General features: G+C 46.2%; 5 protein-coding genes across 8 annotated transcripts in view; 4 read left to right on the forward strand and 1 right to left on the reverse strand.

Moving 5' to 3' along the window:
* The window catches only part of LOC134354046 (apoptosis regulator BAX-like), a 20,672-nt gene extending 13,261 nt beyond the window's left edge, over positions 1-7,411 (forward strand). Inside the window, exons 5-6 of the mRNA XM_063062754.1 lie at positions 2,847-2,951; positions 7,007-7,411. Of these exons, the coding sequence (XP_062918824.1) occupies positions 2,847-2,951; positions 7,007-7,102 (201 nt within the window). The 3' untranslated portion in view covers positions 7,103-7,411. The remainder of the gene's footprint in view (positions 1-2,846; positions 2,952-7,006) is intronic.
* A 14,509-nt stretch (positions 7,412-21,920) lies between these two features.
* Positions 21,921-43,306, forward strand: LOC134354047 (cytidine deaminase-like). Of its 4 annotated transcripts, XM_063062758.1 has the most exons (6): positions 21,921-22,062; positions 22,632-22,804; positions 33,811-33,973; positions 36,249-36,360; positions 42,730-42,787; positions 43,040-43,306. In XM_063062758.1, the coding sequence occupies exons 3-6, from the start codon at positions 33,817-33,819 to the stop codon at positions 43,151-43,153; spliced, it is 441 nt and encodes a 146-aa protein (XP_062918828.1). In that variant the 5' UTR covers positions 21,921-22,062; positions 22,632-22,804; positions 33,811-33,816; the 3' UTR covers positions 43,154-43,306. The 4 variants fall into 4 exon arrangements, with proteins under 4 accessions (XP_062918828.1, XP_062918827.1, XP_062918825.1 ...); XM_063062757.1 differs by lacking the exon at positions 22,632-22,804 and having other exon boundaries at positions 21,923-22,062; XM_063062755.1 differs by lacking the exons at positions 21,921-22,062; positions 22,632-22,804 and adding an exon at positions 32,045-32,086.
* A 17,687-nt stretch (positions 43,307-60,993) lies between these two features.
* Positions 60,994-118,505, forward strand: LOC134354049 (uncharacterized). Its single transcript, XM_063062759.1, has 9 exons — positions 60,994-61,063; positions 77,794-77,907; positions 80,479-80,513; positions 86,452-86,542; positions 87,960-88,263; positions 94,145-94,306; positions 103,656-103,797; positions 105,973-106,068; positions 107,796-118,505. The coding sequence occupies exons 2-9, from the start codon at positions 77,817-77,819 to the stop codon at positions 107,895-107,897; spliced, it is 1,023 nt and encodes a 340-aa protein (XP_062918829.1). The 5' UTR covers positions 60,994-61,063; positions 77,794-77,816; the 3' UTR covers positions 107,898-118,505.
* On the reverse strand, positions 66,278-70,845 carry LOC134354190 (cytidine deaminase-like). The gene is made up of 4 exons (XM_063063084.1): positions 70,740-70,845; positions 69,891-70,002; positions 68,705-68,756; positions 66,278-66,373 (listed from the first exon to the last, which is right to left on the reverse strand). Exons 1-4 carry the CDS (start codon positions 70,843-70,845, stop codon positions 66,278-66,280), a joined length of 366 nt encoding a protein of 121 aa, XP_062919154.1.
* Positions 118,506-132,881: 14,376 nt separating the features above from the next.
* On the forward strand, positions 132,882-138,879 carry LOC134353517 (uncharacterized). Its single transcript, XM_063061516.1, has 2 exons — positions 132,882-133,011; positions 137,953-138,879. The coding sequence occupies exons 1-2, from the start codon at positions 132,882-132,884 to the stop codon at positions 138,438-138,440; spliced, it is 618 nt and encodes a 205-aa protein (XP_062917586.1). The 3' UTR covers positions 138,441-138,879.
* Positions 138,880-144,179: the final 5,300 nt, after the last annotated feature.

Genomic DNA, 144,179 nt, shown 5'->3' on the forward strand with positions numbered 1-144,179 from the left:
CTCCCATCAAAGTTCAATGTAACATTTATTATCAAGGTACATGTGTCAGCACATACAGCCCTAAGATTCTTTTTCTGTGGACATTCTTAGCAAATCTATTGCACGGTAACAGTAAATGTCAGGAACTGTTAACAGTAAACAAACTGCAAATACAGATGTAAATGAGTAGCAATAAATTACGAGCATGAAATAACAATAGACAATAGGTGCAGGAGTAGGCTATTTGGCCCTTCAAGCCAGCACCACCATTCACTGTGATCATGGCTGATCACCCACAATCAGTACCCCGTTCCTGCCTTCTCCCCATATCCCTTGGCTCCACTATCTTTAAGAGCTCTACAGTGAGTCATAACATAACAATATAATGAGTCCTTAAATGACTGTAGTTATCCCCTTTTGTTGATGGTTGAGGGGTAGTAACTGTTCTTGAACCTGGTGGTGTGAGTCCTGAGGGTCCTGTTCCTATCCAAATTTCCCTTAAATGTTGAAATAGAACTCGAATCCACCACTTGTGCTGGCATCTTGTTCCATGCTCTTATCACCCTCTGAGTGAAGATGTTCCTCTTAAACATTTCACCCTTAACCCATGGCCTCTAGTTCTAGTCTCACCCAACCTCTGTGGAGAAAGACTGTTTGCATTTACCATTTACAGCCCTCATAATTTTGTATGCCTCTATCAAATGTCTCCTCATTCTTCTAAGCTCTAGAGAATCAAGTCCTCACCTTTTCAACCTTTCTCTATAACTCGGTTTCTCAAGTCTTGCCAACATCTTTTTAAATTTCCTCTGCACTCTTTCAATCTTATTGATATCTTTCCTATAGGTAGTTGACCAGAACTGCACACAATACTCAAATTAGGCCTCATCAACATCTAATACAACTTCAATATAACATCCCATCTCCTGTATTCATACTTTGATTTATGACGGCCAATATGCCAGAAGTTCTCTTTAAGACCCTATCTACTTGCGATTCCACTTTCAAGAAATTATGGATCTGTATTCCCATACCTCTTCTACTGCACTCCTCAGTGCCCTACTGTTCACTGTGTAAGTCCTACCCTGGTTTGTCCTTCCAAAGTGTGACACCTCATACCTGACTACATTAAATTTCATCTGCAATTGTTAGTCCATTTTTTCAGCTGTTCCAGATCCCACTGCAAGCTAGGATCACTATACTTGCTGTCCACTTCGCCCCCAATCTTGGTGTTATCCATAAATTTGCTATTCCATTTTACTATGTTGCCACCTAGATCGTTGATATAGATGATAAATGACAATGGACCTAGCACCGATCCCTGTGGCACACTACTCGTCACAGGCCTCCAGTCAGAGAGGCAACCACCTACCACCACTTTCTGGCTTTTTCCACGATGCTAATATCTAATTCAATTTATTTCTTCATCCTGATTGCTAAGCACCTGAACTTTCTCCATCAACCTCCCATGCGGGATCTTGTCAAAGGCCTTACTAAAGTCTATGTAGACAATGTCTACTGTCTTGCCTTCAACTTTCCTAGTACTTCCTCAAAACTATAAGATTGGTTAGACACCACCTACCAGACACAAAGCCAATTTGACTATCCCTAATCAATCCCTATCTATCCAAATACCTGTATATCCCTTAGAATACCTTCCAATAACTTGCCCACTACTATTGTTAAGCTCAGCTGCCTACAATTTCCATTTTATTTTTAGAGCCTTTCTTAAACAACAGAACAACATTAGCTATCCTCTAAACCTCCTGCACCTCACACATTGTTAAGGACATTTTAAGTATCTGATAAGAGTCCCTGCAATTTCTGCACTAGCCCCCAACAAAGTCGATGGGAACATCTTATCAGGATCTGAGAATTTATCTCAACAGTAAATGCCTCCTCTATAATCTGTATACAGTCCATGACCTCACTGTTGCTTTGCCTTGCTTCCGTAGACTTTGTATCCATCTCCTGAGTAAATACAGATGCAAAACTTCCATTTAAGATCTCCCCCATCTCTTTCGTCTCAATGGACAGCTGACTACTCTGATCTTCGAGGACCAATTTTGTCCCTTGCAATCCTTTTGCTGTTAATATAATCTGTGTTCTTTAAGTATCTCATTTGTTCCTACTTGCCTATACCTTCTATTTGCCTGCTGCTTAACTCTCTTGAAAACTAAGTTTCCCTAACCCTGTTATCCTTGCCTTGTATTCTGACAGGAACATAAAACTCTGTCATCAATTTCACTTTTGAATGCTTCCTACTCACCAAACACACCTTTGCCTGAAAACAACCCATCACAAACCATGTGTGGCAGATCCTTTCTGATACCTTTAAAATTGGCCTTTTTCCAATTTAGAATTTCAACCCAAGGTGCTAATTCTCCATAAGCTCTCCATTCTTAAATCTTTCAAAAATGTATTTACCTCCATTTTATGTACCTCTAATGATATAGCTTCCACAACCCTGCAGGGTAGAGAATTCTTCAGATTCCCACTGATAGAAGAAATTCAGATGCAGCTCAATTTTAAACAGCACCCGTTCCTTAACTGTTCCTTTCAACTGAGAATCTCCCAGCAATGAAATTATCTCGACATAATCCAGATTATGTTTCCTTGAGATCTTGATATTCCTAATAGTTCCTCCTCCCACCTGTGTTCTACTTAATTCTCAGGACAAGGGATTGTATTGGTCTTCGGTCATGTACCAGTTGATATTTTCTTTAATTTAAAAAAAAAATTGCAACTTGTGTCCCAGTTTGTTGCAGTGATATATTTTCAACTTCTTTATCCCATAATAGAAAGATTAGTCTCTGGTTACTCTATGTCCCTTTAAGGCACGTGTCCAATCAATAATCTGTCACTTCTAGGCCCTGTGCCAGAAGATTCCAGACATGATCCAGACTATAATCAGTTGGACTATGGAATACATCCAGGAGCACATTCTACGTTGGATTCGTGACCTTGGGGGTTGGGTGAGTACTTTGGTTCCTCTTGCTTTAAAAGTGCCTGGATAAAAGGTAGAGTGGAAGCTTTCTTCAATGTTGGAGTGTGACTCGTCATAGTCACACTTTATTGATCCCGAGGGAAATTTGGTTTCATTACAGTTGCAACAACCAAGACCAGAGTATAAATATAGCAATATAAAACCATAAATAATTAAATAATAATTTGTAAATTATGCCAGGAAATAAGTCCAGGACCAGCCTATTGGCTCAGGGTGTCTGACCCTCCAAGGGAGGAGTTGTAAAGTTTGATGGCCACAGGCAGGAATGACTTCCTGTGACACTCTGTGTTGCATCTCGGTGGAATGAGTCTCTGGCTGAATGTACTCCTGTGCCCAACCAGTACGTTATGTAGTGGATGGGAGACATTGTCCAAGATGGCATGCAACTTGGACAGCATCCTCTTTTCAGACACCACCGTGAGAGAGTCCAGTTCCATCCCCACAACATCACTGGCCTTATGAATGGGTTTGTTGATTCTGTTGGTGTCTGCTACCCTCAGCCTGCTGCCCCAGCACACAACAGCAAACATGATCGCACTGGCCACCACAGACTCGTAGAACATCCTCAGCATCGTCCGACAGATGTTAAAGGACCTCAGTCTCCTCAGGAAATAGAGACGGCTCTGACCCTTCTTGTAGACAGCCTCAATGTTCTTTCACCAGTCCAGTTTATTGTCAATTCGTATCCCCAGGTATTTGTAATCCTCCACCATGTCCACACTGACCCCCTGGATGGAAACAGGGGTCACCGGTGCCTTAGCCCTCCTCAGGTCCACCACCAGCTCCTTAGTCTTTTTCACATTAAGCTGCAGATAATTCTGCTCACACCATGTGACAAAGTTTCCTACCTGTTTCTCTGGAGAGAAGCACTGATTACGTAGTGGTGGTTGCAACACCCTTCCCCTGCTCTTCACAATAAGCCCGTAGGATAAGAAAACGGGAGTGCTCCATTCAACTCCTTGCTCCTTCCTGTACAGTCATTCAAAAAAATTGAGGTCAATCAGGCTCTATTCCCTTAACCCCTGATTCCTTTATAGTTGACATTCATACCCCCCTGAGGTAGAGAATCAAAATATTCTCAAAAGAAATTGACGCTCATTTCATCCTTAAAGGACTCGGTCTGTTATCTTGAGCTTGTGCCCCATAGACCAGGGATGGCCAACCTTTTACATTCCATGCGTCAGTTTTCTCATTCAAGAGTTCAGATGCGCCATACAACTCTTGTACCCTCATTCAATTCTTGTAAAAATATGTTAATATAGAACTCATGAAAAAATTGACGCATGGAATGTAAAAGGTTGGCCACCCTTGCCACAGACTTTCATTAACCCTCCCGCCCGCCCCCAGTCAGGTGAAATGCCTATTAAGATTTCCTTACAAACTTGTGCTTCAGCGAGCTTTTCATTTTCCTCTGCCGGATATAACTTGCCCCTCAGCTTCCACAGCAAATGTCCCAGCCCAATGAACCTTCACTATGCTGCCTCCAAGGTAGGTGTATCCTTAAATATCCTCCAAGAGGACGACAACCTTGTCGTGGCTTGGAAGCTTGTGTGCCCCAATGACCCGGACAGCTATATTGGCTGGAGTCAGGGCCTTGTGCTTTGGCTCCTGGTAGGGTCACCCATGCCAAACAGGTCAAAGGGTAGAGGGCAGGCTAAGAATGGTCCACTGCCCCCCCCCCCAGGTTTGAGGGTTCAGCTCAGGGCTAACAACCCTGACGTAAAAGAAACTGTTACAGAAACAGCAATGAAGAACCGTACATCTGAGTGCGACAGTATTCCTGAGTCTCCACCCGGGACTTGCATGACTGACAGTAGCGAAACCGAGAGGAAGATACTGACACGGTGAAGGAAGCCCTGAACACTACCAGAGATGGAGGACCTTCATTGTTGCCTTAAATGCCAGAGGCATAACAAGCAGTAAGTAAGGGGACGTAAATTGTGGACACTGCTCCAAATTGGTAAACCAATAGCTAGGGTTTCCACTGTTGTGCTCAGTTCCTTCCTTGCAAGAGAGGCCAGCTGCCTTGGTCTGTACCTGAGTACTGTCTTTCTCAGTTTGCAAATTGCTTGATGCTGATAATCACCCTATTGAAGTTCAGGCTATAACTGGATGAGAAATCAAGCAAGGGTGTAAAAGATTTTAAAGAGAGGGTAGAATTTTTTTCAATGTGAGAATTCTGTGCAGGGTGTAGAATGTGTTGCTTTATGCCTTCAAGCCAGAGATTAATTTTTCATTCTACTTGTATTAAACTGTAGCTTCTATTCTTCCCGTGGCAGACTCTCATTTCTTGGTTCTGTCTATTCTCTTTGTCTCCTTCATGGGTTATGACTATTGTTCTCCCAGTGGCTGTATGAGTTTTCTCTGGTGTTTGCATTTCCTCATATATGCTGACAAATGAATTGGCATTTACATATTATCATTTAGTCTAGTTTACACTGGCAACTAATTTTTCTGAAATTGTTGCTTCCTCAATTTTTTTTGTTTATGATAGACCACTTGAACACAAATAATATAATTTCAGACTACATGTATCTTGTAGGAATTTGGAGAAACAAAGAATTGACTTTTATTGAATATAATGCATTTAATTGCATAACGATACTAATGCTTTGCAGTAGTTCAACTCAGCTAAAAATGTTTTGTTGATGACTTTCACTCATACTCAGTGTCTGTGGCTTCTCGCTTAAGTGTCCAACAATAATCACCCAGCATTGATGAATTCCAGTTGCCCTGATACCGTTTCTCCATGACTGCAATGTCCTGGTGAACCCTTTCACCATGCTCGTCACTGACAGCGCCAAGATTTGCAGGGATAAAGTCTAAGTGGGAATGCAGAAAATGAATCTTTAGTGACATGTTGCTCTTCATGGTTTTATGCTTGAAGCATGTCGTCAACCAGCTGCACATAGTTTGGTGCTCTGTAGACACTAGAATACTACAGCACAGTACAGGCCCTTCAGTCCTCGATGTTGTGCTGACCCATATATTCCTTTTTAAAAAAAAATACTAAACCCACACTACCCCGTAACCCTCTATTTTTCTTTCATCCATGTGCCTGTCCAACAGGCTCTTAAATACCCCTAATGTTTTAGCCTCCACCACCATCCCTGGCAAGTTATCCCAGGCACCCACAACCCTCTGTGTAAATAAAAAAAAAACATACCCCTGATGTCTCCCCTAAACTTCCCTCCCTTAACTTTGTACATATGCCCTCTGGTGTTTGCTATTCGTGCCCTGGGAAACAGGTACTGGCTATCCACCCTACCTATGCCTCTCATAGTCTTGTAGATCTCTTTCAAGTCCCCTGTTATCCTTCTACTCTCCAAAGAGAAAAGTCCCAGTTCTGCTATCCTTGCCTCATAAGACTTGTTTTCCAATCCAGGCAACATCCCGATAAATCTCCTCTGCACCCCCTCCAGAGCTTCCACATCCTTCCTCTAATGACGTGACCAGAACTGAACACAATACTCTTTAAGTGTGGTCTCACCAGAGATTTGTAGAGATCTGTAGTTGCCAAGAAAATTTTCAAACATCTGTGAATGTCTTCCATGCAGTTTTCTCCAGACCCACTAGAAGTTCTTCGAATTACCTGTCATTAATGACCTGTTGATTTGTGGACCAACAAAAAAGCCTTCCTTAATCTTGGCATCTGTCATTCTGGAAAACATCTGTCTCAAATATTGAAATTCTTCATGGAAATTTATAGCTATTCCAAAACCTGTCCTGCCATGCAGCATCTGCCCTGCTTAAGCATGCCTGGGCAAGATAGAATACTTTGCAGCTTATATTAACATTTTAATCTTCTTGAGTTATGAAATTAAATATAGGTGATTTAAAGAAAAAGTGTGTGATAGGGAAATTTTATGGTAATTTTCATGATCAACGGCCCAAAATCCGTAAGATTCACCCAAAAGTACTCAGGAAGCAAATCTTTGTTTTCCAGTGTTACAGGGTGCTTGAGAATGTGGACAGTGTGATGCATGTATAGGTGGTTTAATGTAACATATTTTCCTTTCACAGGAAGCGCTGCTGGGCACCCCCACCTGGCAAGCTGCTGCCATCTTTGGCCTGGGAGTCCTCACCACTTTGGCTGTGGTACGATGGAAATCTTCCTAAAGCAGCGTGTGGAGTCCAGGGGAGTAGTAGAGGAAAATGTGCTGGCATGACTGCACACTGCTCAATGACCTCAAGCTGCCATGGATCGCCTGCCGGGCAGATTCCAGAAAATTAGACTTGTTTCTTGTCACCAGATGAGGAAGTGCTCCTCTTTTTTTTTTGTCTTAAGGAAACCCTGTGACAAAGCTCCATGTGTTTTCTCCAAGTTCCAACCCACTGTTGAGCAAGCATTTTTTTTAGTGCGGGCTAATAGGTATTCTATCAGTATTGTGAGAATCTAAACTGCACTTGCTTTAGCTGGGGTGGGTGGGTGGGGGGATAATTGGGAAAGTTGGGTGAACTTGTCAGCGAATCAGTTATGTAGCTGCCAGCTCTCCAACATTTTGCAGCCATTTGCAATTCTTCTTTCCATCTAGTCTCTGTGTGGAGACCTCTGGCAAAGTCACTGGTGGAGTGGCGTCTGACACGGAAGTGCACAGGAGCAGTTCACACTCTAAGCATTGATTAGCAATAATTTGTTTTATAAAGTGATGGACCTCGTGGGTCTCAGATTTACAACACACAGTACATTATTTGAGTTTGACTTCCATTGCTTGTTGCATGCAGTGTACATTGTTGGGCACATTGTATGGGGAAATTAGGAAACATTTAAAATGGAGGTTTTCTGCCAGCATATGAGAGCTGAACATACTTAGAGAGGGGAAAGTGTAATGGAGACGATGCTCCAACGAATGAATTGATCATTTGCACACTGATTTATAGACTTATTCAAATTACATTAAAACTTTGCTACCAAGAAAATTGGTTTATTCCTGAAACTGGGGCATTAAGGAATGTGTTTTCTTTGAAAGTACGTGCTGGTTTTGACTGTTGAAAAATAAAGTTCACAGGACTAGTGGGTTGGTGTTCATTCGTTGCTTCTGGGTAACAGTGGCAACAGGTCTGCAAATGTAAGCTGTGAAGAACCCAGGCAAGGTTTCTGTTCTTGTTCACTGCCTCACTCAAATCCCTGTCCTGAAGAACATTTCATGTTCTGAAATATCTTGGTTTTACAATGGGATGGAAACATTGTCCTGCCAGGAAAGGAGCAAGGTCAGGGATTATTCCAATGTACATCACCTCAGAACAGGAGATCAGGTGTGTTTTCTGGCTTCCAGATTTTGTGTGCCAATGTTGAAGGCGGTGATTGTGGCTGTTAGCAGAGTCGCAATAGTGGAAGGCGAGAAACCCAATTCCCTTTTTTTTTGTTCTAATTGGAGTTGAGAGGGCTAAAGTAAAATAAGGTGATAATAACATCAAAGGATGCGCAAGAAGCGGTCCAACAGATATTCAAACTGTCAGTTTAAGTAATGAGTTCAGCAACTGGTACTGCCTATGAAATATGCAGGGTGCTGAGTATCCATTCTGTTGCATCTCTCTGGTTGCTTCACCTTCACTACATCCAGTATGAGCTGCTGTGCAAATTAGTGCCTTTCCGATTGCTTTGCTCAGTCAGTTTTACTGCCACTTCATTAAACAGGGCATGGCGTTCAATTCCATTCCACCAGCACTGCAATGCAATACACTCAGAAACGTCAGAAAAGCCATCTTCCTGTTGCGGTTGCTGAGCACCTGCTGACCACGGAGCAGCCTCTTGTCCTCGTGTGTCTTTATTAAAGGGAACAAGATCGAAGGGCCTGTCCATCTTGCCTTGGGGTGAGTTACCTCAAGACCAGATTTGTTTGTGTGCATTTGTTATACCAACTCTGTCACAGAGTATGTAAGGATGTTCTCCTTGAGCTTGCCTCCTGCTGAATCTGACAAGGCGAAATACCACTGTTTATCATATTCCTGTTTTTGGACTAACACATCGAGGTACAATGTACAGGTTTCTGTTAAAACCACCTTCATGACTAAATCTGGGACACGTGGCATCACATATGCTCTTGTCAGTTCTTGAGAGGTAACTCATCCCAAATCTTGTTCCCGTTTCCCTCTGTTCTCGACAGAAATGGTCAGGCCTACAGAATGTAATCCTCCAAAACCAATGCTACAATTTGGGCTCTACTTTTTCATGGTGAATTTGCAGTGAGTCATGAAACCATGAGTACAATTACATTTCATGATTGCGAGCAATGTTTGGAGGATGCCTTAATGGAATGATGTTTTGAATTGTTTCGATCGTATGTAACTTGCCGCCATTGTTTCATATGTACCTTTTTAATGTGATAAAGCTAAGGGCTTTTAGATGGTAGAATTGCTGAGAATCCAGGGGAAAGGGACAAACCTCTTCTGCCATATAACTCTTCTAATGGTAGTCGGGTGCCTATGTAGCATCTGTTGTTGGCCAGTGTGCTCTAGCATGTTTGTATCCATGACATCCTTCAAATGCCTTATTTTGTATACAAGAATGTGAAATAACCTTTTATTGCTGTGAATATCCAAGGAGCAATACATCTAATTCCTGATGAGTTCTGTTCCTATATTTGTAATCCTTTTGGAAGAACCTGAGACCTTGCACATGTTATTTCTGGTGCTGTTTCTGACTTGCAGCAGGTTTGGGTACTGCAGCCTTGCCTGGTGGGGTTGTGGTGCCCTGCACTGCGTGTGGTTTGATATCTACATACAATGCCTATGCCACATATTCTTTATTTCAGGACTTTAGGCCTTTGGGAGGGGATGTCCTGTCCCATCTCCTCATTTAAAAGGATCAGAAAGCCAAGGTTCAGTACTGTAACTGTCCTCTGTGGGGATAGTTTTTAGTTACTTCACCATATCCTGACTCTAGGATTTTATACTGTACTAAAATGTATGCCTGTGTGTAGGTAGTTGAATCCACAGTAAAACCAGTTACTGATGCAATCCACAGGATGTTAAAATTGAGGGCCAAAGATTGGCACGGGTGAAGGTGACTGACAATCAGTTATCAATTCAGTGAATATTTAAACCTCTGTGCAATTCTATCCATAGACCTTCCTCATTTGTGACTGATCTGCATACACTCACCTATCATGGGAATGTAGTTTACGAATGCCTGAAATCAGAGCAGATTGTCTTGTCCCTCAAACCTGCTTGGCCATTCAGTAAGATCTTACACAACTTCACCGTATTCTTTTATTTTTATTCAGTATTCCTTGGTACCCATTTTTACCAAATTTACCAATCTAAAACTATTCCACAGTCGATGAATTCTAAGACTTCAACCCTCCGGATGCTGATACTATCCCTTATTTCATCCCCAAGGAAGTAACAGACCCCCCTTTCTGGTCCTATAGTTTCAGAGGGAATGCTCTGTCAGCATTTGCCCCCTCAAACCCAACCACTTGAACACTTCATTCTTCTAAATTCCAGTGAGTCTTGCACACTCTACTGGGAGGAACTGTTGCCTTCCTGATCAGTTCCTTGACTGTAGGTTGCTGTCTCCTTCTTCTGGCATACGGACCAAAGACTTCTGCTACACTGGAGGTGATTTTAACAAACCTTACAGAACTGCAACAAAAAACTGACTTCCTTATACTCTAATCCTCTTCGCATGAAAACAAAAAAAAGCACCATTTGCCTTCCTGTAGAATGTTGTGCCTGAATATCTTGTGTAGGGACACCTGGTCCCCTGTATACACCTGACAAATCAGCTACCCAGATCAATCACATCACTTCTCCACACAATGACTTCTATCTATCCCCTATCATGTCCCTCCCAGAACTTATAGCCATTGAAACATCTTGCTTTTGAAAGTAGACACCTGTAATGTAGGACTTGCATAATGCAGGCTTCATCTTCTCATTCATTTAATCTGATTTTTCTGCTCATGAGTCCCTTTCCTACCCAGCCTAATGCAATCAATAAATTTAGATGATGTGCATTTTTCAACTTAATCATTAGTATAGATTCTAAATAGTTGTTGGTATATCTATCCTTATCACAACAGCATACAGACTGAAAAGGATCCTTTAAATAGTCCAGTATGTATCTTAATCTGTGAGCTTCATATCATTTATCAACCCTTTTGTGTAGGACCTTGCCAGATGCCTTGTGAGAATCCGGATTACTCTACTTGCCAACTTTACATTCTCTGCCCAGCAAGCTGCATCTACAAATTCTCTTCTATGGAGTTGTACAATAAGATCCAGGGTTCAGCTACTCTGAAATTCTGTTGGTTCAGTGTCCACTTTGCCAGATAATCTTTGCCATGCTGCTGTTCAACTCACTGGGACCTGATTTTTCATGCACTCTGCAAAATAATTGGAGTAACTTTTCCTGCATTCCCCTGAACTTCTGGGAAATTCATTATAGTACAATATAATATCCTTTTTATTAAAAAAATGACTACATTTTAGTAACATCCAATATCTTAAAAACTCCACCAAAATCCTGCGTGTGCCGGATTATTGGAGTTCACGGTACTGCCTCCGAAATACATTCTCCCTTGTATCTACTCTTCCCTGTTCTAAACAGGGCTTCATTCTGCTGTCGTGACTAAACTGAGATAGCTCACAAATTCAGATTTGCAAGCAATGCAGATAATTTTAAAAACTATTATATAACTGCCCTTGATTTATACTGCCAACTGATCTTGATGACTGTAATCAGCACTGCTAGCTATAAATTGGGTTGTTGCTGTACACCGTGGTTTTACTGTGTTCAACAGCCTGTGCTTAAGCTGCAGAATTTTCTGTCTGAAACTTCAGTCTCTTTTAATATAAAATGTAATGTGAATTAAATACTGTTAGACTCTATGGATTGGAAATGTTTTGAAAACTCTTTCATTGTACAATTATATCATGCTGTTAAACTATCTCAATTTCAATATCAAAAGACATTTTGTACTCTTGTTAAATTCCTTATTTTAGTGAATTTTTTTTTCCAGAATAAACAATAACTTGAATTTCAGTTGTTGGGTGATTCCATATGTTTCCAACTTAATGCATTGGTTCAGTGTTCCCAAGCATTGTTGTAGTAAAGTTGTTCCCAATATTCCTGCATGGGCAGAAGTGAGGGTCTGCATCCCCTGTGTAAACTGGCAAAATGGTTTCAAGTAACTGACCTCTTTTCTAGCACGCCCTCCCCCCATCCCCCCATCCCCAAAGCACCGCAGACAGATTCTGCAGAAGTAGCTCATTCGGTTACACCTGGATTTTCCATTCTGCATCTAATTGGAACCGGTAATTTTCAATCAATCCAACAAATAGTTAGTTGTTTTAATGAGGAAGGTTTTTTTAAAATTGTATTGACTGATTAACTCATTATAACAAAGCTGAAGGTTTTAACTGAGAGAGTGTCTATGGGATTGTATCCCAAACTGTACTGATGGAGAGGAGATTGACCTCCAGTGCCCTCTGCCTTGTGAAAGTGTAATGGGGCTGTGCTCTTGCCGATCTGAGTTCTGCTAACACTGTGCTCTCTGGGCTGTTGCACCCAGGGAGGGTGCATTAAGTGGAATTGGGCACAGGACTGAGCAAATGCAGAGCAAAGTAAGCAAGTTTAATTCTAGCACTTTCACAGTTGGTCTTATCACTCCCATAAATGTCCCTCATAAACACTAGATCTTTTTGACCCTCCTCATTGCCTGGAACCAGATCCAGAAATACCTCCCGCCTTGTCAGGATGGGAAAATGCTGCAAAGACTCCTGAAAATAAATTCTCCCCCATTATCATTTCTATCACCAGTTTCCTCATTAGAACAATTTGACAGTTCTAACAGTTGCCTGTAAATTTGCTCTTTAAACTTCTCAGTTGTTGGACACTCAGTAGCAAACTGCTAACTTTTATAACTCCAGTGATGAGGACTATGACCTTGACATCTTCCCTGTCCAGCACTGCGACACCCTCCTTAGTTTCCCATCCCACCTTGTTCTGACCTAGTTCTATGCAAATGCCCCAACTTGCACCTACAGCTCATCTTTATCAGAATCAAGGTTATTGCTGATATGTTGTGAAATTTGTTTTGTGCAGCAGTACAATGCAAGACAAAATTACTACAGGTTGCAATAAAAAAGTGTAAAAGAAGAATACTGAGGCAGTGTTTATGGAATCTGACAGCAGAGGGGAAAATGCTGTTCCTAAATGTTATGTGTGCATCTTCAGGCTTCTGAACTGTTGCTAGTGGTAAAGAGAAGGGGGCATGTGCTGGGTGGTGAGGGTCTTTTATGATGGATATGACAATACAAACTCCACACAGACAGCTTCGGCACTCAGGATTGAAGCCAGTGGTCTGGATCCATGAGTCAGTGGCTCTGCCCGTTGTGCCTGTTGTGCCCCTGTGCTGTCTCGACCAATGTCCTGTACGACTTATTTTCCCCTTCCAATGCTGCATTCTGCTTCGTGTCTGTCACGGTGATGGAACGGAAACTGGTCTCTGATCCAATTTTTAAAAATCGCGCCTTGCCCCAAAGTGTGTCTTGGTACTTTATACTTACTTTGACACAGAAAGAAGCCATTTGGCCCATCAGTTCTCCGTTGGATCCCATTCCCCCTTTTACAGCCCATTCACCTATTCTCTTACACGCTCATCAACCTCTCCTTGCCTTTTCTGCCATTTACTGCCATCAAGGGCTAGTTAACCCACCAGCACAAGCTTGGGAAGTGAGAGGAAGCTGGAGCCCCCTGGAGGAACATAGAGCCAGCAGGAGAACATGGACACTCCTGACAGACAGCACCCAAGGTCAGGATTGAACTTTAGTCTCTGCAGAAGCACTAACTGGTGTGCCAGAGGGATCTTAAGTTTCTTTGTCCTGCGCCATCTTAACCACATATTTCTCTCAGCTATCCTCCTACTCCTACAATAACTACTGGGAATGTATCAGACAATTGAACTGGTTTCAATTACTATCCCAGAGGCAAGCCTCAGGAATGTGTCTGATTCTCCTTCTGTTCTCACCCCACCCCTGACCCCACTAACCTCTTACTTGTCCGTCAGCACAGGGCTCTTTCTCCCTCATTCAGCCACAACACAAACAGTGCCACACGGTCGTAGCTCCAGTTAGTAATACTCAGTCAGTGGGCTCTTGTATTGTGGACGTCGCTCTCAGCCTCATGACTCACTCCAGCTACAGTAGTTCTCCTTCGTGATCCAAATATCTGCTCTGCCAACCAGTGCTGCTCCCTGCACCGTCTCAGACGGGAGACAAATGTGGTTTTCCACATGATGTGACAGTTCATTCATTAGGATTAAGAGGATTTACCTTCTCTTCATTGTATCAGTCAACTCGCTATTAGAAATTCTTCCAGTATTCTCACTGAACCTTATCACTTTTACTTGATTTGCTATTTTTAAGTTTTGTTAACCAACTATTTAATTGATGTGAGTTAAAAGTAATGAACCGTTCTGTTTTCCCTAATTATCCACATTTAATCTGCAGTTTACACCAAGATAGCAGTTATGCTCACGAGCCAATCAGCTTCTTGCAGAGCTCTGATGTCATTGTGATTTTTTAAAAATTGCTTTAAAGTTTGGAATGTCAGTCTGTTCCTTTTGATCCATAGAGAGGGGCCATTCAGTGCGGATCTCCATCTGTCATCTGGTAAGAGAAAATCCCTGAATGTCTCCACTGTTTGTACGTGACTTTGTGTGGTTCCCTGTATAAGTGAATCACAGAGGCAACTTTAGAAGCAAACATCCTGTATAATATCTGCAAAGTGTGAAATCCACTGAGACAGCACCCGAGGTCAGGACTGAACCTAGGTCTCTGCAGCAGAACGAATGGGTGTGCCAGAGGAATCTAACTCCCTTTGTCCTGTATTATCTTGGTTCTTGATCCTCCAAAATGTTCCGCGTGGAATTTAAACTGGAGGTGGCAGAGGGTGGGTTTGGGAAGGAGATTTTCGAAGAAGAAAAGCTGCCCTAAATTTAATTGGGTTTGGTTGTGTGATTGTGGTAGGATGAAGATTATTCCATGCTTTAATTGTGCGGGGGAGAAATGAATTGCTGGACACATCTGACTTGCTGCTCACTGCACCGTCTCAGACAGAAAGAATGTGGATTTCCGCGTGATGTAACAGTTACACTCACCGGGGTCTAGATGGCTTCCCCTCCCTTTATTGTATCAAATGTTTAACTCACCGAAAAAGGATCTAGTGCTTTTCCTGGGATGTATGTCAAATAAACGCTTCAGGTATCAATTTTAACCAACATTTCAATGACAAACTCTTAAACTACATATTTATCTCTGCTATCCTCCTGATCCTACAGTCATTACTGGGAAGTACCAGACAACTGAACTGGTTTAAATTACGATCTCAGAGGCAAAACACGGTATTGATTATAGCCTCAGGAATGCATCTGATTGTCCTTCTGTTCTTGCCCCACCCCTGAACCTACTAACCTCTAATTGTCCATCAGCACAGGGCTCTTTCTCCCCGTTCAGCCACAACACAAACAGTGCCATATGGTCATAGCTCCAGCTACATGCTCCAGAGAGAGGATACCAGACAGTAATACACAGTCAGGGGTCTCTTGTGCTATGTGCATAGTTCTCTGCCTGGTGACTCACTCCTGCAACAGAAGCTCTCCCTCATGGTCCCATCTTTTGCTGTATCAGCAGATGCTGCTCACTGCACCGTCTCAGACAGAAGAAGAATGTGGATTTCCACGTGATGTAACAGCTACACTCACCAGGATCGATGGTATCAATTTTAACCAACATTTCAATGACAAACTCTTGCCATCTTCATCAGGGATGATCCCTATGCATGTGTAGTCCTGTGATATATACAGTTGCAAGAAAAGGTTTGGGAACCCTTTGCAATTACCTGGTTTTCTGCTTTAATTACTCAAAATGTGGTCTGATCTCCATCTTAGTCACAATAATAGACGAGCACAATCTACCTAAGCTAATAACACACAAACAATTGTAATTTTCATGTCATTGAACATTTTGTTTAATCATTCACGGTTCAGGCTGGAAAAAGTATGTGAACCCTTGTATTTAATAACTGGTAGAACCTCCCTTAGCGGCAATGACCACCACCAAACATTTCCTGGAGCTGCTGATCAGACTTGCACAGTGGCAAGGAGGGATTTTAGACCATTCCTCCATAAAAAACCGTTTCAGTTCATCAATATTTCTGGGATACCTTGCACAAACAGCCGCCTTCAGGTCATGCCACAGCATTTCAATTGGATTAGGGTCTGGACTCTGACCTGGCCATTCCAAAACACAAAGTTTCTTCTTTTTAAACCATTTTGTCATTGATTTACTCTTTGTGTTTTGGATCACTGTCTTGTTGCATCATCCAATTTCTATTAATTTTGTTCAGTGTTTTTCTTTATAGTGGAGACATGAACGGAGACTTTAGCAAGTTTGAGAGATCTCTGCAGATCTTTTGCCATTACCTTGGGTTCTTTTTCACCTTCTTCAGCATTGCATGTTAAGCTCTTGGTGTGATGTTTGCAGGATGCCCACTCCTAGGGAGAGTAGCAACAGTACTGAATTTCCTCCATTTCTAGACAATTTCTCTTACCGAGGACTGATGAACACTCAGGTCATTAGAAATGCTTTTGTGGCCTTTTCTAGCTTCATGCATCTCTACAATTCTGAGGTCCTCTGAAAGTGGTTTTGATTGAGGCTTAGTGCACATAAACAGATCTTTCTTGAGAAGAGCAGGCTCTTATAGCAAACACAAGGAAATCTGCAGATGCTGGAAATTCAAGCAACACACACAAAATGCTGGTGGAACGCAGCAGTCCAGGCAGCATCTATAGGAAGTACAGTCAATGTTTCGGGTCGAGACCCTTCGTCAGGACTAACAGAAAAAAAGAGATAGTAAGAGATTTGAGAGGGGGAGGGGGAGACCCGAAATGATAGGAGAAGATGGGAGGGGGAGGCTCTCATAGCCAAGAGCTGGGAAGTTGATTGGCAAAAGGGATACAAGGCTGGAGAAGGGGGAGTATCATAGGATGGAAGGCCTTAGAAGAAGGGAGGAGGGGAGCACCAGAGGAAGATGGAGAAATGGCAAGGAGTTATTGTGAGAGGGAAAGAGAGGGGGGAAAAAAGTAAATAAATTAGGGATGGGGTAAGAAGGGGAGGAGAGGCATTAACAGAAAGTAGAGAAATCAATGTTCATGCCATCAGGTTGGAGGCTGCCCAGACGGATTATAAGGTGTTGTTCCTCCAACCTGAGTGTGGCTTCATCTCGACAGTAGAGGAGACCATGGATTGACATACCGGAATGGGAATGGGACATGGAATTAAAATGTGTGGCCACTGGGAGATCCTGCTTTCTCTGGCGGATTAATGCCATCCACAAACCCATAAAGAAGCTCAAATCACAGCTTAGGCGCATCAAAGGTGACCTGGTATTCAGGATGGCTGGCACTTACAGGATTTCCTGTGAACGTGGAGCAGCGTATATCGGCCAGGCGGGGCACATGGTGGAAACCCGCATCGAGGAGCACAGCAGGTGCATCTGTTTGGGTTAGCTGGTGAAATTGGCGGTAGCAGGACATTGCGCTACAATGGCCACAGGATTGACTTCAGCACAAAACTACAGTGCTGGGCCAATGGCTTTTGGGACTGCCTGGTGAAGAAAGCCATTGAAATAAGAATAAGAATTTTAACAAAGACGAAGGTCTTGCTGTAAGTAAGAACTGGAATTCAATTGTAAACAAAGTGGGGCAGTGGAAACCTGATTGGTTAGTCCTCAACCAATCAGGAAGGATAGACAACAGGGGTATATATACCATGAGACTAGACATGCCAAGGCATCATCCCTGATGAAAATGGTGGACTTTGTCATTGAAACATCAGTTAAAATTGATCTGTACCTGGCTAGAAGCCTGAGAAGAGTTTATTTGTTAGACACGCTGAGAAAGCACTAAATCCTTTTTTTGTCTTCACCACATAAAGTGCCTATAAAAAGCATTCACCACCCCACGGAAATTTACATGTTTTATTGTTTTACAACACAGTGAATTTAGTTTGGCTTTTTTTTTGGCACTGATCGACAGAAAAAGACTTTTGTGTCAAAGTGAAAACAGATCTTTACAAAGTGATCCACATTAATTGATTGCATAAGTATTCACCCCCTTTAATATGACACACCAAATCATCACTGGTGCAGCCAATTGGCTTTAGAAGTCATAATTAGTTAAATTGAGATCGCCTGTGTGCAGTCAAGGTGTTTCAATTGATTGTAGTAAAAATACACCTGTGTCTGGAAGGTCCAACTGCTAGTGAAGCTGTATTCTGGCAAAAGCTACACCAGGGAGACAAAAGAACCCTCCAAGCAATTCTATGAAAATGTTATTGAAAAGCACAAGTCAGGAGTTGGAGACAAGAAAATTTCTAGGTCATTGAATATCCCTTGGAGTACAGTTAAGACAATCATCAAGAAATGGAAAGAATATAGTAGATCTGCCTAGAGCAGGCCGTCCTCATAAAACTGAGTGACCGTGCAAGAAGGGGACAAGTGAGGGAGGCCACCAAGAGACCTGTGACAACTCTGGGGGAGTTACAAGCCTCAGTGGCTGAGATGGGAGAGACTGGGCATCCAACAACTGTTGCCCGGGGGCTTCACCAGTCGCAGCTTTATGAGAGCAAGGCAAAGAGAAAGCCACTGTTGGGGAAAAAAACTCTCATGAAATCTCAGCTAGAGCTCACCAGAAGGCATGTGGGAGACACTGGAGTCAGCTGGAAGAGGGTTCTATGGTCTGATGAAACCAAAATTGAGCTTTTTGGCCATCAGACTAAACATTTTAGTTCAGTCTCTCCCCACCTACATCCGTGATACATCCCATGCCCTCCACCTCTTCAATAACTTCCAATTCCCCAGTCCCAACCGCTTCATTTTTACTATGGATGTCCAATCCTTATATACTTCCATTCCCCATCAAGAAGGCCTCAAGGCCCTCCGCTACTTCCTGGATAATAGACCTCACCAGTTCCCCACCACCACTACCCTCTTCCGGTTGGCAGAACTGGTTCTCACACTTAATAACTTCTCTTTTGACTCTTCCCATTTTCTTCAGACTAAGGGTGTAGCTATGGGAACTCGCAAGGGACCCAGCTACGCCTGCCTCTTCGTTGGTTATGTGGAACAGTCTATGCTCCAAACCTATACTGGTACTGCTCCCCAACTTTTCCTTCGGTACATTGACGACTACATTGGTGCTGCTTCCTGCACCCATGCTGAGCTCGTCAATTTCATTGACTTTACTTCAAACTTCCACCCAGCACTCAGATTCACTTGGTCTATCTCGGACACTTCTCTCCCCTTTCTCGATGTCTCAGTCTCCATCTCTGGAGACAGACTGTTCACTGACATCTTCTACAAGCCCACTGACTCTCATAACTACCTCGACTATACCTCTTCCCACCCCGCCACATGCAAAAATGCCATTCCCTATTTTCAGTTCCTCCGTCTCTGCCGCATCTGCTCCCAGGATGAGGCTTTCCGTTCCAGGACATCTCAAATGTCCTCTTTCTTTAAGGGTCATGGTTTCCCTTCTGCCATCATCAATGATGCCCTCACTCGCATCTCCTCCATTTCCCGCATTTCGGCCCTCACCCCATCTTCCTGCCACCACAACAGGGACAGAGTTCCCCTTGTCCTCACCTACCACCCCACCAGCCTCCGGATCCAGCACGTTATCCTCCGCAACTTCCGCCACCTTCAACAGGACCCCATCTTTCCCTCTCCACCCCTCTCTGCCTTCCGCAGGGATCAATCCCTCCGCGACTCCCTGGTCCACACGTCCCTCCCCACGGATCTCCCACGTGGCACTTATCCCTGTAAGCGCAAGTGCTACACCTGTCCCTACACCTCCTCTCTTGCAACCATTCAGGGCCCCAAACAGTCCTTCCAGGTGAGGCAACACTTCACTTGTGAGTCTGTTGGGGTCACCTATTGCATCTGGTGATCCCGGTGCGGCCTCCTCTACATCGGTGAAACCCGACGCAGATTGGGGGACCGCTTCGTCGAGCACCTCCGCTCTGTCTACCACAACAGACAGGATCTCCCGGTAGCCACCCACTTCAACTCTGCTTCCCATTCCCATTCAGATATGTCCATACATGGCCTCCTCTACTGCCATGATGAGGCTAAACTCAGGTTGGAGGAGCAACACCTCATATACCGTCTAGGTAGTCTCCAGCCCCTTGGTATGAACATTGAATTCTCCAACTTCCGGTAATTCCCTCCCCCTCCCTTCCTCTGTCCCTATTTCACTCTGCCCCCTCCCCCAGCTGCCTATCACCTCCCTCATGGTTCCGCCTCCTTCTGCTACCCATTGTTTTCCTGTCTATGACGTCGATGCTTCCCCTCCCCCACCCCTTTGTCTTTCAAATTACTGGTCTTTCAACTGAAGCTACAAGTATTCTTCAAATCCTTCCCCCTCCTTCATTCTTCAGTCCTGACGAAGGGTTCCGGCCGGAAACGTCGACTCATCGTTTCCACTGATGCTGCCCGACCTGCTAAGTTTCTCCAGTGTACTGAAAGTGTTGCTTTGATCACAGCATCTGCAGATTATTTTCTGTTTAAGACTAAACACTTTGTTTGCTGTAAGCTAAAAACACCACACATCATCAAAAACACACCATCCCTACCATGAAGTATAGTGGTGGCTGCATCATGCTGTGGGGATGCTTCACTGCAGCAGGCCCTGAAAGGCTTGTGAGGGTAGAGGGTAAAATGAATGCAGCAAAATACAAAGAAATCCTGGAGGAAAACCTGATGCAGTCTGCAAGAGAATTGCGACTTAGGAGAAAATTTGTTTTCCAGCAAGACAATGACCCCAAGCATAAAGCCAAAGCTACACAGGAATGCTGTAAAAACAACAAAGTTAATATTCTGGAGTGGCCAAGTCAGAGTCCAGACCTCAATCCAATTGAGAATTTGTGGCTGGACTTGAAAGAGCTGTTCACTCACGATCCCCGTGCAATCTGACAGAGCTTGAGCAGTTTTGTAAAGAAGAATGGGGAAAAATTGTAGTGTCCAGATGTGCACAGCTGATAGAGACCCATCCACACAGACTCAAGGCTGTAACTGCTGCCAAAGGTGCCTCTAATAAATACTGACTTGAAGGGAGTGAGTAATTATGCAATCAATTATTTTGTGTTTTATATTTGTAATAAATTTAGCCCTATTTGTAGAAATTTGTTTTTACTTTGACACAAAAGTATTTTCTGTTGATCAGTGTCAAAAAAGCCAAATTAAATCCACTGTGATTCAATGGTTATTACAGTAAAACTGAAAACTTCCGGGGGGGTGGGGGGGTGGAATATTTTTTACGGGCACTGTATTTCTCTCTGCTGCCCCCTACAGTCAATACTGGTAAGTACCAGACAATTGAACCGATTTAAATTACTATCTCAGAGGCAAAACTCTGTATTGATTATAGCCGCATGAATGTGAATGCTTACCCCTCCGTTCTTGCCCTACCCCTGAACCCACTAACCTCTTAACTGCCCATGACTTTCACTCCTGAGCAGCCACAACACACAGTGCCAATGGTCATAGCTCCAACTGCATGACCGCAGATCCAGAGCTGGATACCAGTTAGCAATTCACAGTCAGGGGACTCTTGTACTCTGGGCGTGGCTCTCCCTTGTGGTCCCAGCTTTTGCTCTACCAATAGATGCTGCTCCCTGCACCGTCTCAGATAGGCGAAGAATGTAAATTTCCAAGTGAGGAAACAGTTACACTCAGCAGGATCAATGATTAACTCACTATTGGAAGTTCTTTCGATATCACTTTTTTACTTTGTCAAGTTATTATTTGATTTTCTATTTAAAATTTTTTTTTGTAAATCAGCTATTTAATTGATGTGAGGTATTAACTTAAAAGTATGGACAGTTTTCCCGATTATCTTCATTTAATCCCCTGCTTACACCAAGACAGCAGTTATGCTCACGAGCCAATCAGCTTCTTGCACAGCTCTGATGTCATTGTGATTTTTTAAATTGCTTTAAGTTTTGGAATGTCAGTCTGTTCCTTCTGATCCATAGAGAGGGGCCATTGAGTGTGGATCTCCATCTGTCTTCTGGTAAGAGAAAATCCTTGAATGTCCCTACTGTTTGTACGTGACTTTGTGTGATTTCCTGTATAAACACTTAAACTTAGGCAACCACTGAGGTAAATGTCCTTGACTGTAGGTAGTAACTCTCAATCAGTATAACCATATAGCAATTACAGCACAGAAACAGGCCATCTCGGCCCTTCTAGTCCGTGCCGAACTCTTACTCTCACCTAGTCCCACCGACCTGCACTCAGCCCATAACCCTCCATTCCTTTCCTGTCCATATATCTATCCAATTTAACTTTAAACGACAACATCGAACCTGCCTCAACCACTTCTGCTGGAAGCTCGTTCCACACAGCCACCACTCTCTGAGTAAAGAAGTTCCCCCTCATGTTACCCCTAAACTTTTGCCCTTTAACTCTCAACTCATGTCCTCTTGTTTGAATCTCCCCCACTCTCAGTGGAAAAAGCCTATCCACGTCAACTCTATCTATCCCCCTCATAATTTTAAATACCTCTATCAAGTCCCCCCTCAACCTTCTACGCTCCAAAGAATAAAGGCCCAACTTGTTCAACCTTTCTCTGTAACCTAGGTGACAAAACCCAGGTAATATAGTGCAGACAACAGGAATTCTGCAGATGCTGGAAATTCAAGCAACACACATCAAAGTTGCTGGTGAACGCAGCAGGCCAAGCAGCATCTATAGGAAGAGGCGCAGTCGACGTTTCAGGCCGAGACCCTTCGTCAGGACTAACTGAAGGAAGAGTGAGTAAGGGATTTGAAAGTTGGAGGGGGAGGGGGAGATGCAAAATGATAGGAGAAGACAGGAGGGGGAGGGATAGAGCCGAGAGCTGGACAGGTGATAGGCAAAAGGGGATACGAGAGGATCATGGGACAGGAGGTCCGGGAAGAAAGACGGGGTGGGGGGTGACCCAGAGGATGGGCAAGAGGTATATTCAGAGGGACAGAGGGAGAAAAAGGAGAGTGAGAGAAAGAATGTGTGCATAAAAAAGAGTAACAGATGGGGTACGAGGGGGAGGTGGGGCCTAGCGGAAGTTAGAGAAGTCAATAATATAGTGCAATGTATCAAGTCATACCATGCTGTAAAATAGTTCTTAAAGACACGCAGCACCTGTAGATAGACAACACTGGTATCTTTTAAGTAAAGGAAACCAAGTGAACGATCACCCTTCAGAAAGGGTAAGATGATGGAACACACACCAGTCCTCACAGAGGGCTCAGATGTAGAAAGAGTGAGCATTTTCAGCTTCCTTGGTGTCAATATCCCTGAGGATCTAACCTGGACCCAACATATCGATGCGGCTACAAAGAGCGCTCAACAGGGGCTATTTTTCATTGGGAGTTTGAGAAGATTTGGTATGTTTCCAGACACCCAAATTTCTGCAGATGTACTGTGGAGAGCACTCTAGCTAGCTGTCTCACCGTCTGGTGTGGGTGGGGGGGGGGCGGGGTGCTACTGCACAGGATTGAGGTAAGCCGCAGAGAGTTGTGAACTCAGTCAGCTCCATCACGGGCACCAGCCTCCGTAGTATCCAGGACATCTTCAAGGAGAGATGCCTCAAAAAGGTGGCGTCCATCATTAAGCACCCCCATCACCCAGGACATGCCCTCTTCTCATTGCTCCCATCAGAAAGGAGGTACAGGAGTCTGAAGGCACACACTCAGTGATTCAGGAACAGCTTCTTCCCCTCTGCCATCTGATTTCTGAATGGACATTGATCCCATGAACACTACCTCACTACTTTTTTAATTTCTATTTTTACACTATTTATTTAATTTAACTATTATATACAAAATACACTTACTGTACCTCAGTTTTTATTATCTATGATGTATTGCATTGTACTGCTGCTGATTTCATGACATACTTTGGTGATATTAAATCTGATCTGATTCTCTATGTAATAGTACAAGATTTAAACATTTATATAAAAATATCATTCAGCCACAATGAATTTACTTGGTTTCTTTGTCACTGAAATTTTCACTGCTAGCAATATATATGTTTGAAATGTCTCTTGCAGGCCCTGGTAATTCCAGCGTCACACCTTGATTGCATCTGCTCTCACATCTTGCTCTGTTAATATAACCGTCATTATTTCTCTGAATGCCCCAGATTACTTAATCAGGTTTACCATCTTCTTGCTGTCGATTGTACCCTCTTGTCGACAGCCACAGTGGTTACATTTGTATTTCAGTATGCCACCAGGGTGGTAATGCGATTACTTGAGTTGGGTATAATGTTGTCCTCCCCTTAATGACATTGAACAATGCGGGGGTCGAGACGCACAGGTCCTTGACAGATCGGGGTCAGGGTCCAGTAGCCTGGAAAGCAAGACTGCTGCAGCCTTCCTCCACCTTTTCTGCTGTTGTGATGTGTCTTCACCTTCCACCAGATCCACCACTAGGTCTTGGTTGGATCACTCTTTGTCTGGAACGTCCCCCTTTGACCTTTCCACCATGGGTGACCCTACCAGGAGCTGATCTGCAGGCAGCCTTGGTCACAGAATCTCAGGAACTTACAAGCCTCTCCACTAATCCTTGGAGAAGTACCAGAGACCATGAAATCAACTATAACAGAGTCAGGAGTCCTATCCTGATTCATTGTGGGTATCAAACATTTGCCCTTCCCTGCCCTCACCTTCAAAGCCACAAAGTCATCTCCGACTTTCCTTGGGATCATCTCAAGGACTTTCAATTCTGGCACGATGGTGATCAGTCTGGTCTGCTTGTGTTGGCCACTCTATTGGGTTGACCTTCATGCTCAGTGTAACATTGGGACACCTGTCCTCTCTCAACAATATCCATCCATCCATTGCCCACTTGCCACTGTTTCCCAACTCCAACCCCGCCTCACTACTCATCCTTTTCTCACCACTACCATCGGACAGGAGACACTGGAGCTTTCGGTCTCACACCAACAGGTTCAGGAACAGTTATTACCATACAATCATCCTGTCCTGGCTAACTTCAATCACTGATCTTCTGCCCTACAGATTCATTTTCAAGAATTCTTTACAACCCGCATTCCAATATTCTTTTATGTGCACAGTTTGATTCTTCTGCACATTGGGGTTTGTTTATGTATAGTTTTTCATAAATTCTATTGTATATATTTTCTTTTCCTGTGTGTCTCAAGGAACCGTTATACACACCTTGAAAATAAATTTACTTTGAACTCTAAGATCCTTTGCCCCTCCTCAGTCCACCAATCACCCGCTGTCTCACCACTCCCCCTCTCCTGTTGATACTGACCATTCCCCCCACCCCCCCCCCGCATCCTGATGCCAGGTGCTGATCCAAAATACTGACAATTCCTTTCTCCCCCCGGGTGCTTCTCGACCTGCAAGTTGTCCGTTGGTCCAGATTGCAGAGTCTGTCATGTCTCCATCCCAGTCTGTGCGAGGTTCAATCCGTTCACAGGAGAAAATTTGCAGATGCTGGAAATCCAAAGCAACACACGCACAAAATGCTGGAGGAACTCAGCAGGTCAGGCAGCGTCTATGGAGATGAACAAACAGTCAACATTTCGGGCCGAGACCCTTCCTCAGGATGGGGGAAGATGCCAGAATAAAAAGGTGGGGGGAGGGAAAGGAAGCATTTGATCAGAGGTGCAGGAGGAGAGCAAACACAGGACCGCTTTGAGTCAGTTGGCTGGACCATAAGATATAGGAACAGAATTAGGCCGCTCAGCCCCTCAAGTCTGCTCCACCATTTCATCAAGGTTGATCCATTTCCCTCTCAGCCCCAACTTCCCGCCTTCTCCCCGTATCCCTTCGTGCCCTGACTAACCCAGAATCTATCAACCTCTGCCTTAATTATTCCCAATGACTTGGCCTCCACTGCCACTTGGGGCAATGGATTCCACAGAATCACCACTCTATGGCTGAAGAAATTCCTGCTCATCTCTGCTCTAAATGGATGTCCGTCTATTCCAAGGGTGTATCCCCTGGTCGTAGACTCCCCCACCATAGGAAACATCCTCTCCACCTCCACTCTGTCGAGACCTTTCAACATTCTATAGGTTTCAATGAGATCCCCCACCCACTCTCATTCTTCTGAATTCCAGTGAGGAATTCTTCAACAGGTATGGACAATTACACCACAAACTTCACTGACTTTGTCAAGACCTGCACAGGTGTCTTAATAAAAATATACTGGGTCGTCCCAGAGCAGAAAGCCGTGGATGAACTGGGAGATTCGTAGTCTGCTGAGTTCAGAACTGATCATTCAGAGACCTACAAGAAATCCAGGCATGACCTTCAGAAGATTGTTGCGGGGCGAAGAGGAAACTCCGGAGAAAACCAGGGCCACAGACGGGTGCTGGACAACAGTGGCAAGGCTGAAACAGCCTCAGTTCCTGCAAGGCAAAGATGAACTTGAAGTCTTACGCACGTGTTGAGGGAGAACGCTGCCGCACTTCACGGTACTTGGTAACCCTGCATTCTCTGTCTTGGAGGCCAACGTCAGCACTTTCTCCTAGCCCTTGCAAGGCGTGTACCTAGTCAAGTGCTAAAAACCTGCTTTGACCAGCTGGCTGGAGGATATAAGAAATTATATAAAGAAAAGAATACAGAAAGAAAGAAAAAAGGTAGTAAAAGTGACAAAATAACAAGTCACTAAGCCATTCCTCACAACATACTGAAAGAGTGAACCACAGGTATCCTACAGTTTTTCCAGTCTCTCTCTCTCCCTCTGTCTCAATATCCTTGTCTCCAACTCTTAGCACCAGTTGTGACCCAGCCTGGGAGAAGATTCCCACTCGTCGCTGAACTGAGGCTGCGGTCTGCTCCTGCTGCAGTGATGCCTGGCTTCGCGTCTTTAATAAAACTTCAATTCTGAATGCTGTTTGCATATTTTTTTTCTCTCTCCGCTCATTTTGTTTGATCTTTTTTTAACGGGGTTGCTTTGTTTCGCGGCTGTCCTTAAGGCAACGAATCTGAAGGTTGTGTAATGTATACATACTTTGATAATAAAGGTACTTTGAACTCCATCTCCCATTAATCCAGCCAAATTTCCAGTGGATGCATTTCTTCTATCCTTTGATAACCACCTGTGCTGTATCCTTCAATAGCTCCTCCAATTCTGTGGTGTCTGCAAACTCACTCATTACACCACGTACATTTTCACGGAGATCAGTTGTCGCCGTCAGCAGATGTCCCAGGACTGCTCCATTGGTCACAGCCCTCCTCCGCTGAGGGGTGACGTTATTGAAACTTAAGATCCTAAATGTAAGGACGTCGAGATACTCCATTTAGTAAGGGATTCTTGAACGAGGGGTCACAATTACATGATAAGTGGATCGAGGTTTAAAATTGGGGTACGTGGAACTTCATGCAGAAGGTGTAACCTTGGAATTTCTACCTTGGTGGGTTGTGGAGGCTAGATGACAGGAGGTATTTAAAAATGAAGAAACTGGGGTTCTTGGGAAGAGTATAGAGGAAGAATGGAGGTGTGTGGCAGATTGGCCATTATATTATTGAATGCCAGGGCAGGTCTGAGGGGCTGAGTGGCCTACTTCCTTACACACCTTGTACTAAAGATCTGATTTGGAGGATTATTTATAGCAGAGGTGGAAAACTCAGTCTGACTAATAGATCAATCCACCTCAATCAACCCAATTTCACTGCTCCAAAATCTAAGCAACTCAGGAGAAACCATTGAACCACTTTATAATCTCTTGGGTGCATTTATTTTTAAGGTCTGAAAACTCTGGGCACGAGGCCGATCTGACCACCAACCATGGGCCTCCCAGTCAGGAAATGGTCACTCCGTCAAGGTTGGCAGGGAAGGCGGAACTTGTCAAAGACTGACAGGTTGCACGGCCAGTGGCACGGGACTGGGCAGGCACAGCTGATGGGCATGTGATCAGACTTCCAGGAACGACGTTCAGAGTCCATGGCACCAACTCAGGCTTGGTGAAAGGGACTTTGCCCACCAGTTAAATATTGTTTTAGGTCCCAGGAGGGCAACTTTCAGATAATCAGAAAAAGCAAAAGATCAACAAAGCCCCGGTTCTACGACCTCATGGTTTCCACAAAAGAAAACTCAATAAGTGTTGGAAAGAGTCAACAGTTTAGTAGGCGTCTACAATATTTCCCTCTTTTTTTAAAGAATTAAAAATTCTCTTTTACGTTTACGTTTCACTCGTACAAATTAATTTTTGGCATGTCTCCCTCAATCAATGTTCAGCTCATCAGCCAGCTATTGTAGTGTTTACCAGTCTAACAAAATGTCCTCATTAAATCGATTTAGATTGCAGAGATCTTTCAGCTCTCAGCTTGCGCCTCACTGCCTCGGCTCCTGCTTCCACTCCACTCCCCTCATCCCTCCTACACCAACTGAACCTTGCCCCACTCAGGGATTGAGGTGAAGTTTAAAACCCAGAAGCTCGGTCTTGTGTCTGCTAATCACCCTCCCTGGGAGTTTACCAATAGGGCGCACGATTGACTTGATGGGAGAAAGCGGGGGGGGGAGGGTGATGGAAGTTTTTTCTCGGAGTGAAGGGCTGTGGTTAGTGGTATGCCTCTGGGGTCGGTGCTGAACCTACGCTTTGTCACCTACATCAATGTTTGAATATGGATGTGATTAGTTTGCACTAAAATAGGTGATAGGGTGAGCAATGAGAAGGGAATCAAAGTTCAAAGCATATTTATTATCAAAGGTTGTGTGTCACAGGCAGCCTCATAACAGATGTAACTCTCAGGTTCGGCTAGCCGCTTAATCTAGGGGGAGACGGCCCCCGGCCCGGCCAAACTGAGAAATCTTGTCTGGGTAGATGCTGCGGGCTGTGTTCCCCTGTTACAAATCAGTACCACGAAATAACAAACAGCACACAATATGCAATTAAAACGATTGAGCTTTATAATTCTCAATTTGATGATAGGGTTAGTAAAGAAAAGAAAATGGGCCCATTTTAATGAAACAGTCTGATACGCACTTTGAAACTCACTGTTTTCGCTTCCGTTCGTTCCCCGTCGATCTCCCCCTGCCGTCGTTGACACCTGACCCCATTCCAAGTCCGCTCAGTCCTGCAGTCTACGACTTCCCCGTTCTGACATCTCCTCTCTCCATCTTCTCCCGAACCAAAAGCCCACGAATCCATGCTCTCAGGCACACAAGAAGAAACAACATGCCTCTCACTGGATGGCACACATTCCAAAGCCCCTGTTATCTCCAGTCATAACCCAAACACTGCTGCTACAGATAAACCATTACATTAGCAGTGAAGCCTTACAGAGTGTTACACTGAGAAACTCAAAGAATCCATGTGGGCGGGGGGAAAGGCCAACAAGCACCCAACGTGCAGAGGGAGGAAAAAAAACAAATTGTGCCAACATTAAAAGTAAGCAAATAGCATTGAGAAGGAAAGTGAGTCCACAGAAACGAAGCCTGAAGCAGGCCTCAGCCTTAGTTCAGCACAGAGCAGGGAGCAGAACCAACCCCACCCTCACCTGTGGTCTGAACACCCTGCCTTTTTCAATCCAGCTGCACCAAGGTTTAAATCGTCCAAGCATTAGGTCCTTCCTTGCTCTAGGACCTAATCCCTGTCGTATCAATACGCCTTGGGTCTGGACCCCGCTGCCACGTTTCAGCCCTTACCCGACCTTTCCAAATCGTCCTGGCGCTTGGATTGATCAAACCTTGCTCTTGGTTTAGGTGGATGGGCCACGAATCTGCCTCTCCTCTGCTCTTCTCACCCCGACTTTGCCTCGAATATTCCTTGTCCTCGCATTGCACCCATTCACTTTGACCCTTCACCTCAGCCTCGTTTTCACTCGCCCCTCCATTGTTTGTGGTGATTGTTTGCCACAAATTTTACCGGTAACAGTGTTATTAATAAAGTATTTCGTTGTATTCTGTGTTTTGTTTGCTGCCAACAAGTAGTCACTGGGTTTCACCAGCGCCATCTTAAACCGGTATTGAAAAATACAGGGGGCACAAAACAACAAGTTTCACATCATGTGTCAGCAAGAATAAATCTGATTCAGGTAGGATTTTCACCGTGAACAGCAGGACCCTGGGGAGTGTCATACTACAGAGGGAGTACAATTACATGGAACCATAAGACCACAAGATATAGGAGCAGAATTAGACCATTTGGCCCTTTGAGTCTGCTCTACCATTTCACCATGGCTGATCCAATTTTCCTCTCAGCCCCAATCTCCTGCCCTCTCCCCGTATCCCTTCATGCCCTAACCAATCAAGAATCTATCAACCTCTGCCTTAAATATACACAAAGACTTGGCCTCCACAGCCGCCTGTGATACTAAACTCCACAGAATCACCACTCTCAGGCGAAAGAAGTTCCTTCTTGTCTCCTTTTTAAAAGGACGCCCCTCTATTCTGAGGCTTTTTCCTCTGGTCTTAGACTCTCCCACCAGAGGAAACGTCCTCTCCGCATCCACTCTACGAAGGCCTTAGACCATTTCATGAGGTCACCCCTCATTCTTCTGAATTCTAGTGAATACAGGCCCAGAGTCATCAAACACTCTTCATATGACAAGCCATTCAATCCTGGAATCATTTTCATGAACCTCCTTTGAACCCTCTCCAGTCTTGGCACATCCTTTCTAAGATAAAGGGCCCAGACCTGTTCATATTACTCCAAGGTACCCTGAAAGTGTTGTACAGTGGTGACAAAGGCTTTCATCTAAGTCAGGGCACTGAGTACAAAAGTTGGGAGGTCTTGGTGTGGTTGTACAGGATGATGGTGAGGCTGCACGGAGTATTGCGTTCTGTTCTGGTTGCCCTGCTTTGGGAAAGATATTATTAAACTAGAAAGAGCGTAGAAAAGACTTACAACATGTTGCTAGGACTTGAGGGTTCAGGTTACAATGAGAGTTTGGACAGGCCAGGACTCCTATTCCATGGAGGGGAGGAGATTGAGTGGCGATCTAATAGAGGTGTATAAAACCATGAGGGTCATAGATAGGGTGAGTGTGCACAGTCTTTTCCCCAGAGTTGGGGAGTAAAGAACTAGAGGGTATAAGTTTAAGGTGCAAGAGGGAAATATTTAACAGGAACTTGAGGGGCAGTTTGGTTGACAGATTAATGAGAGGAGAGATGGGATAAGGGAGAGAGAGATGGAGAAGGAGAGAGAATGAGGGAGGGACAGTAAGCAGAGAGTGACTCAAGGGACTGGTAAAGACTGTGGAATGTGGTAAGAGCAGGTTCAGGGAATTAATGTGAAAGGAGATTTCCGGGAATGCCCAGAGGATCAGGCAGTGTCCGTAGAGGGAAGAAACTTCAGTTGATATTACGAAAGCGGAAGAAACCTTACAGCAGAACTGCCCAGCGCTGAAAAAAAAACAGAAAATGTGCATTACGTGAAAAATTGTAGAATTCAGTATTGAGGCCAGAGACTGCAAAGCGCCCGGAGGCTCGTGGTGGGCCTCGTTGGAACAGTTCAGGGGGTTACTGACAGAGAGGGTCAGCTCTCCCCACCATGAGAATATTTCAGCAAGGCAGTGACCATCATCAGGGACCCCCACCGTCTGGGCCACGCCCTCTTCTCGAGATCACGCCATCTTCCCTCTTCTGGAAGATTCACACATTGAGGTTCAGCAACAGCTTCTTCCCCACTGCCATCAGGTTCTTGAACCCTAACTCCATCTCAGTCTATAGTCAGAGGGTGGTCATCATCATCATCATCATCATCACCATCAACATCATCATCATCATCATCATCACCATCATCATCAGGTGCCGTGCCCAGTTTGAGCTTTGACTGCCATGGCCCACACACTCCTGTTTCAGGTCAAGTGGATCAATTCCTTGGTATTCATTTCCAGTTCTCTGGCTGCTGTCTCCATCATCATTTGTCTTTGTCTTCCTCTTGCTTTCTTCAGAGTGCGGTATCAATGTGGAATGAGCTGCCAAAGGAAGTGGCTCAAGATTCAAGATTTGACGGTACACACGTGTAAGAAAGAAAAAGAAGAAACTTCACACATCTCAATACCGAACTGATTCCAGAACCTACAGAGAATTCTACAACTCATGTTCTCAGTGTTATTTCTTTATTTTGTATGTTTACACTCTGTCTTCTTTTGCACATCGGTTGCTTGTCAGCCTTGTCTGTGTTCAGTTTTTCACTGATTCTAATGTATTTCTTTGCACTACTGTGAATGCCTGCAAGAAAATGAATTTCAAGGTAGATATATATGTACTTTGATAGTAAATGTACTTTGAACTTTGATTGGTTGAGTGCAGAGACTGGTGGCTAGAAGGTGAGGACCGGGGGAATTCTTTTATTTCTCTGTCCTGGAGGAGTGGATGGGGTGGGGGGATGGGGAGAGCAGAGACGTGGGATGTAGATGAAATGAGAACATCTTTGTCAAGCATGTTGGATGGGAAGCCACCGACCAAGAATGAGGCAAATGTCAAAAACCTCATCATCCAAACAAGATTGAGGAACTGGGAGACTGGAATGGAGTAAGAGGCAGGATGGGAGGAAGTAGCATCACCATAGTTACAGGAGTCTGTGGGCTTGTAATGTTCGTTTGTGGCTAAGTGGCCTAGGAGGGAGACACATACAGAGAGGGAAGTGTTGGTGGGGGTGGGGTGGGGAGGGGAGCTACAGGACCACGTGAACGTGAGGTCATGGTGGAAACTGGTGGCTATAGTTCCCGCTGAGTGCAGGAGGCAGCAACAGTACAAGGGAGAAAGAGGGAAGGAGCACGAGTAAGAATGGATCCCAGTGTCCCAGCAGAAACTCCCACTCAGTCCCAGCACATCTATGACCTGTTCCAAACAGAACTGCCACACACTCCTGGCAGAAACTCCCACTCACCCCCAACACATCTGTTATTTGTTCCAGACAGAACAGTTACTCACTCCCAGCTGAACATCCATTTGCTCCCAGCAGAAACCCCCACTCAGTCCCAGCACATCTACTGTCTGCAACAGAACTGCTACCCATTCCCAGCAGAAACCCCCCATGTACCCAACATACTGCATCTGCTACCCCTTCTCAAAAGCCTAACTCCCACCCCCACCCCACAGAAACTCCCCACTCAGTCCCAACACACCTGCTACCCTTTCCCAACAGACCTGCCACCTACTCCCAGCAGAACTCCCATTCACTTCCAGCAGAAGCCTTCTAGTCTCAGCATATCTGCCAACTGTTGCCAACAGACCTGCAGCCCATTCCCAGCTGAACTCCCATTCACTCCCAGCAGAAACCCTCTAGCCTCAGCATATCTGCCAACTGTTCCCAACAGACCTGCCACCTACTCCCAGCTGAAACCCTCTAGTCTCAGCATATCTGCCAACTGTTCCCAACAGACCTGCAACCCATTCCCAGCTGAACTCCCACTCACTCCCAGCAGAAACCTCACTCATCCAGGCAGAGCTATTTCCACTACACCGCCACACCCAGCAGAACTCCCACTCACTCCCAGCAGAACTCCCACTCATCCAGGCAGAGCTATTTCCACTACAACATCAGTACCTACTTTAACCACTCCCAGTAGAGCTCCCACTCACTCCCAGCAGGATCCAATTCATCCCCACACACCCCGCATTCTAAATAGGAAGTCTGTTTTTCTTGCAGACAGGGACCGTGACAGTCTTGGTTAAAGTGTAAGTTCTCCGATAAGGCTAATTGCCTCATCCCGTGCTGCTGCTGACACGTGTTTGGCCAGCTCCAGCGAACAGTGCTCACAGACACACACACGCGCGTACAGTCCGTCTCTGACACGGGAGCCTTCTCGGCGTTGTCTAAAGCCGGCCGCTGTTGTGTGTGACAGGACAGGATGTGCACTCCCGCGGAGCAAACAGCCACCCAGAAAGCGCAGGAGGCCGACAAGCTGATCGAGAAAAGCCACGAGGCCAAGGCCTGTTCTTACTCTCCGTACAGCAGGTTCCCGGTGGGCGCCGCTCTCCTGACCGAGGATGGGAAGATCTTCACAGGTGAGGCGTCTGGCCGCGCACCGCTAACCCACGCCAGGCGGCTGGGCTGAGGGAGGTGAATGTAACGCAGGTAACTCCCGTGAGGACGCAGGAGCAGGTGGTCTGTATTCAGTGCGGTTCCGTTAGACTTCTGTGGAAGACACGGAGGCGCAGCCGGGGACCCCGGGTTCGATCCTGACCTCCGGCGTTGTTAGTCATTTGCGCGTTCTCGCGGTTCCTCGGGACGCTCCGGCGGTACCACATGAAGTGCACGGGGGTAAAGTAACTGCTCTAAGTTGCCCCGAGTGTGTGGGTGAGAGGTGGAATCTGGAATCGGGGGGAAGGGGGGAATAAAGGGAATTATTGATTGTTTCAGGAACAGTTGCCATACCAATATCGGGCTCCTAAATCGGCGTGGATAATCTCACCCACGGCAACTCCGAACTGATTCTACAACCCTTGACTCTCTCCAACTCACGTTGTCGGTATTTTAATTTTAATTTGCACACTTTGCCTTCTTTTGCACATTGGTTGTCAGTCTTTGCTTTTGTTTTTGTGAAGTCTGTTGTATCTATTTTTCTGTAAATGCCCGGAAGAAGATAAATCTCATGGTGAGATATGGTAACATATACGTGCTTTAGATAATTGTTACTTTTCCTTTTTACTTTTACTTTGAGTGTGAGTGTGTTGTTGATGGTTGACACGGCAGAAGGGCCTTTTCCTGCTTTATTCCTCTCTCTCACTAGTCTTGACTCCTTCCTTACCTGTGCTAGAGGGAGGACAACAGCCGTGAGCCGGGTGGGGCTGAGTCTTAGGGCAAGGTGTGTCCATCAGGAGTCTGGCGTGCGGAAGAAAATTTTGTTGCGGAGAATAAACTTTCTCAGGGCACACAGACTGTCGCCTGGCCTATCCAGAGCCAGGAGTCAGTCGCAGGATAAGGATCTAGGATAGGATCGAGATGATGAGGAAAGCTTCTCCTTTGAAACCCTCCTCCCCAGAGGACTCTGGGCGCCCAGTCATTGGATTTATTCCAGGGGGAGATTAGTAGAGTTTTGGCCACGGAGGGGCTGGGAATTGTAGTTCTGAGGATCAGCTCTATTCTTGTATTGAATAGTTTCTTCCCCCCAGCCATCAGACTCCTCGATACTCAAGAGTCTAGACTGACATCTACATCATTTATTATTACATTGTAATTTGTCCTCTACTGTGCCTATTGTCTTGTTTATTAATTATTGTACTGCCCTGCACTGTTTTGTGCACTTTATGTAGTCCTGTGCAGGTCTGTAGTCTGGTGTAGCTTTTGTGTTTGTTTTACGTAATCTAGTGTAACCTTGTGCTGTCTGACATAGTCTAGTGTAGTTTTGTGTTTGTTTTACGTAATCTAGTGTAGCCTTGTGCTGTCTGACATAGTCTAGTGTAGTTTTGTGTTGCTTCATGTAGCAGCAGGGTCCTGGAGGAACGTTGTTTCGTTTTCACTGTGTACTGTACCAGCAGCTTACAGTCGAAATGACAATAAACTTGACTTGACTTGAATTGTGGAACAGATCGGATGAGCTGTCAATTCTACACCCATTTCCTCATCGCTGAATTTTAACCACGGCATTCCTGTACCTCTTACCCCAAAACATTCTCCCTTCCCTCTCTAGACCTGCTCCCTAGCTTCCTCCTCTGTTTAGCAAGCTCTCTTTTGGATGTGGCCCATTTTTTTGATTCCTTCCCCACCCCTCCCACCACCACCACCAGCCCTGGACGGGGAAGGGGGAGGCCTTGGGTTCAACCACCCCCCACCTCTGCCTCGCTCCCAGCCGGAGGCGATGGAGTCGGGGGGGGGGCGGAGATGAAGGTGACGATGGGCTAGGAATCCATTACCTGCTTCGGCCTCTACTGACCGAGAGTGACCACAGATGAGTCAGGATTTGGTCTTTGCTGACCCACGGGCACCCAGTCTGACCAATCTGCTGGATAACAGGGCCCCGCACACCCCAACACCAGCTGGCCTGCTGGGGGGGGGTGATTCCTCAGGAGGGAGTGGGCTCTGTGGGTGAGGGAGGCAGGAGAATCTGAGGTCAATCGCCGTGGGTGAAGGAGGAGGACGACTCCTGGGACACAGGGGGGTTAAATCCAAGATCAGCCCCTGTGGGTGGGGAGAGTGGAGATATCTGGGACAATGTCCCTGTGTGTGGGGTGGGTGGAGATTCCTGTGGGTAAGGGAGGGGTGAACCTGAGGGGAAGGGGGGGCCTAAATCAAAGAGATGGCACAGAGTGCGGCCACTGACCCATTCTCCTCATTCCCTAGGCTGTAACATCGAAAACGCAAGCCTAACGGTGGGCATCTGTGCCGAGAGAGTTGCCATTCACAAGGCCGTGTCGGAAGGCTGCACCAAGTTCAAGTCCATCGCTATTGCCAGGTACCCGTGGCATCTGGAAACGTGACCCCCCTCGAGGCATTCGCACCTTCCCACCGGACCCCAGTATGACGTGCTGCAGACGCTCTGGAATCAGGAGGGTTGGGCTGAACGAGGTCAGAATGACCCCGGGGAGAGGCGTCAGAGTGGACAGACCCCACCCCCGTCTCACACAGAGGCTTCAAAGGGGCTGCGTTCATCCTGGGAACAGAAGAAATAGACCATGAGTAGGCTACTTGGCCCCTCTAGCCTGACCCCCTTTCTATAAAATCTTGGCTGATCTACCTCAGACCTCATCTCCTCCCTTGTTCCAGTTCCCTACAGCCCATGGTTCTCCAGTCACTCAAAAATATAAATCCCTTCATCTTAAGGACGGCGTAGCTTTCGTGACCAGAGAATTTCCAAGGCTCGCTTCCCCCTGAGAAAAGTAATGTCTATACGTCTTCTTTAAATGAGCTATCTTTATCTTGTAAATATATCCCCTTGTTAGAGATATTCCGACTACTGGAGACATCTCAAGATCTACCCTGTCCTTGTGGATCTAAACCGTCCAGCCTTTCTTGGAGGACAACCGTATCATCTCAGAAGTAGTTTAGGGAACCTCCTTTTGTACTTTGAGCCAACCCCCCCCCGCCCCCCCACTATTTAAGGAAAGATGTGCTGTCTCCAGACGAGGCTCGTAATCTCAGGCTTGCTACCAGTGCCACGTGCAGGCAGGTTTAGAAATAGTAAGATAGTGCAGATCAACACGTAGCTGAAGACATGGTGCAGGAGGGAGGGCTTCAGATTTATAGATAATTGGGCAGTTTTCCAGGGAAAGTGGGACCTGTTCTGGCAGGGCAGTTTACATCTGAACTGGCGGGGGGAAAAATATTCTTGCAGGTAGGTTTGCTAGTGAGGCTGCAGTGGATTTAAACTAGATACAAGGGGGGAGGGGAACCAGAGTTTAGGAACAGATGTAGGGGAGAAGGAAGAAAAAGGAGATTGTAAAGTTGTTCGCACCGTTAGTGATAAACAGAGCAAGAAGTGGAAAATTTCTTAAATGCACTTATTTTAATGCTAGGAGCATTATAAGAAAGGTGGATGAGCTTAGAGCATGGATTGACACCTGGAAGTATGATGTTGTAGCTATTAGTGAAACATGGTTGCAGGAGGGGTGTAATTGGCAACTAAATATTCCTGGATTTCATTGCTTCTGGTGTGATAGAATCGGAGGGACAAGAGGGGTAGGTGTTGCATTGCTTGTCAGAGAAAATATTACAGCGGTGCTTTGGCAGAATAGATTAGAGGGCTCGTCTAAGGAGGCTATTTGGGTGGAATTGAGGAATGGGAAAAGTGTAGTAACACTTATAGGGGTGTATTATAGACCACCAAATGGGGAGCGAGAATTAGAGGAGCAAATTTGTTAGGAGATAGCAGATATTTGTAGTAAGCACAAGGTTGTGATTGTGGGAGATTTTAATTTTCCACACATAGACTGGGAAGCCCATACTATAAAAGGGCTAGATGGTTTGGAGTTTGTAAAGTGTGTGCAGGATAGTTTTTTGCAGCAATACATAGAGGTACCAACTAGAGAAGGGGCAGTGTTGGATCTCCTGTTAGGGAATGAGATAGGTCAGGTGATGGAGGTTTGTGTTGGGGAGCACTTCCGGTCCAGTGATCACAATGCCATTTAGTTTCAATATAATTATGGAGAAGGATAGGTCTGGACCCAGGGTTGAGATTTTTGATTGGAGAAAGGCTAACTTTAAGGAGATGCGAAAGGATTTAGAAGGAGTGGATTGGGACAATTTGTTTTAAAGGAAGGATGTAACAGAGAAATGGAGGTCATTTAAAGGTGAAATTTTGAGGATACAGAATCTTTATGTTCCTGTTAGGTTGAAAGGAAAAGTTAAAAGTTTGAGAGAGCCATGGTTTTCAAGGGATATTGGAAACTTGGTTCGGAAAAAGAGAGATATCTACAGTATATATAGGCAGCATGGAGCAAATGAGGTGCTCCAGGAATATAAAGAATGTAAAAAGAATCTTTAGAAAGAAAGAAATTAGAAAAGCTAAAAGAAGATACAAGGTTGCTTTGACAAGTAAGGTGAAAATAAATCCAAAGGGTTTCTACAGTTATATTAATAGCCAAAGGATAGTGAGGGATAAAATTGGTCCCTTAGAGAATCAGAGTGGACAGCTATGTGTGGAGCCAAAAGAGATGGGGGGAGATTTTGAACAATTTCTTTTCTTCGGTATTCACTAAAGGAGAAGGATATTGAATTGTGTAAGGTAAAGGAAACAGGTAGGGAAGTTATAGAAACTATGATGATTAAAGAAGAGCAAGTACTGGCGCTTTTAAGGAATATAAAAGTGGCTAAGTTTCCGGGTCCTGACAGGATATTTCCTGGGACCTTGAGGGAAGTTAGTGTGGAAATAGCAGGGGCTCTGACAGAAATATTTCAAATGTCATTAGAAACAGGAATGGTGCCGGAGGATTGGCGTATTGCTCATGTTGTTCCATTGTTTAAAAAGGGTTCTAAACCTGTGTGGGCACGTGGCCAAGTAGTTAAGGCATTGGACTAGCTACCTGAAGGTCGTGAGTTTGAGCCCCAGCCGAGGGAACGTGTTGTGTCCTTGAGCAAGGCACTTAATCACACATTGCTCTGTGACGACACTGGTGCCAAGTTGTATGTGAGTTTGATGTCAGTGGTGGGTAAATTGATGGAAAGTATTCTTAGAGATGGTGTATATAATTATCTGGATAGACAGGGTCTGATTAGGAACAGTCAACATGGATTTGTATGTGGAAAGTCATGTTTGACAAATCTTATTGAATTGTTTGAAGAGGTTACTAGGAAAATTGATGAGGGTAAAGCAGTGGATATTGTCTATATGGACTTCAGTAAGGCCTTTGACAAGGTTCCACACAGAAGGTTAGTTAGGAAGTTTCAATCATTAGGTATTAATATTGAAGTAGTAAAATGGATTCAGCAGTGGCTGGATGGGAGACACCAGAGTGTAGTGGTGGATAACTGTTTATCAGATTGGAGGCCGGTGACTAGTGGTGTGCCTCAGGGATCTGTACTGGTCCAATGTTGTTTGTCATATATATTAATGATCTGGATAATGGGGTGGTAAATTGGATGAGTAAGTACGCAGATGATACTAAGATAGGTGGAGTTGTGGATAATGAAGTAGGTTTTCAAAGCTTGCAGAGAGATTTAGGCCAGTTAGAAGAGTGGGCTGAAAAATGGTAGATGGGGTTTAATGCTGATAAATATGAGGTGCTACATTTTGGTAGGACTAATCAAAATAGGACATACATGGTAAATGGTAGGGCATTGAAGAATGCAGTAGAACAGAGGGATCTAGGAATAATGGTGCATAGTTCCCTGAAGGTGGAATCTCATGTGGATAGGGTGGTGAAGAAAGCTTTTGGTATGCTGGCCTTTATTAATCAGAGCATTGAGTGTAGGAGTTGGGATGTAATGTTGAAATTGTACAAGGCGTTGGTGAGGCCAAATTTGGAGTATTATGTACAGTTCTAGTCACCGAATTATAGGAAAGATGTCAACAAAATAGAGAGAGTACAGAGAAGATTTACTAGAATGTTACCTGGGTTACATCACCTAAGTTACAGAGAAAGGTTGAACAAGTTGGGTCTTTATTCTTTGGAGCGTAGAAGGTTGAGGGCGAACTTGATAGAGGTATTTAAAATTATGAGGGGATAGATAGAGTTGATGTGGATAGGCTTTTTCCATTGAGAGCAGGGGAGATTCAAACAAGAGGACATCAGTTGAGAGTTAAAGGGCAAAAGTTTAGGGGTAACATGAGGGGGAACTTCTTTACTCAGAGAGTGGTAGCTGTGTGGAACGAGCTTCCAGCAGAAGTGGTTGAGGCAGGTTCGATGTTGTCGTTTAAAGTTAAATTGGACAGATATATGGACAGGAAAGGAATGGAGGGTTATGGGCTGAGTGCAGGTCGGTGGGACTAGGTGAGAGTAAGAGTTCGGCATGGACTAGAAGGGCCGAGATGGCCTGTTTCTGTGCTGTAATTGTTATATGGTTATAATCACAGGAATGAATGTTAATTTAAGAGGAGCGTTCACTGTCTCTGGACCATTACTCAATGGAGTTCCGAAGAATACTGAAAGGGCTGGATAGAGTGGATGCGGAAAGGATGTTTCCGTCAGTAGACCTGAGGGTACAGTCTCAGAATGAAGGGAAGTCCCTTTCGAACTGAGATGAGGAGGAGTTTCTGAATACAGGGGTGGCCATTCTGTGGAATTCGCTGCCACTGAAGATAGTGGAACCCAAGTCAGTGAGGCAGAGGTGGACAGAGTCTTGCTTGGTGGAGGGGTGAAGGTGGGAGAATGGAGTTGAAAATGAAATCAATCGACTAAATGGCCAGTTTGATGGGCCAGTCGGCCTAAATCCGCTCCTGGCTTACTATCTGATGGAATCCGTCCTGTGCTGTGATATCTTTTCTGAGTTAAGGGGCTAGAACTGTACCTGGTGCTCTAGATGTGATCTCACCAACACCACACAATTGTAGCAAGGCTTCATTTCCTTTACCTCCACCTTCCCCCAACTCTACATGGACTCTACCTTGCAGAGGCCAGATGGCAACTCTTGGACACTGCCTCTTACTTACCACTTAACCAGAACCCTACTGAGAAGCATCAGGCCACTGTCTCCCACCCCATCATCGACCTCATCACCTCTGGAGATCTCTCTGCAGCCTCCAACCTAATTGTTCCTCAGCCCTGCACTGCCTGTACTACCTCCTTCTCAAGATCCACAAACAAAATTGCCCCAGTAGGCCCATTGCTTCTACCTGCTGCTGCCCTAATCAAACTTGTGTCCTTGTATCTCCAGTCCATCTTGTGCCCTTGGTTCAGCCCCTTCCCACCTATATCCATGACACTTTCACCACTTCAACAACCTTCAGTTCCATGGCCGTGACCACCTCACTTTTACCATGGACATCCAGTCTCTGTACACTTCTGTCCCCTTTCCCCCCCTATCAGGAAGTTCGAAGGGCTCTGTTCTTTCTTGAAGACAAGCCCAACCAGTTTCCTCCACGAACACCCTCCTCTATCCAGCAACTTGCAGCTTGTCCTGCTTTCTCCAGACCCAAAGTGTAGTCATGGACACCTACATGGGACCATTTATGCCTGGCTTTTCCTTGGCTGTGTGGCACTGTCCATGTTCCAAACCTACATGAGGAATGCTCCCCAACTGTTGTCTGCTACATTGACGACTGCATTGGTACTAATTTCTGCAGCCATGCTGAGCTCGTCAATTTCAGCAATCTCACTCGCAACTTCCTCCTACTTCACTCCATCCACCTCTGACATCTCTGTCCCTTTTCTTGATCTCTGTCTTCATCTTGGGAGACAAATTATCTACTGACAAGCCCACTGACACCCACAGTTACCTCGACTACACACCTTCCTACCTTGTTGCCTGCAAAGATGCACTTCCCTCTTCTCAGTTCCTCACCCGCATGATGAAACTTCGTACTCCAGGACATGCGAGATGTCCTCCTTAACCAGAAAACAGGGGCACCACCCCCCTTTCCCACTGTTATTGATGCAGTCCTCATCTGTATCCCTTATGCATCCAACATACAATTCTCCGCAACTTCTCCAATGGGATCGGAGCACCAATTTTCACCTCCCTTCCACCCTCTGCTTTCCGCAGGGATCACTCTCTCTGCAATTTGTTCGTGCCTCCCCACCGATTCTCTCTCCAGAAACTTATCCCTGGAACCGTGCTCAGTATTACATCTGCCCCTACCCCTCCTCCCTCAGGACCCGAAACAGATGAGACACTTGAATCCTTTGGTGTTATTTACTCGTATCCCTTTTGCCGATCAACTGTCCAGCTCTTGGCTCCAGCCCTCCCCCTTCTGTCTTCTCCTATCATTTCAGGTCTCCCCCCCCCCCTCCCATTTTCAAATCTCTTACTATCTCTTCTTTCAGTTAGTCCTGGCGAAGGGTCTTGGCCCTAAACGTCGACTGTACCTCTTCCTAGAGATGCTGCCTGGCCTGCTGCGTTCACCAGCAACTTTTATGTGTGTTGTGTGTAATTTACTGTGTCAGGTGCTCCAAATGTGACCTGCTCTACATCGATGAGACCAGATTCTGATTGGTGGGGGGCGCTGGAAATCGGTTCATCGACCACTGAGACCTCCTGGTGACCAACCATTTTAATTGCACTTCCCATTCCCAGACTGACAGGCATTTCTAGGGCCTCCTCTGCTGCCACGTTGAGGCTAGACACAAATTAGAGGAATGATGCACAATGAGGCACACTCATATTTTGTTTACATACATCGCTCTGGCTGACGCCAATGAGGTTTTAAAGCTGTTCCGTTTCCTTTCAGCAGCAGGGCCGATGACTTCATCACTCCCTGTGGAGCGTGCAGGCAGGTCATGAGAGAGGTGAGATCTTGTGTCCAGTGTTTCCCAGTGGCCTGTGAGGCAGGCAGTGACCATGGGGCTCAGGCTGGGTTCTATTGGACATTCTGTGGGGTGGGGTCTGTAGTCTGTCCGGAATCTGGGGTCGTCATTATTTAAAAGGTTTGGGAAGAAAAATCTGCCGGTTGTGAAGAATTACCAACCTGTATTTCACTTGCTGCCCCTCACCTCCCTTCCCCCAACTCTCGCCTCCTCCCACCCCCCATCCCATCGCAGTTCGGAATGAAGTGGGAGGTCCACATGACGAAGCCCGATATGACTCGCAAGACGATGACTGTTGAAGAACTCCTGCCCATGTCCTTTGGGCCCGAGGACCTGCAGACCAAGTGACCCTGAGCAGACCTGGTGCGCATGGAGTTCAGAGCAGAAAATACAGTCTGGACACACGCTTTGTATAATTTTAAATTATATTTAATTCTGTTTGAAATGGTGATGTATTTGTGATGTTATGGTTTTGAATATTTGAAAAGTTCTAGACACAAATGATGTTGAATTAGTTTTATTTCATGTAATATCACGAACAAAATTTCACCAACCACTCAGGCGATTTAGACTACATCACGCCAGCAGCTGGAATGAAGTTGTTGTACTACTTGGGTGATTTTAGGACATAGACCAGTACAGCACAGGAACAGGCCATTCCACCTGCAATGTTGTGCTAAACCAGCTGAAAAGTAAATCAAAAACACTCAAACACTAATCCCTCTACCTACACAATGCCCACGTCCCTCCATCTTCCTCACATCCAAACGTTTCTTAAAAGCCTCTAATGTACTTGCCTCTGCCACCATACCAGGCAGCCACCACTCTCTGGGTAAAAACTTACCCCTTAATCCCCCCTGAACCTGTCCCCTCTCACTCTCTTGGTATTAGATGTTTCTACTCTGGGAAACGGAAACTCTCTGCCCACTCTATCGATGCCTCTCATAATCTTATAAACTTCTATCAGATCTCCCTTCAGCCTCCAGTGCTCCATTGAAACAATCTAAGTTTATCCAGCCTCTCGTGATAGCACACGTCCTCTAAACCAGGCTGCATCCTGGTAAACCTCTTCTGCACCCTCTCCAAAGCCTCCACATCCTTCCTATGGTAGGGTGACCAGAACTGTCTGCAATACTCAGTTTTTGTGCATCTAACCTAGGACGGGGTGGCGGGGGTCTGAAAGTCAAAATGCAGAGGGAGCTTTACTCTGTGTTTAGCCTGTGTGGTACCTACTCCAGAAGTGGCAGAGCTTTGGACTGTGTCTAATTCATGGCGTACCCTCCACGGAGTTTAATGATAGTGTAGAGTTCTGGTCCATGGTGTATCTGAACTGGGAGTGTCTGAGGAACATTTAATGTTCTGTATCCGACCGGGGCTGTACCCCCCACTGGGAATATCTTATGGGTGATGTCTCTGTGCCCGCATTACTTTTGTCCACTCAACTCTGGACCTCAGGACCCTTGGTAATGCTTAGTGGAAAGGAGTAGAAGGAGCTTTCTAACCTGTCTTGTTTTCATGGGTGGGGAAGAGCGTAGAGCAGGAGTTCCCAACCTTTTCTTTTAAACAAAACTACAAAAGTTTATTTACGCCTAAGTGCACAAAATACAAACATGACGAATTTTTAAAAATTCATTTTCGGGATGTGGGCATTGCTGGCATTTACAGCCCATCCCTGTTTTACAGGACAATGAACCCATTCAAATTAAAATATGACTATTACTGTCTATAAAACAGTTTCCGGAAATTCCCCACTGCTCCCTCTCCAAGGACACTAGGGCATAAACTTTACCCTGGAAGAGGGGCAGGCGGGCGGCCCTGGTGGAGTTCTCAACTGTCTGCCGCCCGGACCTGTGAATGGCCACCTTGGCCGGGCCCAGGAGTAAGCCCACCAGTAGACCTCCCGAGTGACACCCCCCCCCCCACCCCCGTCCTGGGTGCCCATGTATCAGGAGCGCGGGGCTGAAGTGTGACCAAGTCTTGAGGAGCAGCCCCTTCAGATATTGGTTACCAACTTTTTTTTATGCCGTGGGCCAATACCATTCAGCAAGGGCCCTGTGGACCCCAAGTTGGGAAGTCCTGATGTAGAGGGAGCATCGCTCTGTAGATATCTGTACACACTGGTTTGCAGGGGGAGATGTCCAATAGAGGGAGGTGTAAAGGGAGCCTTGCTCTCTCTGTACCCACACTTTCCACCCTGAGAACATTGGGTCAGTGTGGTGGGAGATTTCCTCTTTATCAAAGCTGTGCTGTGTCCGCCCTGGGCGTCTCTAATAGGGTCAGCGTGGAGAAAGCTTCACTCTGTGCCTGGTCTTCCTGCCTATTCCCATCCATTCATCTCTGGAGCTCCAGGCTTTGGTCCAAAGCAGCATAAAGAGAGCTGAAATCCAGAGTGAGCTGACAGTGTTTGACAGAGTACAGCGTCAAGGTGTCTGGGGAACGGAACAGAATGAGATTTGGGGGAAAGTGTCCGTGGACCGGATCACAACCGGCTATGGCGGGATGTGAATTACCTCCAGGATTTTAGTCAACTACACTCGACTCTATCCAGCTGATCCAGCAGCGGCAATCTCTTCAGGGTAAGGAGGTGAATCCCCCTTTGATAACTGCACGCTCTCCCCTTCCACTCACGACTCCTTGGTGTGTCAGTCTCCAGGTCGGAAACTTAACAGCAGCCACCACATCAGAGCGTGGAAACAGGCACTTCGACCCAGCTCATCCAGGCCATCGAGTTACCCACCTCAGCTGCTCCCGCTTGGCCTATATCCTTCTCAACATTTCCTATCCATGTCCCCGTCTAAATGTGCAGTAAAGATCACCCCCCCTCCCCTCCCCTCCACAGCCTCCTCTGGCAGCTTGTTCCATATACACACCTCCTGCTGTGTGAGAGAATTCTACTCCACACACACAAAATGCTGGTGAACGCAGCAGGCCAGGCAGCATCTCTAGGAAGAGGTACAGTCGATGTTTCGGGCCGAGACCCTTCATCAGGACTAACTGAAAGAAGAGTGAGTAAGAGATTTGAAAGTGGGAGGGGGAGGGGGAGATCCAAAATGATAGGAGAAGACAGGAGGGGGAGGGATGGAGCCAAGAGCTGGACAGGTCATTGGCAAAAGGGATACGAGAGGATCATGGGATAGGAGGCCCAGGGAGAAGGAAAGGGGGAGCAGAGCCCAGAGGATGGGCAAGGGGTATAGTGATAGGGACAGAGGGAGAAAAGAGAGAGAGAGAGAAAGGGAAAAAATTTAAAAATAATAAATAAATAAATAAATAAATAAATAAGGAGTCGGGTAAGAAGGGGAGGAGGGGCATTAACGGAAGTTAGAGAAGTCAATGTTCATGCCATCAGGTTGGAGGCTACCCAGACGGAATATAAGGTGTTGTTCCTCCAACCTGAGTGTGGCACACAAAATGCTGGTGGAACGCAGCAGGCCAGGCAGCATCTATGGGACACAGTCCACGGTCTTTTTTTCTGCTACAATGAGCCACTCTCAGGTTACAGGAGCGATGTCTCATACTCCATCTAGGTATCCTCCAACCTGATAGCATCAGCATTGATTTCTCCAGCCTCTGATAATTCTTTCCCCTCCCCTTCCCTTTTCTTCAATTTCTATTCTCCCCCCCCCCTTGTTTTATCTCATCTCCTCATATACTCCTCCCCCGATGTCCCCCCTCCTTCTGTTTCTCCAATGGTCCACTCTCCTTTCCTATCAGATTCCTTCTTCAACAGCCCTCTACCTTTTCCACCTTTCACTTCCCTGCGTCTTACTTCATCCCCCCCACCTTCCCTCCCACTTGGCTTCACCTTTCACCTCCATGCCCCCCCACCTCCTTATTCTAACATCTTCCCCCTTCCTTTCTCCTGATGAAGCATTTCAGCCTGAAACGTCCACCCTTTATTCATTTCCACAGATGCTGCCTGACCTTCTGAGTTTGTGCAGCATTTTGTGTGTGTTACTCTGGATTTCCAGCATCATTAATGTATACCCGGAAGTTAGAGAAGTCAATGTTAGTCCCCACCTCCCCTTCATACCCCTTCCATCCATCCATTTATTTATTTAACAACCAATGTGCAAAAGTCAACAAGCTGTGCAAATACTAAAAAAACAAACAAAATAATAAATAATAAACAAACACAAACAAACAAACAAGCAAGCAAGCAGTAAATATCGAGAACATGAGATGAAGAGTCCCTGAAAGTGAGTTTATAAGTTGTAGGAATAGTTCGGTGTTGGGGTGAGTGAAGTTACCCTCTGGTTCAAGAGCCGGACCCTGGTGGTGTTGGTCCTGAGGCTCCCGTACCGTCTTCCTGATGGCAGCAGCGAGAAGAGACGAGAGGAGAGCGGCCTTTCATCGCCCTTCGCTCCGAGGAGCAAAGTCCGAGCTCGCTCAATTTAACAGGAAACTTTCCACCGAACCCAGGCCGCGTCTGCACCCGGAGGAACTTCACTCTGTGTTTAATCTGGGCCCCTCGGCTCCCATTGGCTTACTCTCCACTCGCCGGATGGTGATGCTCCCTAAATACTCCACACAACTGAGGTACAAAGCAGTCCTGAAGGTTTGCTCCTTCCTCTACCAGAGTACGTGACGTCTATGAAAAGGATTGCATCTAGGGACCTAACTAATCCAACATCCTCTCACAAACCGAGCAACACACACAAAATGCTGGCCCGAAACGTCGACTGTACTTTTTTTTTTCCATAGACGCTGCCTGGCCTGCTGAGTTCCTCCAGCATTTCGTGTGTGTTGCTCGGATTTCCAGCAGGTGCACTGTGTTTGTTGTTTGACCCTGTCACAAACCCGATCCCCTCACTAAGGGAGACAAAGGCAGCGGACGCACGGGAACACCGCCTGCAGAATACTTCCTTCCATGTCACACGCCCCCTGACTTGGGCACATCGCCGTGGCTCTCTGATTCCTCGATCCAAAGCCATTAATAATTTTGAGGAGAATGGCATGTTGGCCTTTATAATAAGGGGAGTTGAGTATAGGAGCAAAGAGGTCCTTCTGCAGTGTACAAGGCCCTGGTGAGACCCCACCTGGAGTATTGTGTGCAGTTTTGGTCTCCAAATTTGAGGAAGGACATTCTTGCTATGGACGGAGTACAGCGCAGGTTCACTGGTTTAATTCCAGGGATGGCGAGAATGTCATATGTTGAAAGATTGGAGCGATTGGGCTTGTATACACTGGAATTTAGAAGGATGAGAGGGGATCTGATTGAAACATATAAGATTATTAAGGGATTGGACACACTAGAGGCAGGAAACATGTTCCGGATGTTGGGTGGGGGGGGGGGTCCAGAACCAGAGGCTACAGTTTAAGAATAAGGGGTAGACCATTTAGAATGGAGTTGAGGAAAAACTTTTTCACACAGAGGGTTGTGGATCTGTGGAATGCTCTGCCTCAGAAGGTAGTGGAGGCCAATTCTCTGGATTCTTTCAAGAAAGAGTTAGATAGAGCTCTTAAAGATGGACTCAAATGCAAGAGGTACTAGAAATATAGAATGCACATCACCATTATTGAAGAGTTAAATATTAAAAGCAGCAGACTTGGCAGTTACTTGGAGTCAAGGGATACGGGGAGAAGGCAGGAACGGTACTGATTGTGGATGATCAGCTATGATCACAGTGAATGGTGGTGCTGGCTCGAAGGGCCAAATGGCCTACTCCTGCACCTATTGTCTATTCCTTCACGGGGATTGCCGAGGTTAAGAATGTTGCTCTCTGGCGCCACCTCGTGGGAATTTGCGGATGTGCAATCCTGCCGGTGGTACCCAGTGAGGCTAGTCATAGTCAGACTTTATTGATTCCGAGGAAAATTGGTTTTCGTTACAGTTGCACCATAAATAATTAAATAGTAATAAAACCATAAATAATTAAATAGTAATATGTAAATTATGCCAGGAAATAAGTCCAGGACCAGCCTATTGGCTCAGGGTGTCTGACCCTCCAAGGGAGGAGTTGTAAAGTTTGATGGCCACAGGCAGGAATGACTTCCTGTGACGCTCTGTGTTGCATCTCGGTGGAATGAGTCTCTGACTGAATGTACTCCTGTTCCCACCCAGTACATTATGTAGTGGATGGGAGACATTGTCCAAGATGGCATGCAACTTGGACAGCATCCTCTTTTCAGACACCACCGTGAGAGAGTCCAGTTCCATCCCCACAACATCACTGGCCTTATGAATGGGTTTGTTGATTCTGTTGGTGTCTGCTACCCTCAGCCTGCTGCCCCAGCACACAACAGCAAACATGATCGCACTGGCCACCACAGACTCGTAGAACATCCTCAGCATCGTCCGGCAGATGTTAAAGGACCTCAGTCTCCTCAGGAAATAGAGACGGCTCTGACCCTTCTTGTAGACAGCCTCAGTGTTCTTTGACCAGTCCAGTTTATTGTCAATTCGTATCCCCAGGTATTTGTAATCCTCCACCATGTCCACACTGACCCCCTGGATGGAAACAGGCGTCACCGGTGCCTTAGCTCTCCTCAGGTCTATCACTGGCTCCTTAGTCTTTTTCACATTAAGCTGCAGATAATTCTGCTCACACCATGTGACAAAGTTTCCTACCGTAGCCCTGTACTCAGCCTCATCTCCCTTGCTGATGCATCCAACTATGGCAGAGTCATCAGAAAACTTCTGAAGATGACAAGACTCTGTGCAGTAGTTGAAGTCCGTAAATGGTGAAGAGAAATGGTGAAGAGGCTATTCCTATATTACCAATGCCCAATTTATGGACACCCCTACATACAAGTGAGCTCCCATATTATTAAATTCAAAAATCCAACATCTGTACAAATATATGTTTCTAGAAAGAGCAGAATTAGTTTCCTCTCTTAGTTGTAGTAAAATCGTTTATTATTAGTGTTTTGTAGTTTTTCAGTATTCTGGAGGTATGGTATACAACATTAGCATGGTAGCCTGGAATTAGCACAACAGTTTATAGTGCAGGTGGTGTGGGTTCAATTCCTACTGAGGCCTGTAAGGAGTTTGTACATTCTCCCCGTAACCGCTTTGGTTTCCTCCCAAAGACCCACTGCTGGTAAGGTTAGTTGTCCAAGGATTAATTTGGGAATTGTTTTTTTTATTTGAGTTGGCGGATCGATGTTTTTTTTTAAATGGGAGCTTGTATGGCGTATAGCTCCAGGGTTGTGCTCCCGATGTTTTTTTTAAAAAATTTTTTTGTTTGCAGGGTTTTTTTGTTTTAGTTAGTAGGGGTTCTTTTTTTTCCTCTTTTTCCTTAAAAAATATTCTTAACACTTTATTTTTCCTTCTTATTATTGATATATTGTTTTGCTTTGTTAATCAGTTATTTGGTAATTTAATTCCTCATTGTACATATTGACATGTTGACTTGATTACCGTCAAGTATTTTTTTTGTTCAATAATAATTAATCAAAAAGATTTTAAAAATGAAATTTGGGAATTGCTGGGTGGTGTGGCGCAAGGGGCCGGAAGAGTCGTATCTGAACACATAAATAAATATTGAGCGAATTTTGTGTATTTCATGACAAGGATAAAACTTATGGACCCTGTACAAATGGAACCCGTCTGTTAGTCTGTAACTGAATGGTAAAAAAATATAATATGTTCTGTTCCCACCCTGGTACTGTGAGATGGAGCAGTGAGATGGGTCCTACACTAAACCCATGCAGGCCCTGCCCTCAAAGTGCCGAATAATTATGTTATAAATAGTATTGTGTTATATATTGATCATATTTCCAAAGGGCAAGGTGGTGTGGGTTTTGGGGCAGATGTGGCGCAGGAGCTCTTGTTAGCTTGGGTTTTGGACACTGCTCCAATTACCGCCCGTGCCCAGTTCACTGACCTGAGCGTGGGCCATCTGAGCAAACTATCAGGTGGGCAGCTGAGGTATCAGGTGAAGCCTCCCCTGGGGTTATCAGGTGGGCATCGGGCGCATATTGTAGGGATAGAGAAAGTGTAAAAACTGAAACAGGGGCAGGGAGAAAATCTGTGTATCAGAAATCCAAAGTCATCTGTAGATTAGTCCTGCCGAAGGGCTTCGGCCCGAAACGTTTACTGTAATTTTTTTCCATAGATGCTGCCTGGCCTGCTGAGTTCCTCTGGCATTTTGTGTGTGTTCCTCGGATTTCCAGCACCTACAGATTTTCTCTTGTTTGTTAGTTTAACAATGAGTGGTTTTACGAGGCCTCCAAGAGGCCCACAACCTTATTGTGGTTTGGAGGCTTGTGTGCCTCAGTGACCCAGAGAGCGATGCAGGCTGGAGTCAGGGCTTTGTGTTTTGGCCCTCGGTAGGGTCACCCATGCCAAACAGGTCAGAGGACAGATTGAGAGTGGCCCACCGGTCCTCCAGGTTCGGGGGTTCAGCTCAGGGCTAACAACTCTGACTGGTGAAACAAAACTGTTATGGAAACAGCAATGAAGAATCCTCCTACATCAGAGTGTGACGGTATTCCTGAGTCTCATAGCCATACTTTATTGATCCTGGGGGAAATTGGTTTTCATTACAGTTGTACCATAAATAATTAAGTAGTAATAAAACCATAAATAATTAAATAGTAATATGTAAATTATGCCAAGAAATAGTCCAGAACCAGCCTATTGGCTCAGGGTGTCTGACCCTCCAAGGGAGGAGTTGTAAAGTTTGATGGCCACAGGCAGGAATGACTTCCTATGACGCTCTGTGTTGCATCTCGGTAGAATGAGTCTCTGGCTGAATGTACTCCTGTGCCCACCCAGTACATTATGTAGTGGATGGGAGACATTGTCCAAGATGGCATGCAACTTAGACAGCATCCTCTTTTCAGACACCACCGTCAGAGAGTCCAGTTCCATCCCCACAACATCACTGGCCTTACGAATGAGTTTGTTGATTCTGTTGGTGTCTGCTACCCTCAGCCTGCTGCCCCAGCACACAACAGCAAACATGATAGCACTGGCCACCACAGACTCGTAGAACATCATCAGCATCGTCCGGCAGATGTTAAAGGACCCCACCCGGGCGCTGCATGACTGACAGTAGTGAAAACCGAGAGGAAGCTACTGACACGATGAAGGAAGCCCTGAACACCACCAGAGATGGAGGATCTTCATTGCTGCCCGAAACACCAGCGGTGTAATGGGCAGTAAGTAAGGTTGTAGGAGCAAAGGTGTGGGCAAATAGGGGACGCAAAAGAAAATACGAGCATCTGTCTCTATCAGAGAGGAAGCTCTTTGATCCAAGACCCGGGGGGTAATAGGGAAGCTGGATCTACTTCAAATAAATGTGGCTGGGTCTGGGTGGGAGGTCTGCTTTGGTCAGAAATGCTGGCTGTTACCTTTCAACCCTCCTTAGACGTGTCAGGAACCCAGATTTTAGTCCCTCATATCCAGAGAGGAACTGAAAGCTCAGTAAAAAAAATAAGAAAGTATAAACCCATATGTAAACTCAGAAAGGTTAGCAGTAGGAAGGACAGAAGGCTGAAGACCGCAGAGTCAAATGCTGGAGGAACAACGTGGACAGTCAATGTTTTGGATCGAGACACTTCAACTGGATTGATGCACGGAGGGGAGGTAGCCAGTATTAAAAGGTAGAGAGGTCAACTCCTCTCCCACCTTTCACCATCCACTCCTTCTCTTCACATTTTGATGCTGGCTGTCTCCCCTCTACCTTTCAGAGCAGATGAAGGTTGGCAGTGATATCATTACTGGCACAGGGCATTTACCAACATGATTTCTATACTGAACACCATTTTAACATCTGCGGGGACAGCCAAGAGTGGTAATAACCAGGAGGATTGTGAAAGAGTTCAAGATGACATGTACATACTGTTGGACCAGATCCTTGCAATCCAACAAAGGATGGTAAAGAGGCAAGTTTTACCAGAAAGAACAAGGCAATAGAACAGTGTAACACACACAAAGTACTGAAGGAACTTAGCAGGTCAGGCAGCATCCATGGTAAAGAGTAAACAGTCGACGTTCAGGCCACGATCCTTCATCAGGACTGGAAAGGAAGGAAGGAGGGGAGGGGACGTTGACTCAGACCATGAGGGGCCTGCCTCGGGCATTTTCATGCCTTACAAGGCGCAGATTGGAAGTCTGTGTGGGGCGCCACTCCTCGCACAGACACTAGAGCAATGTGTGATTAAGTGCCTTGCTCAAGGACACAAACACGCTGCCACAGCTGAGGCTCAAACTAGCGACCTTCAGATCACTAGACGAACGCCTTAACCACTTGGCCACGTGCCCAAGGAAGGGAGGAGTCAGACTAAAAAGGTGGGGGGAGGGGAGGAAGATGTACAAGGTGGCAGGTGATAGGTGAAACCGGGCGAGGGTGAGAAGGGTGAAATAAAGAGCCGTGAAATTGATTGATGAAAGAGATAAAGGGCTGGATGGGTTGGGGAATCTGATAGAAGATAGAAGACTATGGAAGAAAGGGAAGGGGCAGGAGCACCAGTGCTTTCGATTTCCAGCATCTGCAGATCTTCTGGTGCTTGTGAGTGGAACAGAAAGGGTTGAATTCTAAAATGGTGCAGAAATAGAAATAGTGTCCATGTGTAGAAACTCTTCATGGTGGTAAGAGAGACTAAGGAAATGATTTCAAAAGCATGTAGGTGGAGCAGGGAGCAGTCCGGGAGGTGTCTGGATATCCCACCAGGTCCTGGGAGGCCACTCTGCTGGTTTAGGAAGAGGTGCTGGGAACCACAGAACCAGGAAGCTCTACGATGGAAGGTCACATGATTGACACTGGCTCAGTGACAACAAGAGCACATGCATGAGATAGCTTTGTATCTCAGTTTCAGCCACCTCACTGTGAATCATCTGCAGCTCAGAACACAGATGAGGCCACACCCAGGTTGGAGGAACAATACATATTCTGTTTGGGTAGCCTCCAACCCGATGGCATGAACATTGATTTCTCAAACTTCTGGTCATGTTCCGCCCCCTTCTCCTTCACTATTTTCCATCCCCTTTTCCCTCTCTCACATCTTCTTGCCTATCCATCGCCTCCCTCTGGTGCTCCTCCCCCCTTTTCCTTCTTCCATGGCCCTCTGTCTCTTTCAACAATCAACTTCCCAGCTCTTTACTTCAACCCCACCACCCCACCGCTCCAGGTTTCACCTATCACCTGGTTGTTCTCTCTCCCCTCCTACCACCTTTTAAATCTACTCCTCAGCTTTTTTCCCTCCAGTCCTGCCAAAGGGTTTCAGCCCGAAACGTCGACTGTACTCTTTTGTCCATAGATGCTGCCTGGCCTGCTGGGTTCCTCCAGCATTTTGTGTGTGTTGATCAGAACAAGCAAATGGGGACTGTTTTGGAAACTTGACATCTTAAGGAAGGGACAGTCTGATAAATTGTGAAAGAATAAACAGACCCTATGATAAGGAGCAAATGCTTCAGGTAAATTGCAGGAAGGCGTCAGCAGTTTTGAAAGGGTTAAATCAGGGAGCCCTAACCTGGGGTCCGCGGACCCCTCAGTTAATGGTAGGGTTCCATGGCATAAGTATGATTGGGAACCCCTGGATTAAATAAACATTCATATGGATAAGGACAGGACTTGTAGCTGTACAGTTGGCAATAAAGAACCAAGCAATATCTCTAAAGTATGCAAAGAAATTTCTGGTCACCTCACTATAGGAAGGATGTGGAAGCATTGGAAAGGGTACAGAGGAAATTTACCAGGATGCTGTCTAGTTTAGAAAGTATGCATTATGATCAGAGATTAAGGGAGCTAGGGCTTTACTCTTTGGAGAGAAGGAGGATGAGAGGAGACATGATAGAGGTGTACAAGATAATAAGAGGAATAGATAGAGTGGATAGCCAGCACCTCTTCCCCAGGGCACCACTGCTCAATACAAGAGGACATGGCTTTAAGGTAAGGGGTGGGAAGTTCAAGGGGGATATTAGAGGAAGGTTTTTTACTCAGAGAGTGTTTGGTGCATGGAATGCATTGCCTGAGTCAGTGGTGGAGGCAGATACACTAGTGAAGTTTAAGAGACTACTAGACAGGTATATGGAGGAATCTAAGGTGGGGGCTTATATGGGAGGCAGGGTTTGAGGGTCGGCACAACATTGTGGGCTGAAGGGCCTGTACTGTGCTGTACTATTCTATGTTCTATGTTCTATGTTCTATGAAATGTCTAAAAATGTTGCCCTGTGAGATAACAGACAGCAGTAACTCCGAAAACCAACCACTGCGGAAGGCAACCCTGACTCAAGAACTCAGAATTTCCCAAGACTGAAGGTGTTACATATAGTTCAAAGGAAGCATTGTAGATATGGATTTGTTTGAATTGTCCATTGATCTTTAGCACATAAGATGTTGTGTAGTGTTGGGTCAAGCAGACCCTCTTCTGCTGAAAGGCATCTCAGTATGACCCCTGTTGTATCCCAAACTTACCAGTACCAAACTCCAGTGACTTCATTCACACAACACCAAGGTACAAGGGGTACCTAATAAAGTGGCCACTGCATGTAATTCTATATTTGGTATAATTGCTGAATGTTGTTTTTTTTTGTTGCATGTAACAATAACACACCACAGCAAATTCCCAAAGAACGTAAATGTACCTGGCGAATAAAGTTGAGGAAGTAAAATGCCCTTTCTGTATTTGTGTCTGTTGTCATGGCGACAAGGCTCCCGGAGTCTTGGGCTATGAGCCTTGGTGATGGGTGATCTTCTCTGCTACTCTCTGGCCTCTCCACTTTTCTGGTGTTCGGCCTGATAATCAGATCCTCTCCTCTGCTAGAAGGGGGCAAGGGGGGGGGCAATTGGTGGAAGGTGACTAGGTCCATCGCTGGGAAGAAAGCCCTTTGACCTGACTGCACTGAGTGCCCAGAGCTCGGGGTCACGGGGCTGAAGCAACCTCCCATGTACGCACTAACACTGACACGTCCAGAGTTTGAGATAATGGGCCGTCCGGAAATCAGTAAACCAGCTGAAAATGTTGGAAGTGTGAGGCCATTCAATGCAATGCTTGTCACCTGATGCCTTTAATATAAATGGGGAGGACTACTGAATGATTGGACCTCTACTGGGGAACTCCACCCTCACCTACCTTGTAGAGTGCCTGGATGGAAGATGAGGAAGAGGAAGTGGAGAGTGTAAATACAGACCCTACAGGGAACTCCTTCCCCCCCAATGAAGATATTTTCAGGAGATGGCTCAAGTTGGTGGGATTGGGTCCCATGGTTCTTGGGGCTAGGGTCTGACAAGAAATTCATGCCCAACATATGCAAGGTTGATCTGTAGGGCTCCGCACTCCCAAGACCCCTTCAGCATCCCCGGTGACCAGGGCCCCTGGAGGTGTATAGCTTGCTTCTCCAACGCCCAGTCTGTTCTGACCTCAGCTGGTCACCTTCATGAGTCAAATGTCATCTTTTATCTCCACCTAAACCCCTGTCAGTTTACAGGCCAGGCTTTTTCTGGGGAGCTCAGGGCAGACTCTTGGATAGAGGGGATGGGGCGCTGATCCACATGTTACCTCAAAAAGGCACAGCAGCGCCTCTTTCACCTCAGACGATCGAAGCAGTTTGGTATGGGCCCCCAGATCCTAAGGACTTCCTACAGGGGCACAATTGATAGCATCCTGACTGGCTGCATCACTGCCTGGTATGGGAACTGTACTTCCCCCAATTGCAGGACTCTGCAGAGAGTGGTACAGGCAGCCCAGCGCATCTGTAGATGTGAACTTAACATAGAACACAGAACATAGAACATAGAATAGTACTGCACAGTACAGGCCCTTCGGCTCACAATGTTGTGCCGACCCTCAAACCCTGCCTCCCATATAAGCCCCCACCTTAGATTCCTCCATATACCTGTCTAGTAGTCTCTTAAACTTCACTAGTGTATCTGCCTCCACCACTGACTCAGGCAGTGCATTCCACGCACCAACCACTCTCTGAGTAAAAAACCTTCCTCTAATATCCCCCTTGAACTTCCCACCCCTTACCTTAAAGCCATGTCCTCTTGTATTGAGCAGTGGTGCCCTGGGGAAGAGGCACTGGCTATCCACTCTATCTATTCCTCTTATTATCTCGTACACCTCTACCATGTCTCCTCTCATCCTCCTTCTCTCCAAAGAGTAAAGCCCTAGCTCCCTTAATCTCTGATCATAATGCATACTTTCTAAACCAGGCAGCATCCTGGTAGATCTCCTCTGTACCCTTTCCAATGCTTCCACATCCTTCCTATAGTGAGGTGACCAGAACTGGACATAGTACTCCAAGTGTGGCCTAACCAGAGTTTTATAGAGCTGCATCATTACATCGTGACTCTTAAACTCTATCCCTCGACTTATGAAAGCTAACACCCCATAAGCTTTCTTAACTACCCTATCCACCTGTGAGGCAACTTTCAGGGATCTGTGGACATATACCCTGAGATCCCTCTGCTCCTCCACAATACCAAGTATCCTGCCATTTACTTTGTACTCTGCCTTGGAGTTTGTCCTTCCAAAGTGTACCACCTCACACTTCTCCGGGTTGAACTCCATCTGCCACTTCTCAGCCCACTTCTGCATCCTATCAATGTCTCTCTGCAATCTTTGACAATCCTCTACACTATCTACAACACCACCAACCTTTGTGTCGTCTGCAAACTTGCTAACCCACCCTTCTACCCCCACATCCAGGTCGTTAATAAAAATCACGAAAAGTAGAGGTCCCAGAACAGATCCTTGTGGGACACCACTAGTCACAATCCTCCATTCTGAATGTACTCCCTCCACCACCACCCTCTGCCTTCTGCAGGCAAGCCAATTCTGAATCCACCTGGCCAAACTTCCCTGGATCCCATGCCTTCTAACTTTCTGAATAAGCCTACCATGTGGAACCTTGTCAAATGCCTTACTAAAATCCATATAGATCACATCCACTGCACTACCCTCATCTATATGCCTGGTCACCTCCTCAAAGAACTCTATCAGGCTTGTTAGACACGATCTGCCCTTCACAAAGCCATGCTGACTGTCCCTGATCAGACCATGATTCTCTAAATGCCCATAGATCCTATCTCTAAGAATCTTTTCCAACAGCTTTCCCACCACAGATGTAAGGCTCACTGGTCTATAATTACCCGGACTATCCCTACTACCTTTTTTGAACAAGGGAACAACATTCACCTCCCTCCAATCCTCCAGTACCATTCCCGTGGACAACGAGGACATAAAGATCCTAGCCAGAGGCTCAGCAATCTCTTCTCTCACCTCGTGGAGCAGCCTGGGGAATATTCCGTCAGGCCCCGAGGACTTACCCGTCCTAATGTAGTTTAACAACTCCAACACCTCCTCTCCCTTAATATCAACATGCTCCAGAACATCAACCTCACTCATATTGTCCTCACCGTCATCAAGTTCCCTCTCATTGGTGAATACCGAAGAGAAGTATTCATTGAGGACCTCGCTCACTTTCACAGCCTCCAGGCACATCTTCCCACACTTATCTCTAATCGGTCCTACCTTCACTCCTGTCATACTTTTTTTCTTCACATAATTGAAGAATGCCTTGGGGTTTTCCTTTACTCTACTCACTGAGGCCTTCTCATGCCCCCTTCTTGCTCTTCTCAGCCCCTTCTTAAGCTCCTTCCTTGCTTCCCTACATTCCTCAATAGACCCAACTGATCCTTGCTTCCTAAACCTCATGTATGCTGCCTTCTTCCACCTGACTAGATTTTCCACCTCACTTGTCACCCATGGTTCCTTCACCCTACCATTCTTTATCTTCCTCACCGGGACAAATTTATCCCTTACATCCCACAAGGGATCTCTAAACATCGACCACATGTCCATAGTACATTTCCCTGCAAAAACATCATCCCAATTCACACCTGTAAGTTCTAGCCTTATAGACTCATAATTTGCCTTTCCCCAATTAAAAATTTTCCTGTCCTCTTTGATTCTATCCTTTTCCATGATAATTATAAAGGCCAGGGAGCGGTGGTCACTGTCCCCCAGATGCTCACCCACTGAGAGATATGTGACCTGACCCAGTTCATTACCTAGTACTAGATCTAGTATGGCATTCCCCCTGGTCGGCCTGTCCACATACTGTGACAGGAATCCATCCTGGACACACTTAACAAATTCTGCCCCATCTAAACCCTTGGAACTAATCAGGTGCCAATCAATATTAGGGAAGTTAAAGTCACCCATGATAACAACCCTGTTATTTTTGCACCTTTCCAAAATCTGCCTCCCAATCTGCTCCTCTGTATCTCTGCTGCTACCAAGGGGCCTATAGAATACCCCCAGTAGAGTAACTGCTCCCTTCCTGTTCCTGACTTCCACCCATACTGACTCAAAAGAGGATCCTGCTACATTACCCACCCTTTCTGTAGCTGTAATAGTATCCCTGACCAGTAATGCCACCCCTCCTCCCCTTTTTCCGCCCTCTCTATCCCTTTTAAAGCACTGAAATCCAGGAATACTGAGAATCCATTCCTGCCCTGGTGCCAGCCAAGTCTCTGTAATGGCCACTACATCATAATTCCATGTATGTATCCAAGCTCTCAGTTCATCATCTTTGTTCCTGATGCTTCATGCATTGAGGTACACACATTTCAGCCCTTCTACCTTACTGTCTTTACAACGTTTATTCTGCTTCCCACTATTCAGGACATTTACTGAGACAGGTGTGTAAAAAGGGCCCGAAGGATCATTCGGGACCCAAGTCACCCCAACCACAAACTGTTCCAGCTGCTACCATCCGGGAAATGGTACCACGGCATAAAAGCCAGGACCAACAGGCTCCAGGACAGCTTCTTCCACCAGGCCATCAGACTGATTAACTCAAGCTGATACAATTGTATTTCTATGTTATATTGATGGTCCTGTTGAACATAATATTTATCATAAATTACTATAAATTGCACATTGCACACTTAGATGGAGACATTTAGAGATTTTTATTCCTCATGTATATGAAGGCTGTAAGTAATAAAGTCAATTCAATTCATCTCCTTTGCCAGGGCCGCCTGACACATTCTTGGGCATTAACATGGCAATCAATATGTCCTGGCCCAGCACAAAGAAGGCATAGGAGGTTAAGGAGATTTCTGATGGAAGTATCTAGACTGGTCGCATCGGAGCAACTCCCACACATGGGTTTGCAAGAGGCGGCGGAGAGAAGTGGGCATGGGTCTCCCTACCATTGACAGATGCTGCCTCAGAAACGACCCGCAGAATCCAGACATGCCCGATTGTCACTGCTACTGTCTGGCAGGTGGTACAAAAGATTTAAGTCTCAGACCACTAGGTTGAGGAACAACTACTCTCCTTCAACCATCAGGTTCTTGCACAACACTATCCCTACCTCAGCAAATGGACACTACGGACTACCTCTTGCACTACCATGGGCTTGCCTCTTGATTGTGTCTATTTTTGCCCTTGTTTTGCCGTCTTTCTCATGCAGGATTTATATGTTCGTGTTTGAGTACATGATGCACTTGCAGGAGGTTTTACTGTGTACCTGCACCTCGCGGTGCTTGTGGTGACTACATAGACTCTGCAAAGATCCACGTGAGGGACGTGCGGGTCTCCCGGAGAGGGGCAACTGCTGACAAGATCAGAGAGTAGGCAGGCAGGCAGGTCTCCTGGAGAGGGGCAACTACTGACAAGATCAGAGAGTAGGCAGGTCTACCTGAGAGAGGCAACTGCTGACAAGATCAGAGAGTAGGCAGGTCTCCGGGAGAGGGGCAACTGCTGACAAGATCAGAGAGTAGGCAGGTCTACTGGAGAGGGGCAACTGCTGACAAGATCAGAGAGTAGGCAGGTCTACTGGAGAGGGGCAACTGCTGACAAGATCAGAGAGTAGGCAGGTCTACTGGAGAGGGGCAACTACCGACAAGATCAGAGAGTAGGCAGGTCTACTGGAGAGGGGCAACTACCGACAAGATCAGAGAGTAGGCAGGTCTACTGGAGAGGGGCAACTACTGACAAGATCAGAGAGTAGGCAGGTCTACTGGAGAGGGGCAACTGCTGACAAGATCAGAGAGTAGGCAGGTCTCCGGGAGAGGGGCAACTGCTGACAAGATCAGAGAGTAGGCAGGTCTACTGGAGAGGGGCAACTGCTGACAAGATCAGAGAGTAGGCAGGTCTACTGGAGAGGGGCAACTGCTGACAAGATCAGAGAGTAGGCAGGTCTACTGGAGAGGGGCAACTGCAACAGGCAGGCGGGACTTGGGAGAGGAAGTTCGCCGCTTGCGTCACGCCGACGAACTGCCCGGCTTGGTAGGAGTACCGGCCTGATCCCCGTCCGCTTGGCGGTGAGGAGAACTTGGAGGAGGTGGATAGAGGGTGAGTGAGCTTACTCGGCGAACCCGGGGACTGCGGGGGCTGCGGGGACTGAGCTGAGGGCCCGGCTTGCCAGGCCGGAGCCTCGGGCTTTCTGCAACTGCGTTCCGACTTCAGCCGGCGAGTTGGAGGACTGTAAATCGCTCGGTAGTGCAGCATAAATGAGAGCGATTCCCTCAGGCTCGGGCGGTGCCTGTTGCATATCCTCAACCTGCCCCTAACGCCCTCAAAATTATTCTCTCCCTCCTTTCTGTACCTGCCGCCCACTTCTCAGCACTCTTCGCCGTGTTCCACCTATCCCCCCGCATCTACCCTGTCCGTTTGCCTTGCCTTTCCCTTCTCCCCTCCCCTCTTACATCCTCTCGTTCTCTCATCCACCCTCCCCTCTCCCCTTCCCCTCCTCTGAGCTCCCCTCCTCTGAGCTCCCCTCCCCTGATCTCCCCCCCGATCTCCCCCTCCTCTGATCTCCCCCTCCTCTGATCTCCCCCTCCTCTGATCTCCCCCTCCTCTGATCTCCCCCTCCCCTGATCTTCCCTCTCCCCTGATCTCCCCCTCCCCTGATCTCCCCTCTCCCCTGATCTCCCCCTCCCCTGATCTCCCCCTCCCCTGATCTCCCCCTCCCCTGATCTCCCCTCTCCCCTGATCTCCCCTCTCCCCTGATCTCCCCCTCCCCTGATCCCCCCTCCCCTGATCTCCCCTCTCCCCTGATCTCCCCTCTCCCCTGATCCCCCCTCCCCTGATCTCCCCTCTCCCCTGATCTCCCCTCTCCCCTGATCTCCCCCTCCCCTGATCTCCCCCTCCCCTGATCTCCCCCCCGATCTCCCCTCCCCTGATCTCCCCTCCCCTGATCTCCCCCCCGATCTCCCCCTCCCCTGATCTCCCCCCGATCTCCCTCTCCCCTGATCTCCCCCTCCCCTGATCTCCCCCTCCCCTGATCTCCCCTCTCCCCTGATCTCCCCCTCCCCTGATCTCCCCTCTCCCCTGATCTCCCCCTCCCCTGATCTCCCCCTCCCCTGATCTCCCCCTCCCCTGATCTCCCCTCTCCCCTGATCTCCCCTCTCCCCTGATCCCCCCTCCCCTGATCTCCCCTCTCCCCTGATCTCCCCCTCCCCTGATCTCCCCCTCCCCTGATCTCCCCCTCCACTGATCTCCCCTCTCCCCTGATCTCCCCTCTCCCCTGATCCCCCCTCCCCTGATCTCCCCTCTCCCCTGATCTCCCCTCTCCCCTGATCCCCCCTCCCCTGATCTCCCCTCTCCCCTGATCTCCCCTCTCCCCTGATCTCCCCCTCCCCTGATCTCCCCCTCCCCTGATCTCCCCCCCGATCTCCCCTCCCCTGATCTCCCCTCCCCTGATCTCCCCCCCGATCTCCCCCTCCCCTGATCTCCCCCCGATCTCCCTCTCCCCTGATCTCCCCCTCCCCTGATCTCCCCCTCCCCTGATCTCCCCTCTCCCCTGATCTCCCCCTCCCCTGATCTCCCCTCTCCCCTGATCTCCCCCTCCCCTGATCTCCCCCCGATCTCCCTCTCCCCTTATCTCCCCTCTCCCCTGATCTCCCCCTCCCCTGATCTCCCCCTCCCCTGATCTCCCCTCTCCCCTGATCTCCCCCTCCCCTGATCTCCCCTCTCCCCTGATGACCCCCGATCTCCCCCTCCCCTGATCTCCCCTCTCCCCTGATCTCCCCTCTCCCCTGATGTCCCCCCCGATCTCCCCCTCCCCTGATCTCCCCCGATCTCCCTCTCCCCTGATCTCCCCCCTCCCCTGATCTCCCCTCTCCCCTGATCTCCCCCTCCCCTGATCTCCCCTCTCCCCTGATCTCCCCCTCCCCTGATCTCTCCCCTGATCTCCCCTCTCCCCTGATCTCCCCCCTCCCCTGATCTCCCCTCTCCCCTGATCTCCCCTCTCCCCTGATCTCCCCTCTCCCCTGATCTCCCCCTCCCCTGATCTCTCCCCTCCCCTGATCTCCCCCTCCCCTGGTCTCCCCTCTCCCCTGATCTCCCCCTCCCCTCGCCCCCTCTCCCCCCAAATATTTTTCCCCTCTGCCCCCTTCCCCCTCACACTTCTCCCCTCTCCCGACCTGTAGGAACTTTTGAAGTGGGTGTAACCTTTCTGAGCTCAGCATAACATTGTTTATGGTGTTTCTGACATACTACCTTTGTAATTATTTACAGGAAATTCAAATGTCACAGGTAGGGTGTAAATATTCCCTGCATTGTGTACGTCTGTGGTGTGAGGTATGCCAATTATGTATGTAATTAGCCAATTTACCCAATTTCCCTCAGGATCAATAAAGTATGACTATGACTATGAATTGGGAGTTTGGAAAACAAAGAATACAGGCTTTGAGATGAGATGGGGTTTGTTCTTGTATAGCTGCATGGACCCTAGATCCTGGAGATTGGGAAATCTCTTTCCCGTATTCCCCACCTTATCACAGGGACAAACGTGAACCCTGGATAGAGCTCCTCAAGGGTTGGGAGGAAGTGGGAGTCACACCCTCTGTAGAGAAGGCCACTTAACCAGTGGGACCCAATGTTAAATAGTTCCCCATCTTCTGGGCCTGTTTGTGGGGAGACCGGTCTCTCTTTGCCTCAGGACCTGGCTCTGTCTGGACTTCAGGTTGGGGTTGGTGGGGCTATTCCTTGGGATATTGAGAGATTCTGATTCATTGTCCAGATTCATCAGAAGACCTTCTATGCCACTGACCCTGGTGGTGGGAATGTGATGGAGATGGGCCTTGCCACAGCATGTAGCAGAGGGGGAAGAGATTGTGGTCTGTAACAGAAACGATGGGGTCAATATGGATTTAGGGACTCAGTCAGTGGTAGACTCCACGGCACACTCACTGAGACTCCACACTGAGGAATTACAGGCCTTGTTTTGGGGATAATAATTGGGTCCAACTCTGTGGTGGGAGCTGGTGCTGTCCGTGGGGCTCCTGAGAGGATGGTGAAGCATGCAGATACGACCCCTAATGAAGCAGTGTTGGTTTAAGGAGTTTCTTACTGGGCTGCTGAAGCAGAAGGGGTTGGTGAGTGACTCTGTTCCCTCCCCACAGTGGGGTGTGGGTGATGGCATTTGAGGCAGCAGTGGATGCGAACTTAATCATCACTAGCCTCGGCATTATCGATCGATAGGTTTAACAATCTCCTGGCCCTCCGAGGAAGGGAGATGTCTGCACTGTTCTGACACCACACGGTTTCTGCTGAGGTGGGTTGGCAATGGGATCTGTGTGGATTATCTCAGCTCAATTTCCAGTGAGGTAGGTGCTTTATTAGCTCTGATTATCAATTGCTGGAATTCTGAACTAAGGACAGTGCTGGAAACACTCAACAAGTTGAGCAGCCCCTGTGGCGATAGAAACTACTTAAGGATAACCTTTCATTGACAGAAACAGTAATGACCACAAATGTGGCCTGACCTGAATATTGAGTGCTTTCTGTTTTTATATTTAGCTTGACATCGTGGTTACAGAGCCACTTGCATCTCAGTTTGACTTGGTAACGTGCTTTGCAATTTGTAAATATGTACACAGCCAAGCCCAGTATTGTCTGACCATCCTTTAATAAAGCTTATGCTCTCTTGAGCTCCATCATTGGTGGAGGTGTGTGTCTGGTGTTACAGTTCCACACCCTGCGAGCTCTCTCCCTTCAAGTTGTGGCTACATCTTCAAGGATCCAGAGGGAATAGGCAACTCGGACCACACCATTTAAGGGCGCTGTGTTCCCTCTGGGTCTGCCCAGTACAAATTCGCGAATACTTGCGTAAGGAACTGCCATCAGTTGGCCCACGGGTCCGCGGGCAGAGCTGATCAGTGCCCACCGCTCTCGGGAGGTAAGTCCCTGTGACTGACCGTGAGGGTCTTAGAGTTTCTGTGGTTGGGTGCTGGGGAAAGTGTGTGGAGACCTTGGACAAATCCTTCTCGTGGTAGCAAGCAGACAATGTCTGCTGCCTAAAACAGGCAGCTTCTGCCTTTTAAGAAACTGGTTATGCTTGGATTAGCTGTGATCTTTGGAATGACAGGGGAGGGCTGAGGGGTTAAGTGATCTGTTCTTGCTCTAGGTACGCCTATGGTGGCAACATGGGCATGGCAATCATCTGCTTCTGCACTGGGCGCGTACCTCTGACTTGTGCATCTCGACCTGCATGTTTTCTTCTGTTCTGTCCTTCGCAAAGTGTCAACAGCAGGTGATCTCCCACATTCTTAGTAATTATTGAAGGTTAGTCTCACTGTCTGAAGAGTTAAGACAGTTTGCATGGTGAATTGTGATCTCCCCTTTCTGGATTCCTACCTGCCAAAGGAGTGTCAGAGTTATGTTTGTGCCTGAGTGTTCCTGGCGGCACTTGTGATGTTTGGAATGTGACAGGGTTGGGTTCTCGGTCAAACAGAGCCCTAGGGATAAGGGCAGCAGCAATAGCTTAGTAAAATTCCCTGTACAATTTATCAAATGCTGCCAGATATATACACCTTTCTTTCAGTTTCATTTCTCCGGAGCTGTTCTAACATTCCACAGTATCAACAAGTCTCTTTGTTCTTTTGTTCTTGTTTGTCTCTCTGACCTTGTGTCTCTCTGTCTTTTTCTCTCTCTGCCTCTCTCACTTTCTTTGCCTCCCTCTGTATGTGTGTGTGTGTGTCTCTCTATCTCTCCCTCTCCCTCCCCACCCATTCTCTCTCCCCCTCCTCTCTTTCTTCCCATCCCTCGCCTTTCCCTCCCTCCCCCCATCTCCCTACCATAACTCTCCCTGTGTCTTTCTCCCCCTTGCACCACCTTCCCCTCTCTCCCCACCCCTTCCTCCACCATCCACAGGGACCGCCACTGGGTTCCCCCCTACTCCCAACTCCCAACCCTGGTTGTTTCTTGGATGCTCTTTCTAGTCTTCCCAACTAACAGTTGCAAGATGTGTAGAGACTAAGGATCTCACCAGTGAAATATTAATGCAAACACTCACTGCCATTCCGGCATTTCATTTTGCAGCATTTTGCATTCCGATTGTCTTGAAGTGAATAATTTTAAACATTTGCAGTGTGTAAATGTGTATTGAAGTTTCTGGGCAATGGTACAATTATGCTCAGGAACACAGTACCATTTCCTACAGAATTAAATGCAACTGAAAAAATGATTCCAAATGCTGTACTAAATCCGTACTTATCGGGACGACATTCCCGACCTAAACAAATCGGCCGGGGAGTCACCCGGCATTTGGTCCGCTACCTGTCCTTACTTTCCCAAGGGCAGTGGCAGGAGGTCGGCAATTGTCATGGTCTTGCGGCTCCCATCCTGCATGGTCATGTGGACCTCTGTCTTGTCTCCAAACTGCCACAAGAAAGGTAGAGAGGGTCAGGGCAAAGTATTGCTGCCTTCTCGTTCAACACTTGCATTCTCTAAAACAAGACTCTATTCCCGGGGAGCAGATGTGTTGGGGGAGGTAACTGGAGTGGTCACTAGCAGACCCAGAACAACACTGGAGAACACTGGAGGTCCTCAGCAGGTCGGCCAGCATCGAGAACATATCAGAAACAATAGAGGGGGAGTTGTAGATGTAGTATATTTGGATTTTCAGATGGCACATGACAAAATGCCACCTACAAGGGTTGGTACACAAAATAATAGCTCATGGTAATGGGATAGATTGAAGATTGGTCAAAGGCTCAAAAGCCAGAGAGTTGAGATTAACTGAACAACACAAAATGGAAGAACTCAGCAGGTCAGGCAGCATCTATGGCGATGAATAAACAGTCGATATTTCGAGTCAAGACCCATCATCAGCATTGGAGTTGGAATTAACAGATCTTTTTCATACCGGAATGATGTAGCTAGGAGTGCTCCAAAGCTAAGTTCTTGTTGTCAATTATTTATAGAATCATAGAGCACTCCCGCACGGAAACAGGCCTTTTGGCCCGTCTAGTTTGTGCTAGACTTGTTATTCTGCCCAGTCACATCAACCCATACATAGATCATAGCCCTCCATAGCCCTCTCATCCATGTACTTATCCAAACTTCTCTTACATGTAGCAATCGAACCGCATCCACCACATTTTGCTGGCAGCTCGTTCCACACTCACACCCTCTGAGTGAAGAAATTCCCCCCTCAGTTTCCCCTTAAATATTTTACCTTTTGCCTTTAACCTATGAACTCTTAATTCTAGTCTCACAGAACCTCAGTGGAAAAATCCTGCTTGCATGTACCCTATCTATAATCGTCGTAATTTTGGATAAATATATCAAATCTCCCTTCATTCTCCTATCCTATTTATGATTTGATATTAATCACCTGATGAAGTCGGGTAACCAAGTTCGTTCAAGATCATTTGGGAGCATGCTTTTAGTGAGGATACTTGGATTGTCCAACGCGATGTAGATTGAGCGAGCAAAAACTGGGCAAAGGGAATTTAATGTGGGAAAGTGGGAGGTCAGGCACTTTGGTAAGAGAGATCTGGAGGCAAATGGTGATCTAACTGGAGAAAGATTGCATGTGAGCGAGGTACAGAGGGACCTAGATGTTCTTGTGTATGAATCACAAAAGGTTAGCGGGTACAGACAGCAGGTGGTTGGGAAGAAACATAAAAACATAGAAAACCTACAGCACAATACAGGCCCTTCGGCCCACAAAGTTGTGTCGAACATGTCCCTACCTTAGAAATTACTAGACTTACCCATAGCCCTCTATTTTTCTAAGCTCCACGTACCTATCAAAAGTCTCTTAAAAGACCCTATCGTATCCGCCTCCGCCACCATTGCTGGCAGCCCATTCCACGCACTCACCACTCTCTGAGTAAAAAACTTACCCCTGACATCTCCTCTGTACCTACTCCCCAGCACCTTAAACCTGTGTCCTCTTGTGGCAACCATTTCAGCCCTGGGAAAAAGCCTCTGACTATCCACACAATCAATGCCTCTCATCGTCTTATACAGAGAAATAGAGGGTTGGACTTTATTGTAAGAGGGCTGGCGTGAGAAAATAGGAAGTATTGTTACAATTGTACCGAATGTTGGTGAGGCCGCACCACGATTATTATGTTCAGTTCTGGTCTCCTTAATATAGAAAGGATATGTTGGTGTTGGAGTTAGTTCAAAAGGTTAATTCCTGAGGTGAAAGGGTTGCCCAGTCACTAACAGCTTGGGAATTAGCTCTATATTCTTTGGTGTTTAAAAGAAAGGTGATCTTATTGAAACATTCCCTTTTGGAAGAATCTGGAACGAGGAGACACGTTACAAGAGTAGGGGGCAGCAGTCATTTATCATTGAGGGTGTCGAATCTCTGGAATTCTTTGTCCCGGAGGGTAGAGGAGGCTGGATCACAACCAAAGGAGGAAGTAGATAAATTATTGAATGGTAAAAGAATTGAGGGACATGGGGAACTGGCACAGAAGATGAACCAGTGGAGGGTTGACCATGATCGTACTGAATGATGGGACAGGCTTGAGGGGTCGAGTGGCCTACTCCTGCTCCTGTGTTCAAAGATACTGCTTCAGGTGGAAGATCACTGTCACTGGGTCTTTCTTTCCGCAGATGCTGCCTGATCTGCTGGGTGTTTCCAGCATTTCCCCGTTTTTATTTCAGATTCCCAGTATCTCCACTGGGGTGCTGTTTTCAGCTCGGTGCATTATAATGGTACCTGCCAATATATTCAGACTGTGGCCTCACCTCTCTCAGCACCTGCCTGCAGCCACCACAGGGTGTGTAGTCCCTTCTGTCACTGTAAGAGAGCAAAATGTGGTCAGGATCCCACTGTTAAAGGCTGACTGTGTTATTTTTGTGTGTGTGTGTGTGTGTTGGTTGATTCTATGCCTTCTCTTCTCACATCACTCCCTTACTTTAACCAACCGTTCCCAAGTGATCCCTATCACAGTATGCAGAATTCTCTGTCCAGAAGACTCTGATCCTTTATTTCCTGCAGAGCTTCAAGAAAGCTCACCTCTGTCCCAGGATACTGATGGACTTTTACCGCTGTACCATTGAGAGCATACTCACCAACTGCATCTCAGTGTGGTATGGCAATTGTCCCGTAGCAGACCGCAAAGCACTCCAGCGTGTGGTGAAAACTGCCCAGCGGATTATCAGCACCCAATTGCCCATCATTGAGACCATCTACCATACACGCTGCCTGGGCAGGGTGAAAAGCATTATCAGGGACGCATCTCACCCTAACCATGGACTTTTTACTCTCCTCCCATCCGGTAGGCGCTGCAGGAGCCTCCACTCCCGCACCAGCAGGTGCAGGAAGAGCTTCTTCCCTGAGGCTGTGACCCTGCTGAACCTCACATCACAGCGCTAAGCAGTATTGCACCCATATTGTACTGTCTCAGTACTTTTATATTTATGTGCTGTAGCACTTCCTTTTTATTCGCGGTTATTTTGTAAATAACACTCTTCTTATTTCTGGTCAGATGCTAACTGCATTTCATTGGTTTTGTATCTGTACTCAGCACAATGACAAAGTTGAATCTAATCTAATCTGATCTAATCCTTTTGTATCGGATTCCATTGGCTGTCCTGTCAAGGAGCCCCACTCACCACCCCACCCCACCCCACCCCAACGTCTTGCCTGTCCTTGTGCAATGAGACCCTTCCCAGTTCCCTTCTCAGCCAAATATTGCTCTGGAAGGCAGCACGTTCCAGACAGGAAAGTCAGAGAGCGGGGCCACCTCCCTGGTCTCGATCGCCTGCTCCCTCTCCTCTCCAACCCTCCCACAGTGGGTAAAGCACTGCAGTCTGATCTTGCTTCAGAACATCCCACACCAGACTCCAGGCCCGACGTCCAGCCAGCGCTTGTAGCTACAGGAAATCACAGCTGCTCTATCGCAGGTCGGCAGGCCCGCTGAGTCGGTACCTGCAAACCGCCAGGGACTTGAACTTGGTGCAGCCTTCGGAGACGGCCTTGTAAATGGCAACGCACTCCGCGCACGCCGACATCCCCGGGCAGGCGTTTTCGATGCTGCAGCCTGGGATGGGGACGGGGCAAGTGAGAGTGTTAGAATCGGTTAGATCCCTTCTTCCACATATCACCTCCCAGCTGCCTGTTTCATCCCTCCACCCACCCCTCACCCTGCCAGTTTGTGCTCCCCACTTCCTTGTTCAGGCTTCTGCCTCCCTTCCTCTCCAGCCCTGACGGACGATCACGGCCCAAAATCTTGGCTGCTTATTTCCTCCTCAGATGCTGCCTGAATTGTTGGGTTCCTCCAGTATTTTGTGTGTGGTGTTCAAGATTTCCACAAACAACAGAATCTCTTGTGCAGATGCTGCTTTGTATTGATTTACCCCACTGTCCCCTGTCCCTCCCCCTACACAGGGACTGCCCCCCCCCCCAGTTCTTCCCCTGACCCTCCCCCAAAGCATTGTTCATAAAACCATAAGCTATAGGAGCAGAATTAGGCAATTTGGACCATGGAGTCTGCTCCGCCATTTCATCATGGCCGATCCATTTTTCCCTCTCAGCCCCAGTCTGCTTTCTCCTCATGTCCCTCCATGCCCTGACTAATCAAGAACCTATCAACCTCTGTCTAAGTACAACCAACGACTTGCCCTCCACAGCCGCCTGTGGTGACGAATTCCACACAGACTCACCACCCTCTGGCTAAAGAAATCCCTCCTCATCTCCGTTCAGCTCCATTACACGCGGTCTCGTCACCTGGGGGCTGGGCGCACGGTTTGAGGGCAGAGTGCTGGTCAGATTACTCACCTGTGAATGTTTTCCCATTCTCAGTCAGCAGGGCGGCACCTGTTGAACACTTGGTGTATGGAGAATAGGCACATCCCTTGGCCTCTTGGCTTTTCTTGATCAACATTTCTACCTCATCTGATTTCTGGTCTGTGGGAGTACACATCTTGCTCTGTCACACACAGATATCAAGAGTTTTAAAAAGTGTTGCGTTGGCCAACGGAGACCACTGGGCAAGAGGTACTGGAGCCTTAAGCCCCACGTCACCAGGTGTAGAGGCTGCTACTTTCCTGCAAACATCAGGTCCTTGAACTGACCTACCACACAGCCCCAACCCTACCTCAGCAACAAAACATCACAGGTCACCTCTTGCACTGCTGCGGACTTGTTCCTTCAGAATCAGGTTTAATATCAACAGCGTACGTCATGAAATTTCCTGACTTTGTGGCGGCAGTGTAATGCAATACGTAATAATAGAGAGAAGAAAACTGTGAATTACAGCAAGTATATGTATTAAATAATAACTACGTAGTGCAAACAGAAATAAAAAAGAAGTTAGTGAGGTAGTGTTCATAGGCTCAATATCCATTCAGAAATCGGTTGGTAGAAGGGAAGAAGCTGTTTTTTAAATTGCATCAGAGTTCTGAATGGATAGTGAACCAACTCCTGAACACTACTTCACTAATTTTGTTCTCTTTTTTTGCACTACTTGTATATTTTCTTACTCTAAATTTCATACTGTAATTTATAGCATTTTTTATGTATTGCACTGTACTGCCACTGCAGAACAACAAACTTCACAACATTTTTCATTGATATTAATTCCGATTCTGCATGCTTGGCAACCTCCATTTTCTTCACCATCTTGTATAATTCATGTGCAACTTTTGTCACGAGTGTTGGCTGCAGTCGAGTTTTGACTTTTGCGCCCCTTACTGTGACACTAGGTGGATTAGAGAGCGTGTCTTATGAGGGTAGGTTGAGCGAGCGAGGGCTTTTCTCTCTGCAGCAAATGAGGACGAGAGGTGACTCGCTGGAGGTGTACAAGATGATAAGAGTGGACAGCCAGAGACTTTCTCCCAGGTCGGAAACGGCTCAGACCAGGCGACATAATTTTAAGTTGAGTAGAGGAAAGTATGGGGAGGGGGGATGTCAGAGGTAAGTGTTTTTTTCACATAGAGGGTGGTGGATGAATGGAACGCCCTGCCAGGGGTGGTGGTAGAGGCAGATACACCAGGGACATTTAAGAGACTCTTAGATAGGTACATGGATGATAGAAAAATGAAGGGCTGTTTGGGAGGGGAGGGTTAAGTTGATTTTAGAGTAGGTGAAAAGGTCAGCACAACATTGTGGGCTGAATGGCCTGTACTGTTCTCTGTTCTATGCTCCACCACAGACATCACTAGAGGCCAGAATCAACCATAGATTTCTTGAGCTGTGAGACAGCAGCTCTCACCGTGTTAATTAACTTTACTTAAAGGAAGACATGGTGAATCAGCGGCTACATTAAATAATGGCACAACATTCAAAAATCCAGTCTCTCAACAGCTGGAGATTACTTACCATGTTATGGCCAAGAATGTAGGTAAAAGCTGTTGACACAAATACGAAACTCTTAGCTGGGCACATGGATGACAGAAAATGGAGGGCTATGTGGCAGGGAAGGGTTAGTTCAATCATAGAGTAGGTTACAATGTTGGCAGAGCATTGTGGGCTGAATGGCCTGTACTGTGCTGCAATGTCCTATGTACTGGAAGAACTCGCCTTTGCCACTTTGTGGTAAAGTGGCAACTGAACTGTTCCTCAATACAGAACCCTCATCAAGTGGTACCTCTGCTGAGGGCGACAGGAGATGGGTGAGGAAGTGATTGGGTGGGGGTGGAGGTGCAACTAGTTAGGAACCCACCCCCACTGCGTTGCTCCCACAAGAAAGAGCAACCATATCGTGCAAACAAAGGACATCATCCCACCGGCTGACTTGCACCCAGCGTCAGACAAGTGAGAGAAAGGTCAGATCTCATGAGTCCCCTGCATCGTTGTGGTGATGGACCACGTTTGTCCATTCATAACTGAGCATCATTAAATCATCACCTCCAGGGGAATCTAAGGTTAGCCCTCCAACTCACAGCCAGTAATACTATCAAACTTGAAATAACATTGGCATTCGCAGCCAATGTTAGACCACTAAAGCAGAGAATATGTGTAATTTTAGTGGGTTGCCCCTTTTGACGATCTTCCCAAATTCCACTTACAGTAAAAGGTGCTGTTGAACAATCCAAATCAAATCTGTGTTAACCTTTCTAGGCCCAAGTCCAACTGACCCCAAGCGTACGATAGTGGTGTTTGGGCTGTCAAGGTAACGTCCAAATATAGAGAGGGTCAACACAAAAAGGAGGGCAGATGATTACACAACAATGGATGACAATGACTGCCTAATAAGACCATCCCCTCCATATATGGAGAGTATGTTTACAGCTCCCACCAAGTAGTTGCTGATTGGACAGGAGCTGCGATGCCATACGAAACATAGTAGAGTCCAGACCTGAAACATTATTTGTCCATTTCGCACCATAGATGCTGCCTGACCTGCTGAGTTTCTCCAGCACTTGTTTGCTGACAACAGTAAATGGCCACATTCATCCACAGCCTTTGTAATTCAGGGCAGACAAGTTAATTTTAAGTGCAATTTTAGGAGTACAAGATAAATTCACAAATATTTTCTGATCTCATTCGGTAGTCAGTGCTGTTTAGGGGCCTTATATTGGCTGTTTATTATATTGAAAGAAAACTTGTATTTTCCAGCTGATCATAAGCACAAGAGATTCTGCAGATGCTGGAAATTCAAAGATTCAAAGATTCAAAAAACTTTATTGTCATTCTAACCATACATCAGCTCTGCAGGGCAGAATGAGACAGCGTTTCTCAGGGGCAGTGCAATCATAACATAACAAACGCAACACTAAATAATAAACATAACAATAAATAGTAAAACACAACAGCCACATGTCAGTTAAAATCAGTTATAAGTGTCCAGTGCAAGTTAAAAGTGTCCAAAGCAGAGTCAGGTAGAGCAGCTATTTAGCAGTCTGACTGCCTGTGGGAGGAAGCTGTTTAGTAGCCTTGTGGTTTTAGTTTTGATGCTCCTGTAACGTTTGCCTGATGGCAGAAGAACAAACAGTTCATGGAGAGGGTGTGAGGGGTCTTTAATGATGTACCGTGTCTTCTGGAGGCATCGACTCTGAAAGAGGTCTTGGACAGAAGGTAGGGAGACCCCAATAACCTTCTCTGCTCCCCTAACCACCCTCTGCAAGGCTTTTTTGTCGACAGCACTGCAGCTGGAGTACCAGGTTGTGATGCAAAAGGTCAGCACACTCTCAACCACGCCTCTGTAGAATGTAGTTAAGATGTTAGTGGGGAGTGATGCTTGCTTAAGCTTCCTCAGAAAGTGCAATCTCTGCTGGGCCCGTTTCACAATCCCAGTGGTGTTCCTGGACCAGGTGAGATTGTCCGAGATCTGCACCCCAAGGAACTTGATGTTTTCCACTCTCTCCACTGCGGAGCCTCTGATGCTGAGGGGTGTGTGCTCAGGCTGAAATCCAGAGTAACACACACAAAATGCTGGAGGAAGTCAGCAAGTTAGGCAGCATCTATGGAAAGGAATAAACAGTCGATGTTTTGGGCCGAGATCTCTCATCAGGACTGTCCAGCTGATCTTTGCTTAGAAACAAGTCCAGCTCACACCTGACTGACGTACTGACCTTTAGCCGCGCATTCTGATTCTCTTGCTTTCTTGGAGAGAGCCGTCCACAATATCAAACTTAATTCAACCACGTCCCGTAATCTATGCGGGTGATACAGTTCCCGCGTCTTGGCACAATCCAGTAAATGGTGCACCTTTTATGCACCCTCAATTGGCAAGTTCATTCCGCTGGCACTTTACAGTGAGCCCAGAATTAGAGAGCTATTTTCCACCATTCACAGTGCAAGCTGTGTATAGTAATGATTGTGGATTATGATACCTGGTTGTAACTGCTTTTGAGAAGCAGGATGTCGCATCAGAGGGGGTCCGGAGGATGTTCCCAGGATTGGAGGATGTTACGGGGTTACACAGAGATCAATGGGAAATTTAATCGCTATTTATAATACTCTAAGAGAGCTGAGCTGATCGAGCAGTTCCAGAGATGGGTGGAGGGTATGATAGAGGTAGGGTGTGGAGGTTTGGCTGGCTGTTCGCTCTTCGGAACCTACTCTCCCCTTGGAATTACGGGGGGCTGCAAAGAAAAGAGCATCACGGGGGCTGCTGAGCGAGCCTCCAGATGGCTGTGGATCAAGAGATGTGACCAGTGCTGCTGGGACACAAACCAGGACCTGATCAACCCTGCCTGGGTCGCCTGGGCGAGGGTATCTGAAACACCCGAGGACCCCAGGTTACGTTACTGATGGTGCGTCCCAGCATGTATCCCGGCAGCTAGAACGATTTGGTGCCTCGAATTGTATAGAGGGAACTTAATTATTTCAGCACGGAACCAGAATCAGATTTATTACCGCTAACTTAAATGATGTGAAATTTGTTTAGTGGCAGCAGTACGGTGCAAAGACTTAAGCTTACTATACATGACATAAACAATAAATGGTGCAAAAAGAAGGACTCATCGGGAAGTGTTCATGGACCATTCAGAAATCTGAAGTATCTGTTTCTGAATCGTTGAGGGTGAATCTTCAGGCTCCTTCCCTGACGGTGGTATTGAGGAGAGGTCCTGGTTTGGGTGGTGAGGGGTCCTTCTTGAGAAACCACCTCTTGAAGATATCCTCGATGGTGGGGAGTACCCTGAAAATAATAAGTCTTGCAGGGATGTGAGGAGAGTTCGCAAAGAGCTCCAGAACGTAGGGTAGAAACCATAGAAACTACAGCACAGAAACAGGCCTTTTGGCCCTTCTTGGCTGTGCTGAACCATTTTCTGCTTAGTCCCACTGACCTGCACACGGACCAAATCCCTCCATACACCTCCCATCCATGCATCTGTCCAATTTATTCTTAAATGTTAATAAAGAACCCACATTTAAGTGGTTGGTGGCATAAGGTAGTTGAGTTTGAAACCCTTGTCTTGCCGAGGAGCATTTGGATAGGAAGTGAGGATTGGGAGGAGTGTGACGTGCTCTTTTATTTTCACCAGTGTGACACGTTGGGCTTTTTCCTGTGACGTGTCTATGATTCCATGCGTGAAGATAAAACCTGCAAATCTGTAATGTCACTTGATCTTCGGGAAGTGCCAGTCTGCAAATATTCTGAATATATTGATCGGTATGATTGGTTTTAGGGTGGCAGATCACCCTGCGTACAAACAGGCCCTTCGGCCCACTGAGTCAGTGCTGACCATCAAGTGCCTGTTTTGCCAGTTTTGCCAGTTTTGTGCGTGTGTGTGTGTGTATAAGAGAGAGAAAAAAACAGAAACACCTTTTTGCACAACTAACAATCAGAGCATTTCTGCTGGCAACCAAGCAGGAAGACTGCCAGCTCACCAGGTCAGACAATAAAATTTGGTGTGAAGTCAGAGTAACAAAGGTGTCAGAATGAGACTCAGCAGCTGATGGTGGGGGGCTGGGGGAGGGAGCGATTCACAGGTCAAAGGCTTCAGGGAAGAAAAGTCAAGGTGGAGTTTATTGCCTGCACAAGGACATGTGTGTACAGGTGTGACTGAAAACCAACATAGCGGCATCACAGGCACATCGCGTGAGACCAGCAGCATTCACAAGAGAATCATAAGCTATAAATCAGACACATTTCTACTGGAAAGAGCATAACTAGAACAAAAAAACACGTCCAGCATCGTGCAAAGTGTCCAGTGTTGCTATACTGAGGTAACGATGAGGTTTGTGCAGGGTGTTGAAGAACTGAATGGTTGAACCTGACGGTATGGGACTTCAGGCTTCGGTGCCTCCTTCCTGATGGTAGCTGTGAGAAGTTGGCATGGCCCAGGTAGTGCTTTCAGATGACAGATGCCCCCTTCTTAAGGCAGCACCTCATGTAGATACTGATGATGGGGATTGTGCCTGCGATGTATTGGACAGAACCTACTACCCTGTGCTTATGTCTCTGCACAATCAGATTTCTGTACTAAACCATGATGCAACTAGTCAGGATGCTTTCAACAGTATGTCTGTGGAAGGACAGCAGATTTGTGTAGATCCAGCTATCATGCATTAAATGATATATCGACCAGGGTAAGAGTGAAATCACCGGGCAGAGCGTGGAGGGAAACCTAAGGACTTCATGGATAGGGAGGCTCCATATAAGACAATCAACTGGTTGGAGAGAGTGGGTCTTATTTACAAATTATAGTGAACTATTGGACGGGGAAGAACTAGAAAGAAAACATAAAACACTCTGCAGATGCTGGGGTCAAAGCAACACTCACAACACGCTGGAGGAACTCAGCACGTCAGGTAGCATCCGTGGAAACGATCAGTCAACGTTTCGGGCCGGAACCCTTCGTCAGGACTGAAGAGGGAAGGGACAGAGGCCCTATAAAGAAGGTGGGGGGAGGGTGGGAAGGAGAAGGCTGGTAGGTTCCAGGTGAAAAACCAGTAAGGGGAAAGATAAAGGGGTGGGGAGGGGAAACAGGGAGGTGATAGGCAGGAAAGGTGAAGAAAGAATAGGGGAAAACACAATGGGTAGTAGAAGGAGGCGGAACCAAGAGGGAGGTGGTAGGTAGCTGGGGGAGGGGACAGAGTGAAACTGGGATAGGGGAAGGGAGGGGGAGGGAATTACCGAAAGTTGGAGAATTCAATGTTCATACCAAGGGGCTGGAGACTACCTAGATGGTATATGAGGTGTTGCTCCTCCAACCTGAGCTTAGCCTCATCATGGTAGTAGAGGAGGCCATGTATGGACATAACTGAATGGGAGTGGGAAGCATTGTTGAAGTGGGTGGCAACTGGAAGATCCTGTCTGTTGTGGCGGACAGAGCGGAGGTGTTCGACGAAAGAACTAGAAAGACACAGTGGTAGATAGTTTAAATGAGAGACTTGCTCTTTCTGAGATTAAGAGATTATAACATCTTCCACATTATTCCAGCAGGAGGTCTCGCCTACCTGAGGATGGAGTGTCCCATGTGTGGCCTTGAGTTTCCCATCATCATAGTTGAATACCATGCGTGGGAGTGCAATGGACGTGAAGAACCCAATGAAGGTGAGGGTGAGTGGCAGCGGAAAACACAAGCTGTCACACGACACTACGGGTGCGAATAACACTGGACAACTAATCTTTTAGAAAGTGTTGCTTCCTCAGAAATTTTTTTTGTTTGTGATAGAACACTTGAAGCTGAACATAAATATAATTTCAGACTACATGTACCACATAGGAATTTGGAGAATCAAGAAATGAACTTTTAATGAATATAATGCATTTAATTGCAAAATGGTGCTGACGCTTTGCAATAATTCAACCAAGTTGAAGATGTTTTGTTGATGATTTTCATTTGTGCTCAGTGTCTGAGGCTTCTCGCTTAAGTGTCCAACAATAATCACCCGGCATTGATGGATTCCAGTTGCCCTGATACAGTTTCTCCATGATCACAATGTCCTGGTGAAAACTTTCACCATGCTCGTCATTGACAGCGTGAAACTTTGCAGGGACGAAGTCTAAATGGGAATGCAGAAAATGAATCTTTAGCGACATGTTGCACTTCATGGTTTTGTATGCTTGAAGCATGTTGTCAACCAGCTGCACATAGTTTGTGCTCTGTAGTTGCCAAGAAAATTTTCAACAGCATCCTTGAATGCCTTCCATGCAATTTTCTCTGGTCCCAGTAGAAGTTCCTCGAACTGCCTTCCTGACGAAGGGTCTCGGCCTGAAACATCGACTGCACCTCTTCCTAGAGATGCTGCCTGACCTGCTGCGTTCACCAGCAACTTTGATGTGTGTTGCTTGAATTTCCAGCATCTGCAGAATTCCTGTTGTTTGCCTGTAATTGATGTTTGATTTGTGGACCAACAAAAATGCCTTCCTTAACCATGGCAACTTAACTTATGAATTGAAATGACAAATATAGGCAACTTCTGAAAAAATAGCACATGATAGGGAAATTCTATTGCGATTTTTCATGGTCAGTAGCCCAAAATCCATACGTAATTCAGGAAGTAAAATCTTTGTTGTCCGGTGTGATCTCTCTCTCAAGCTCAGACCATCTCTCTATAACCCTTTCCTTCGCAGAATCACAGCCACTGCTAACTTTGTGCACACTGCCTTCCACTAACCAACTGGGATTGGAGCAACCAGTTCTATCCCTTCCTTTCTGGGATCTGAAACTCATCTTCACCTCTCTAATCCTAGAAAACTCCATTCCTTCGCCTCCTCCCCTGCCTGGCATCAACCTTTAAGAACATTGTTTCTCTATTCTTCCCAACAGGACCTTTCATTTTAAGACCATAAGACACAAGATATTGGAGCAGAAGTAGGCCATTCAGCCCATCAAGTCTGCTCCGCCATTCAATCTTGGGCTGATCCAATTCTTCCAGTGATCCCCACTCACCTGCTTTCACCCCATACCCTTTGATGCCCCGGCTAATCAAGAACCTATCTATCTCTGTCTTAAATATACCCAATGACTTGGCCTCCACAGCCGCTCGTGGCAACAAATTCCATAGATTTACCACCCTCTGACTAAAGTAATGTCTCCGCAATTTTCTACCTACTATTCTCTTGCCTGTTCACCTGACCCATCCACTTTCCTTTCTGTGCCCTCCTCATACTTCCCCACTTGGCAGCCTTGGATATGGTGGTCTGTCTTTGCACTGCGGTCTGCCACCCCTACCCTGTTATTGGGATTGAGAAAGTTGAAGCTTATTCCATTGCTTTTTCCCTGGATGAGAGCTTTTCCCAACCCCATCCATCCCCCACCACACTCTATGTCACTGGGATCAGAGACACAGCCGCTATTGTCCGTGGCAATACTCCTCCCTGAATCAACCCAGCAAGAACTGCTCGGTGCTCCTTGTTGAGCCCTGTTTTGAACGTAATGTCTTCTGACTGTGACTCCTTAATAGGACATAATTCACTGGTTAGTCTGTTCTTAGAAGGTCTTTCAGGGTCAAGGATGACCACGTCCCACCATGTCCTCTCCAGGTCAGCGTAGGACCAACGTGATGAGGCCAACATGGGACCCACAGACTGTGCCTGTGGGGATGGATGTGCTTGACAGGACAGTTGGGAGAGGAATTTGGGAGGTGGTGCTCTATACTGGGCTTCTGTGTTTATTTTTATTTACAGAGATACAATGCAGGCCCTTTGTGCGCCCCCCCCCCATTCAACCTTAGCCTCATCACGGGACAATTTACAATGACCGATATATTGGATTGTGGGAGGAAACCAGAGCGCCTGGAGGAAACTCGCGCAGTCACATGCAAACTCCTTACAGGCAACAGCGGGAATTGAACCCTGGTCACCTGTACTGTAAACCATTGTGCTAACCACTACACTACAACTCTTCCATTGTGGTTATGATCCAGGGATTGCCAAGAATCGGTGGGAAGCCGCACAATTTTTAAGGATACTCTGTGAATACTCTTCTGGCATTTCTTCTGTCCGTCAAAAACAGGGCTCCAACCAGAGTGTCTTTTTTTTAAGGATATCTGGATTGCAAATCAATAATTAGGGTAATTAGTGTCATTGATCGGGATGTTAGGTATACTAATCCTGTGGAATTTTGGATATAATGGCGATAATTATGTTCTAATCACTGATTTTTATTTTGCTTTTAAGGTTCATTGATCCAAGAAAACACAGTGCCAAGTGCTGTAAGTTAATCTCATACACTTTTCTCCTTTGTTGGTGAGGCCTCCCGAAAATATGGGCTTTGGGGATTTGGAACCTACCCCAAAGGCCCCATTACTCTTGTCAAATTACATGGGGTGGTGTGCGCTGCAATCAGACTCCACTTTTAGTGGGTCTTTCATACTATGGCAATGAACTCTTGATCTTTCAATCTACCTTGCACCTTATTTGGACGTGGTGAGGATGTTTCCAACAATGGGGGAGTCTAGACTCAAGAGGGCACAGCCTCAGAATAGAAGGATGTTCCTTAACAGAGAAGAGGAGGAATTTCTTTAGCCGGAGGGTGGTGAATCTGTGGAAATCATTGCCATAGATGGCCGTGGAGACCAAGTCATTGGGTACATTTAGAGTGGAGGTTAGTAAAGGGCATCAAACAGAGAAGGCAGGAGAATGGGTGAGAGAGAAAATAAATCAGTCATGATCAAATGTCTTAATTCTGCTCTTATGTCTTAAAGTGTTATTTGTCTACCTTCTTTGCCTTCTTTCAGTTAGTCCTGACGAAGGGTCTCGGCCCGAAACGTCGACTGTACCTCTTCCTAGAGATGTTGCCTGGCCTGCTACGTTCACCAGCAACTTTTATGTGTGTTGCTTGAAATTCTAGTATCTGCAGATTTCCTCGTGTTTGTCTCCCTGTAATGCATTTTCTCTACAAGCGTAACACCATGTTCTGCATTCTGTTTTGTGCCATCTCAATGTATTTGTATTTGGATTGATCTGTCTGTTCGGTATGCAAACAAAAGCTTTTCGCTTTATCTCGATACATGTGGCAGCAATAAACCAGTTACTGGGCACTGGGCACCACCAGCAACACACCATGATAGCCAATTCCAATTAGCCAGTGCAAGCCAGTGTCATCAGCCCAGCCAACACTTTTCACGTCTCCCCATGAAATGGATTTTTGGTAGGGTACAGTTTCACATACTCTGCACATTCCACTACCACGGGAAGGTAAAGGACCAGGGGCATAGCCGGCAGAGCTGCTGCCTCACGACACCCGCCCCCCAGGTTCAATCCTGACCTTGCTGCTGCCCCTGTGCAGTTTGCACGCTCTCCTTGTGACCGAGTGAGCTTCCTTTGGGCACTCTTTTTTAAAGAAATTTCCCCACATCCCAAAGGCTGGTAAGTTACTTGTCCGTTCCATATTGACCTGTAAGTCAGCAGCAGAATCTCTGGGGAATTGATGGGAATCTGGGTGTTGGGCACGTGGCCAAGTGGTTGAGGCGTTCGTCTAGTGATCTGAAGGTCGCTAGTTCGAGCCTCAGCTGTGGCAGCGTGATTGTGCCCTTGAGCAAGGCACTTAACCACACATTGCTCTAGTCTGTGCGAGGAGTGGTGCCCCACACAGACTTCCAATCTGCGCCTTGTAAGGCATGAAAATGCCCGACGCAGGCCTCTGGCCTCTCATGGTCTGAGTCGACGTTCCCTCCCCCCGCCCCCTCCCCTGGGTGGAGGGGTGGTGGGGAGATAAAAATGAGATTCATGGATTAGTGTAAATCGGTGGTTGGTGGCCAATAAAGACTCAAAGGATCTGTTCCCATGGGGTATCTTTCTATGACTCTATGCCTGAGCAAACACCCACTCGAGCCTGTCCTGCTCTGTTCAGTATGAACATAGCTTCATTTTCCTCCTAAATCTCCATAACCCATTGTGTGAAAAGTCTATCTCATCTGTAAGCAGACGGAATGTCTCTCTGCCTGTGGCTGTCAAAAACTCCAATTCTCACATAGGCAGAAAGTAGCCTGTGCCCTTACTAGATCAATGATGTACAGTTGCTGGTAAGCTGAATGCTAGTTTGCTGTGAATAACAGTTAATTTGAACATTAAATTTATTCCAATCTGTATGCGTTTCATAGGATTACATTGGAGAAATGTGCTATGTTTGATATTGAGGGAGAGTGCAGAGACCATGAGAACGCCTGCAGCAGGCTTTTCAGCTGAACTTTATTGAGAACTCTACTTGTGCAATTTGTGAGCTCCTTCCATGCCGGAGTGGCACAGGATTAACCCATAAATGACTGCAACAAAATGATTCCAAAACAGTGTATTCAGCCTAATCGGCCCATACTGACATTTGTGTTTCATTCAAGCCTCGTCCTTCATTTTTAGCTAAATTTCAGTGTGATCTCTTCATCCCTAATCTGTTCAACCACACCAAGTTCCACAGGCCCCCGACTATTTCTTCTAAATTCCACATTGAATTTCTTGGTGACTGTTTTATAGCACTGACATCTGGTTATGTTGTTCCCATAAATAGAACATTTTTTTTCAATCTCTCCTTGAGTAAAACTGTCCATAATTGTAAAACCTCAAGTAGGTGTAAAACCTCAGCCCGCCTTTCTCAAGAAAAAAAAGACTGCTCATCTTCTCCTAATATGTACACACCTATGTCTTGGTTATCATCCTTGTAAATCTTCTCCGTTCTCTGCCACCATTCCCCTCACCCCTGGAAACTCTATATAGTTGTTTGTTTAGCAATACAGTGTGGAACAGACCCCCCCAGCCCTTCGAGCCACACTGCCCAGCAACCCACCTATTTAACCCTAGCCTAATCGCAGGACAATTTGCAATGACCAATATAACCTACCAACCGGTACGCCTTTGGACTGTGGGAGGAAACCGCAGCCTCCCAGATACAAACTCCATATGCTCTTACAGCTTGGTGTGTTGGACCTCAGAGGTCAAAGGTTCATTTTCATATCGAAGTATGTATGCAGAATACAACTCTGAGGTTCGTCTTCTCCAGATAGTCATAGAGTAAAGAAAACCATATAAATATTTGAAAGAAAGACATCAATCACCCCCACACGAAAAGGAAGAGATTTAAAAAAACACAAACTCACAAACCCCAAACACCCCCAACCCCTCTTTTGCACAAAAAACTAACAGATCACCCAAACTCCCAGCCCGCCAATCGGCAGCAAGAAAGAATGGGTGAGAACACAAAAAAAAACATGGAGCTAAAAGAGGCCGATATGAACTACAGTCCAATCCATAAATCTCAAAACTTCAGTAACATTTACGAGAGCATCGGGACCCAGCGGCAGCGACTATGAACTCTGAACTCTGCCCAGAGTTGCAATAACATTGAACTAACTGCCACACTACCAAGGCGCCAGTTCCAGTCAAGGTTGGATGCAAGCTTAAGTGTAATTAGTGCAATATAAATCTTACTGAAAATAAACTCTGGTACTTTTTTGATATATATATATAGTAACTTGCCAACTTGTGGTTCAACGTTAAGTCATCAGTATATTTGTGCTCCAAGTTTGTAGCATTCACTTGGTCTTCTGAAATGCACCATCTTGTACCTATCCGTGTTGTCTTTCATTTTCCAATAATTTGTGCATTACGTATTTACTCAGATCATCAGCATCATTTATGGAGAGGAATGGACAGTCGATGTCCCTTCCATAGATGCTGCCTGACCTGCAGAGTTCCTCCACCATTTTGTGTGCTGCCTCAGATTTCGAGCTGCAGAATCTCTTGTATTCAATGTTAAAGTTCTTTCTTTGAGTTATTATAGTTCTCTTAAGTACTGTAACCCTGATGATTTGGCAAGTTTAGATATAACAATTTTAATTTGTTGTTGTTCAGTCGTTAATTCGAGTCCGACTCTTCGTGACCTCATGGAGGATAGGGTCCATAGGGTTTTCATGGCACGATACGGGAGTAGATTGCCTGACCATTTTTCCGCACAGATACACCTGCTGCCCAGGTTGGGACCCGACTGGGTTTGAACTCAGGACCTTCTGCCTTGAAGTCCATTGCTGATGCCACTGCACCACCAGCCAGCCCAGTGATTTTAATTCCAGAATCTAAATTGTTGGTGTAAGTTGTGAACAGCTTTGGGGCCAGCATTGATTCTCTGCTATTGAACACCATCAGAACATTAGAACTCAAGAAAATAGGAGCAGGAGTAGGCCATTCAGCCCCTCAAGCCTGCCCTATATTCAGAATGATGATGGATGATTTGTCCTATGACCGAACTGTCCGGTCACCTTCATCCACTGTGAACAGCAACCTTTCACTTGTACTCAGCTGTCTGTCAATGCCAGCTGGCAAACCTTCCTCAGCACCACATTGGCAAATAGAGCTGCCACTTCACAGCTACAATGACCCGAGTTCCATTGGGACTTCTGATGCTCTCTGTGTAGAGTCTGCACTTTCTCCCTGTGACTGCACAGGCCTCCCCGGGTACCCCAGTTTCCGCCTACGTCCCAAGAATGTGAAAACTGACTACTCGAAATGGTCTCTCGTTGTGTAGATGGGTAGTGAAATGTGGGGGAAGTTGATGGGAGTGCGGAGTGAGTTAAAGTAGGATTAATGTAAATGGGTCAGCACGGACCCAGTGGGCCAAAGGGCCTTTTTTGTGCAATATGATTTATAGCTTTGTTTATTATTGTCATATGTGCCGAAAAACTTGTCTTGCATACTTTGAGGTACAATGAAAATCTTCAAGCCAAACAAGACAGTGTTACTACAGGGTCAAGATGCACAACATAATACCAACAGGCACACACAGCACAAAGAACACACAGCACATATAAGATAAGAAGATACAGCCTCTCAATAAAAGAGTCCCACACAATGCCGCTCAAATCTGCTGATGACCGCAACAGAGCTTGTCTTTTGCCGAGCGAACACTAGGGGGCAGCACCGACTCCAGCCTGGACACTGCGCCACACTGCCCCCTGGTGGAGCATGCCAGCTCCGAAACCTCTCTCCCAGCGGCTATAGACAGGCGACACCGCGACTGGAGGCCTAGTCGTTGCACATACAAGACAGCAAGCACATGTAGGATATAAATAATACAATCACGGAAAACATGTATGTATATAGTCCATATGAACACTTGGGGTGGGGAGTGGGGGCAGCACTAAATCCAGCCCGGATGCTGTGCCAGTGGAATGCACTGGCTCTGATGCCTCTCTCCCGGCGGCCGTAAACGGGCGACACCGCACACCTCAGCATTACCACCCACATACACATTAGGGACCATCTGCAGTAACCAATCTGCACATATTTAGGACAAGGGGGGAAACTGGAGCACCTGGAGAGACCATGGAGATTCTATGAATATTCTGCTGTTTGTCCTCAGCTCTTCATTCTGACCTTGATCTATTTTATCTACAATACCATTCTTTTACTTTCCTGTTAGCTGCCCAAAAGAGCTCATGGTCATCCACTGCAACCAAGGAATACCCCAGCTGGTGACGTTCGTTCGGACCACTAGACCTGGACTTCTGAGGTTGAGAGAGTGGAAATGCCCTAGTGGAACGTTCTCTCCTATTCTCGTTGGACACAACAGACAACCAGCACCACAGCAGGCTCAAAGAAATTGGTCAACCAAATTCACTTTGGATTTCTGATGTTTTTCACACACTATTTATCTTGATCTTTCTTTTCGACTTAGAGTTTCCCTCGTTCCAGACTTTCATCTCTCCCCACACTAACCACGGTCTGGTTTAAAGCATCACCGATTTGCACACACATCCAGAAAGGGGCTGCATCACGTGAGCTGTCTTGACCGAAACAATTTTAAACCTTCTATTGTGGAGGTCTTCCCTGTGAGGGGAAGGGACAGTAAAGTTGTCGGGTTTCCTGTACAGGCCACTGAGGGATGATTGATGGGGAGAGTTTGCCTCCTGTTATTTGGGGGTTAATGTTACACATACAGAGTGCTGGAGGAACTCAGCAGGCCAGGCAGCATCTATGGAAAAGAGTAAACAGTCAACGTTTCAGGCCTTCAGCAGGTCTCGGCCTGAAACGTCAGCTGTTCACTCTTTTCCATAGATGCTGCCTGGCCTGCTGAGTTCCTCCAGCATTTTGTGTGTGTTACTTAGATTTCCAGCATCTGCAGATTTTCACTTGTTTATGGGGGTTAATGTTCTTGTCTTTCAGCAGGCAGCCTGTACCCACGACGTCCAGCAAGCTGACAAAGGGGAATCTGCTTTCTCATCAGAAACCTCTGAGGTTCCACACCCTGACACAGGTAACATCAGCAACTGCCCTATGTGTCAATAGCCCTACCATTCTCTGTGAATGATTTTCCTTGCTGTCTTGGGCCAAGTGGATTGAAAAAGCAGGGCGTCGGGACCAGAGGCAAGGGTCGGGCTGATTCTGCTGTCTGCTCCACGACATTTACTCTGCTCTTCGGTGCACAGAGGCCAAAGCCGTGGACCTGAACCGGCTGCTCTGGGCTTCGTGTCCGAGGACTCACTTTCATTCTAAATGCTATTTGTTTACTTTTCTTGTTTGTACAATTGTTTTTTTTCCTCTCACCGCACGTTGGGTGTTTGTCTTTTTTTTAAACGGGTTCTTTTGGGTTTCTTGTTCTGTGGCTGCCTGTAAGGAGATGAATCTCAGGGTTGTATAATGTATACACACTTCGATAATAAATGTACTTTGAACTTTATTGCCCAAATCCCCCTGTTCTGTCTCAAGAGGTGCACATGATCGCAAAGGTTAACTCAACAGACACTGCCCCTCCCTGGGGTAGACATACCACACCGATGGAGGAGTACAGGTCAGTGCTAGTACTGGGGCACAGGCCCTCTGCTGACAGTGGATCATCTTTCCCGTTGATGGTGGAGCATGTCCCAGTCGATGTTGACTCTCATTGCTATACAGAACCTGAGGCTAATTGTTCCCAAGAAGCATATAACCATATAACAATTACAGCACAGAAACAGGCCATCTCGGCCCTTCTAGTCCGTGCCGAACGCTTACTCTCAGCTAGTCCCACTGACCTGCACTCAGCCCATAACCCTCCATTCCTTTCCTGTCCATATACCTATCCAATTTAACTTTAAATGACAATATCGAACCTGTCTCTACCACTTCTACTGGAAGCTCGTTCCACACAGCTACCACTCTCTGAGTAAAGAAGTTCCCCCTCGTGTCACCTCTAAACTTTTACCCCTTAACTCTCAGCGCAAGTCCTCTTGTGTGAATACTTTATACTTTATTTGTCGCCAAACAATTGATACCAGAACGTACAATCATCACAGCAATATTTGATTCTGTACTTCCCGCTCCCTGGATTACAAATCAATAGTAAATATTAAAAATTTAAATTATAAATCATAAATAGAAAATAGAAAAATGGAAAGTAAGGTAGTGCAAAAAAAAAACCAAGAGGCAGGTCCAGATATTTGGAGGGTACAGCCCAGATCTGGGTCAGGATCCGTTCAGCAGCCTTATCACAGTTTGAACCTCCCCTACCCTCAATGGAAAAAGCCTATCCACGTCAACTCTATCTATCCCCCTCATAATTTTAAATACCTCTATCAAGGCACCCCTCAACCTTCTAGGTTGAGAACCTTCTATGCATAAGTGTACAGGAATGTCAGAGTGCGGGCCATTAACGTTTACAATACTCTTATCTGTGTGTTTTGCTTTTAACTTAGAAAGGTGCCGGGAGAAAGACGAAATGCCAGAATGCCCCCTTTGCTTTCGTTCTATTCCTGCGGATCTAATATTTGAACATGCGGCATTCTGCAATGGTCCTAGTTGTGGTAAGCTGCCAGAGCAAGCGACCTGCGACTTCACAGACCCCCAGGAGCGAGTGACTTGCGACCACAGTGAACCCGAGGGGCAGGGGATCGGCGCCTGTTCAGAGCCCCACAAGGAAGTCATTCCCAGCTGCAGTCAAGCTGTGGGAAGCAGTGTTCTCACTGAGCTTCCCGGCCACATCATGCAAGTTTTCCACAGGTACAAATTGTTTCTTCCTCACATTTCCCAAACCGTCCAACACCCCGGGCCGGGGACCTGGGTCACGCTTGTGCTCTGCCTCTCTTCAGGGACAGTCTTAAGCGAAGCCGAGTTGAGTTTATTGCTTTGTGCAGAAGAACAGTAAGGTACAGGTACAATTTTAAAAACCCGCTGCAGTGCATCAAGCTTCTGGTTCAGACATACACAACATAAATTGTACAAGGCAAGGCAAGTTTATTTGTATAGCACTTTTCAAACACAAGACAGTTCAAATTGCTTTACGTCGAACAAGATATAAAAGTCAAACATCAAATCTCAGACAATATAAAATAGAATAAAATCACACAAAAATAGGTATGATAAATCGATTAAAAAAGAAATAAAAGCTACAGTGAAAAGAAAAGTTTTAAACCTCGATTTAAAAGAGCTTAAAGTTGGGGCAGACTTCAGATCCTCTGGAAAGATATGTGGAGCTTAGTAACTGAAAGCTGCTTCACTGTGTTTATCTTTGACCCTGGGGGCGGTAAGCAGACCTGCCCCAGACAACCTGAGAGCTTGGGAAGGTTCATAATGCATCAGGAGATTGGAGATGTGACCAGTCAGTGCTTTAGAAACCAGTGGTAGTAACACAGGACAGTGAAGCGTGATGAGTCAATTCCCTCAGAGGAGCCACTGGGTCCTAATGCTCTCAGAGGAGCCACTGGGTCGTAATGCTCTCAGAGGGACCGCTGGGTCCTAATGCTCTCAGAGGGACTGCTGGGTCCTGATGCTCTCGGAGATGCTATTGAAATTCTGAGACTTATGGATTGGACTGTAGGTCACATTGGCCTGTTTCAGTCCTATCTTTCTTTTCATGTTCTCGCCCATTCTTTCATGTCGCCAACTGGTAGTCTGGGGGTTTTGGGTGATCTGTTAGTTTTTGTGCGAGGGAGGGGTCGTGGGGGCATTTGGGATGTGCGAGTTTTTGTTTCTTTTTCTTTTCATGCAGGGGGGATTGATGTCTTTCTTCCAACTACTTGTATGATTTTCTGTAATTTATGGCTATCTGGAGAAGACTAATCCCAGAGTTGTATTCTGCATACATACTTTGATAACAAAATGGAACCTTTGAAGAGGGAAAAAAATGTATGCAAAAACAAGACATTAGTGCAAAAAATAACAATCAGAGACAAGTCTTTGGTAGTGCGAGGTTGGCGGGAGTATTCTGTGGCTGAGGTATGGTTAGGGCTGTGCAGGTCGGTTCAACAATCTGATAGCTGTAGTAAGGTAGCTGTTCCTGAACTTTGGTGGTGTGGGACTTAAAACTTCTGCACCTCCTACCTAACACTGGAGAGCCTTGGGAGCAGGTTGGTGTCTCACTGTTTAAGGAACATTATGAACACACGTTCCTCCTGAACCTGCCTCCTTATTGACCTGATTGTAACTTCACTCAACATCGCCAGCACCCTGACCTTTCACCCTTTGAATTGTAAGGAATGCGTCTGTCTCCAACTTGGCACACGTGAAAATTTTGTTGACACGAGCCATGCCATGACACCCCTCAATTCTTTAAACTCTTCTTATAACAAAGAAGATGCATAATCATTAATTAATGAAGCAGCAAATGAGTTTTGAACAAGTCTTGTAAAATGTTTCTTTTATTTCAGTCTGTTTTGGTTCAAATGGTTCCATTTATTATCAGAGAATGTATACAGTGTACAATCCGAAATCCTTATTCTTTGCATTCATCTGCGAAAAGCAGAACCCCAAAAGAAAGAACAACAGGAAGGCGTTAGAACCCCAAGGCCCCCTTTTATACTTTTATCAATCGTAAAACAAGTAACACATGTAACTAAACAACAGATTCATCCTCTTTTCCTTTTTAAAAAATGCCCATAATTATAATTACTAATTCACTAATCAATGAAAATCTCTGCTCAAAATTACCATGGCACGCAAGGGAATTTTTTTTAGAAGATTATCTTCAATTTGTACTCCTCCCCCTCCTTTTCCCCCCTTCCCTCCCACCTTTTTATTCTGGCCCCAGCCTCCTTTGTTTCCAGTCCTGAAGAATGGTCTCGGCCCAAAATGTCAACTGTTTATTCTTCTCCATAGATGCTGCCTGACCTGCTGAGTTCCTCCAGCATTTTGTGTGTGTTGCTCAGGATTTCCAGCATCTGTAGCATCTCTTGTGTCTCCCTCTTGCGTTTCATGTGCTTACAACATCTTTGAATTTTTTTAATCTTAATGTTTTTGACCCTTTCCTTGCCTTCCTGATTTCTCCTTGAATACTCCTATTACAGTTCTTAGATCTTGCCTGCTATATTAGTCTCTCAGTGCCTGATACAGCTTCCCTCTTTTGATTCTGTCAGGCAGGCTGTTAATAGTGGGAGATGTCAATTACTAAAGCCAACATATATCCAGTATAAGGTGAAAAGAATTCTTTGGCTGCATTCAGGAGAACTTTGTATACAGCACGCCCAATAATTGGTGCAAACCTACAGTTAGTTTTGGGGAAATTTGACAGCGGGGTGGGGGGGGAAGGAGTATCAGTAAGGAAGGGGGCAGGGATGGAGTATCAGTGAGGAAGCTCTTCTGATCATAATTCATTTAGTCGTGACACAGTTATCGAACGGGACAAACACTGTTTATTCCCCTCCATAGATGCTGCCTGACCTGCTGAGTTCCGCCAGCATTTTGTGTGGGTGTGTTGCTCAGGATTTCCAATACCTCTTGTGTCTCCCTCTTGCTTCGCATGTACTTTGCATTTCCTTTAATTTTACTTTTTTAACCCTTTCCATGCCTTCTTAATTTCTCCTTTACAGACATCCCACCTCTCCCGGAAGTTCTGGGAGTCTCCCGCATATTAATAGTGGCTCCCTGATGCCCGCAAATTATATAGAATATCATGGAGATCAGTTTTTTTGAGAGCAAGCGAGAGAAAGCAAGAGAGAGCGCAAGAGCGACCACGAGGGAGAGCGCGCGTGCGCGCGAGAGAGCGAGAGCAAGCAAGCGAGCGAGAGAAAGCAAGCGAGAGTGCTTGGGAGCGCGCCAGCGACCACGAGAGAGAGAGAGAGAGAGAGAGCGCGCCATGGCAGAGTGTTCCAAAAAAAATATAAAACGTACGTCACCCCAGACTACACTAAAGTGTACCCCTGCCTAACAGGGGTCAAAATAATGACAGTGTTGCTTGCTGCACTGTTTTTCTATTGCCCACAGTGGGTTCAGACTGTAAAAGACGTGTTGAGGTGAGTTTAACAGGTGTCATTTGTTCATGGTGGAGGATTACAAGATAGATAGATAGATATACTTTATTAATCCCGAGAGAAGTTTGGTTTCGTTACAGTCGCACCAACCAAGAATAGAGCGTAAATATAGCAATACAAAAAACCCCAACAGTCAAACAACAAAATGCAAAACTATGCCGGATGGAAAATAAGTCCAGGACCAGCCTATTGGCTCAGGGTGTCTGACCCTCCACAGGAGGAGCTGCACGTTCGATGGCCACAGGCAGGAACGACCTCCCGTGCCGCCAAGTGTTGTATCATGGTGGAATGTGGCCGAAGTCCAACAGTAAAGAGTTCAATATCCAGTCTGCAAACATGTTCCTCGATGGTAATGTACCCCGGATTGCACCATCCGTTGTTTGCCAGATCGGTAAACACCCCACTCCTTCACGCCGCTTACCACTCTCAGTGCACTTCCGGTCAGGCGGAACGGTATTACGCACCGAGCTCCTCTTCTCCAAAAGTCTCTGTTGTCTCGACCCGGTCCTCTTTCCTCGGCTTTGTGATCCCCTTCTGTGTGTTTTCCTCCGGATTTCAGCAGGGGTGTTTGCCGCTCTGTTCACTAAAGCCAACCGGAATTTTCTGGTCCGTGGAATACACAATGCGACCTTGCTTCTGTCCCGCATGTCGGGATGTAACCATTTCCAGCGCTAAAGAAAACCCAAATAAAACTCTCTCTACCAGCATATTAGAGAGGGTGCAGCTTCGACGTGTTACCGTGAGAAAAAAATACAAAAAATAACGTAAATTAAAAATTTAAAAAACGTAAATTAATAACAAATACCTGGGGATACAAATTGACAATAAACTGGACTGGTCAAAGAACACTGAGGCTGTCTACAAGAAGGGTCAGAGCCGCCTCTATTTCCTGAGGAGACTGAGGTCCTTTAACATCTGCCAGACGATGCTAAGGATGTTCTACGAGTCTGTGGTGGCCAGTGCTATCATGTTTGCTGTTGTGTGCTGGGGAAGCAGGCTGAGGGTAACAGACACCAACAGAATCAACAAACTCATTCGTAAGGCCAGTGATGTTGTGGGGATGGAACTGGACTCTCTGGCGGTGGTGTCTGAAAAGAGGATGCTGTCCAAGTTGCATGCCATCTTGAACAATGTCTCCCATCCACTACATAATGTACTGGGTGGGCACAGGAGTACATTCAGCCAGAGACTCATTCCACCAAGATGCAACACTGAGCGTCATAGGAAGTCATTCCTGCCTGTGGCCGTCAAACTTTACAACTCCTCCCTTGGAGGGTCAGACACCCTGAGCCAATAGGCTGGTCCTGGACTTATTTCATAATTTACTGGCATAATTTACATATTACTATTTAACTATTTATGGTTCTATTACTATTTATTATTTATGGAGCAACTGTAACGAAAACCAATTTCCCCCGGGATTAATAAACTATGACTATTAGCATAGCTAACGTTATTTAAACTAGCTGGCCAACTGCTAAGGAGCTACTCTATTCCAGACATCACACCCCTCCCGGAAGTCTCCCGCAAATTGATGGTGCTATCTCCCTGAAATAAGTTTTTGCAGGGTGGAATGTCTGCCTTTAAAACCGCTATTATACTTAAACCCTTTGGAGAAAAGATTCTAAACAGGGCTGAGGCCTACTTTATTAGGCCGAGGAGGGATTGGAAAGTGCTGTGCAGTTAAATTAGCCTTCAGGGAGGAGCATAAAGGGGTAAATATGCCTATAGACCAAAGTGTGTGACTGCCATTTAGGAATTCAGCAGGACAGGCAATATCTACAGAGAGGAATAAAGAGTCGACATTTCAGGCCGAGACCCTTCTTCGGGACTGTGGATTTCCAGAATCTGCAGAATCTTTTGTGTTTATGAGTGACTGCCATATCTCAGTATTGAAATCTCCCATTATTAGTGTTAGCAATTCTGCACTTATCAAAAGGCTGCACGGGATTACTGTTCAATTACTTATGGAGCGTTTGGAAGGCTGAAGATAAAGAATCCATCCATTAGTGTTTACAAGTTAGGCTAGAAGTGTGAGCGGGCACGGGCAGTTGCTGGAACACAGCGGATTTATGGGATGTTGCTGCGTCTACTATCCACACCACCCACGCTCTAAGTGAGCGTGCCAACCTTTGATAGGATGTAAACAGAACTGATGCTGGAAATGCAGTACAAGGTCAGAAACTGTTGAGAAGTCTCAGCAGGTCAGGCGGCATCTGGGGAGAGAGAAGCAGAGTTAATGTTTTGGGTCAAGGAACAATCTGAAGGATTAACTCTGTTTTGCTTTTTATCGATGTTACCTTAGTGTGTTCCTGTGTTAGCCGGTGAGTTAAAGGCTGTTGAATGCTTCAGACCAGGAGTTCCCAACCTGGGACCCACGGACCCCATGCTTAGTGGTATTGATCCGTGCCATAAAAAAAGATTGGGAACCCCTGCTTTAGATGCTTGAGAAGTAGATTCAAGCCCCTGAATCGGACTCCCACCCACTTTCTAGGTTAAAAGACAAGTGCTTAACCCACTGCCCCAAGAATTTCGTGAATTAGTGAGGTGTGACGGTGATGTTTCTTTGCCTGGAAACCATGCATCTGGTTCCATAAATCATTCTAAATCTTACCCCACCCCATTCTCATTCTCAGCTACGTCGCTGGAAAAGGTGCGGGGGTTTCGAGAAAAACAACTTGGAGTGTGGAGCCCAAGAGCGGACAAGAAGACAATGAAACTTCACAGAACATCACAAAAGCATTGCAGTGTCTTGGGGAAGTGCAGAGACGTTTAGACAATGACCCTGAATTCAATCAGTAAGTTAATGAACATCAATAGTACAAAGTCTTAGCCATTCTTTAGTTTTTGTTTCCTTTTCGGCACGGACTAGAAGGGCCGAGATGGCCTGTTTCCGTGCTGTAATTGTTATATGGTTATATGTTATATGTGGTTTTGAACTTCCTTCAGTGAGATCTCACCCAGTGGTGTGTGCCTGCATCCCAGGGGAAGATTTCTAGGTAGGTTAATGGCGAGGAGCGAAGGAAATTCCCAACTGGCACTTGCAACAGGTTCACTGCTGATCTGTGAGAGTGGCGACTCTGCCAGCCAGAGCTAATTTTAAATTGAAAAACATTCAAAATTTGCATGTAAATGAACAAGCCAATTAATAATCCAAAATCAGAAATAAAATACTGTGGACACAAGAGGGACTGCAGATGCTGAAAATCTAGAGCTAAGGTACCGGTGACCCCTGTTTCCATCCAGGGGGTCAGTGTGGACATGGTGGAGGATTACAAATACCTAGGGATACGAATTGACAATAAACTGGACTGGTCAAAGAACACTGAGGCTGTCTACAAGAAGGGTCAGAGCCGTCTCTATTTCCTGAGGAGACTGAGGTCCTTTAACATCTGCCGGACGATGCTGAGGATGTTCTACGAGTCTGTGGTGGCCAGTGCTATCATGTTTGCTGTTGTGTGCTGGGGCAGCAGGCTGAGGGTAGCAGACACCAACAGAATCAACAAACTCATTCGTAAGGCCAGTGATGTTGTGGGGATGGAACTGGACTCTCTGACGGTGGTGTCTGAAAAGAGGATGCTGTCCAAGTTGCATGCCATCTTGGACAATGTCTCCCATCCACTACATAACGTACTGGATGGGCACAGGAGTACATTCAGCCAGAGACTCATTCCACCGAGATGCAGCACAGAGCGTCATAGGAAGTCATTCCTGCCTGTGGCCATCAAACTTTACAACTCCTCCCTTGGAGAGTCAGACACCCTGAGCCAATAGGCTGGTCCTGGACTTATTTCCTGGCATAATTTACATATTACTATTTAACTATTTATGGTTTATTACTATTTAATTATTTATGGTGCAACTGTAACAAAAACCAATTTCCCCCGGGATCAATAAAGTCTGACTATGACTACACACAATGTGCTGGAGGAGCTCAGCAGGTCAGGCAGCATCTGTGGATGGGAATAAACAGTTAACGTTTCTCTCTCCTTCGTGCTTCTATGATTTTACATCAAACTAACAATCAAGAGCAGGAATTCCCAGCCTGACCCCTCAATTAATGGTAGGGGGTCCACGGTATTAAAAAAAATGTTGGGACCCCCTGATCTACAGGCCAAGGTTCTGAAATATGTCTGTGTTCTGATGAAGTGTCCTCAGAAACACATTCCAGTGTTCACTTTTTCTCTCATTTCCCTTCTAGCATTTAAATTTAATTTGTTGTCTCCTATTTGCTCCTCCTCAGAGTCTCCTTCAGTTACTCACCAGCTCTCACCCCCCCTCTTTCCTTGACTTTGTCTCATTCATTCTCTCCTGGTCTCCCTCCAAACCCTGACCTTCCCTCTTCTCTGGAATGTAACTTATCTTATTTCTAAAATTTTCCAGTTCTCCTGAAAGTTCATTAATTCAAAATGTTAATCCTGTTTCTTGAAAGTCATTATCTTTTTAAAAAGATGTATTGTATAAACTCTAAACTCTGTTTACAGATTCTCTGTCCACCTCCCCCTCTCAGTCTCCCTCACATTCTCACTCTCCTTCACCTTCTGCGTCGGAATCTTCTTTTGAAAAGATAAAGATTGGCTTTATTTGTCACATGTACAATGAAACATCCAACAAATGCGTTGTTTGCATCAAATCAAGTCGGCGAGGATTGTACTGGGCAGCCTGCAAATGTCACCATCCAGTGCCAATAGTCATAGTCATAGTCATACTTTATTGATCCCGGGGGAAATTGGTTTTCGTTACAGTTGCATCATAAATAATAAATAGTAATAAACCATAAATAGTTAAATAGTAAAAAGTAAATTATGCCAGGAAATAAGTCCAGGACCAGCCTATTGGCTCAGGGTGTCTGACCCTCCAAGGGAGGAGTTGTAAAGTTTGATGGCCACAGGCAGGAATGACTTCCTATGACGCTCTGTGCTGCATCTCGGTGGAATGAGTCTCTGGCTGAATGTACTCCTGTGCCCACCCAGTACATTACGGGAGACATTGTCCAAGATGGCATGCAACTTGGACAGCATCCTCTTTTCAGACACCACCGTGAGAGAGTCCAGTTCCATCCCCACAACATCACTGGCCTTACAAATGAGTTTGTTGATTCTGTTGGTGTCTGCTACCCTCAGCCCGCTGCCCCAGCACACAACAGCAAACATGATCGCACTGGCCACCACAGACTCGTAAAACATCCTCAGCATCATCCGGCAGATGTTAAAGGACCTCAGTCTCCTCAGGAAATAGAGACGGCTCTGACCCTTCTTGTAGACAGCCTCAGTGTTCTTTGAGCAGTCCAGTTTATTGTCAATTCGTATCCCCAGGTATTTGTAATATTCCACCATGTCCACACTGAGCCCCTGGATGGAAACAGGGGTCACTGGTACCTTAGCTCTCCTCAGGTCCACTACCAGCTCCTTAGTCTTTTTCACAATAAGCTGCAGATAATTCTGCTCACACCATGTGACAAAGTTTCCTACCGTAGCCCTGTACTCAGCCTCATCTCCCTTGCTGATGCATCCAACTCACAGCTTACTAACCCTAACTGGACACCTTTGGAATGTGGGAGGAGACCAGAGCACCCGGAGGAAATGAGAACATACAAACTCCTTCCAGACAGCTGTGGGGATTGAAGGGACATCGCTGGCACTGTAATAATGTTACGCTAACCGCTAAGCCACTATGCCGCCCCTGTATGATGCATGTATAGATAGGGCGGCAAGGTAGTGTAGTGGTTAGCACAACGCTTTACAGTACAGTACCCACCGCCACCTGTAAGGAGTTTGTACCTTCTCGCCGTGACTATGTGAGTTTCTTCCTGGTGCTTCGAGTTCCACTTCAATCCTGTGCGTAGGAGCCTCCATAGCAGTCAGTGATGCAAGCACCATACATCTATAGAGATTCTGTAGAGTGTTTAGTGACGTATCAAAAGTTCCCAAAATCCTAATGATGTATAGCCACTGGCGTGCATTCTTCACCATTGCAACAATATAGAAACCGTAGCAGCCATAGAAAAACTACAATACAGAAACAGGCCTTTTGGCCCTTCTTGGCTGTGCCGAACCATTTTCTGCCTAGTCCCACTGACCTGCACACGGACCACATCCCTCCGTACACCTCCCATCCATGTATCTGTCCAATTTATTCTTAAATGTTAAAAAAGAACCCGCATTTACCACCTCGTCTGGCAGCTCATTCCATACTCCCACCACTCTCTGTGTGAAGAAGCCCCCCCTAATGTTCCCTTTAAACTTTTCCCCCCTCACCCTTAACCCATGTCCTCTGGTTTTTTTTCTCCCCTTGCCTCAGTGGAAAAAGCCTGCTTGCATTCACTCTATCTATACCCATCATAATTTTATATACCTCTGTCAAATCTCCCCTCATTCTTCTACGCTCCAGGGAATAAAGTCCTAACCTATTCAACCTTTCTCTGTAACTGAGTTTCTCAAGTCCTGGCAACATCCTTGTAAACCTTCTCTGCACTCTTTCAACCTTATTAATATCCTTCCTGTAATTGGGTGACCAAAACTGTACACAATATTCCAGATTCGGCCTCACCAATGCCTTATACAACCTCATCATAATATTCCAGCTCTTATACTCAATACTTTGATTAATAAAGGCCAATGTACCAAAAGCTCTCTTTACGACCCTATCTACCTGTGACGCCACTTTTAGGGAATTTTGTATCTGTATTCCAAGATCCCTCTGTTCTACTGCACTCCTCAGTGCCTTACCATTAACCCTGTATGTTCTACCTTGGTTTGTCCTTCCAAAGTGCAATATCTCACACTTGTCTATATTAAACTCCATCTGCCATTTTTCAGCCCATTTTTCCAGCTGGTCTAAATCCCTCTGCAAGCTTTGAAAACCTTCCTCACTGTCCACTACACCTCCAATCTTTGTATCATCAGCAAATTTGCTGATCCAGTTGTTGTACTTCTCCAAATAAGTTGGACCCTGATAGATCCTCTGAAGAATTGACACCCAGCAACTTGAAGCTGTCTGGACTATTTAATACCTTAAGATATAGGAGCAGAATTAGGCCATTTGGCCCATAGAGATTGCACCAACATTTGCTGATCCAATTTTCCTCTCAGCCCCAGTCTCCTGCCCTCTCCCCGTATCCCTTCATGTCCTGACCAATCAGGAATCTGTCAACCTCTGCCTTAAATATACCCGATGACTCGGCCTCCGCGGCCGCCTGTGGCAAAGGATTCCCCAGAATCACCACTCTCTGGCTACAGAATTCCTCCTCATCTTCGTTTTAAATGGACACACCTCTACCTTAATGTTTTTCTTTGGGCGGGTTGGTTCCGCGGTTCGTTGTTTCGTGACTGTCTGCCAGGAAGACGAATTTCAGGGTTGTATACTTTGATAATAAGTGTACTCTGAATCCTTGAACAAAGCAGTTCGTGCTTGGAAGCAACAAAATGTAGCCAAATTGGGGTGTGGAGTAGTAAGTAAGAAGTAATCTTCAAGTCCTTTAGGGGGTCAGTCAATGAGAATCTCCAACAAGAGAGAGTCTAACTACCTTTGACATCTGACCTCCAACCTGATGGCATGAACATTGACTTCTCTAACTTCCACTACTGCCCCACCTCCCCCTCGTACCCCATCCGTTATTTATTTATATGCACACATTCTTTCTCTCTCTCTCCTTTTTCTCCCTCTGTCCCTCTGACTATACCCCTTGCCCATCCTCTGGGGTTTTTTCCTTCTCCCTGGGCCTCCTGTCCCATGATCCTGTCATATCCCTTTTGCCAATCACCTGTCCAGTTCTTGGCTCCATCCCTCCCTCTCCTGTCTTCTCCTATCATTTTGGATATCCCCCTCCCCCTCCCACTTTCAAATAACTTACTAGCTCTTCCTTCAGTTAGTCCTGACGAAGGGTCTCGGCCCGAAACGTCGACTGTACCTCTTCCTAGAGACGCTGCCTGGCCTGCTGCGTTCACCAGCAACTTTGATGTGTGTTGCTTGAATTTCCAGCATCTGCAGAATTCCTCGTGTTTACCTTTGACACCTAACTGTGTTATCATCAGTGAGATATCCACCATCCTCAGAAGCACAACGCTTCACGGTATCAGTGACCTGGGTTCAATTCCCACCGCTGCCTGTAAGGAGTTTGTACGTTCTCCCCGTCACCGTGTGGGTTTCCTCCGGGTGCTCCGGTTTCCTCCCACAGTCCAAAGTCCAAAGGTTGGTACATTAATTGGTCATTGTAAATTGTGCTGTGATTAGCCTAGGGTTAAATCAAGGGTTCACACGAGGAAATCTGCAGATGCTGGAACTTCAAGCAACACACATAAAAGTTGCTGATGAACGCAGCAGGCCAGGCAGCATCTCTAGGAAGAGGTACAGTCGACGTTTCAGACCGAGACCCTCTGTCAGGACTAACTGAAAGAAGAGCTAGTAAGAGATTCTTTCAGTTAGTCCTGACGAAGGGTCTCGGCCTGAAACGTCGACTGTACCTCTTCCTAGAGATGCTTAAATCAAGGGTTGCTGGGCAGTGTGACTCAAAAGGGCCGGAAGGGGCTGTCTGTGCTGTAAATCAATAAGTGAATGAACAAACAATCATCTAAAACTTTGGACGAAGAGTTGGCTATTCAAGCCTGCTGCACCACCCAGTAAGATTGTGACTAATCTAAATTTGGGCTCAGCTCCATTTTCCAGCCTGTTCCTCAGACCTTTCAGCTGTGCGTCCTTCGTCTTTTTTTACAAGACACTGCTGGATATTAAGCACATCAAGTGCGGCCGGTCTACCTCACTAGCGAGTTGCGGGATAGCAATGGAACTGGACGTGTTGCCCCTGCTGCAGCCACCCAGGCAGTGTGCGGTCCAACGAACAGTGGAAATGTTTGGCTCGGATGTTTTCGTTGCGGACGTTGGTAATGTAGAATACTGTGAGTCCGACTTACTGGGTCATTGGCGACACCGGAGGGGAAGCTGTGTTCCCTCGGTTGTCACACAGACAAGGCCCATGAGCCCCGGGGTCGCCGGCGACGGAGGCTGCCGGAGTTGGCTGTCTGCTGCTGGATGCCACTCTGCTGGTGCTGCCCTCTAGTGCTCACTCTGTGGAAGACAAGCTGGATTGCACATGCGCAAAACGAGGAATTTCTGCAGCTTGTTCTTGCAAAAATGTGTTTCCAGGACAACACGACTGCACCATCAATCTACAGGCCATGACATTCAGAGACTTGGGCTATTTTTAAAAAAAAATTACTGTGTATTTTTCTGCTATCATAATTGTATGTGCTATGAGGCTGTTGGTTCTGTGTTTTGCACCCAGAGGAACACTGTTTCATTTGGCTGTATGGTTGAACATGACAATTAAACTTGAACTTCCTTGTAGTCCAAGAATATGCTCACCACATCCTGAATCTATTCAATGACCCAGCCTCCACAACCTCCGGAGTGGAGAATTTGTGGCCCCCTGATGGAAGAAATTCTTCTGCATCTCTGTCTTAAATTGGTGAAATCTTATTCCAAAATGATGCTTCATAATCCTGGCGTCCTCAACAAACAGATGCAGCCTGTCAAGCCTCATCGCCATCTGGCATTTCTCTCTGCAGATGCTGCCTGACCCACCGAGCCCCTCTGGCTGTGTGTGCATTGCACCACATTCCCAGGGTCTGCAGTCTCCCATGTCTCCTCGTAATCTCACCTGTTTCAATCAGACCACCTCTTATTCCAATTTCCAAATCAGTTTGGGTCCAGTCTGGTCAATTGTTCTTCATGAGCTAACTCCTGCAACTCGGAAATCCACCAAATGGTGCTCCTTATCCAATGCAAGGATATCCACGGATACGGAAGCTAAGACTGTATGTCATCATTAATCCATCACCGTGTGCAAATGTAGGAAGCCTGAAGTCTTTTCTTTAATGACAAGGACAATACATTTGTTTGCTTTCCTGTTTGCTGTACCTGCACACTAACCTCGCGTTCCCTTCCTGGACCCGGCATGTAAATGCAATTGTGATGAAAGTATGGCAGCACCTCTACATCCTTAGGAGTTTGCAGAGATTTGGTATGACATCAAAAACTTCTTTGGATGTGTGGTGGAGAGTGTATTTATTGACTGGCTGCGTCATGGCCTGATATGGAATCACCAATGCCTTTGAATGGAAAATCCTACAAAAAGGTAGTGGATTAGACAACAGACAATAGACAGTGGGTGCAGGAGTAGGCCATTCAGCCCTTCGAGCCAGCACCACCATTCACTGTGATCATGGCTGATCATCCACAATCACTCCCTCAATAGCTAGAATGTCCTTCCTCAGGTTTGGATTCGGCCCAGTACATCACGGGTAACGTCCTCCCAACCATAGAGCACATCTACATGAAACGCTGTCGTAGGAAAGCAGCATCCATCATCAGAGATCCCCACCACTCTTTTCTTGCTGCTGCCATCAGGAAGAAGGCGCAAGAGCCTCAGGACCTCCACCACCAGATTCAATAACAATTACTGCCCCTTAACCATCAGGGTGGATAACTACACCCACTTGCCCATCCACTGAGATGTTCCCACAGCCAATTGTGTTCTACACTCTAGCTGATCTTTCATTGATCCTGTTATAGTTTCCAACCGGACCGTGCAGTGGCGGCCCTGGACGTGCGTGGTGTGGCTGCCTCATCGTCGTATCAGCCGCCTGCCAGAATAAAGAGCTGCCAATGCCGTCCCGAGGAGTAGAGATGGAGAGGCTCAGCAGGTCAGACGGCATCTGGGGAGAGAGAAGCAGAGTTAATGTTTTGGGTCAAGGAGCAATGTGAAGGATTAACTCGGTTCTGCTTTTTATTGATGTTGCCTTAGTGTGTTCCTGTGTTAGCCGGTGAGTTAAGGCTGCCTAGTGCTTCAGACCAGTTCCCAACCCGGGATCCACGGACCCCTTGCTTAATGGTAAAAAAGGATTGGGAACCCCTGCATTAGATGCTTGAGAAGTGGATACAAGCCCCTGGATTGGACTGCAACCCACTTTCTATGCTAAAAGACAAGTGTTGAACCCACTGCCCCAAGACAGTTCATGACTCAGCAGTGTGACGGTGAGGTTTATTACTGTGCCTGGAAATCATTCTAAATCCACCCCCCACCCCCCATTCTCATTCTCAGCTACGTCAACGGGAAAGACTCCGTGCTTCCAATAACAATGACTTCGAGTGTGGAGCCCAAGAGCAGACAAGAAGACAATGAAACTACACAGGACAAAGAAAAAATAGTGCAGTATCTTGGGGAAGTGCAGAGATGTTTAGACAACGACCCTGAATTAAATCAGTAAGTTAACGAACATCGATAGTACAAAGTCTTGGCCATTCTTTAGTTTTTGTTTCCTTTTGAACTTCCTTCAGTGAGATCTCACCCAGTGGTGTGTGCCTGCATCCCAGGGGAAGATTTCTGGGTAGGTTAATGGCGAGGAACAAAGGAAATTCCCAACTGAGATCTGAGAGGTTTGATGAGATTTGGCTTGTCACCTAAAACACTCAAAAACTTCTATAGATGTACTGTGGAGAGCATTCTGACAGGCTGCATCACTCTCTGGTATGGGGGGGGGGTGGGCACCTACTGCACAGGACCGAAAGAAGCTACAGAAAGTTACAAAATTAGTCAGCTCCCTCTCAGATACTAGCCTCCATAGCATCCAAGACATCTTCAAGGAGTGATGCCTGAGAAAGGTAGCGTCCACTTAAGGGCCACAGGACATGCCTCTCATTGTTATCGTCAGGAAGGAGGTACAGAAGCCTGAAGGCACACACTCAGCAATTCAGAAACTGCCTATTCCCCTCTGCCGTCCGATTCCTAAATGGAGATTGAACCTATGAACGCTACCTCATTTAAAAATATTATTTTGCACTCTTTTTAGTTTAACTATTTATTATACATATATATTTATTTATATCTGCATTTGCACAGGTTGTTGTCTTCTGCACCTTGGTTGATCTTGTTATAGTTACTATTCTATAGATTTGCTGAGTGTGCCTGCAGGAATTTGGATCTCAGCGTTGTATGTGGTGACTTTGATAATAAATTTATTTGAACTTTGAACAAGGAACCTCCAACCAGACTGTGGAGTGGTTGCCCTGGACGTGTCTGGTGCCAGATTAAAGAGCTGCCAATGCCGTCCTGAGGAATAGAGATCTCATGGTTTCTTTGTTATTCTGCAGAGCTTTAGATCCCCTCCTGAGGTGCAGCAGGCCCCTGGAAATTCTGCAGATCTTGATAAAGAACATATTTGGCAAAGCTACAGGCACCAGTGTCACCCCATTTGCCCTTTTCTTCTACCTGTCAAAAATGTTTTTGCCGAGGGTGAGTACATATCATTATATCATCAACTCTGCCTTGCATTAGTGTGTGGATGTCATCCAAGATAGCGTCTTGGGAGCATCGGGAGGGTGGTTGGTTAACATAAAGAGAAACGTAGATCTAACTTTTGCTGTGTATTTTTTGATGCTGCCGTGCAGAGGCGGCTCTATCCAACTGATCGAATGTTTGGGGCGGTACAGGGAAACTAAAGAGAGCTTTATCGTGTAGTTGGTCTGGTGGTAGACCAGACTCTGGAGCTGCTGTATAAACACCCAATCAAGTTCATTCAATTGTTATTCAATCATGCACATGTACACAGCTAAGTGAAAGTTGGCTCCTCGTGGCCAAGGTACAAAACACAGTTCATTCCCTGGTGCTGAAATCTAAGCTTAGAGTTAAGTAGAGCACCAAGCTTTAAAGAGTCCAATTCAGCCTGGGACCAGCTCAGCTGAGTGGAATACACTGGCTTTGGAGGTGATGCAGAGGAGGTTCACCAGCCTGATTCCAGAGATGAGGGGGTTTGACTATGAGAAGAGATTGAGTCGCCCGGGACTGTACTCACTGGAATTCAGAAGAATAAGAAGAGATGCTATAGAAATATATAAAATTATGAAAGGGGTAGATAAGGTAGAGGCAGGAAAGTTGTTTCCACTGGTAGGTGAGACTAGAACTAGGGGACATAGCCTCAAGATTCGGGGGAGTAGATTTAGGACGGAGATGAGGAGGAACTGCTTTTCCCAGAGGGTGGTGAATCTGTGGAATTCTCTGCCCAATGAAGCCGTGGAGGCTGCCTCAGTAAATATATTTAAGACAAGGTTGGATAGATTTTTGCATAGTAGGGGAATTGAGGGTTATGGGGAAAAGGCAGGTAGGTGGAGATGAGTCCATGGCCAGATCAGCCATGATCTTATTGAATGGCCTTGACGGGCCAGATGGCCGACTCCTGCTCCCATTTCCTATGTTCTTATGAGTCTTGAATAGTAAAGGAATGTACATAGTTAGTACTGGGGACAAACGGAGTGGCTTTGGTCTTCCCAGTGTCGGAGAAAATTGTGGCACACGGTTGTTGGACAAGTAATCTGACTAAAGGGGGAACAAAGAATGCACAGTAAATGACAGGACCCGAGCAGCATCGATGTACGGAGGGATCTTGGGTTGCAAGTTCACACCTCCCTGAAACTACCAACACATGTTGTCAAGGTGGTAAAGAAGGCCAACAGCATTCTTAGCAACACACACACAAAATACTGGAGCATTCAGCAGGTCAGGCAGCACCTGTGGAAGTGAATAAACAGTCAACGCTTCAGGCCGAGGCCTTCTCCAGGACTGAAACGGAAGGGGGTGGGGGGACACCAGAATAAAAAGGTGAGGAGGAGGGGGAGGAGGCTAGCTAGAAGGTGATAGGTGAAACCAGGAGTGTGGGGAAGACAATGGTCTGGAGAAGAAGGAATCAGTAGGAGAGGAGTGTGAGCCATAGAAAAGGTAAAAGGCCAGAGTGGGGAGTAGAAGAGGAAGGGAGTGGGAGGGGAAAATATTACCAGAAAGTTGAAATCGAGGGAGGGAAATCCCGTGCTTTGAAAAAGGAAGACATCTCTGATGTCCGGGAAGCAGGAACGGCAGAGGCAAAGGAACGGAGAAAAGCTAATAGCATTTTTACGAGAGACCGGGTGAGAAGATAACCGTGGGAATTGGTAGGTTTATAAAAGATGTCGGTTGACAGTTTGTCTCCTAAGATGGAGACCGAGAGCACCTATGGAAGTCAATAAACAGGTGACGGTTTGGAACCTGAAGAAGGGTCTTGCCTGAAATGTTGAGTTTATTTGTTTCCATAGATGCTGTCCGACCTGCTGAGTTCCTCCAATAGTATGCGTGTGTGTGTTCCATGTTGCTTTGCATTTCCAGCATCTGCAGACCTCCTTGTCTTAGTCAGTTGAGAATAAGTGTTGGGAAATCTTGTTACTGCTTTATAAAATCTTGATTACTCTGCTTTCGGAGGGGAGAGACATTGAGGAAGGAGAGAGACCCAGTGTTTCACAAGGAGGGCAGCACCTGTAGCTTTGGTTAAATCCCCTTCAGTGTATCAACAAGCTATGAATTTAATTCTGGAGATCGAAGCAAGGAGCAACAATACTGTGCGCAGCAAAACTAATGGGTCTACTTCTGTGTTTTTTTTTTAAGATTTTGGAAACGGACTCGTGGGCTGTTTTATTGAAGTGGTTGGATGTGATGATTAGAGACGTGGTGGTTCCATGGATCTCTAGGATGGGTGGCTGGGTGAGTAACTGTAGTGGTTGCTTGGCTGGTGGTCAGATGTGAACTTGCTAGATCGGCAAACACTTGAGGTGTATTCCAAAACTGTGGATATTATTTAATGGTTTGGTGTCTCAAAGCAGAGATACCCTCCTCCTCTCCTAATAGTGCAACCATTGCAAGGGATATGGTCCCACGGGCACTGCCCCTTGCAAGGATGTGGTCCCACTGGCACTGCCCCTTGCAGGGATATGGTCCCACTGGCACTGCCCCTTGCAGGGATATGGTCCCACTGGCACTGCCCCTTGCAGGGATGTGGTCCCACAGGCACTGCCCCTTGAAAGGATACGGTCCCACTGGCACTGCCCCTTGCAAGGATATGGTCCCACTGGCACTGCCCCTTGCAGGGATATGGTCCCACAGGCACTGCCCCTTGCAGGGATATGGTCCCACTGGCACTGCCCCTTGCAAGGATACGGTGCCACTGGCACTGCCCCTTGCAGGGATATGGTCCCACTGGCACTGCCCCTTGCAGGGATGTGGTCCCACAGGCACTGCCCCTTGCAGGGATATGGTCCCGCTGGCACTGCCCCCTGCAGGGATACGGTTCCACTGGCACTGCCCCTTGCAGGGATGTGGTCCCGCTGGCACTGCCCCTTGCAGGGCTGTGGTCCCACTGGCACTGCCCCTTGCAGGGATATGGTCCCACTGGCACTGCCCCTTGCAGGGATACGGTCCCACCGGCACTGCCCCTTGAAGGGATATGGTCCCACTGGCACTGCCCCCTGCAAGGATACGGTCCCGCTGGCACTGCCCCTTGCAGGGATATAGTCCCACTGGCACTGCCCCTTGCAGGGATGTGGTCCCGCTGGCACTGCCCCTTGCAGGGATAGGGTCCCACTGGCACTGCCCCTTGCAAGGATGTGGTCCCACTGGCACTGCCCCTTGCAGGGATGTGGTCCCACAGGCACTGCCCCTTGCAGGGATGTGGTCCCACTGGCACTGCCCCTTGCAGGGATGTGGTCCCGCTGGCACTGCCCCTTGCAGGGATGTGGTCCCGCTGGCGCTGCCCCTTGCAGGGATGTGGTCCCGCTGGCACTGCCCCTTGCAGGGATGCGGTCCCACTGGCGCCGCCCCTTGCAGGGATACGGTTCCACTGGCACTGCCCCTTGCAGGGATGTGGTCCGGCTGGCACTGCCCCTTGCTGGGATGTGGTCCCATGGGCACTGCCCCTTGCAGGGATGTGGTCCCACTGGCACTGCCCCTTGCAGGGATGTGGTCCCACGGGCACTCAAGATTTCCAGCACCTGCAGAACCCCTTGTCTGTGTGTGTGTTTACTTATAGTTGAGATCCAGTGCAGAATAGGCCCTTCCAGCCCTTTGACCCACGCCAGTCAGCGAACCTGATTTCGCCCTAGTGTAATCACGGGACAATTTACAATGACCAATTAATCTACTGAACACCGGGAGGAAACCCACGCATTCGACAGGAAGGACGTACAGATCCCTTACAGACGATGTTGGGATTGAACCCCAGACTCCCGATGCCCCGAGCTGTAATAGTGTCGCGCTAACCGTCACACGGCCGCGAGGCCATGCTGTGCCTTTGTTTGGACTCTGCGGTCTAAGCCATGTTGTTGTTGTTGGCCTGAGAGTATTTGATGGGTTTGGGTAAAGGGAGCTGTACTGTAGCTGCTGTGCAGTACAAGTCTCTGAGAGTTAACGTGTGACTTGTCTTTTACCGTTCACAGGGCGTTGTACTTGCTCTTCTTGGCTCTCTCATAGCTGGTGGTCTGCTGGTGGGATTCACAATTAAACTTTTGAAGTCACAGAAACAAAACCAGAGCCTTTGATGCCTGATGCCCAGGTCAACTTCCAAACTGCAGAAATTACGTTCAAGGAAAGCTTCATGTACCCGAAAATCAGGAAGGGTTCTCAATTTAATCTTCTTTTTAACGGACCACAGAGTTTTTTAGACCTTTTCACGTCTGCTGGTCAGAATGATTTTTTTTTGCCTGTGAGGAAGTTGTCAGTAAAAGTGATGGGCCGCAGCTGGTACACAGGGTGGGCATGGGAGGAGGGGAAAGGCTGGCACAGAATGAGCAGTGGGACGTGGAGGGGGTTGGCGGGTTGAGGAGTGGGTGAGGGGATGATGAGGAGCGAGAGCAGGAGAGTGGCTCCTGCCCTGACCCTATACCCAGTCTAATTCTCGGCCTTAACTCCATCTTCCTGCCTTGATCTTGGTGCAGGGTTTCAATCCAAAGCTCTGAGAATTCCTTTCCTCCCACAGATACTGCTCAACCTGTTGATTTCTTCCGGCACATTTTGTTGCCGCTGGTTGCTCAGTCCTTTCTCATGACACTGTCCCATCCTGCCAGGAATCACCGCAGAGAACCTTCTCTGCGCCACTTCCAAGAAACATATCCTTCCCTAAATTCAGAGACTAAAACTAACAATTCTGCAAGTTCAGTCTCACTACAATGGTAACAATCTTCTGCTACTTTACCCAGTAAGGCCTAGCGTTCCACTGGCCCTGACAATTACTTGCATCCACTTACTCCGCCCCATCCCACCATCCTATTCTGGTTTCTGCCCCTTTCCTTTCCAGTGTTGATAAAGGGTCTCAGCCCAAAACGTTAACTGTATATTTCCCTCCTCACATGCTGCCTGACCTGCTGAGTTCCTCCAGCAACACTCACAACAAGCTGGAAGAACTCAGCAGGTCGGGTAGCAAAAAGATCGGTCAACGTTTCAGGCCGGAACCCTTCATCGACCGATCTTTTCCACGGATGCTGCCCGACCTGCTGAGTTCCTCCAGCTTGTTGTGAGTATTGCCTTGACCCCAGCATCTGCAGATTATTTTGTGTTTGAGTTCCTCCAGCGTTTTCTGTGCGCTGCTCAAGATTTTCCTGCATCTGCAGAATCTCTTGCACCTTTGAAATGCTGCATCTACATGCTAATTTCACTACTTCTTATACACAGGCATCCAGAACTCTCTAGGCACACATTTTACCAATCCCACACAGTTTAAGTGATATTAAGAGACTTATTTAATTTATCTATTGTATATCTTTTTGCAGAATATTTGTATTGGCATCGCTCCTTAGTTTGCCAACTATTTGGGTGTAATGTACACAGTCCCTTTCACTAAGCCACTAAGATGAATTGCCATTGCCTTCTGGGGAGTGTCTTTACAAGACAGGTGACTCCAGCCATTATCAATAGTGTTCAGAGATTGTCTGCCTGGCATCAGTGCTTGACTTAACAGGACTTGTTGTGATCTGCACCGGCTGCTCATACGACCATCCACCACCTGCTCCCATGGCTTTACATGACCCTGATTGGGACTCTAATGTGCCTTGTGAAATTAGGTCACAATATACAGTCGATAAAGCAGTGACTGATAATTATAAAGACATTAATTCCTTGTTAAAATATGTGTATCATTGCGGGATAAAGACTCCACAGGTACATGGCTCTATCAATCTTTAACTAAAACAGTTAATGAGGATTGTAAAAATATCTATTTTTATAATCCTTCTGTTTCCCCACAATCTTTAGCATTTTTTTTGCTGATTTCCACAATTCTCCCAGTGCTCAGTCCCATCACCATTCTTCGTAACATAGCAACACACATAAATGCTGGAGGACGTGGCCTCTGTACTACATACTTGGGGCCTTAGCCCCCAGTGGGGCGTAGACCTTTGATGTCCTCCCGTTTTCAAAGTCCTGTGAAGTCGATGGTACGGTTGGAGTCCATCAAGGCTTCTGTAACCCATTGCAACCATTGTGCAGGGGGCTGGCCTGTACATCTCCAGCAGAGCCCTGTCGGCTGGCCTCGCTCGTTTCCACCTCTCACGGCGGGGGTGTAGGGGTGGACTTTGAGAGGCACACAGCATCTCTGGAGGGGAATAAACTGTCCACGTCATACCATGGTGTCTGTTTTCCGCAATCTAATACCACCCTAAACTGAGAATAGCAACAGTGGGATGATTGGATTGATGGAATTGCGGTGAGAGCTGGCACAGATTCAATAATTGGAACGGGTTCCTTCTGTGTCACAAGGAATTACAGGAAAATAACTATTCTAGTTAATCATTGACAGATCCACTTCCCTGTGGGATTTTATTCCCCCTCAGTGGTATGCCATTTTCGAGAATAATAAAATCTTTATTTAACTCTTCACAGCTAAGAAATTCCCCTTACAGAAGTAATTGCAACATCTTCGCACTTCTCTGCACTCTGCAACACTAAAGCTAATTCTGGCCATTAGCTGGCTTCCATTTGTTGATCCTTATCTCCTCTTGAGCAAGTTCTGCTTCCGAAACCAGAATCACTTGCCACTGCCTTCCTAACGTCATCCTTTCTAATCTAGCATTTGATTTTAATCAAGGCGTTGCACCTTTCCAATCTGGATATCCTCCTGAAACAATCCCCAGAGTGTTTGGTTTCCAGCTGTGGTCACCTTCCTGCTGCCTCTCTATCTCTTAGTGCTCTTCTATCTCTGCTTGCACAGTCAATTCTCCTGTCTTGTAATGAATGTACATAGAACATTGTACAGGACAAACCCTTCTGCCCAGGATGTTGTGCCTACCTTTTAACCTACTCTAAGATCAATACAACCCTTCCTTTCCATATAACCTATCATCCATGTGCCTATCTAAGAGTTGATTAAATGCACCTACAATATCTGCCTCTACCACCACCCCTGGCAGTGCGTTCTACTCAAACCACCGCTCTGTGTAAGAAAATCTTGCCTCTGACATGTAGCCAGCTGGTGGTGTAGAAGCGTCAGCACCAGACTACGAGGCGAGTGGTCCCGGGTTCGAATCTGGCCGGCACCTTGCACGCTTTCCATCGTGCGCTGGGTTGAGCGTCAAGCTAGCAACTCAGCCTCGTTAAAAATAACACAGACAGAAATGATCAATGGCAAGGTTGCTGCCCAAGTGGCACAGGGCACGGAGCAGAATAGACTCCGACGTGCCCACCATATTTTTGTCCAATCACCTTAAAATTATGCCCCCGACCTCCACCCTGGGGAAGAAGGCCCTGGCTGTCCACTCAATTTATGCCTCTTATCACCTTTGTTCCAAATGACAAGCCTTAGCTTGCTCAACCTATCCTCATGAGGAGCTTTTCTTTATGACTTTTATCACTTAAGCTGTTTTGTGCCATAAAGTATCATCTCTAACCCTCCCTGCTTATCATTAACATTAATACTATACTGCACTGCCACCTTATTCTCCTGATTTCCCCCTTGCCTCAGTCCTTCCTTCCCATCTCATCGTTATTTAGTTTAAAACTCCGGGTATGAGTCTAGTTTTTCCACTTTGCTAGGACGTTGGTCACAGAATGATCAAAGTGAGCCTGATCCCAATAGAACAGCTCCCTTTTTCCAGCATGGCTACCGATGACGCCCCAATTAAACAACAATTAGAATTAACATCACCCTCAGCAGTCTTTGAATCAGAATCTAAATCTCTGACCTGTGTAACCCTACGCCAGCCTGCAAGTGGCTTGTTAATTTATCCTGTCCGTCAGCAAAACGTCTTTCTTAATCCTACCCAGTGAGGGCCTGCAGTTCTGCAATCGATTTCCTCGCTGCCTCTCTGTCCCCGTTCACACAAGAGCCTCATACCTGTTCAGTAAGTACACAGCACTCCTCCAACACTCTCTACTGGGTCCTCATTCCAACCTGCCAAGTCCTCCTGCCCTTGACCACGGCCCAGCTCCAGTCTGCTACCTAATCCAGGGGAAGTGATTCGAAACTTTTCAGCTCCTGAATCATCATAAAACCCACGGCTCGGGTTCAACAATCCTGAGCCAAAGATGCAGACGCTCACCAGAATATCTTTATTGTCATTGCTGTGGAGCAATGAAACACAGTTTAGCAGCTCAACATTTTGTAGCATGACAAGGAATATATACATAAAATAAACTCTAAAACCTCAGGAGTGCAGTCCAAAATTAATAATATATGGATGGGGGCGGGGGGTAGGACTATTGCACACCTGCCATTCCTGGAAGTGTGATGCATTTAGCTGCCGCCATCTTAGGAGGGGGGCAGGAGAAGGGAAGGGGGTGTTATACATTTCACTGCTTCTGGGTAGAAGCTGTTAAGGAGTCTCTTTGTTTTGGTCCTTAATGCTCTGTATCTCTTCCCAGAAGGTAGAGGGGAAAACAGGTGATGTCCAGGATGAGTGGGATCCTTTGAAATACAAGTAGCCTTCTTTTGAAGTCTGCCAGTATAAATGTCTCTGAGGGAGGGTAATGTTGTGCCAATAACCCGCTCTGCTACCCTCACCACCCGCTGCAAGTCCTTCCTGTTCTGTTCTGTGCAGCTGGCAAACCACACTGCACAGCAATACGTAGGGAGGCTCTCCCTTTATAGTTCATGTAAATGAACCAGTCATGTAAATTGGATTAGCATTGATGGATGCAGCAGTCAGCGTGGACGCATTAAGCCTGAGGGTCTGTTTCTGTGCTGTGCAACTCTGCGATTCCAGGGAAACTTCATCCATCAGCTTCTACAAGTTGAAGCAACATTGCCTGCCCTGAGCTCGTAGCTTGTTTCACAGCTAACTAAACATCATTAAATAATCTACTCCATGTTTATCTACCTCCAAGTAAAACACCTTACCTTGTAATGCAGGGGTGGTGAACTATGGTACTTAGAAAAATTTTATTGGCATGTGACATGCAGTGCCGTCTTGATTCTTTATCATCCTCCCATAATAAAAAAGATGCGTAATTACCTTTATTTTCAAATGAAGTAGCAAATTGTTTTCTGTCTCAAATTGTTAAAAAAAACCGTGTCTCGCACCGGCCTGGTGTCAGTGAGACAGTTGTGAGAACACATGGCGTTGGGGATACATTTTGAAATCCTCGTAGACCTGGTGTGCAGATGATAGAACATAGGACAGTACGGGCTCTTTGGCCCATGGTATTGTGCCAACTTTTCAACGTACTCCAAGATTAATCTAACCCTACTCTTCCCCCATAGCCCTCTATTTTTCTATCATCAATGTGCCTATCCAAGAATTTCTGCATTGTTTTTGCATTGTAGGGGGATTAAGGGTTATGGGGAAAAGGCAGGTAGGTGGAGATGAGTCCATGGCCAGATCAGCCATGTTCTTATCGAATGGCGGAGCAGGCTCGACGGGCCAGATGGCCGACTCCTGCTCCTATTTCTTGTGCCTAATGTATCTGCCTCTACCACCACCCCCATCCATGCACCCATCACTATGTGTGTGTAAAAAAAACACAACTTACCTCTGACAACCCTCCCCCTGATACTTTCCTTCAATCACTTCAAAATTATGCTTCCTCATATTAGCCATTTCCACCCAGGGGAATTGTCTCTGGCTGTCCATTCGATCTACGCCTCTTATCATCTTATACACCCTTATCAAGTCATCCCCCTTTGCTCCAGAGAGAGAAAGCCTAGCTCACTCCACCTCTAAGACATGCTCTCTAATTTACTATTTACAATAACAATACTAGGCCCAAAACACCAACTATCTATTTATTCCCATAGTTGCTGTCTGACCCGCTGAGTTCCACCAGCATTTTGTGTGTGTTGCTTTGGATTTCCAGCATCTGCAGAATCTCTTGTGCTTACGATTTTCTGTTCCACTGGGAAGCCTCTTCAAGGGATGCCCCCACTGAAGATGTTTAAGTCTTCCCTTCAGGAGTTCAGTGAAACCCTCTGTCACTGCTCCCCCTCTGTGATCACTGCAGGCCCCCTGACTTGTCGACCATGTACTCACCTAGACCCGCTACCCCTTCCCACCAACCTGGGTTCACCTATCACCTTCCAGCTAGTCTCTTCCACCACCCCCCCAACTTTTTTTATTCTGGCGTCTTCACCTCTTCCTTCTCAGTCCTGAAGAAAGGTCTGGGCCCGAAACATCGACTGTTTACTCATTTCCCCAGATGCAGCCTGGCCTGCTGAGTTCCTCCAGCGTTTTGTGTGTGTTGCTTTTAATTTCCAGCATCCCTGACTTTTCATGATTTACTACTTAGAAGTGATGTTATTTTGCAATTGTCTTATTTAAAAGATTAACATTAATACTTTCTGAACAGGTTTTCTAAAATGCCTCACACACAAAATGTTTCAGGAACTCAGTAGGCCAGGCAACGTCTGTGGAAAAAGAGTAAACAGTCGACATTTATTTGAATCTGTCTCTGTTAGACTTTTATTAATAGTAAAACTATGAATAAGCAACAGGATTCATTCTTTTTCCTTTTAAAAAAAGCCAATATTATTGTTACTAATTCAAATGATAATCTCTGCCTGAAATTACCGTGGCTGGTAAGAGAATTTTAAAAAATTTATCACCAGTTTAGGGACACGCTCTCGCAAAGGTTCATCATCACTGCCTTATGTCATCTACAGAAAAGAATTCAAACACCTTCCACCTTAAAGTGACGCGAGACTCTACCAGCGATGTATTATCACCCTCTCACCACCACCTTACCACATTCCCTTGCTCCGTAGCTTCTGTTGGAAAGCTGGTATTCCAATGACTGGGAAGAGGCAGGTTCTTGCTGCAGGGTGAAGGTTGTGATGGGAACCAGCATACGCTTTCCTATAGAACAGAATGTCCCGAGAGCAGCTGGACAACCCGTCTCCTGTAATCGTGGATTTTTATAAGTCGTACAGCCCTTTCGGCCCATTGACTCTGTGCTGGCCCTCAACCACTCACCTGCACTAATCCCACCTCAATCCTAGTTATGTGTTTCTTTTCCCACCCGTTCCCATCATCCTCCACCCGCCCCGACCCCGATTCTACCAGTCACCCACACAGTAGGGACAATTTACAGCAGACAACAAGCCGGCCAGCTGACAGATCTTTGGGATGTGGGAGAAAACCTGGAGGGTGGGGAGGGGGGATTCCACACGGTCACAAACAACGATGGAAGTCAGGATTGAATGTAGGTCTCTGGTGCTGTGCTGCCCACTGTATGGAATGAAATTACCTAGTGAAAGTAGGGCAGGAAAACAACAAGTTCACTCTGTAGTGATCCTTCCTGTCATCTGCAAAGCGTTTGAAAGCAGAGCCATCCTCAAAGTGCGTGTCCTTATATTTTGAAGTGAATTCTGAAGATTACACTTAAGGCACTTAAGATCAATTAAAGCTCAAGTTTATTGAGAGGGTCCAGAGGAGATTCGGGAGAACGAACCCGGGAATGAAATGTTTAATGTATGAGGAGTGTGGGCACGTGGCCAAGTGGTTAAGGCATTGGACTAGCAATCTGAAGGTCGTGAGTCCGATCCCCAGCCGAGGGAACGTGTTGTGTCCTTGAGCAAGGCACTTAATCACACATTGCTCTGCGACGACACCAGTGCCAAGCTGTATAGATCCTAATCCCCTTCCCTTGGACAACATTGGTGTCATGGAGAGGGGAGACTCGCAGCATGGGCAACTGCCGGTCTTCCATACAACCTTGCCCAGGCCTGCACCCTGGAGAGTGAAGACTTTCCAGGCACCGATCCATGGTCTCGCATTATTATTTATTATTTATATGAGGAGTGTTTGATGGTTTTGTGCCTGTACTTGCTGGAGTTTAGAAGAATGAGGGGGAATCTCATTGAAACCTCTCGAGTATTACTTAAGAATGGCGGAGACAATATTGTGATGGGAGAGGGGAATGGGGTTGGATGGACAAGGGCTGGGAGGTTGAGTAGAATCAGGACCTGGTCTCAAACTTGCTCTCTGGATATTGATTGCAAGCTGAATGATATAATTGAAAGCTCTTGTAATTTAAAAATATGTGGTTTTGATGCCTGGCAAATGCTTTTGAAATTTCTGCAAGCGTTGCTTCAAGATGGTCCTGTATTTAATGAGTTTATTGCTGGGATGTGTGGCAAGATCTCTTCTACATTTGTCCTGCTTTGATGAAAGCAGACAGGTTGTTCCAGAGTCTAGTGCCCTGCAGTCACATCTCGACTGGACAGGGCGAGTTCCCTCCCACGATAGGATGTTTGGTGATAACCCTACAGCCTCACCTCTACTGCAAGCAGCTTTCCCTTCCCAGTCTTGCCTCGAGACTAAATTTGAATTTTAGTGGGAAAAGATCGGGGCAGCGCGGTAGCACAGCAGTCAGCATAACACCACTACAGCCTCAGCGACCTGGGTTCAATTCCCGCCACTGCATGGGAGATGTTTGCATGTTCTGCTCGGGAGCGTGTGGGTTTCCTCCGGGTGCTCTGGTTTCCTCCCACAGTCCAAAGACATATGGGTTAATAGGTTAATTACGATAATGGTGACGTAGACTTGTTGGGACAGAAGGGCTTGTTACCAATGAATAATTAAAATCCGGCACTGTGGTTCTGGTGCCCGGATTTCACCATGCCTGCACTATGGGACAGCACTGCTAGAAGTAAGGTGTCTCTGTGCACGAGGCAGCCTAGCTGGAAAATATTCACACTCCAGAGGTTTGTGGGCAGAGAGGAGAGCGGGGCAAAAATAAAACGGAGGTTGTTAGGTTCTTTGATGGCGTCGAAGATTACGGGGAGAGGCAGGAGAATGGGGCTCAGAGGGAAAATAAATCAGCCATGATAGAATGGCGCAGTGGACTAGATGGGCCAAACGGCCTCATTTTGCTCCTGTGTCTGATGGTCAAATTTCAGGCATGACTTGGTGAAGGACAGCTCTAGCCACACATCCCTAGTAGCGGAGTGCCAACGGGAGCCAGCATTACTATGATGTCAGAACGTTCTGTATCTTCACTGCAACACTACCGTGCCTGGTGGAAACAGTTTGTTAAGACAATCCCACGGTTAATAAATTGTCATGGGTTTAATATTTCACCTGTTTGTTTGTTTTCCTGCGGATGGAATAGACTGATGATGCAATGGAGCTTTACAAACAGGGTGAACTTCCTGGGATGCTGTACAGGAAATTTGGTCTGCATGTCATTTCCACACAGAGATACCAAGAGGAGTGGCACGGACTGGACTTTCACATAGGAAACGACGGGCACCACACAAACAGAATGAGGGAATCTTAAATAGATTATGTACCAGACACTTCATTATATCAAACCCACTGTGACAGACCGGGCAAGAACAAGATTGGATGGCCCACCACCAGTGAAAGGAATTGAATTGACTATTTCTTACATCCTTCATATACGTGAGGAGTAAAAATCTTTACGTTACGTCTCTGTCTAAATGTAATTTATAATAAATATTATGTACAACAGGACAGTCAATATAACATAGAAATACAATTGTATCAGCGTGAATTAATCAATCTGATGGCCTGGTGGAAGAAACTGTCCCAAAGCCTGTTGGTCCTGGCTTTTATGCTGTGGTACCGTTTCCCGGATGGTAGCAGCTGGAATAGATTATGGTTAGGGTGACTCGAGTACTGAATGATCCTTCGGGCCCTTTTTACGCACCTGTCTTTGTAAATGTCCTGAATAGTGGGAAGTTCACATCTACAGATGTGCTGGGCTGTCCACACCACTCTCTACAGAGACCTGCGATTAAGAGAGGTACAGTTCCCATACCAGGCAGTGATGCAGCCAGTCAGGATGCTCTCAGTTGTGCCCCTGTAGAAAGTTCTTAGGATTTGGGGGCCCTTGCCAAACTTCTTCAACTGTCTGAGGACCACCATCAGATTTAGACAGGCAATGGTACCTTCAGCCCAATCTCCGCCACATTAGCCCATGAATACACTTACACAGACATCCCACAGATGAATCAGGCATTAGCCTGGCAGAGTTGTTTTCAATCGCCACCCAAGCTGATGTTCAATCTGTCTGGCAGAATTGACCCACCAGAGGTTCAAAGTTCAAAGTAAATCTATTATCAATGTACGTACATTCAGTGGCCACTTTATGAGGTACATCTGTACACCTGCTCATTAATGCAAACATCTAATCAGCCAATCACGTGGCAGCAACTCAATGCATAAAAGCATGCAGACATGGTCAAGAGGTTCAGTTGTTGTTCTGACCAAACATCAGAATGGGGGAAGAAATGTGACGTAATTGTCTTTGATCTTGGTGCCAAACGGGGTGGTTTGAGTATCTCAGAAACTGCTGGGATTTTCGTACACAAGTCTTAGAGTTTACAGAGAGTGGTGCAAAAAACATCCAGCGAGCAACAGTTCTGTGGCTGAAAGAACCTTGTGAATGACAGAGGTCAGAGGAAAGTGGCCAGACTGGTTCAAGCTGACAGGTAACTCAAAAAAACCACAGTGGTGTGCAGAAGAGCATCTCTGAGTACACAACATGTCAAACATTGAAGTGGATGGGCTACAGCAGCAGAAGACCATGAACAAACACAGAGTGGCTAATTTATTACATACAGGGGGTATGGGAGGTTCCCAATAAAGTGGCCACTGTATGTATTTATTACCATATACTACCTTGAGATGCATTTTATTGCAGGCATTTACTGGAAAATAAAGAAATTCAATGAAATGTTTGATAACTGTAAATAACTGACAAACAACCAAAAGATAAAGTGTGCAAATAATAATAAAACAGAATAAATAATATTGAGAACACAAGCTGTAGAGTCTTTGAAAGCAAGTGTAGGTTGTGGAGTCAGTTTAGTGTTGAGATGTGCAAAGTTATCCACGCTGATGGGTAAAAACCGTTCCTGAACACAGTGATGTGGCATCTGAGGCTCCTGTACCTCCTGCCCGACGGTGGTAGAGAGAAGAGAGCATGGCCTGGATGGTGGGGGTCTTCGATGGTGGCTGCTCCTTTCTTGTGATGGGGAGGGCTCTGCCTGTGGTGGACTGGGTTGTATCCACCACTTCCTGTAGGCTTTTCCATCCCTGAGCGTTGGTGTTTCCGTACCAGATCATGATGCTCTCCACTGTTCACCTGCAGAGCTTTTGTCAACGTTTGAGACTCTGGTCACCACAGTGATGTCCAGGTGGGGCCCGGACTTAGACGCCTGCGGAATCCCCCTGACTCCTGAAGACCTGATGGTGGGACGACTGGCCCTGGATGCACTTTCTGCTCGTGTCTAAGCACTTGTGCTGGGTTCCGCTGATGCCTTCCTCTATTTGTGTGCCACTGACAGGAAGGCCACTGGGGCATAGAAAGTGAAACTGGTGTCCCAGTGAGGCTTAAACAGCAACTTCAGAGGCTGGGCAATGATAAAACCCCTTTTTGATTCGGCAGTGAGAACTAATCAATGGAATGTCGGGTGAATTTTCGTCTGTCCACACACTCTGCCTACTCCTCTTGCTGCCTGCATAATCAAAAATCCCACCACTCTGGACATCCTTAGTAGTAGTAGTCATACTTTATTGATCCTGAGGGAAATTGGTTTTTGTTACAGTTGCACCATAAGTAATTAAATAGTAACAAAACCATAAATAATTAAATAGTAATATTTAAATTATGCCAGGAAATAAGTCCAGGACCAGCCTATTGGCTCAGGGTGTCTGACCCTCCAAGGGAGGAGTTGCAAAGTTTGATGGCCACAGGCAGGAATGGCTTCCTATGACGCTCTGTGTTGCATCTCGGTGGAATGAGTCTCTGGCTGAATGTACTTCTGTGCCTACCCAGTACATTATGTAGTGGATGGGAGACATTGTCCAAAATGGCATGCAACTTGGACAGCATCCTCTTTTCAGACACCACCGTGATTAGAGTCCAGTTCCATCCCCACAACATCACTGGCCTTACGAATGAGTTTGTTGATTCTGTTGGTGTCTGCTACCCTCAGCCTGCTGCCCCAGCACACAACAGCAAACATGATAGCACTGACCACCACAGACTCATAGAACATCCTCAGCATTGTCCGACAGATGTTCTAACCTTGCATAATTCTGCTCTGGCGTCTTATGGTCTTGCGAGTATGCACAGGTAGAGTGAGAAGCTCGCAGAAGCATTACAGGCATTATTCACAAGGAAAACAGATTCAGCACGACTTTTACACTATTTTAAGAAGAACACGACCGGAACAGAATGCAGGATGGTTTATTGAACCAACATGTCGAGGTACCAACTAGAGAGCAGGCAATTCTAGATTGGGTATTGAGCAATGAGGAAGGGTTAATTAGCAATCTTATCATGAGAGGCCCCTTGGGTAAGATGACCATAATATGGTGGAATTCTTCATTAAGATGGAGAGTGATATAGTTGATTCAGAAACAAAGGTTCTGAACTTAAAGAAGGGTAACTGTGAAGGTATGAGACGTGAATTAGCTAAGATAGACTGGCAAATGACACTTAAAGGGTTGACGGTGGATATGCAATGGCAAGCATTTAAAGATCGCATGGATGAACTACAACAATTGCTCATCCCAGTTTGGCAAAAGAATAAATCAGGGAAGGTAGTGCACCCGTGGCTGACAAGGGAAATTAGGGATAGTATCAATTTCAAAGAAGAAACATACAAATTAGCCAGAAAAAGCGGCTCACCTGAGGACTGGGAGAAATTCAGAGTCCGGCAGAGGAGGACAAAGGGCTTAATTAGGAAAGGGAAAAGTGATTATGAGAGAAGACTGGCAGGAAATATAAAAACTGACCGTAAAAGCTTTTATAGATATGTGAAAAGAAAAAGATTGGTTAAGACAAATGTAGGTCCCTTACAGTCAGAAACAGGTGAATTGATTTTGGGGAACAAGGACATGGCAGACCAATTGAATAACTACTTTAGTTCTGTCTTCACTAAGGAGGACATAAATAATCTTCCGGAAATAGTAGAGGACAGAGGGTCTAGTGAGGTGGAGGAACTGAGGGAAATACATGTTAGTAGGGAAGTACTGTTAGGTAAATTGAAGGGATTAAAGGCAGATAAATCCCCAGGGCCAGATGGTCTGCATCCCAGAGTGCTTATAGAAGTAGCCCAAGAAATAGTGGATGCATTAGTGATAATTTTTCAAAACTCTTTAGATTCTGGACTAGTTCTTGAGGATTGGAGGGTGGCTAATGTAACCCTACTTTTTAAAAAAGGAGGGAGAGAGAAACCGGGGAATTTTAGACCGGTTAGCCTAACATCATTAGTGGGGAAACTGCTAGAGTCAGTTATCAAAGATGTGATAACAGCACATTTAGAAAGCAGTGAAATCATCGGACAAAGTCAGCATGGATTTGTGAAAGGAAAATCATGTCTGACGAATCTCATAGAATTTTTTGAGGATGTAACTAGTAGAGTGGATAGGGGAGAACCAGTGGATGCGGTATATTTGTATTTTCAAAAGGCTTTTGACAAGGTCCCACACAGGAGATTAGTGTGCAAACTTAAAGCACATGGTATTGGGGGTATGGCATTGATGTGGATAGAGAATTGGTTGGCAGACAGGAAGCAAAGAATGGGAATAAACGGGATCTTTTCATAATGGCAGGCAGTGACTAGTGGGGTACCGCAAGGCTCAGCGCTGGGACCCCAGTTGTTTACAATATATATTAATGACTTAGACGAGGGAATTAAATGCAGCATCTCCAAGTTTGCGGATGACACAAAGCTGGGCGGCAGTGTTAGCTGTGAGGAGGATGCTAAGAGGATGCAGGGTGACTTGGATAGGTTAGGTGAGTGGGCAAATTCATGGCAGATGCAATTAAATGTGGATAAATGTGAGGCTATCCACTTCGGTGGCAAAAACAGGAATGGTGGCCGATTAGGACAAAGGGAGGTGCAACAAGACCTGGGTGTCATTATACACCAGTCATTGAAAGTGGGCATGCAGGTACAGCAGGCAGTGAAAAAGGCGAATGGTATGCTGGCATTTATAACAAGAGGATTCGAGTACAGGAGCAGGGAGGTTCTACTGCAGTTATGCAAGGCCTTGGTGAGACCACACCTGGAGTATTGTGTGCAGTTTTGGTCCCCTAATCTGAGGAAAGACATTCTTGCCATAGAGGGAGTACAAAGAAGGTTCACCAGATTGATTCCTGGGATGGCAGGACTTTCATATGATGAAAGACTGGATCGACTAGGCTTATACTCGTTGGAATTTAGAAGATTGAGGGGGGATCTGATTGAAATGTATAAAATCCTAAAGGGATTGGACAGGCTAGATGCAGGAAGATTGTTCCCGATGTTGGGGAAGTCCAGAACGAGGGGTCACAGTTTGAGGATAAAGGGGAAGCCTTTTAGGACCGAGATTAGGAAAAACTTCTTCACACAGAGAGTGGTGAATCTGTGGAATTCTCTGCCACAGGAAACAGTTGAGGCCAGTTCATTGGCTATATTTAAGAGGGAGTTAGATGTGGCCCTTGTGGCTAAAGGGATCGGGGGTATGGAGAGAAGGCAGGTAGAGGGTTCTGAGTTGGATGATCAGCCATGATCATACTGAATGGCAGTGCAGGCTCGAAGGGCCGAATGGCCTACTCCTGCACCTATTTTCTATGTTTCTATGTTTCTATGTTTCTAGACCAGAAAATAACTTAATTTTAGAGCCCAGTGAGGTGCTTCTGTTGCACTTTTTTAGGAAAGGTTTATGAAAAAAAGTTACATTATTTCCACTGTTCTCAGCTCAGCATTTACCAGATGAGGGATTAGTATTTTTTGCCACACCTGGACCATGAGATATAGGAGCGGAATTATACCATTCGGCCCATCCAGTCTGCTCCACCATGGCTGATATGTTAGGGGAGCCGGCGGGGGGGGTGGTGGGAACCAGCCTCCCCTCCACACATTTCTCCAGATCACCTGGCTGTCTGCTGTTCGACCTGGAGACCGAAAAAGGACGGTGTCTGAAAGGGCGTGGTGTATGGGTCTCCAACTAGCTGGGTGGCAGTGTGAAATGTGAGGAGGATGTTATGAGAATGCAGGGTGACTTGGACAGGTTGGGTGAGTGGGCAGATGCATGGCAGATGCAGTTTAATGTGGATAAATGTGAGGTTATCCACTTTGGTGGCAAGAACAGGAAGGCAGATTACTATCTGAATGGCGTTCAAGTTAGGAAAAGGGGAAGTACAACGAGATCTGGGTGTCCTTGTTCATCAGTCACTGAAGGTAAGCATGCAGGTACAGCAGGCAGTGAGGAAAGCTAATGGCATGCTGGCCTTCATAACAAGGGGAATTGAGTATAGGAGCAAAGAGGTCCTTCTGCAGATGGACAGGGCCCTGGTGAGACCACACCTGGAATATTGTGTACAGTTTTGGTATCCAAATTTGAAGGAAGGACATTCTAGCTATTGAGGGAGTGCAGCGTAGGTTCACGAGGTTAATTCCCAGGATGGTGGGACTGTCATATGTTGAAATATTGGAGTGACTGGGCTTGTATACACTGGAATTTAGAAGGATGAGAGGGGATCTGATTGAAACATATAAGATTATTAAGGGATTGGACACGTCAGAGGCAGGAAACATGTTCCCGATGTGGGGGAGTCCAGAAGCAGAGGCCACAGTTTAAGAATAAGGGGTAGGCCATTTAGAACGGAGTTGAGGAAAAACTTTTTCACACAGAGGGTTGTGGATCTGTGGAATGCTCTGCCTCAGAAGGCAGTGGAGGCCAATTCTCCGGATGCTTTCAAGAAAGAGTTAGATAGAGCTCTTAAAGGTAGCGGAGTCAAGGGATACGGGGAAAGGCAGGAACAGGGTACTGATTGTGGATGATCAGCCGTGATCACAGTGAATGGCGGTGCTATCTCGAAGGGCTGAATGGCCTACTCCTGCACCTATCGTCTATTGTCCAGAGAAAGGGTAACACTGTGCAGTGACCTCCTTACTGTGAGGCTACATTAAGCTGTGTGTGAAGCCTGATAATGCAAGCGCTGAGTGTCTCTCTGCAAGATTGTAAGACATTGGAGCAGAATTAGGCCATTCGGACCATCGAGTCTGCTCCACCATTCCATCACGGCTGACTTATTATCCCACAACCCCATTCTCCTGCACTCTCCCCGTGACCTTTGACACCCTTACTAATCAAGAACCTATCAAGCTCTGCTTAATATATAACCTATGGCTTGGTATCCATAGAAACATAGAAAATAGGTGCAGGAGTAGGCCATTCGGCCCTTCGAGCCTGCACCGCCATTCAGTATGATCATGGCTGATCATCCAACTCAGAACCCTGTAACCAGCCTTCCCTCCATACTCCCTGATCCCTTTAGCCACAAGGGCCATATCTAACTCCTTCTTAAATATAGCCAATGAACTGGCCTCAACTGTTTCCTGTGGCAGAGAATTCCACAGATTCACCATTCTCTGTGTGAAGAAGTTTTTCCTCATCTCGGTCCTAAAAGGCTTCCCCTTTATCTTCAAACTGTGACCCCTCATTCTGGACTTTCCCAATATTGGGAACAATCTTCCTGCATCTAGCCTGTCCAATCCCTTTATAATTTTATACGTTTCAATCAGATCCCCCCTCAATCTTCTAAATTCCAGAGAGTATAAGCCTAGCCAATCCAGTCTTTCATCATATGAAAGTCCTGCCATCCCAGGAATCAATCTGGTGAACCTTCTTTGTACTCCCTCTATGGCAAGAATGTCTTTCCTCAGATTAGGGGACCAAAACTGCACACAATACTCCAGATGTGGTCTCACCAAGGCCTTGTACAACTGCAGTAGAACCTCCCTGCTCCTGTACTTGAATCCTCTTGCTACGAATGCCAGCATACCATTCGCCTTTTTCACCGCCTGCTGTACCTGCATGCCCACTTTCAATGACTGGTGTATAATGACACCCAGGTCTCGTTGCACCTCCCCTTTTCCTAACTGGCCACCATTCAGATAATTTGCTTTCCTGTTCTTGCCACCAAAGTGGATAACCTCATATTTATCCACATTAAATTGCATCTGCCATGAATTTGCCCACTCACCTAACCTATCCAAGTCACCCTGCATCCTCTTAGCATCCTCCTCACAGCTAACACTGCCGCCCAGCTTTGTGACATCCTCAAACTTGGAGATGCTGCATTTAATTCCCTCGTCTAAGTCATTAATATATATTGTAAACAACTGGGGTCCCAGCACTGAGCCTTGCGGTACCCCACTAGTCACTGCCTGCCATTATGAAAAGGTCCCGTTTATTCCCACTCTTTGCTTCCTGTCTACCAACCAATTCTCTATCCACATCAATACCATACCCCCAATACCATGTGCTTTAAGTTTGCACACTAATCTCCTGTGTGGGACCTTGTCAAAAGCCTTTTGAAAATCCAAATATACCACATCCACTGGTTCTCCCCTATCCACTCTACTAGTTACATCCTCAAAAAATTCTATGAGATTCGTCAGACATGATTTTCCTTTCACAAATCCATGCTGACTTTGTCCGATGATTTCACCACTTTCCAAATGTGCTGTTATCACATCCTTGATAACTGACTCTAGCATTTTCCCCACCACCGATGTCAGGCTCACCGGTCTATAATTCCCCGGTTTCTCTCTCCCTCCTTTTTTAAAAAGCGGGGTTACATTAGCCATCCTCCAATCTTCAGGAACTAGTCCAGAATCTAAAGAGTTTTGAAAAATTATCACTAATGCATCCACTATTTCTTGGGCTACTTCCATAAGCACTCTGGGATGCAGACCATCTGGCCCTGAGGATTTATCTGCCTTTAATCCCTTCAATTTACCTAACACCACTTCCCTACTAACATGTATTTCCCTCAGCTCCTCCATCTCACTAGACCCTCAGTCCCCGACTATTTCTGGAAGATTATTTATGTACTCCTTAGTGAAGACAGAACCAAAGTAGTTATTCAATTTATCAGCCATGTCCTTGTTCCCCATGATCAATTCACCTGTTTCTGACTGTAAGGGACCTACATTTGTCTTAACCAATCTTTTTCTTTTCACATATCTATAAAAGCTTTTACAGTCAGTTTTTATGTTCCCTGCCAGCTTTCTCTCTTAATCTTTTTTCCCTTTCCTAATTAAGCCCTTTGTCCTCCTCTGCTGGACTCTGAATTTCTCCCAGTCCTCAGGTGAGCCACTTTTTCTGGCTAATTTGTATGTTTCTTCTTTGGAATTGATACTATCCCCAATTTCCCTTGTCAGCCACGGGTGCACTACCTTTCCTGGTTTATTCTTTTGCCAAACTGGGATGAACAATTGTAGTTCATCCATGTGATCTTTAAATGCTTTCCATTGCATATCCACCATCAACCCTTTAAGTATCATTTGCCAGTCTACCTTAGCTAATTCACGTCTCATACCTTCAAAGTTACCCTTCTTTAAGTTCAGAACCTTTTTTTCTGAATTAACTATATCACTCTCCATCTTAATGAAGAATTCCACCATATTATGGTCACTCTTACCCAAGGGGCCTCGCACGACAAGATTGCTAACTAACCCTTCCTCATTACTCAATACCCAGTCCAGAATAGCCTGCTCTCTAGTTGGTTCCTCGACATGTTGGTTCAGAAAACTATCCCGCATACATTCCAAGAAATCCTCATCCTCAGCACCCTTACCAATTTGGTTCACCCAATCTACATGTAGATTGAAGTCACCCATTATAACTGCTGTTCCTTTATTGTACGCATTTCTAATTTCCTGTTTAATACCATCCCTAACCTCACTACTACTGTTAGATGGCCTGTACACAACTCCCACCAGCGTTTTCTGCCCCTTAGTGTTATGCAGCTCTACCCATATCGATTCCACATCCTCCCGGCTTATGTCCTTCCTTTCTATTGCGTTAATCTCCTCTCTAACCAGCAACGCCACCCCACCTCCTTTTCTTTCATGTCTATCCCTCCTGAATATTGAATATCCCTGAACATTGAGCTCCCATCCCTGGTCACCCTGGAGCCATGTCTCTGTGATCCCAACTATATCATATTCATTAATAACTATCTGCACATTTAATTCATAGTCATAGTCATAGTCATACTTTATTGATCCCGGGGAAATTGGTTTTCGTTACAGTTGCACCATAAATAATAAATAGTAATAGAACCATAAATAGTTAAATAGTAATATGTAAATTATGCCAGTAAATTATGAAATAAATCCAGGACCAGCCTATTGGCTCAGGGTGTCTGACCCTCCAAGGGAGGAGTTGTAAAGTTTGATGGCCACAGGCAGGAATGACTTCCTATGACGCTCTGTGCTGCATCTCGGTGGAATGAGTCTCTGGCTGAATGTACTCCTGTGCCCAGCCGGTGCATTATGTAATGGATAGGAGACATTGACCAAGATGACATGCAACTTAGACAGCATCCTCCACCTTGTTACGAATGCTGCTTGCATCCACAATCATCTATGATTAGATTAGATTCAACTTTATTGTCATTGTGCTGAGTACAGATACAAAGCCAATGAGATGCAGTTAGCATCTGACCAGAAATGCAAAGAATAGTGTTATTTACAAAATAACTGTGAATTAGAAAGTACTACAGCACACAAATATAAAAGCACTAAGACAGTACATGGATGCAATACTGCTTAGCGCTGTGATGAGAGGTTCAGCAGTGTCACAGCCTCAGGGAAGAAGCTCTTCCTGTGCCTGCTGGTGCGGGAGCGGAGGCTCCTGTAGCGCCTACCGGATGGGAGGAGAGTGAAAAGGGCAATGAATTCCACAGATTCACTACTCTCAGGCTGAAGGAATTCTTCCTCATCTCTGTTCTAAAGGGACATCCTTATGTTCTGGTCATAGAATTCCCCACTATAGGAAACATCCTCTCCACATCCACCCTGTCAGGGCCCTTCAACATTTAATTGGTTTCAATTCCATCCCCTGACCCCGCTATGGCTTCAGATGTCCTCAGGAGTTATGAAGGACAGATCTGAGTTCACTTCTGCACAGCTACCCAGGCCATTGGATTCTGATGCAACCTTGTTCATAGAAACATAGAAACATAGAAAATAGGTGCAGGAGTAGGCCATTCGGCCCTTCGAGCCTACACTGCCATTTATTATGATCATGGCTGATCCTCCAACTCAGAACCCCACTCCAGCCTTCCCTCCATACCCCCTGACCCCCGTAGCCACAAGGGCCATATCTAACTCCCTCTTAAATATAGCCAATGAACTGGCCTCGACTGTTTCCTGTGGCAGAGAATTCCACAGATTCTCCACTCTCTGTGTGAAGAAGTTTTTCCTAATCTCGGTCCTAAAAGGCTTCCCCTCTATCCTCAAACTGTGGCCCCTCGTTCTGGACTTCCCCAACATCGGGAACAATCTTCCTGCATCTAGCCTGTCCAATCCTTTTAGGATCTTATACGTTTCAATCAGATCCCCCCTCAATCTCCTAAATTCCAACGAGTACAAGCCCAGTTCATCCAGTCTTTCTTCATATGAAAGTCCTGCCATCCCAGGAATCAATCTGGTGAACCTTCTTTGTACTCCCTCTATGGCAAGGATGTCTTTCCTCAGATTAGGGGACCAAAACTGCACACAATACTCCAGATGTGGTCTCACCAAGGCCTTGTACAACTGCAGTAGTACCTCCCTGCTCCTGTACTCGAATCCTCTCGCTATAAATGCCAGCATACCGTTCGCCTTTTTCACCGCCTGCTGTACCTGCATGCCCACTTTCAATGACTGGTGTATAACGACACCCAGGTCTCGTTGCACCTCCCCTTTTCCTAATCGGCCACCATTCAGATAATAATCTGTTTTCCTATTTTTGCCACCAAAGTGGATAACTTCACATTTATCCACATTAAATTGCATCTGCCATGAATTTGCCCACTCACCCAACCTTTCCAAGTCACCCTGCATCCTCTTAGCATCCTCCTCACAGCTAACACTGCCACCCAGCTTCGTGTCATCCGCAAACTTGGAGATGCTGCATTTAATTCCCTCATCCAAGTCATTAATATATATTGTAAAGAACTGGGGTCCCAGCACTGAGCCTTGCGGTACCCCACTAGTCACCGCCTGCCATTCTGAAAAGGTCCCGTTTATTCCCACTCTTTGCTTCCTGTCTGCTAACCAATTCTCCAACCACACCAATACCTTACCCCCAATACTGTGTGCTTTAAGTTTGCACACTAATCTCCTTTGTGGGACCTTGTCAAAAGCCTTTTGAAAATCCAAATATACCACATCCACTGGTTCTCCCTTATCCACTCTACTAGTTACATCCTCAAAAAATTCTATGAGATTTGTCAGACATGATTTTCCTTTCACAAATCCATGCTGACTTTGTCCGATCATTTCACCGCTTTCCAAATGTGCTGTTATCACATCCTTGATAACCGACTCCAGCAGTTTCCCCACCACCGATGTTAGGCTAACCGGTCTATAATTCCCCGGTTTCTCTCTCCCTCCTTTTTTAAAAAGTGGAGTTACATTAGCCACCCTCCAATCCTCAGGAACTACTCCAGAATCTAACGAGTTTTGAAAAATTATCACTAATGCATCCACTATTTCTTGGGCTACTTCCTTAAGCACTCTAGGATGCAGACCATCTGGCCCTGGTGATTTATCTGCCTTCAATCCCTTCAATTTACCTAACACCTCTTCCCTACTAACATGTATTTCGCTCAGTTCCTCCATCTCACTGGACCCTCTGTCCCCTACTATTTCTGGAAGATTATTTATGTCCTCCTTAGTGAAGACAGAACCAAAGTAATTATTCAATTGGTCTGCCATGTCCTTGCTCCCCATAATCAATTCACCTGTTTCTGTCTGCAGGGGACCTACATTTGTCTTTACCAGTCTTTTCCTTTTTACATATCTATGAAAGCTTTTACAGTCCGTTTTTATGTTCCCTGCTAGTTTTCTCTCATAATCTTTTTTCCCCTTCCTAATTAAGCCCTTTGTCCTCCTCTGCTGAACTCTGAATTTCTCCCAGTCCTCAGGTGAGCCACTTTCTCTGGCTAATTTGTATGCTTCTTCTTTGGAATTGATACTATCCCTAATTTCTCTTGTCAGCCACGGGTGCACTACCTTCCTTGATTTATTCTTTTGCCTCTTAGAGATGTTTGATTAATAAAATACCTTTGACCACAAGTCCATCAGGCAGTGGTGTCAAAGTCTGCTGACCCACCGACCTGCAGGTCCTTTAGAAGGACATAGTACTTCCTTCAAGATGGCTTCCTGAGCAGACTGTCGGAGTCATTTGGCAGACAGCCTCACCACCGCGAGGCTCAAATGTGCACAAAGGCCCGAGATGGGTGGTGATGAGGGGCCCCTCCCTCCGCACAACGCACATGGCCGCAAAGTGACTGCAGGGCAGATTGACCACAGATTCTTGTGGTCTCTGTTCTTACCAAGGTTGGTACAGTAGGCTTTGATTAATTTGGTCCTAAGCTGCTACGTAACACAGGACTCAATTATTGATGCTCTATTCCCAGGGAAACAGGCTGAGATAGATATTAATCATTGCTGAAAGATAATCAGTTATTGATCATCAGATATTGATGATTTGTTCCTGGGGAAACAGACTGAGATAAATATTAATCACTGCTGAAAGACAATCGGTTATTGATCAGTTATTGATGATTTGTTCCCGGGGAAACAGACTGTGATAGATATTGAAAAGGATATCAAAAGGATATTGGTCTCCCTGAAGTTCAGCTGTGACCTGTCCTTTTCATAGAAGAGATCTATCTCAATGATCCACGAATCTGAAATCTTTCTCCCTACACCAATTCTTCAGCCACACATTTATCTGCCAAATCATCCTATTTTTACCCTCACTGGTCTAAAGATTGGTGGTTGAAGTTAATATTTTGCTATACACACTGAATCCAGAATATGCTCTAACAGCGTGTATGACAAATATCTCCCTTTACCATTATTTTTCCAACAGTCTGTTAATTGGAAATAGGGATTTAGGAAGGTCTGCTCTGAGATTCAGTGCAAAGTGTAACATATTGATAAAGCCTGAACAAGTGACAAGAAATGCAACTGCTCCATCGGTCCACTGGTGCACGCTGATGATCAACCATTTCATTTCCTCCACAATCCCATCGACTCACCCAAGATTCTACCACTTACCCACACGCTAGGAACAATCTGCTATTAATTTGCCAATCTACACATCTTTTCAGATGTGGGAGGAGACCCAGGGGGGCTCGTATCGAACGATACTTGAACTGCTGCTACTATGGCTGGAGAACAGGGAGGTAAACTCCCAAACGGCGAGGCTCCACTATCAGCGAGAGCCAGCGCACTGGAGGAAACAGGCACAATCGCAGGGAAGACATGCAAACTCTGGATGGACAGAAGCCGAGATTAGATTAGATTATGAGAACACTCAGTCCTCTTTTCATTGTCATTTAGAAATGCATACATGCATTAAGAAAGATACCATGTTTCTCTGGAGTGATATCACAGAAAACGGGACAAACCAAAGACTAACACTGACAGAACCACATAATTATAACATATAGTTACAGCAGTGCAAAGCAATACCACAATTTCAAGGGTCAGAGCCAGTTTACTGCAGACCCAAGGCAGCAGCTCCACTGACTGAACCACCCCGTCTCGAATTATTTCAAGGAAATTGGTAATTATAACTTATCTAAACAATATACCAAATGGATTCATGTTTCCATAGAAAAGTTATGTTATCTCTTGACATAAAAAACATGAAGTAATCTGTTATTGAGAAACAGAGAGGAAGGGAAGCCAAGATATCACTTGTTTACCGAATCCCTTATTTGCCTAAAACAATTGTGTGCTTTGTTAAACAGGGATAGGAGGAGTGTTGAAGGTATCGAGGAAGTTATGTGCACAGGAAGGGTTACTAATACAGATCTAGACAACATTGTGAAATGCATCTTGGTAGATAAGTGTTTGTCTGATTTGCTATCTCATTGACACTGATTAGTACTACTGTTATTAGTATGCCTCTGAGCGAGGGGCGCATAGAATTAATATGCATGAAAGTCACAAAAATAGAAAAATATTGAATTTCCTAACTGCAGGCTGCATGCAAAGGTACCAGACAGGGAAGGGGGGAAAAAAGGGGAATAGCCTAGACATGTATTGAGGAGCTTACTGGTAATAATCTCATGGAAGTGGAAAAATACACATCTTTAAAGTTAACATTGGGTCAGCTAATCATATTAAATACAGAGTTTGCTCTCCAAAAGTGATAAGATAGATGTACTTTTACAGGATGTAGGAGGGAGATTCATAATTTCAGGGTGGTTTATATTGAAGGGTGCATGAAATGTCATTTCTATGGTAGGAGAGCACAGAAGGAAAATCCCCACCAGTGAGGCTCCACGATCAGCAAGTCGAGTTGGGAGGGGGAAGTTTGCCAATCCACCAGGGAAACCTCCTTTTCTTCAAAAAAATGAGACAGGAAAATATTGGTCCAAATGACGGTGCCTTGGTTTGATTCTTTCTTTAAGGGACAGATTTCCAGCAATGCATTGTTGCAGGGTCATCCCACACCAGGCCATTAAAACCAATCAGGATTAAAACGTTAGTTAAGCATCCAAACTAACGTGGAAGAGTGACAGGCCCTTCGGCCCAACGGCTCCATGCTGACCATCGTCCCATCAGCCATTTCTACTAAGACCACTCGCCACACTTGATCGGTCCCCTTCTCCACGTCGAGGCTGGGCGGCGTGGTAACACAGTCGCTTTACAGCCCCGGCAATCACCGAAAGGGGTTCGATTCCCAGTGGGTTTCCTCCTACATCCCCTACATCCCATAAGCGTGCATTTAGGGCGAGTGAGTCATAGGCATGGCATATTGGTGTCAGGGGCGCAGCGACACTTGCTTGCTGCACCCCCCGGGTGCATTTGACTACTTCCCGATGTTTGGCAAATAAAGCTAATCTTTATTGGTTTAATCTTTAATGAAAGTGTTTGTCTGGATACTTCATAAGAAAGTCAACTTGAAGAGAAGGAATTGTTGTAATCTCATTTCTTCCCTTAGAGGCAGGGCAAGTTCTCCAGAACAAATGCGGGGAGTGGGAGTAACTGGCTGTATATTGGAGTTGGTCAAGACAGGTTTTGTTATCTTTTGTTATCTGAAGGCGAACAAACGTGGATGACTGTTACTACCCCAACAGTAAAGGAGGTAGTGAGGTCACGGTTGGTCTCTGCTGACAAGAGCTTGTTGGGACACCTACAGTGTTTAGATCGGCAGACCCATGGTTTCCAGCGAGTCCAGCAATCAGGTACGTGAATTGTGTAGCCATGCTGCCCAACCACGAGGGTGACGGACCAAGTGTGGTGAAAGGGGTTAGCAGAAAGGGCTGATGGAAGGGGCCTGTTTCTATGCTACGTGACTCTCTGGCTTTTCCGCTATTAAATCCTTCACTAATGTTTTAACCAATGTACACTAGCAGTATGCTGGCAGTTCGTGAGCATCAGGGGACAGAGGTGATTGAGGTTGCCATTACTAATGAGAAGGTGGTTAGGAAGCAGAAAGGTCTGAAGGTAGATAAATCACCTGGACCAGATGGTGTTCACCCCAGGGTTCAGAAAGAGGTGGCTGAAGAGATTGTGGAAGCTTTGGTAATGATCTTTCAAAAATCAATGGTTCCAGAGGACTGGAAAATTGCAAACGTCACTCCACTCTTCAGAAAGGGAGAGAGGCAGAAGAAAGGAGACTATAGGCCAGTTAGTCTGACCTCATTGGAGTCGATTGCTAAGGATGTGGTTTTAGGCTACCTGGAGGCACATGATAAATATGCCAAAGTCAGCATAGCTCCCTTTAGGGAAAATCTTGCAAGTTAACCAAGTATGCAGAATTAAGATCAGAGTGCAGAGACAGAGGGTGGAAGGTCTCATGCTATCCATTCGAAGTAGGCTGCTGTGGGTTTATTGCGTTCACTTTCCAAAAGCGGCTGCGTGACCTTGGCTTCACTAGAAGAGAGATCAAGTCAACCAGCAGGGCTGTAGCTGAGGCAGCAGAGACAGGATCAGCATGGGTGTGGACCAAGTATGTCCAGAGGGACAGATAGTCAAACAGTGTACACATATCTTGCAAACCCTTCAGTAGTTGCATAGACACCTGAAGAGCAGACTATCTGTTGGATGGAAGTGACCAACAACTCTGATAGAGGCAGATGCCAAGTTTTTAAGCTCACCAGTGGGAGGTGGTGCTTTAGCACTGCTGGCCCACCACCTCGAGGGAGTCTTGATCATAAGCGGACCGAAACTCCTGAAGACAGGTGACAGATCAACTGATGATCCCACTGGTGATAGCACAGGACAGTTAACATCTTAGTCCACGTGTGTTCTGTAACTCTGCCTGACAAATCTGTTGGAATTCTTTGAAGAAATAACACACATGATAGACAAAGGAGAATCAGTGGATGTTGTGTACTTGGATTTTCAGAAGGCCTTTGACAAGGTGCCACCAATGAGACTGCTTAACAAGTTAAGAGCTCGTGGCATTAGAGGAAAGATACCAATGTGGATAGAAGATTGGCTGATTGGCAGGTGGCAAAGAGTGGGAATAAAGGGAGCCTTTTCTGGTTGGCTGCCAGTGACTAGTGGAGTTCCACAGGGATCTGTGTTGGGGATGGCTTCCTTTTACGTCAAATGTTACTAATCTGGCTGATGGAATTGATGGCTTTGTGGCCACGTTTGCGGATGATGCAAAGATAGGTGGAAGGGCAGGCAGTGTTGAGGATTCAGAGAGACCAGGGGAAGAACCTAGACAGAGTAGGAGAACGAGCAAATGGAAAACAATGCTGGGAAGTGTATGATTATGCACAGTGACAGAAGAAATAAAAGGGTAGACTATTTCCTAAATGGAAAGAAAATTCAAATATCTGAGGTGCAGAGGGGCTTGGGAGTCCTCTTGCAGGATTCTCTAAAGGTTAACTTGCGGGTTGAGCTGGTGGTGAGGAAGGCAAGTGCAATGTTAGCATTCATTTCGAGAGGACTAGAATATAAAAGCCAGGGTGTAATGTTGAGGCCTCAGTTGGTGTACTGTGAGATGGTTTGGATCCCTTATCTGAGAAAGGATGTGCTGACATTGGAGAGGTTTCAAAGGAGGTTCACAAAAATTATTCTGAGATTGAAAGGCTTATCATATGGAGAGCGATTGATGTCTCTGGGCCTCTACTCACTGGAATTCAGAAGAATGAGGGGCGACTTCATTGAAACCTGTCAAATGTTGAAAGACCTTGATAGGGTGGATGTGGAGAGAATGTTTCCTTCGGTGGGAGAGTCTAAGACCAGGGAACACAGCTTCAGAATAGAGGGACCTCCATTTGGAACGGAGATGAGGAGGGATTTCTTCAGCCAGAGAGTGGTGAATCTGTGGAATTCGTTGCCACAGGCAGCTGTGGAGGCCACGTCACTGGGAACATTTAAGGCAGAGGTTGATAGATTCTTGATTAGTCGGAGCATGAAAGGATACGGGGAGAACGCAGGAGATTAGGGCTGAGAGGGAAATGGATCAGGCATGATGAAATAGCAGAGCAGACTCGATGGGCCAAATGGCTTAATTCTGTTTCTATGAACATTTATGGAGTCAGAAACACAAAGCACAGAAACAGGCCCTTCAGCCCACTAAACAACATTGACCAAGGTTTCCATCTGAGCTCGTCCCGTCGGCCTGCACTTGGCCCATATCCCCCTGATGCTTTCCTATCCATGTTCCAGTCCAAGGATCTTTTATTAACGGACCTGCCTAAACGATATACTGGCCACACCCTGACTCCTCAGGTTCACATTAAATCTCTCCCCTCTCACCTTAAACCCTTAACGCCCTAGTTCTTGAATCCTGACCTCATGCACATTCATCTCACCTCTGCCCCTCATGATTTCATACACTTCTATAAGATCATTCCTCATTCTGCCGTGCTCATAGCCTCTCTCTATAGCACACCACTTCGGGAGACATTATGGACTAGCTCTGAGCAGACTGGAACTCACCGCAGGTGAGCTGGAAAGACCTCAGACAGCCCGGGACGCTCAGTGCAAACCATACGGTCTTTACTCACCAACTACCATCACTTCCTGCTCAGACGTTATTGCAGGAGACGTTATTGAAAGGCAGTGATTGGATGAAGCTGTTCTCCCAATGACCAATGAACTGGCAGGGTGTGGGCCCGCCTCTTAAAACCACTTAAGAGGCAGTGCTCACTAGGCAGAGTCACACAGTACACAAGCAGGCCCTTCGGCCCATTGTGCCTGTGCTATGAAAAGCTCTCTATATTCATCAGCATTTGGTCTCGTCCAGTCCTGAGAAGATTTGCCCCATCTTAGATTCAGTTCACTTACAAAATGCTGTGGAGGGAGGGGGGGGGTTTGCCAGTCTGATTGACAGGAGAATTGCCCTATCAGGTCCACTCTAATCCCCATTCGCTGCCCTCGATTGGCTGAGTGATTGAATTTACGCGTCCTAGCTGTCCGTTAGGGTTTCCGAATCCCGATAGCCTAGTATACGCCAGGAATTTTAAAAAGTGACATGTAGCCAGGCAGTTCCAAACAGGTAACACTTGTAGCAGTGAAGTTAGATGCAATAACAAACACAACATGTTAGAGGAACTCAGAGTGGCCCACGTGCAGTGACCCTTGACCCGAGGTGTGGCACCACGGATACAGCAGCTCTGTCTCTGGAGGCTGAGTTGCGGCTCCTGGTGGTGCAGAGTATGGTGTCTCACATTATTCCCTCTTCCCCATGGTTAATGAAGTGAAACAGAGCGCAGAGCCACGGCAAAGATTGCAACGTCAGAAAGGGCTGGGGGCGGTGAAACCGTCAATAAGAGAGACACTCACAATGCGCTGGAGGAACTCAGCAGATCAGTCAGCATCAGTTGAAAAGATTAGTCGACGTTTCGGGCCGAAACCCTTCGTCAGGACTGAAGGAAGAGCTTTCCGCAGGGATCGATCCCTCCACGACTCACTTATCCGCACGTCCATCCCCACGGATCTCCCACCCGGCACTTATCCCTGTAAGCGTAAGTGCTACACCTATCCCTACACCTCCTCTCTTGCCACCATTCAGGGCCCCAAACAGTCCTTCCAAGTGAGGCAACACTTCACTTGTGAGTCTGTTGGGGTCATCTATTGCATCCGGTGCTCCCAGTGCGGCCTCCTCTACATCGGTGAAACCCGACGCAGATTGGGGGACCGCTTCGTCGAGCACCTCCGCTCCGTCCGCCACAACAGATAGGATCTCCCAGTAGCCACCCACTTCAACTCTGCTTCCCATTCCCATTCAGATATGTCCATACTTGGCCTCCTCTACTGCCATGATGAGGTTAAACTCAGGTTGGAGCAGCAACACCTCATATACCGTCGAGGTAGTCTCCAGCCCCTTGGTATGAACATAGAATTCTCCAACTTCCAGTAATTCCCTCCCCCTCCCTTCCTCTATCCCTATTTCACATCACCTCCCTCATAGTTCTGCCTCCTTCTACTACTGCGCATTGTTCTCCCCCACCCCTTTGTCTTTCAAATTACTGCTTTTTTCAACTACCAGCATTCTTCAAACCCTCCCCAAAGTTCTTCCTTCAGTCCTGACGAAGGGTTTCAGCCCGAAATGTCGACTAATCTTTTCAACTGATGCTGACTGACCTGCTGAGTTCCTCCAGCGCATTGTGAGTGTTCCTTTGACAACAGCATCTGCAGATTTTTGTTTGTTTTTAATAAGAGAGACACAGTCGCTCGTAATCTGGGGACGGTGGCTTCAGTCCCATCCTCTGCCTCAGTAAGGCTTGCTGAGTAGGGAGACAAGCCAGTCGACCCACCAAGTCTACACCAATCCCATCAACTCTCCGCATCACAACCCCGACCACGCGGCTACATACTAAACGGTCTTGCCCTGAAATGCCGACTGTTTATTCCCATCCACAGACGCTGCCTGGCCTGCTGAGCTCCTCCAGCACATCGTGTGTGCGTTGCTGTAGATTCCCAGCATCTGCAGTCCCTCTCTGGTGTCTACATAGTAAAGACAATTAACGCGGACCTTCCGAATGTCGGAGGAAACCCATTCGGCCACAGGCTGACTGCACGAGAACTCAGGTTTGAACCTTGGTCAACAGGCCTGTGAGCAACTCCTCTAGCTGCCCAGTTGTGTCACTCAGTTTATCTTTGGACATCTGACCTGATGCTCCTCTCTCTCAATCTTTCTCTGTCTTTTTTTCATCCAACAGTTTCCGTAACACAAACAAGCAGAGGGCGGTTATTACACCACTTGGCTGAGTGTTGTCATAACAACAACCTCTCACTCAATGTCAATAAGACCAAGAAACTGATTCCAGCCTTCAGCAGAGGGAGACCAGAGGTCCATGAGCCAGTGATCATCAGAGGATCAGAGGAGGAGAGGGTCAGTAACTTTAAATTCCTGGGTGCCAGTATCTCAGAGGAGCTGTCCTGGACCCATCATATAAACATTATTGCGAAGAAAGCACGACAGCACCTCTACTTCCTCAGGAGTCTGCAGAGGTTTGGCATGCCATCAAAAACCTTGGCAAACTTCTGTAAACACAAAATAATCTGCAGATGCCGGCGTCAAAGCAACACCCACAACACGCTGGAGGAACTCAGCAGGTCGGGCAGCATCTGTGGAAATGATCAGTCGACGTTTCGGGCTGGAACCCTTCGTCAAACTTCTGTAGGTGTATGGTGGAAAGTGTGCTGACTGGCCTGGTATGGGAACACCAATGCCTTTGAGCGGAAAATCCTCTAAAGGTAGTGAATTTGGTCCAGAACATCACAGGTTAAATCGTCCCAGCCATTGAGCACATCTGCATGAAACATTGCCATAGGAAAGCAACAACCATCATCAAAGATCCTCACCACCCAGGCAAAACTCTCCTCTCGCTGCTGCCATCAGGAAGAAGGTACAGGAGCCTCAGGACTCACACCACCAGGTTCAAGAACAGCTACTACCCCTCAACCATCAGGCTCTTGAACAAAAGGGGATAGCTACACTCGTTTAAGGACTCTGTTATACTGTTATTTCATCCTCGTTATTTTTTGCTAATTATTTATATGTGCATTTGCACACTTTGCTTGCAGTTAGCAGTTCCTGATGTTTACAGTTCATAGTTACTGTCCTATAGATTTGCTAAGTATGCCCGCAGAAAAAGAATCTCAGGGTTGTATGTGGTGACGTGTATGTACTTCGATAATAAATTTTACTTTGAACTTTGAACTCTGTCTTTCTCTTCCTCCTTCAATCTCCCTTTTTATTTCACACACCCACTCTCCCATTCCCTCTCTCTACCCCTTTGGCAACATTCTTGCTCTTGTTGGGAGCCCCTGGGAGGGTTCACTCGGTTTAGTTGCCGTATTAATTTACACTTTTGTTATTACTAATGGCAGAAGATCAGTCAGGGTTCCACATTGCTGCCTGTGTGGCAGGGACTCCGGCTCAGTCATGACCTCTGCTGCTGTTTGTGGGGAGTTTGCACGTTCTGCCCTGTGTCCAAGCCACACACACACACCCACCATACACCATACACCGGAGGACATTTAGAATCATGGTCTGATCAGGGACAGTCAGCGTGGCTTTGTGAAGGGCAGATCGTGTCTAACAAGCCTGATAGAGTTCTTTGAGGAGGTGACCAGGCATATAGATGAGGGTAGTGCAGTGGATGTGATGTATATGGACTTTAGTAAGGCATTTGACAAGGTTCCACACGGTAGGCTTATTCAGAAAGTTAGAAGGCATGGGATCCAGGGAAGTTTGGCCAGGTGGATTCAGAATTGGCTTGCCTGCAGAAGGCAGAGGTTCATGGTGGAGGGAGTACATTCGGATTGGAGGATTGTGACTAGTGGTGTCCCACAAGGATCTGTTCTGGGACCTCTACTTTTCGTGATTTTTATTAACGACCTGGATGTGGGGGTAGAAGGGTGGGTTGGCAAGTTTGCAGATGACATAAAGGTTGGTGGTGTTGTAGATAGTGTAGAGGATTGTCAAAGATTGCAGAGAGACATTGATAGGATGCAGAAGTGGGCTGAGAAGTGACAGATGGAGTTCAACCCGGAGAAGTGTGAGGTGGTACACTTTGGAAGGACAAACTCCAAGGCAGAGTACAAAGTAAATGGCAGGATACTTGGTAGTGTGGAGGAGCAGAGGGATCTCGGGGTACATGTCCACAGATCCCTGAAAGTTGCCTCACAGGTGGATAGGGTAGTTAAGAAAGCTTATGGGGTGTTAGCTTTCATAAGTCGAGGGATAGAGTTTAAGAGGCGCGATGTAATGATGCAGCTCTATAAAACTCTGGTTAGGCCACACTTGGAGTACTGTGTCCAGTTCTGGTCACCTCACTATAGGAAGGATGTGGAAGCATTGGAAAGGGTACAGAGGAGATCTACCAGGATGCTGTCTGGTTTAGAAAGTATGCATTATGATCAGAGATTAAGGGAGCTAGGGCTTTACTCTTTGGAGAGAAGGAGGATGAGAGGAGACATGATAGAGGTGTACAAGATAATAAGAGGAATAGATAGAGTGGATAGCCAGCGCCTCTTCCCCAGGGCACCACTGCTCAATACAAGAGGACATGGCTTTAAGGTAAGGGATGGGAAGTTCAAGGGGGATATTAGAGGAAGGTTTTTTACTCAGAGAGTGGTTGGTGCGTGGAATGCACTGCCTGAGTCAGTGGTGGAGGCAGATACACTAGTGAAGTTTAAGAGACTACTAGACAGGTATATGGAGAAATATAAGGTGGGGGCTTATATGGGAGGCAGGGTTTGAGGGTTGGCACAATATTGTGGGCTGAAGGGCCTGTACTGTGCTGTACTATTCTATGTTCTATGTTCTATGTAACTCGGCAGGCCAGGCAGTGTCTGTGGAAAAGAGTAAACAGTCAACATTTCAGTCTGGAAAGAATGATGAGGAGTCAGATTAAGAAGGTGGGGGGAGGTGGTGGTGAGGGTGAGGGGCTGTGTTCTCTGTCTGTGTGGTTGGGCAGGTTAAACGTTCACTGTTAAAATTACTCCTAATGGCAGAATCTGGGAAGGAGCTGATGAAAATACGGGAGAGTTTTAAAGAAAACGACTTTAATGTGGGAGTAGATAAATGGGTGGTGTAGCGGCATCTGCACCAGACTCTGAGATGGGCAGTCCTGGGTTCAAATCCGGCCGGCTCCTTGCACGCTTTCCATCCGTGCTGGGTTGAGTGTCGAGCTAGCAACCCGGTCTCCTTAAAAGAAAGCACCAAGGAAACAGCAAGGCTGCTGCAGGTGAGGTGTGGGAGCAAGGTTATATTATTAGGTAAAGGGGTAGTATGGACCCTGGGCTGAATGGTCTGCTTGCATTCTGTATCTGTCTGCGACCCAACTATGCACGCACATCCCAGTAGAGGTTTAGCTCTGCTGGAGGTGATGATTGCCTTCAGTGCTAAGAACTTTGGCAAAAGGGCCTCCAAGGGAATATTCCTAACGCATAGGATCATGTCCTTCCATGGTCACTCTCACCAGCATCCCACAGCTTGCCTCTAAGAGCAATAGTCGCCACACAACAGCTGTCCCCAGTCCTGACCCGAAACATTGGCAATTCCTGTCCTTCCACACACGCTGCTGAGTTCATCCAGCACGATGGTTTGATAGCTCCCTGTCCGGGGAGGCTGCGTTGGGAAATTGAGGCCGGGGTCACCAGCACGGCACAAAAAGTAGTGGAGACAGCCCAGTCCATCACGGGTAAAACCCTCCCCACCAGTGAGCACATCTACAAGCAGCGCTGTCGCAGGAAACTAGCATCCGTCATCAAGGGCTTCCACCATCCAGGCCATGCTCTCTCCTCGCTGCTGCCATCAGGAAGTTCTGGGTCCCACACCACCGGGTTCAGGAACAGTCATTACCCTTCAACTATCAGGCTCTTGAACCAGAGGGGTTAACTTCAATCACCCCGACACTGAACTGTTTCCACAACCTTCAAGGCCTCTACAGCTTATGTTCTCAATAGTTATTTCTAACTTATTTATTATTATTATGTTGTCTTTTTGTATTGGCAAAATTCATTGTATTTTGCACATTGGTTGTTTGTCTGTCTTTATGTATAGTTTTTCATTGATTGCATTGTATTGCTTTGTATTCACATAGAACATAGAATAGTACAGCACAGTACAGGCCCTTCGGCCTACAATGTTGTGCCGACCCTCAAACCCTGCCTCCCATATAACCCCCGACCTTAAATTCCTCCATATACCTGTCTAGTAGTGTCTTAAACTTCACTAGTGTAGCTGCCTCCACCACTGACTCAGGCAGTGCATTCCACGCACCAACCACTCTCTGAGTAAAAAAACCTTCCTCTAATATCCCCCTTGAACTTCCCACCCCTTACCTTAAAGCCATGTCCTCTTGTATTGAGCAGTGGTGCCCTGGGGAAGAGGCGCTGGCTGTCCACTCTATCGATTCCTCTTATTATCTTGTACACCTCTATCATGTCTCCTCTCATCCTCCTTCTCTCCAGGCATTCAACTGTGAATGCCTGCAAGAAAATGAACCAGAGGGTTGTGCATGGCGACACATACACACTCTGATGACAAATTTACTTTGAACTTTGAAGCGACTCAGTGGGTACATGAAGTAAGGTGCCGTTTGAAAACTATGGCTTACAGCTCTGTTTAAAAGATTCACGATTCAAGGTTGCTTAATGTCATTTCCTGTCCACAAGTGTAAAGCAGAACAAAATAATTGTTACTCCGGATCTGATGCCGCACAAAAAATCCCAGAAGATAAAGAGCATCGTAATAATAATAATAATAATTAAACAAGTGGGGGGAGTGTTGATGCTTGGCTGCTGCTTGTGAGTGGGAGGGGGAGGGGGCATTTGAGGTTCCAATGTTTTTCTGTCATTCTTTGGGGTTTTTCTCTCTGTTTTGTGGACGTCTGTGAAGAGTAAGGATTTCAGGCTGTATACTGTATACATTCACTGACATTAAATTGAACCATTGATTAAAGCACACTCTAAATACAAATATGTAAGATAGCATAGTGTATAAAGAGCGTATATGTCCATAAAGTGATACTAGGCTGTGCATAGGGTGACTGACATGAAATAATAAAGTATTGGTGGTATTAATAGTAAGACCAAAGAGCTGATTGTGGACTTCAGGAAGGGTAAGATGAGGAACACGAATGAATCCTCATAGAGGGATCAGAAGAGGAGAGAGTGAACAATTTCAAGTTCCTGGGTATCGATATCTCTGAGGACCTAACCGGGACGCAACATATTGATGCAGCTATAAAGAAGGCAAGACAGTGGCTATACTTCATTAGGAGTTTGAAGAGATTTGGTGTGTCGACTAAAACACTGGAAAACTTCGACGAATGTACTGGGCAGAGCATTCTGACTGGCTGCATCCGAGTCTGGAATGGGGAGGAGAGGTGGTCTACTGCACAAGATCGAAATAAGTTGCAGAAACTTGTAAAGTTAGTCAGCATTATGGGTACTAGCCTCCTTATTATCCAAGACATCTTCAGGGAGCGGTGCCTCAGGAAGGCAGCATCCATCATTAAGGTCCCCCACCACCAAGGACATGCCCCCTTCTCATTGCTACCATCGGGAAGGAGGTACAGAAACCTGATGGCACACACACTCAACAATTCAGGAACGGCTTCTTCCTCTCTGCCATCTGATTTCTAAATGAGCATTGAACCCATGAACACTACCTCACTACTTTTTAAAAGTTTTGTTTTTTTTTTGCTCTCCTTACTTTAACTTAACTATGTAACTATTTAATAAACATATATATTTAAAGTAACAGTATTTTTCCTCTATATTTATTTATCATGTATTTCATTGTACTGCTGGTGAATTTTAAAACATATACCGGTGACATTAAACCTGATTTTGAAAAGAGGATATGAAGATATCACAGAAAAATGTCACATCCCTATCAAGAACAAAAACCTTGTGGTGTAATAACTCATAAATATAAGCTGTAATTCCACTGTATTGGTTCCATGTCTTTATAATATTATATCCGCAGGTCATCTGCATGACGCTACCTGATTCACTTTCCAGCATGTTTACATTTTAGGATATTTCTCCAGATTTAGATAATAATTCCATTCATTTCATCAACTGATTTGTAAGAATTTATTAGTTTATCTTTATCATGCATGTTCCGTTCACACTTAGAATATCAATTTAGATTATGGCGTGGGATGATGGAGATAAGATACAATGTTTTATTGATGGGGAGTGTTGCAGGCTGGATGTAATATAAAGCAAATCACCATCCAACTAGCTTCAGATCCCTGAAAGGAGAGATTGACGGATTCGACAGACAGAACACCCTGTGTAACAGTCCTGGTCAGTTTATTGTACGTCTATTTTAAATGTATAATCTAAGGTTTTTGCAGTCTCGCTGTACTTATATATACTTTGGCAATATATGATCACTGCATTACTAGAAATATGTTTTAAT

Source organism: Mobula hypostoma, chromosome 11, assembly GCF_963921235.1.
Source record: "Mobula hypostoma chromosome 11, sMobHyp1.1, whole genome shotgun sequence".
Classification (NCBI taxonomy): domain Eukaryota; kingdom Metazoa; phylum Chordata; class Chondrichthyes; order Myliobatiformes; family Myliobatidae; genus Mobula; species Mobula hypostoma.

Bases quoted from the DNA above. Each gene is read 5' to 3' on its own strand.
- LOC134354047 (XM_063062755.1), top strand. From the start codon at position 32,060: ATGTTCTCAGTGTTATTTCTTTATTTT. The intron at 33,974-36,248 runs GTGAGGCGTCTG...CTCATTCCCTAG, and splicing joins GGATGGGAAGATCTTCACAG to GCTGTAACATCGAAAACGCA. The intron at 42,788-43,039 runs GTGAGATCTTGT...ATCCCATCGCAG, and splicing joins GCAGGCAGGTCATGAGAGAG to TTCGGAATGAAGTGGGAGGT.
- LOC134354049 (XM_063062759.1), top strand. From the start codon at position 77,817: ATGGAGTGTCCCATGTGTGGCCTTGAGTTTCCCATCATCATAGTTGAA. The intron at 86,543-87,959 runs GTAACATCAGCA...CTTTTAACTTAG, and splicing joins GGTTCCACACCCTGACACAG to AAAGGTGCCGGGAGAAAGAC. The intron at 88,264-94,144 runs GTACAAATTGTT...TCTCATTCTCAG, and splicing joins ATCATGCAAGTTTTCCACAG to CTACGTCGCTGGAAAAGGTG.
- LOC134353517 (XM_063061516.1), top strand. From the start codon at position 132,882: ATGACTGTTACTACCCCAACAGTAAAGGAGGTAGTGAGGTCACGGTTG. The intron at 133,012-137,952 runs GTACGTGAATTG...TTCATCCAACAG, and splicing joins CCAGCGAGTCCAGCAATCAG to TTTCCGTAACACAAACAAGC.
- LOC134354190 (XM_063063084.1), bottom strand. From the start codon at position 70,845: ATGTTGATCAAGAAAAGCCAAGAGGCCAAGGGATGTGCCTATTCTCCA. The intron at 68,757-69,890 runs GTACCGACTCAG...GCTCTCTTACAG, and splicing joins AAGTCCCTGGCGGTTTGCAG to TGACAGAAGGGACTACACAC. The intron at 66,374-68,704 runs GTGAGGCCACAG...TTCTTGTGGCAG, and splicing joins GCAGGCAGGTGCTGAGAGAG to TTTGGAGACAAGACAGAGGT.